Genomic DNA, 144179 nt, shown 5'->3' with positions numbered 1-144179 from the left:
GTCGTTGGCCGAACGCCATCGAGGGACATGGCCGGATGCTTAGCGAACATGATCACCGTCTCGCCCACCTAACTGAGCAGGTAGCTCGGTTAAATCAAGCTGCGCAGCCTCCTACGGTGCCGACCCCACGCTTACCTCCCACTCCAGCGCCGGAGAAGTATGATGGAGATCCCGCACGCTGCCTAGGTTTTTTACTCCAGTGCTCCCTGTTTTTCTCCACGTACCCAGACATGACGGAGAGTCAGAAGATCATCCACTTCATGGAACTTTTAACCGGGAAAGCTCTCCTCTGGGCTACCGCGGAATGGGAACAGGAAGGGAACCGTATCAGCACGTTTGAGCAGCTGACATCACGCTTCCGCACGGTATTTGATCACTCTCCAGACAGCCGGGAGACTGGGGAGGACTTATTGTCCATGGCGCAGGGATTACGGAGTGTGGCGGATTACGCCCTCGAATTTCGCACGGTCGCCGCCCGGAGAGGATGGAATGAACCCGCTCTAAAAGCCATGTTTCGCCGGGGATTAAATGCTGACATCTTAACGGAGCTGGCATGCCGCGATGATCTTTTGACCCTCGACTCACTCATCAACGTAGCTATCCGCCTGGATCGTCTACTACGTAGCCGCCGTCCCAGACGCGATGAGGCGGAAGCACTGACACCTGAGCACTCTAGTCAACTCATGCAGCTGGGACAGACTCGTGTGAGCATGCAGGAAAGAGAACGACGGCGCCGTGAACACTGTTGTTTCTATTGCGGTGAGAAGGGCCACTTCGTGCAACAATGCCCTCTCAAACAGGGCTCTAGTTGAGGGGAAGCCAAAACTGCCAGACCATCTCAGGCAGGGGTGAGTTTCGAACCCATTACCCAGCACTCTGTTCAGTCTGCCTTCGTATTGCCCGTTATAGTGGGTTACTGAAGTGTTTCCTGTGTTTTAGAAGCGCTGATCGACTCGGGAGCGGCGGGGAATTTCATTAACCAAGAGACCGTACGCCAATATAACATCCCCGTTCGTCCTCTGATGGGGCCCCCATAGGAGATGGCTTAATCACCCACTGCACCGAACCTGTTAACCTCCGAACCAGTGCCCTTCATCAGGAGAAGATCACGTTCCATGTCATAGTGACGGCTCGGCACCCAGTGGTTCTCGGTCTCCCTTGGCTCGAACATCACAATCCCCAAATTTCATGGAACCAAAGGGAAATCACGCGCTGGTCAGCTCACTGTATTAATCACTGTCTTCAAGTCCCTGTGATCTCCGTAGCATCCACCTCCATTGAAAGCCCAGATAAGGCAGATAACGTTCAGATCCCCAGTGTTTACCATGACCTCATAGAGGTATTCAGTAGGAAGAAGGCGAGCGGACTACCTCCCCACCGTGATTACGACTGCGCTATTGATTTGCTCCCAGGCACTACACCACTATGAGGGAGGGTCTACCCGTTAACGATCACTGAGCAAAAAGCTATGGAAGAGTACATTCAGGAGGCATTGCACCAAGGGTATATATACGACCATCCACTTCTCCAGCATCCGCGGGATTTTTCTTCGTGGAGAAGAAGGGAGGAGGTTTACGACCGTGCATCGACTACCGAGGACTAAACCAATGTTGCGTCAAGTACCGCTACCCACTCCCTCTAGTACCAGCCGCTCTGGAACAATTACGCATGGCCACCATCTTCACGAAACTGGACTTACGCAGTGCATACAACCTGGTCCGGATCCGAGAGGGAGATGAATGGAAGACTGGGTTCTGCACAACTTCAGGCCACTACGAGTATCAGGTCTTTCTAACGCCCCCTCGGTCTTCCAATGTTTAATTAACGATGTGTTACGTGACATGCTGGGACGCCATGTGATTGCCTACATCGACGACATACTGATATACTCTGACTCCCGTTAAGAACATGTTCACCACGTTCGCCGAGTGCTACAGCGACTGCTCCGTCACCAGTTATATGTTAAAGCCGAGAAGTGTGAATTCCATAGAACCACCATCACGTTTCTGGGATACGTCATCAGCCCCGAGGGGATCTCCATGGACCAAGAAAAGGTCCAGGCGGTAGTAAGCTGGCCCACACCCACGATGATCAAGGAACTACAGAGGTTTCTGGGGTTTGCGAACTTCTACAGGAAATTTATCAGGAATTTCAGTGCCATCGCCAACCCCCTCACATCCCTGCTAAAGGGGAAACCCAAACGTCTGGCATGGAATTCAACTGCCCAATCCGCCTTCGACAAGCTCAAGAAAGCCTTCACTACTGCACCCCTCATCAAACATCCAGACCATCCAGACCGTTTATAGTGGAGGTGGATGCGTCAGAGACCGGGGTAGGAGCCATTCTGTCCCAACGATTTGGAGAGAATCCAAAACTTCACCTGGTGGCCTTCTTCTCGCGAATGCTTTCCCCAGCCGAGAGAAACTACGATGTGGGAAATCGGGAACTCTTGGCAGTTAAGTTAGCGCTGGAAGAGTGGAGACACTGGTTAGAGGGGGCTACACATCCATTTGTCATCTTTACGGACCATAAGAACCTGGAGTACCTTCGCACTGCAAAGCGACTCACACCCCGCCAGGCCCGATGGGTCCTATTCTTCACTAGATTTCAATTCACGTTATCCTACAGACCCGGGTCCAAGAACACAAAAGCGGATGATCTGTCTCGTCTCGATCAGACAGAACGGGTCAACGAGCAGGGGGAGTACATCATTCGTCCTTTATGTGTTATCAGTGCGCTAGAGTGGGAGCTGGACGCGGAACTAGAACAGATTCCCCAGTGCCAAGTACCTGTAATGTGTCCTCCTAACAAACTCTTCGTACCCGAAGAGTACCGCCAAGAACTCATCATCTGGGCACACACGGTACTCGGTACGGGACATCCAGGTACACAACGCACACACCATCTCCTGGAAGAGAAATACTGGTGGCCCAATATGATAGGAGACATACACAAGGTGGTGAAGTCCTCTTAATCGTGCGCACAGAGTAAAGTACCTCGGACCCTCCCCGCTGGGAGGCTCAACCCTTACCTATCCCCGAACACCCATGGTCACACATATCTGTAGATTTCGTAACAGACCTGCCTAGATCCCAAGGAGATACCACAATTCTAGTCGCAGTGGACCGGTTCTCCAAGTCCGTACGTTTCATTCCACGTATCACGTCTCAAACCTGTTGTCAACGGTCCTCTAGCCACCGAAGTACCAGCTGAAACTCCCCCGACCCCTCTGGAAATTGATGGACAACCAGCTTACCGCATCAGGAAAATCCTCAACTCGAGACACATGAGGGGCAAGCTGGAGTATTTGGTCGGAGGTGGGAGGGACAGTGCTGGGTTCCCAGGCAGGATATACTTGATCCACAGCTTACCAAGGACTTTCACACAACTCATCCTCATCTCCCAGGTCCACGACCCCAGGGGAGGCCAAGAAAGAACTCTGCTCCCGGAGTGAGCCCTTTGGGGGGGGGGGGGGGGGGGGGGGGGGGGTTGGTTCTGTCACAGCTCGGTCTGATCAGAACTCAAATTCCCAGGATGCAATACTCACTTCTCAGGCACGCATGCGCTCCCCATCCCCGGAGTTCTGATCAAACACACCTGGCACCAATCACACACTAGTACTTAGAGAAGACATCCACCTAGAATCGGCGCGAAGTATACGCTCAGTAGCCTAGTTTGCTGCGTTACCAAGCCGATCTAGTTCGTTGTTTCTTGTGATCCTTGACCCTTGCTTTCTGTCTCGACTCCGCTTTCTGGATATCCCCATTTGTATTGTTCGCCCGATCGCTTGACCCTTGCCTACTCTACGACTACGCTTCTTGAACTTCCCGATCCTATGCTGTTCACCTGCCTCCCGCTCCTGCTTCCGTAACGTCTCAAGGTTGGTGACAGTATGAGCCAATCACCTGTTTAAATTCTCTATAAGAATCCAATATCAGGACTCTGATACCCAACACTGAACCTATACTGGCTTATTTTTATTTTAATAACTGCTAAATCTTTAATAATCTTTAATATTGGCTTTAATAATTTTATTTCAGGTAATGATGCTCTTACAGTTGGAAATAATAATCACAATTAAGATACTTCACCTTGCACAAGAACAAAAAATAGTTATCATCATTTTGGCATGTACCTTATCTTATAAATAAAGGTAAGACATTTCTTAAGGGACATCTTCATAGGGCTACATGACACCTACATAAACCCTTCATAACAACTGACATGAACCTAAATAAATATTTATGTATTTAAAAGACTTCCTAAAGCGTCAGCTGATGTACAGACTGTGTTTATCAATGTTAATGTTAAGTTGATATAACGTGTAGTCTAGTGAAACATTTCTGTAGACCAGTGCTTCCCGAACTGGGGACTAGACTAAATCAATCAAATTAAATCAAAATATTTCTGATAATATCAGTTTGAAATATCAAAATTAACATTATTTTCATTATAGTGAGGTGAGAAACGTTGCTTGTTTGTAATTGTATTAAGTTACTTATAACGATTTCAGTCACTCAGACAATTACCCGCCTATTCCAAAATGCATGGATGGCTGCTCTATAAAAGAGGAGTGGAGTACGACAGTGCATCTTCAACCTCATCAAGTCGACCTGATTGCATTATGATTAAAGAAAGACTCGTAAGTACAGCGAGGAGTACTTGTCCTTCAGATTTACAAGTGTTGGACCTGCTGACAGACCCACGCCTGTCTGTGTGCTATGCTCAGAGACTCTCGTTAATGAGGCACTGAAACCATGCAAGTTACACCGTCACCTCCAAACAAAACATGGATCATTTGCCAACAAGCCAATCACACCAAAGAAAGACCAGCGTGAGCTATTTTAATAAATCATGATTTTGAGTTCAGAACACTTGAAATGTTAAGTTTATTTATTTTGTAGGTAAATAACTTAAATTAACTTAGATTTTTGATTTATGGGTCCAAATCACAACAATTTAAGCAATGTTTTGTCGTGATTACTTGATTGCTTAAATAAAGACAACATTATGGTCTACAGTGCACTACCAGATACATCACTGAATTTATTTTTACATAAACATATGTTCCATTACAATTGTATAGAAGCTACTACAGTAGATGTAACAGGAATTATTCAGAAACACTGGAATATACTCCAGTAAATCAAAAATACACAAATTTCAGAGAGAATATTCAAAATCACATCATGAAACAATGGTCATTCCAAGAATGTGACAAAAAGTATATATATTCACTACACATACTGTATATAGACACACATATGCATGTAAGATATCGATCAAGCAGACTGAAAAAAGTGTGCACAAAAAGATTAACATTAGCATTTAAATTTACGGCATTCGGCAGATGCTCTTATCCAGAGTGTGTTACAGAAGTGCTCCGAAGTCTCTCTCAGAAAACACATCCTCATGCTAGTTCACTAGGACTGGGACTAAGAGTACCATCAGTCTAAACACAGTGTTGAGAGCTTAGTTCAGGATGAAGTACTGACTAATTTAAGTCCTTGGTGAACTGGTAGGTCTTTACACACTCAATCACACTTTTTTTTTTTATACATGAAGACAGGAGACTTCAAATTTCACCACAAAAGTCCCAAACAAGATCATGTATAGCAGTCTTCTTACACAAAAGAGGATGATGTGTCTGCCATGTCAACACAGAATTTGGCATCTGACTCCATTTCCCAGCATGCACCTCCGACTACAAATATGGCTACCATCGACTACAAATATGGCTACCATGGACTCCAACTCCCAGTTCCCACGCTCAAGCTCACCCCATTACTGACTGCACACACCTGGACTCAATCACCACTCCACACTATATAAACACGCTCACTACACATAGACTTTGTGGAGGATTTGTTCAGCTCTCTTTCCTCATCTGATGTATCAAGCCTTTGAATCATGCGTGCCATTTCTATTTTCGACCCATGTTTATTTTCTTGTTTCATCATTATAGTCTCATACTCTGAATATTTTTTGTATAAGTTTGTACATTGCTTGACCCTTTGCCTGCTCAGTGTCAAGGGTTCCTACTCCAATGTTCTCTGTATTTCTCTGAACAACGTAAGGTGGATCAGTTTATTAACCTTCTCAAAGGGCAAGGAGTTAACCTGGACGACCGCAGTCTGGAACCAAGGAGGGGAACACACCTCAACTCACGATCGATTTACTGAACTGTTCCTCCACGTTTTTGACCACGCTCCAGAAGGTAAAGAAATTGTAGAGCATTCAACTGCAGGAAACACAACCAACCACACACACATAATTATAACTAGGGGCAATTTATCTTGGTCAGTCCAGCTACTGGTGTATTTTAGAAGGTGGGAGGAAACCAGAGAACCCAGAGGAAACCCACATGGACATGGGGAGAACAAGCACAGAAACCACACAGACAGAAGCCTGAGCTCAGGACTGAAGCGAGGACCCTGGAGCTGTGAGGAGACAACGCTACCCACTGCATCACCACACTGCTCATAGATCCACAGAGTTCCCCTTTTGTATAGATGGTAATGAATCAAAAACACAACAGCTGTGTAACACTAAACTGGAAATTAGCTGTTATTATTATTTGAAATCAATTTATTCATTATTATTTATTTACTGAATTTATTTTTTTGAATTTTGTCAAAGTAATGAAAGTGTCACAGTTCAGTCCACATCGACCGCGCTTGAGCTTTGGAAGGCATGCAACTTAAAAAAAACAAAAACTCTCTCTATGTATATATGTATGTATGTAATAATGCAAAGTGTAATAGAAAAGTCATTTACTTGTAACTGTCACGTCTTCATTCTGGTCTTAGCTGTAAATAGATGCGTGTGAATTTCACACCTTTTTCTGCTGTCTCTCATATAAAATGCAGGAAGTGAAGATGGTCACTGACAGAGGGACAGCAGAAAAAGGTGTGAAAGTCACACGCATCTATTTACAGCTAAGACCAGAATGAAGACGTGACGTACAGGTTACAGGAAAATAGGCTACTTATCAAAAAAATTTGAGCTTGATCTCTTGAACATCGTTTTATAATCAAAGTATTGGACGAGTTAAATTAATCTTTGTATCTAATCTTTATATCTTTGTATTTAATCTCTTAATATTTATGTGTAATAATTAGAATAATTGACTATTATTAATGTCTTAATAATGTGAGATTAATCTGAAAATAAACGGAAGACATACAATACAGTTTAGTGTAATTGTGCAGTTGTCAAGAATAGGGGCGTCGCTAAACCCTTTTTACTGGGACACGAGTCTTTTTGAAGTGATTTGTTCATTTAGGAGGCTGGTTAGTTAGTTCACTCATAAAAATGTTAATCAAACACACCTGCCTGTAATTTTCTGTGCATAAATCTTTGGTTAGATCTTTCAGGTGTGTGTGATTAGGGATAGAATTAAACTCTGCAGGACAGTGCAGTGGCGACTGATGGTTCTCGTTCTATGAAAGCAGGTCAGAGACTCGGCCCCACTGCTCACTCACATACATTGCTGCGTTCACAGAGAGGCATTAGCTGCTAAGAGAATGCCCACGGATTTAAAGACTGTTTTAGACGATGCTGACAGAATGGTGAATTACATCAAAAGTCGCCCATTACAAGCACAAATGCCCACGGATTCCTCCCCCAGTCCAAAGACATGCATAGTAGGCGGATTGGCGTGTCTGTAGTATATGAATATGTGTATGAATCACACCATCTTCAGTCGTCTTGACTCGGTCTTGCCACTGGATCATGGTGGTCAACGGGAAGTGAGAGTGAGGCCGATGCTGTGCAAGTCTTCCTCACTATAATCCAATTCATGAGTCTTCTTCTGTGTGAGGAGATGGGAAGTGAACACCACCATACTGAAGTCCGGTGGCTCTCAGGCAGCAGAGTGCTCACCCAGTTTTTCCAGTTAGCTTGGCCGGCTAAGGCATGATGGAGATCACAAAACAGGTTTCAAACGCTGTAACAACTGTTTACTTGTTTAAACCTTCAACAAGTTAACAATTTATTCGGGTATTGTTAAACAAGTCCTGTTTAACCCTTAAGGTTTAATACTTAAAAAGAGCCGACAATGTCTTCCGCCATTTTTTTCTGAGCTCGTCCACACCAGTCCTGTTGCATTATGGGATTTTTGATTCGCGTAGTGTCCATCGGTTGCACGCTGCAAAATTTCACTGGAACCAGTACACCATCCGGGCATTTCTCTCCGGGGTTTGCTCGCTGTAATCACATCGAAATTAGCCCTAGCTAGACCCCTGGTCTCAGCATGCGCACACACACAGGAAGGTATCTGTGTGATTCTTACACCTCTGCAAGTTATCTGGAGTCACAGTTGTGCACATAACTAGTGTTCTCATGTTAGAGCCAGTGTGAGACACTCAGCATGTCAGAGTAACCACATGATTGTGGCCAGGGCAGCATGGGGGCTGATGGGAGAATGGCTACTTCCTCTTTCTCACAGCATCAGTTAACCGACATTGTGCCATGTACAGAGAATACTGAGTAACACTCCACACTCAACACGCACACGGTCATACATCCCTTACAATCTTTTTTACACGTGGTTACATACCTTTCACAACACTGAGGTCCCTTTTTCAAAACCCTTCTCTTCATCAACATGAAGCTCAGTACAGCAGTTACCCTCACATCCAACATGCACTAAAACCACCAAACACTTCATACACGCCTCAAAATCAACTCATTCTACCAGAACACGCACTCTCTCTCTCTCTCTCTCTCTCTCTCTCCATCCACAGGAGCACCTTTTCATTCATAACACAATGACCTGAAAAACACTAATATCAGGTAACACACTGAAAACCCCAATAAGTCGACTGTACTCAAACTTGTTCCCTTAATTTAGGGCGTACTCACACTAGGCCCGGTTGTCTTGTAGTGTGCCCCCCCCCCCCCCCCCCCCCCCGCTGACCTGCACTTACAATGAACGTTCTGGGCCTGAACACGCTTACGTCATTACGATGCAGCTTTTTGTTTGGAAGAAAACAGGAAGAAAATTCCTCTCGTACATCACAATGGAGTCCATCATTGTAACGTTATTTATCTTTTTTAGGTTCGCTTTTACTTGACTTTTTATTTATTTTTTTCACTGTTGGTATGTATGCTTATTTTTATGATTGTGTCTACATGTGATTCTCTGTTTTTCTCTGAAAAACGTAAGGTGGATCAGTTTGTTAACCTCCTCAAAAGGCAAAAGGCACACACACACACGCTGTTATTGTTTTTTTTTCAAGTTAGTTTATTTAGTTTTACAACAATTTATTTATAAGTAATGAGAGTGACACAGTTCAGTCCACATAGACCGCTGTTGTAAGTTTTGAAAATGTGAAGACAGTATTGATAAAGGCATGCAACTAATTTAAAAAAAAAAAAAAAAAACATCTCTCTCTCGCTCATTATATATATACCCATACATACATACGGCATGATGCAGGAAGTGAAGACGGTCACTGACAGAGGGACAGCAGAAAAAGGTATGAAATTCACAGTTAAGACCAGAATGAAGAAGTGACAGTTACTAGTTACAACATACACTGTAAGTATTATAGGGATGTAAAATAATCTCACTGTAGATTCCTGCTTATTCATTCACCCACCTCTCTTCATCAGTACATTTTAGACTGAAGTTAATCAGGAAGAAAAAATCCACATGATCAAAGCTGAACAGGTCTAAATAAGGAGATTATAACACAAGGCATGACGTGTATGTTTACCTTGTGTATAAAGATTACTGCTGTCTTTGGACAATTTGGTTGTTCAGGAACAGGGCTGAACTACGGCCTACTGTAAACCCAGTCTGGACAGAAACCACATGAACTAAACACAAAGCAGCTGAACTAAGAACTGGCTAATATTCTCTCTCCTTTCTGTAACAGAAAATAGAAAATAACTTCACTCACCTGCAGCGACGTGAAACACAACAGACAAAAGATACAAGCACTTCATCATTACTGATTCTTCTGCACACACACCAGTCCCTCAAAGTGACCACGACACACACTGTCACACTGCCTGAGGGTCTCTCTGTTATATAGTGTGATTATCAGGAAACCACAGCAACCACAGTCTCATTTTTTCTTTTTGAATTGTGATTTCATCACTCTTTCCATGACTCACTTTAATTTTTATATGCATTAATATTTATTCTAAAAAAAATAAAAATAAAAATTTTTTTTTTAGATTTTTTATCTTATGTGGTGGTTTTATCTTACTTCATAGTATCAGCATTATCTTTCTTAGGCATAATTTTCTTAATGCTTGCTTGTAGCCTTTTCTTTAGATGAAATTTTACCTAAATAAACAAATGAATGCATTATAAATTAATCTAAGTGTTTTGAATGTGTAAAGTTTCTCCTCGCATTAATGTTTCTATACTTTATGATATCAAGTGTAGATTGTTAGATGACCCCTAGGAAACCTGATGGACCGAGTCCCACACACCAGTAGACGGAAGTGAGCTATGGCTAAGCGGCTAAATAGCGACATCTTGTGCTATAAAGCTGCTACTACAGCTGGTCTATAGATAATTAGGTTCATTGGGCTCATTAGGTTTGTTCACAAGATTAAAAATAATAATAATAATAATAAAATAATTACAAAAAACCAAACAAACACCAGAAAACTAGAAAGGGTACAAAACAAACAAATTCTACTAAGGAGGGAAAACACAGAACTTACATATGAGAACCAATCAGGGGAAAGACAAGACAGGTGTGTACAGAAAATCAGAGGAACCAAGGAAGAAATTCTTGGATTCTTGGAAACTTTATTTGTTTTTCACATTTCAGCTCAGAATCAAAAATCACACCAGGGTTCCTCACCTAACATTCCTAACATTGGTGGCTAAAGGGCCCAGATTTCAAGCTGTTTGGCTAACTTTTATGGACCAAAAAACACCACTTCATATTTTGACTCATTAAGCTGCAAAAAACTGGATGCCATCCACACCTTTATTTCATCCAAATAATCAAGCAGAGATGCAAGTTTGTGTCACGAATCAAGGATGGGTTCAGAAGCAATCGCAGATAAGAACGTTTATTAAACAAATACACAACAAAACAAAGACACTAAGACAACTAGACAAAACACTATGGCATGAAACAAAATGTAGTGACATGGAACACAGAAGTCTAAGACAACGAAAGACAGAGAAACGGTGCACACAGTGTATATATACACACAAGAATGCTCATTAACAGACACGTGAATCAGGTGCAGGTGGTCATGTGACATTTAGTGCAGTGCAGAGTCTGATGGGAACTCGAGTCCAGAGTTTCCGGATACATGACAGTTTGGAGTAATCATTACATTTCAGAGGCAGATACAACTGGGTATGGTCTACATAACAATGATATGCTACACTGTGTTTGAGAGTTTAATCCCAAAGGGAGCATATATAGAGAAAACAGCACAGGGCCAAGACAAGAACCTCGAGGAACCCCAGATGAGATCGGCTGAGAGCAGGAAATAGAGCTCACTAATTCCACAGCAAAGGTTCTCCTATATAAATAGGATGAGAACCACTTTAGGGAACGCCCATTAATCAGGGCCTTGACTCCGCTCAGCAGAGCTTTACTGCACAGGTTCTTATCGTTGCCATAAAATAATGGAAATGATGAAAGAAAAACTCAAAAACAAAAAAGAACAAAAAACAGTTTAGAGTTAAACCTCAGGGTAATCTCAGTGGATAATCTCACCTTTGTACATTTGTACCCAAGAACTGCTGCTGGACTCATACTTAGATCAGACTATCCCAGGACTCTTCTTCATAATATGCTTCAGGACTGTTTGACTTTTTAGAATATAATGAATTATTACAGCACTATCCGATATCAGGGCTGCTATTTAAACATAAACAGAGCTAAATAAAACATTTGTGACGTCCCTTATTATTACTAAAGTTACACCAGATATGTTGTGTTAATACCTCAATCAAGTCCATTTTATTTATTTATTTATTTATTTTTACTTACTCCATTAACAATTAAACATTAAACAGTTAATAACTCTCCCTCTCTCTTGCTCATTAAAAATGTAAATGCTCGTAACAGATTATTGTCTATTGTGACATTGTTTATTGTTAAAAGCACTATTCAAGTATCCAAAGGTGTCCAGCAGGCCACTGTGAGCAAATCAGCAAATCAGAAGCTGAAAACAAGGTCTTTTGTTCAATTACAATTAAAAACAATTCCAGATGTGACCCCCAAAGATGTCCTCCTAAAGATGCCTGAACAATTCTGAGTCTTGAATGTACGGCTTACGTGCACAGCATGATAGTGCCCCCTGGATACAACGTCTTGTACAGGAGACAGCACTGCAGCACCAGATCGTCATTATCCTCCACGTTCAGACTGCCTGAAACAATGTTAACAACCAGCGCCATCACCTGGTGGGCTGCTGCATGCATTTATATAAAGAACAAATGAAAAACCCACAAGGCAGCGTGAGACACTTGCTGCATGGACTGGCTCCAGAGACGCGGCTCCAGGTTCTTCAGGGAGGTGTAGATGTAGTCCACAGCTGGCCTTTGACAGTTTCCTGCTTTTTAACGAGTCCAGCTCCTGTAGAACCACCCAGGGAACCAGCAGCATCGGGAACCCCAGAGCTGCAGCACAGAAAGAGTTACTTAACCAGTTAAACCCGATCTCCTTGCTCAGTATTTGCTCAAAATCAAATACTGTTTAAATCTGAATGATCAAGTTAACATATTTTTTTCTCTTTATATCAACAGTAGTAGTGTTGTAGTACTACAGCAATGGAAAAACTGCCCAAAATGTAAAATAAAAATACACTAAACACTAAAACAGTTTTCTGCATTGAAAGGCTCACCAAATAAAAAAACCCCACCCTGAACAGAGTATTCTAATTAATAAATATATAACTCGATTTTTTTTGTATTTGTCAAATATTACATTTGCAGATATGAGAAGTAACTCCAAGTATATCATCTTTCACTCTTCTTTATAGAGGATGTTGACACCACCCACCCACCCACGCACGTACTAACGCAGACATACTCACTGACCACTTTATTAGGAACATTTATGCTCATTCATGCAGTGATGCAATCAGCCAATCACGTGGCATCAGCAGAGTGCATCAAATCACACAGATACAGACCAAGAGCTTCATTTCATTCCAGTTCAAATTCCATCTACTGAAAGAGTTCTGATACACATGCTTAAAAGCAAACTGAATTTTCCGCATAATGGTGAGTTTTATTGGTTACTCGTCCAACAAGTGTGCGGACTAGGATGCCTGAGAAAAACAAGATCTGTCGTACAATCTGTAATCCCAATTTCAGATCTTTTTAGAATAATGTTTAGAATTAATAAATGGCGCCATCTTGTGGCCGTTTTGAGATTGCGAGCAGGACCGTGATTGCAGCACTAAATCTGAGGGGAGACGATTCAACAACGACATGCACAGGTAAAGTATACTTGCTTTAATTAACTGATGAACTTTATTTAACATAACAGCCATTAATGCACAAACGAGATGTGTTACATAAACGCTTGCTATGTAGTTTAGGAAATAGAGATGAACTCACAGAATCATGTAATCTGTTTAACTCATCAAAGCTTTTTTTTAATTATTTTTTTTTTTTTAAAGACACTTTAGTAACAGTGCACTTTATTTTTTGCACACTTATAGACCATTTTATTTATTCGTGTATAAATAAGAGTTGTTTTATTTTGTATGCAAGGAGGAAGTGAAATTGACAAAATTGTTATAAATAAAACGGTTTGTTCAGTTCAGTGGTGGTGTTATCTTTGTGTCAAAAACAGAAGTAAAACAGTAAATAAATATCGGTTCTGGATATAGGTTATTGGGCATGTAAACATGCAAATAATCGGGATCGATTATAAAAAAAAATAATCAATCTCTAAAATGATCTCTCATACTTGAGCATGTGACCACTGTCCTCCTACCTCCAAGTCCATGGGATCTAATCCTCTTCACAAAGTCCAGGTGGCTGAGGAGAACATTGGTGTCGAGCACAATGAGGAGGTCCTGCTGCTGCTTCTGACCTTGAGATGTCACACACAAAAACATACACAAAACAGCAAAGCGCTAGCCTACATGGACACATCTTGATTTGATCTAATAGTTTGTGCATGCAAGTACAATAGAGTCCAGTAGAGTTTGGTATGCTCAAACATAGTAATACACACACATTTTTACTCATATTTTCCTTATTATATCAGGTGCAAGCATTCACTGATTCTCAAGAAGGCAACACGATACATTAAGAGCCAGGGGGGTGTAAACTTTTGAACAGGATGATCTGTGTAAATTATTATTATTATTATATATTATCCTGCAGGTTATTAGTAGGTGGAAGGAAAACCGGAGAACCTGCAGACATGGAAAGAACCTGCGTCACTCCACACAGACAGTAACCTGAGCTCAGAATCAAACCAGTGACCCTGGAGGCAGTGCTACCCCATACACACCATACATACCCCACAGCAACACAAACTACTCTCTCTAACTGTACACGCAGGTGTACAAACAAGGTAGGTATCATAAATAATAAAGTGGTAAGTAAGTGTACAGAGTGTGACGGCTGTGCTGTGAGCGGTCCGTCATCTCTGATCACCGGTGGTTCCTTTCTACTGATGGACAAGAAGAAGGTGGCTGACAAACTGTGTACAGCAAAACAGTATAAAGATTCAGGATTGTATACGTACAAAAGTGATCATATGTACCTAAAAAATAAAATGTGTAGCTTCAATAGGAAGCTTTTGATAGCAATAAGATATTAGGTAAATAACAGAGGTTATAACGTAATATTATAAATTTGCTAGGCTTTGTTTTCTGTATTGGCATAACGTCCTCTGGATGAATGAATAAACCTGAATGGACTATATGTTTATCAGCTTTCTATCATTATAAGGTTTGATCTGGGTTAAGAATGAATGAAAGTTAGATTAGACTAATACTAAGGTCACTAGTTTGCTTCCTTACTAACCTCTTACTCCTTACTAACTCATTTTAACTGTTGCTAACTCGGTGCCTTCATTTTTTTTCTTTTTGCCATTATGTCTAACTAACATTAATTCTTCAAACAGAGCTCATAATTTCACCAAACCTTTAAACTTTAAGCTCTTGTGTCACTGGGATATTAAACTGAGAGAAAATGTCACTTGCCGGAGTTTGACAGACTGGACGAGTATCTCGCTGCTTCAAATTCGTTTTTATTTTTTATTCCACTCGTATTCAGGATTAGGATGTAACCCGAACAGCCAATCGAAGTACAAAAATGGGTCGGTGTTAACCAATCACAGCGCTGGAGGCGGGATTCATCGGAATATGGGTAGAGATGTAAATAACCGCTCTCGTGTCACATGCGAAGCATGGAGGATTTAGATTGGCTAGTTTTGCTCTGATGGTGAAACACACAGAATGGTGATTGGATGCATTATTTATTTATTTATTTATTTCGCGAGCAGGTTGTTATCGGTTGAGTTCACAGAGTGGCGCAGGAATGATGTTGTTTGTACCGGAATCCGGAAGTTAGCATCACACTGGTTCCCTCGACAAAAACCTAACAGGATTTTCCCATAGGCTTTTGGATTATTGCAAAAAATAAGCTCTGTGATCAACAACAGTGAACAATACTAACACGTTTTGTCCATCAAGATAATTTTCACAAATGAACACAACTTTTATGAAGTTTTGAAGCCTAAATACAATCCCCAGAAATGCAATGCTAACCGTATGCTATAAACGAACTACACCACGGTCGCGCAACCTCAACGACCCCATCACCAAGCTTCCGACAACTTTTCCAAACTTGATTTAAAAACACTTTCCATAATACAGATTTACTCTGTGGGTGAATCTTCATCCCCATATTTTTTTGGAATTGTGCACAACAAACCTGAACCAGTTTATCTGCAAAGTTTTTTCCTGTTCGGCGTGATGACGTTTAATGTCCCCGACAACGTCTGTAGTCCCATTTAGCAACCGCCTTTTCCAAATACACGCTAAAGCTTTAAAAAATCACGAGTAGGGTATTACTGGTGTATTTTATGTGGTACAATAAAACGTGAAAATATTTTGAGCTTGTGTTCACCATTTCAGGCTTTTGACTTCGCGACGATGGAACCGGAAGTACTAAAATGCTAACCCGTTTCCGGGTTTTGGCTTTACAAAATGACGTCATCCCTCCGCTACTCTACACAAACAGGAATTCACAATTTAAATTTATTTTATTATATTTATTTATTTATTTTAATTAATGAAGATGAAACATTTTCAAACAACACTGCAAAACATCCTAACAACAAAGAGTGTAAAGTCCACGAACCAGGCACCATAGCACCAAGAAAGAAGAGGAAGAAGACCCTTTTCCTTCCCTTAACCATAGGGGTCTTCTAAATAATAATAATAATAATAATAATAATAATAATAATAATAATAATAATAATAATAATTCATGAAACAAGGATTTAACTTTTTCGGTTGCAGTGTTTTCTTTTTCATTATTTTGAGTGATTCTAAGTAAATAAATAATTCTTTTTTGAAAGATGTAATACAGGACTTCATATATTTCAACTTGTGTACCAAAACTTTCCCAAAAGCAATAAATGCTTAACAAGTAGTTCAGCTTTTTTGTCTTCCATTAACATACCAAACACAATATGACGTTGTCTTATTTATTTGATATGTTTTGTGTCTAGGCGTTTAGATACGGTATGTCCTCCCGAAAAGTTTTAACGAAACTACACTCAGAGAATAGATGGTCAGGTGTTTCTATATGCTCATCACAAAAGATGCAGCTGTTATGGTCAAAATTAAACATCTTTCTTAACTAATCATTTGTAAGATACACATTATTTAAGACTTTAAAATGATTTTTTAAAAACATTTGCAGGAACAGGAAAGCCAGTGTAGTCTGTCTGACACTTCCTACATTCAATTTCAGGAAATAAATCCAAAATTAAGTTTCTTTTACTTGATACAGGATGCAAAACTTTAACAAACATACTTCTTTAATGACCTGTTTGAGACGATGTTTCCAGAATGTCACATCCATGTAAGGCAAGTGTAATGTTAAGGCAGTTGTAGAATTGAACATTTTTCACCATTATTAAAAGTACTTGTGGAATGGCTTTAACTATACTGGGCAGCATTGTTTAATACCTCCACTGATTTCAAAAGATGTGAGGATCCTTGTAATAAAGAAATGCAATCATTTGTATTATAATATAGTTTCAATAATCTAGCATACGTGCTGTAACCATAAACTGATGCTCTGTTGTATCAGGAGCTTCATGAAAGTCAAGAAACAGAACAAACCCATCGTCTACAAACTCACCACTATCATCAGGAAGATCTTGTACTAAACGGATATTATTATGTATTGATGTTTGTCTCATAAAGCCAGATTGTGTCTCACTGATTACCTGTGTCAGACCTTTTTCTTTAGAGGAGAATCATAGATATGAGTCTACATTTTATAGTCTGTGTTTAACAGAGTTATAGGGTGATTATTTTTCCTGGCTTAAAAAGTGTGAACAATAAAGTTCTCATAAGGAGCTCCAGAAATATCTGTAAAAGCTGGCAGATTGATATTTCAAGCCCAAGAGATTTATCAATTTATCAGAGGCAGTTAACTGCTTGGTTCAATTCTTTAATGGTAAAATCTACTCCACATTTATCTCTAAATTGTTTATTTATCTGAGGGATAAAAAGTTTGATTGAATCAAAACATAGTTTTCTCTCCCAGCTTTTCTCATATTAATGTTATCCAGCCTAGATTGTTATAAGAGCAATTTTGATCCTTTATTTACAGCAAGCAGAAAATGTCTTTCATAAAGTCCTCCTCTTCTAACAAATTAATTTTTTAATAATTGCATATTAGTTACAAATCTTTAAAGAAGTTACATTTCAATCAAACTTTTTCCATGTATAAATAAGATTTCACAAAATGGTGAACTAATAAAAAAAAATTCTTGATACTTCTTCCTGATTGAGCTGAAGTTTTGGAGCATTGAAAACCTAGACCGCAGCGACATCTGGTGGTGTGCTGTAATTATTGGAGCCCGAAATCCGAGGCTGTTAGTTTCATAATTTTAATCCGTTATGATTCTGATAAAATTCTGTGCTTCAAATGTATTTATTTATGTGAAAATATTAGGGATGTGATTGTGCTACAATAAAACTTTCAAATATCATGCTCCACTATAATTTTTTATTTATTTTTATCACTGCAAATAGTAGGAAAATATATAAGCTACAAACAAGCTACACGAATTTTACAAATGTTTCAAGTAAAAGCTTTAATATATTTTCAAATGATGAATATTATATTATTTAAGAAGTGTGTGCACAAGCAAACCCAAGAAGAGTGAGAAACTTAATGTAAAGAAAACAAAAAAACATTTATACCTTAAATGTTTAGACCTGGTGAGATGCCTGGAAGACTTAAAAAATAAAAGAGTGTAGACATGATTGTGCAGTCAACAAGATCCTTATAGATCCTTAAATGAAACCATGTTAATGTCTGTGCAGAGGTTTGCATGTCCTCCTTGTGTTTGTGTGTGCGGTTTCCTCCCACTGTCTAAAAACATGCAGGTTTACTATGTTAGATTGCCCCTGGGTGTGAATGTGTGTGAATGGTGCTCTGAGATGGACTGGCGTCCCATCTGAATTCTCCCACCTTGTGCCCAGTGTTGCTGGGATAGAGTCTGAATCCATGACGACGCTGACCAGGATAAAACAGTTACTGAACATGAATTAATAAATAAATTAACCCTATAGCTGCACCATGCTGTATATAAGCCATAGTACATATGTTTTCTTTTCTTCTTCTCTTTATGGAAAAGAGGATGCTATGTTCCAGCAAAGTGAGATTTTCACATACTAAAACACTGAATGCTAAGGGTGTCAGATGTAATCTATGCCATGCAACCACAGGATTGGTTCATGTCAGCGGTTCATGCACGATGCCTATTTCCAGCACTTGGTCTCACAGTGGAACAAGCTGCACAATTCATCAGCATGAGGCTGGTTCACTGCCACTCTGACAAGGGACAGACATTATTAAGGACCGACAGCAGGTGTAACAGCAATTCCCCTCCTCACATGTGCTAGAGTCCTTTAAGGCCCCTCTTTAAGATATTATGCAGGATGCTAAATTACAATCATGTCACTTTATGACTTTGTTGAAAGGTCATACACACGCCTCTGACAAGTATTAGCAGTTTATAAAACCACAGTTGTGTTCATAACTAGCGTTCTCATGATACTTCAGAGCCACTGTGAGACACTCAGCGTGTCAGAGGTACCACGAGACTGTGGTCAGGGCAGTGGAGACTGATGGGAAAATGGCTACTTCCTCTTTCTCAAAGTTAATGAAAGTTGTGCCATGCACAGAGAATACTGTGTGATACTCCACACTCAACAAGCACACTATCATGCACCCTTTAACATGCAATAATGTTTTCACAACAATTTCACCACAACTAGTTTAGAAACACACATTCAGTCCAGAGAGACTTTCCCACGACAGTCACAAACAAGAACTTCTACAGCAGTCGTATTACACAAAACAGGGTGATGACAAAAGATTTCTAGAACATATAAGAGGTGTCTCAGTGGTTAAAGTCTCTGGGTTGCTGATCAGAAGGTCAGGAGTTCAAGCCGCAGCACTGCCAAGCTACCATTGTTGGACTCTTTGGCGAGGCCCTTAACCCCCAATTGATCAGCTGTTTAAATGAGATAAATGTAAGTCGCTCTGGATAAGGGCGTCTGCCAAATGCCATAAATGTAAATAAAAAAACAAATGATACAAAATAATAAATGATAATAAATGACAAACACTCAAAATATAATTTGCAGGATTATCCATCAGCACACAAATATGATTAAATCTGCTATTTATGGTCAAATAAAAAAAGTCACAGTAACATGCTCATCATGCTTAACATGGTGTGTATTTAATATACTGCATGTATTCAGTATTATTCTAGATATTTACTGTGGATTAGATTGTTAGAATGCTGGCATATTCAGTTTTGTCTCCAGCGTTGATCTGGACCCGTGCTGCTCCGGCTGTGTTCATGTGGGTTACAGTAGAGTAAGTAACACCAGGTTCAGTCTGTGGAAAGACAGAACATGAAAATTATACATATAACACACACACACACACACACACACACACACACACACACACACACACACACACACACACAGACACCAGTTTCTAGTGCTTTTATATATCTGAGCAGTTGAGGGTTAAGGGCCTTGCTCATGGGTCCAGCAGCAGAACTGGTATTTAAACTCACAACTTTCCAAGGAGAGGTCCAATGACGCAACCATTCAGCTAAACACTGCCCATGTGTTGTTCTGATAGAAGCAGCAGAAGATATTTTCCTATAACTCACTGTTCAGTGAAAGCATGTGTGTTTCATGTGTGTTACCTGCAGTGTATCACAAATACAACTAAATCTCTAAAGGTAGAAACAAATCTGCTAACTGTTACTGTAGAAGCCATGCAGAATGAAATGGAGATTAAATTTAGAATACAGTAGGACTCTGATGGACGAGGAGAATTTGATGAAATTTTATAGTTCCTTTTCAGTCATTTATCTTCTGATTCAAAGACTTAAAGATAATAATAAAAATGCAGCTGAGCTCAGGCCTGCATGTACACTAACCTGATCCTTCCGCTTTCTCTTACAGTCCGGACGTCCTTCAGTAATCACCTTCTCTCCACATCTTCCTCCTAAAGAGAAAAGACCTCAGAAATCACACCTCTAGTGGAAACTACACAATTTCATTTTCCTTATCCAGAGACACTTACAGAAGTGCTGCTGCTTCTACAGGATTCAGTTCATCAATCTCAGAATCTGTTGTGTGTGTGTGTGTGTGTGTGTGTGTGTGTGTGTGTGTGTGTGTGTGTGTGCGTGTGCGTTGTACCTTTGCGTCTCCAACAAATAAATGCCACTACACCGGGTATCACCAGCAGTAAAACCGCCAGAATGCCGAAAACTGTGCAATAAAACACACCAAAATGTTAATAAATGTAATAATACAGATGTGTATTTTCATTGCTGATGAAAAGTTTTGGCACCTAGAAGGAGGCTGCGGTGTGTTTGCTGTTTATCTTGTTCCAGTGTTGTTGAGGATGATGCAGGTGGAGAGTTTGTTGTTTTACTCTGAGGCGGTTCTGATGGACGTGTTGTGTCTGTTTTCCTCGAGTGTGTTGAAGTTTCTCTTCTTCCTACTGAAAAGACAAAAATGATTAAAAATAACTGTTTGGATTAATGACTTTAGGATTTCAGTTAAACTTAAAATCTGTTTTTATCGTCTAAACTGGGAAACAAAAATAGTGGGTTAAATTCAGGTAACATGTGGTGCAATTCACATGGTGTGTGTGTGTGTGTGTGTGTGTGTGTGTGTGTGTGCCTGCCTCTGTGTAGCCAACAAACAGAATGTAAAACAGTATGTACTAATAAATAAATGTAATAATACAGATGTGTATCTTCATTGCTGATGAAAAGTTTTGGCACCTGGAGGGAGGCTGCTGTGTGTTTGCTGTTTATCTTGTTCCAGTGTTGTTGAGGATGATGCAGGTGGAGAGTTTGTTGTTTTACTCTGAGGCGGTTCTGATGGAAGTGTTGTGTTTGTTCTCGAGCGGGTTGAAGTTTCTCTTCTTCCTACAGAAAAGACAAAACTTATTGAAACTAATGACTGTTTTTATCACTGTTAGTAATATGGCACATGACACTGGAGTGAAGCATGCTCACAGTCATTAATGAAAACATGTACTGTATTAATAAGAATGAATGATTATTAATGAATATGGAAATTAAATTATTCAATTAAATTACTACTAGCACTATAATTGAAAGAACTCTCTCAAATAGAGTGATTAATTGTATTTAACAACCACATCTCTTCCCAAAAAGTAAGATATAATTCTGGAGGGATTCGATCCCATCCCAATGACTTCCCCTTCTTCATGGCTATAAGAGCTTCCTTTAATTCTTCTAATGAAATTGGAACGTTCAGAAGTGCACATTCTATCTATCATCATCAGATAGATATGGAAGCGTGAGAGCCTGAAGAAAGTCATCACATGCCATCTCACAAAAAGCCAAATCAGATTGACATAATTTCTAATAAGAAGATTTAAATTCTGTATTCATTCCTTTGGGTTCACTTATCAAGCCATTGGGAGTTTGAATTGCCATAATATTTGAATATTTTTCACTGTTCTTCAGCCTAAGAGCTAGGAGATGACTTGGCTTAGCCCCATTGAAGTAATAGATTCTCCTCATTTTTTGCATCAGAAACTCAGCTCTATGGTGTAACAAAGAATTGAGTTCAAGGGCAGATTTAGTGATTTAGGGGACCTAGGCAAAATGTAGAAATGGGGCCCTCATTTCAGTGTTTTAACATCGACATTTACATTTTCAGCACATGTTGTTATTCAGCATTAATAGCAATAATCAGGGGTGAACTGGGACCAAAAAGTGGCCCTAGAGTTTCTGGCCCTTAGCGGACCACCACACCCGGCCCACAACATGCACCATCATAACACCCCGGTTCATTGATGGTTAGACCAATTTTTAACACCAGTTACTAGCATAAAAATATAACAATACAGAAACATAAATGCTATTTAAGCATATTTATATGAAGTAGCACTGAACAGATATCAAGTCATATTTGTAAAATAGGCAAACAGAAACAGAAGAACAGCGTGACAAAGAATATAAAACAATCAAGACAGCATGTTAGCTAGTCAGGGGGCATCATCTGGGTGCAGTGTAGGAGAGCTGCCCCACTCAGCTGTACAACTCCTCAATCAGGACTGAACCTTTTTATTTTAGCACTAACATGAATCCACATCTCATCATTTAACCCCCCAAAATAGACCACTACTACTATCACTACTATAATATAACATAATAATAATAATAATAATAATAATAATAATAATAATAATAAAAAATTTTATTTTCTAATATTAACATTATGAAATTAATCTTGATATTAGGCCTATATTAATAAATAAGTCTATTTCACTATGACCACTAACCAAGAGCAAACAGTAAGTTGCTGTATGCTACAGTAGGACAGCAGCTTATTCAAATATTCTTATTTTTTCTAAATTGTGGTAATATTTAAACATATTTATTTGAAGTAGCACTGAACATGTATCCACGTCTGAATGGCACACTATCATCATGTGACATTAAACTCACATATGATCATGTCTGCAGAGTTCAGATTCATATGGGGAGGGAGAGAGAGAGAGAGAGAGAGGGAGAGAGAGAGACAGAGAGTGAGAGAGAGAGAGAGAGAGAGAGAGAGAGAGAGAAGGACAGAGAGAAGGACAGAGAGAGAGACACACACAGACAGAGAGATGGAGAGAGATTGAGAGAGAGTGTGAGAGAGAGAGAGAGAGTGAGAGAGAGAGAGAGAGAGAGAGAGAGAGAGAGAGAATGAACCCTGCTGCCTGTCCCAGCCTTGCTGTTCTTTGGCTGTAATGCTAGAGCCTTGTCTTCACGCAAAAGGCAAAATCTGTTAATTTAAAACACTTTACAGGCTTTGATAAAAACTTTTTGCTTTCCTCCCACTCTCTCCTTTTTCAGCACCGCTGCTTCACTTCATTTTTACTCTGTCTGTACACTACACGTGACGTCGCCGGTGTATGCACGAGCGTTGATACACTCATAAATTAAGCATTCTGATGGCATTTTAGCGTATGGATTTTTAGAAAAACATAATTCATTAGAGAAAAGTAAAAATAAAACTTTCTTAACTACAAGTTCATGCAGTGTTTTGGGGGCCCTTGGTAGCAATTGCCAACGTTTGCCTAATGGTAAGTCGGCCTCTGACTGAGTTCTACATGTGTCACTATTATTTCTTTACTGGACATTCTCAGAATATGAACTCTGTTGAAGACACTCTAGCCTCTTTAATTTTGTCTCAAGAGTACATATTGCGTTTAATCTAGTTTTATTTAGGTGAGATGCAAATGAGGTAGAAGAATCCCGTCTGCAACGCTTTACAGCATCCCAGAGAAAACGAGGATTATCCCCTGAACCGGTATTCACCTCTATAAACCACAGTGTATTGTTAAAATGCAGCCTTGATTGGTACAGACACAAAAGAGATTTTAGCTGAGACTACACTGTGGTCAGATATAGAGGACATAATTACAACACTGTGTATTTCTGAATATGAAGCAGAAGATATGAGAATATAATCCAGTCTAGAGTAACTTTCATGTGTGTAAGAATAGAAGGTGTACTGCCTCATAGTGGGATGAAGAGTGCGATATACATCAATTACTCTAAAATCGGACATAAACCTACAGAGCAGTAGTCAATAAAGTCTGTGTTAAATGATTATGCAATCAGGAGCGGTCATGGCATGCATCAGCTACTGTGTTCATATGAGCACCGATGATTAGGAAACAATCCCGGATTCGCAGTAAAGTTAAGTAGTTAAAACAGGAAAACAATTTCACTCAGAGTGTAAATCGAAATAAAAGTGAAATTCTGACCCGCTATATATGCTTTTATGAATGATACACTACCATCCTCACAGCTGTATCTTTCCAAGATGTTAAAAGAAAGCCTTCAACGCGACAAACGAACCCCGAAATTTACTGTCTGATTAAGTCGATGCAGCAACATAATAAAATTTATTAGAGAACCTCTGGACGTCTGATTTCCTCAAACGCGACTCTTGATTAAGTGCCAGGTCAACGTGCTGTCTATGAAAATAATTAAGACAGGCAGCTCACTTAATGAGACCATTCAATCTGTTCACATTCCAGATAATTATATGAGGAGTTTCTGTTGCCATATGTTATGACTGCAAAAGTAATATAGCAGCACAGGGAGAACATCCAAACTCCGCACATGCAGGGCGGGAATCGAACCCCCAACGTTGGAGGTGTGAGGCGAATGTCCTAGCCACTAAACCACCCACTGTTAACATATTAATAACAAACACAAAGAATAGTTTGTCAAATAGGCCATCGGTATATGGCTAATAACATTTTCCTTCACACTAACAACTGACCCGATGTCTCCATAAAAACATCCAAATTAGTATTATAACCCCAAATCCAAAAAAGTTGTGACGCTGTGTAAAATGTAAATAAAAATAGAATGCAATGATTTGCAAATCTCATAAACCCATATGTTATTCACAACAGAACATAGAAAACATATCAAATGTTTAAACTGAGGAAATGTACCGTTTTAAGGAAAAAATAAGGTAATTTTGAATTTGATGACCGCAACACGTCTCAAAAAAGTTGGTACGGGGGAAACTAAAGGCTGGAAATGTAAGTGTTACTAAAAAGAAACAGCTGGAGGAACATTTTGCAACTAATTAGGTTAATTGACAACAGGTCAGTAACATGATTGGGAATAAAAAGAGTATCCTAGAGAGGCAGAGTCTCTCAGAAGTAAAGATGGGATGGAATCTGGATGGAAGCCTATGTTGCTCTAAATCCTGTATATACCTTTCAGCATTGATGGTGCCTTTCCAGATGTGCAAGGTGCCCATTCCATAGGCACTAATGCACCCCCAAACCATCAGAGATGCAGGCTTTTGAACTGAGTGCTTATAAAAAGCTGGATGGTCCCTCTCCTATTTAGTCCTCTTTAGTTTAGAGGACACGGTGTCCATGGTTTCCAAAAAGAATTTCAAATCTCGATTCACCTGAGGGACGAAGATCACGGGCATGCAATATCAACTTTCACCCTTGTCCCTTGCGCACAGAGATTTCTCCAGATTCTCAGAATCTTTTGATGATATTATGTACTGTAGACGATGAGATATTCATAGTCTTCACAATTTTACATTGAGGAACATTATTGTGAAATTGTTCCACAAATTGTAGACGCAGTTTTTCGCACACAGAGGTGAACCTCTGCGCATCTTTACTTCTGAAAGACTCGGAAAGACTCTGCCTCTCTAATATACTCTTAATATACCCAATCATGCCCCTGTCCCTACTTTTTTGAGATGAGTTGTGGCCATCAAATGAAAAATTACCTTATTTTTTTTCTTAAAATGGTAACAGCTGGACAGCTCCTTCTGAATGTTATCTAATCTGTCTTGCAGGGTTTTAAACTGTGCTTCAGTAAACAACTGTAACTTCTCCATAGCTGAAGCAATCATGGCGGTGAGAGACTCCCCCATCTTGTCCGCTTCATGTGTTTGTTCGAGTAGTGTCTGCCTGCCGGCGATCTTTCCCTGACCTGAACTCATAATCTAATAGCCAAATACTAAATAGTTAAAGAACAACCAAAAATAGTCAAGCTTGTTCACAGCCATTGATGAAAAAATTTACCTTCAACAGATACATTTTCTCTTCTTTAAAAATAAAGGTAAAACACTATTAAGATATTATTAAAATGTATTCCGATAAGTGTCAGCTGATATAAAGACTGCATTTCTCAATGTAAATGTCAAGCTGAGAGAAGACCTTGTGTAGTGATATAGATTTCTGTTGAGGTAAGGTTGTGTAATGACTTACTTTAGATCATTAGAACAACTCAGTTTGTAGCTCAGTCTCCTTCTGGTCTGTCTGTGTCACATAACGGTAATGAGGTGGCTAATAGTTTTATGCATGAGGGTAAAATTGTGCAGAAATGGACAAAGGTGACATTTCTGTAACGTGTCTCAAACGTGGAAATTGGTCTAAACGGTGACATGAAAACTTGCTTTATGTTACACAGTGAAGGATTTGATGGTGACCATCACTGCACTGTAAAACAGAGTTATGTATTATTTCTCTGATTTTAAATTAGAATGAGATTGATTTTAATGTCATGTCACATTATCATATAAATTTTATGTATCAGATACAAACTTTTTGATAAAACAACAAACAACTTTTGAAGCTTCTATAAATGTTTATGAAAGCTTATGCCAGTTGTAATGAAGGAATTATACTGGTGTCATGTAGCTCTATAAACACTACAGTGTTACCAAAATAAATCACAGATTAGACTGGGAAATATGTCAAATCCAATCAGATACCAATCCAATGTTTCAGGCCAGTCTGATATCCATAATCAGTATTTACTATTATTTATAACATGATTTATATTTTGTCACAATATGACTCGTTAGAGTAAAATGACATTTTGTTACAAATTTAACTATAATTCATTTGAACACTGATCAAGTCTGTTTTCACTGAATATCAACTTTTATTGTGTATTTAAATATTTTACCTTTAACATTAAGCCAGATGTCTCTGTATTCCTTCTCAGTTCTGCAGCTGTACAATCCCTGATCCTCTTCTCTCAGGTCAGATATGAGCAGAGACAGATTAGCAGGAGAAATGTGATTAAACAGCTGAAGTCTGCCACGGTAGTGTTCATCATTTAGCATTTCTTTCAGACGTCCTGTTCTGTCGCTCCTCCAGGTGAATCTCTGAGGTTTGGTGTGCAGGTCAGAGCAGGAGCAGGGGAACAGCACTGAACCACCTGTGTGTCCTGTGATTTTTGTCGGATTATCAGCAGAGAGAGAACAGCCTACAGAAACAAACATACAAAAACTCAATCTACTGAATACAATATGAAGTACAACATTTCACAATGAAATGTTAAGAAAAATACTTCAGTACATTTCATTCCAAAATCTTGAACCTACTACACGGCAAAACGCAGATCAGGAAAGTGAACTGAATTAGTAATGTAAAGTGGGCGGGGTTAACAGACTGAGGTAAATTCGTTGCCGTTAGCTTGGCCGGCTAAGGCATGATGGACATCACAAAAAAGGTTTCAAACGCTGTGACAACTGTTTTCTTGTTTAAACCTTCAACAAGTTAACAATTTATTCGGGTATTGTTAAACAAGTCCTGTTTAACCAAGGTTTAATACTTAAAAAGAGCCGACGCGCTGTCTTCCGCCATTTTTTTCTGAGCTCGTCCGCACCAGTCCTGTTGCATTATGGGATTTTTGACTCGCGTAGTGTCCATCGGTTGCACGCTGCAAAATCTCACCGGAAGCAGTACACCATCCGGGTATTTCTCTCCTACTGAGAATTCGGACATAACTACTACCCCTCTGGTGTACTGCTGTTCGCCTACTGTGTAGTAGGTAGTACACCATTTCAGACGCAGCCAGCGTGTTACAACTACACAATGTGCAGATTTCTTTAAACTGATCAGTTTCCAGTTTTAACAATTATTTACACACATTTCTTAATACTATGTTCACTTCTTTAAAAAAATTTTTTTAATGTGAACACAGTGCTGACAAATGCATTTAACTAGTATTTAAAAATAACAGTAAATAAGGTGTAATGCAAGAAGTGAAGATGGTCACTGACAGAGAGACAGCAGAAAAAAAGCAGGTGACTGTGACATCTATTCAAGCCTTTATTAATGTTTATGTCAGTTGTAATGAAGGGATTATACAGGTGTCATGTAGCTCTATAAACACTAGTGTTACCAAAATAAATCATAGATTAGACTGAGAAATATGTAAAATCCAATACCAGTCCAAAGTACATTTATATTTGTTCGTTTAGCAGATGCTTTTATCCAAAGCGAATTACACATGAGGAAATAAAAAGTAAAGCGATATATCAAGCAGAGAACAATACAAGTAGTGCTACAACATTAATAACTGAGTTTTAGAGAAGCAAAGTTTGCAGAGTAGAAGTGTAAGAGCCAGACTAAGGTGTTTAAAAATAAATAAATAAATAAAGTACTATAACGATCGAAACACTTCCTACAAGCATACACACCTCAAAACCTCAAAACTCATTCTACCAGATCACTAGTAAAGTCTCTCTCTCTCTCTCTCTCTCTCTCTCTCTCTCTCTCTCTCTCTCTCTCTCTCTCGAATTACACCCTGTATTTTCAACTACAGGATCCAAATTTGAAATCGGCTGTTATTATTATATTATAATTATTATTTACTTTTACAAAAAAAATTTTTTTTGAAAATTTATTGAATTTATTTTACCAAATTGTGTCAAAGCAGTGAAAACTGATACATGATCCAGTCTACATAGACCACTATTGTGATTTTTGAAAATGTGAACACAGTATGAATAAATAAATAAATAAATGCATGTAACTAATTGTAAAAAATAAAAACTGTGAATAAGGCGTAATGCAGGAAGTGAAGATGGTCACTGACAGAGAGACAGCAGAAAAATATGTGAAATTCACACACATCTATTTACAGCTAAGACCAGAATGAAGAAGTGACAGTTACAAGTTACAGGAAAATAACTTTTCTATTACACTTTATATGAGTTATTATAGATACATTCACTAAGACAGAGATTGTGAGAGATGTAATTCAGTAAATGTGTAAAAACATACACTGTAAGTATTATAGGGATGTAAAATAATCTCACTGTAGATCTGTTGGTCCTATTAATATTATAACAAGTAAGTAAAGTTGTTCTTAATTAAAACTCTAAATGATAAATATTTGATCATTTTACTAATATTCTCTCTCCTTTCTGTAATAGAAATACTGATTCTTCTACACACACACCAGTGAAACACGCGCTCACACACATTCTCACACTCACACACATTCACACACACACACACGCTCACTCACACACACACACACACACACACACACACACACACACACACACACACTGTCACACTACCGGAGTGTCTCTCTTTTATATACTTTGGTTTTCAGGAAATAGCTGCTGTGTCATTTCTCATTTTTGAAAATCTCTTTGATCACTCTTTCCATGACTCAATTTCATTGTATATGCAGTATTAATATTTATTCATATATTTTTTCATGTGGTGGTTTTATCATATTCATAGTATCATTGTTATCTGTCTTAGGTGCCACTTTCTCAGTTGCTCAAGTGAAGTTTGTTAGATGACCCCTAGGAAGCCTGAGGGACCGAGTCAACACAACAGAAGACTTCAGGAGCCAAACTTGTTCTGAGGTATTACAACGTGACAAAACTTCCTTTTCAATTCAATACAAATGACGCATGACACTTTTTATAAACTGGAAAATACTACTACAACCACTTAGAGTAATAATAATAATAATAATAATAATAATAAATCATCATCATCTAAACTAGATCATGTGACCTTAGTGAGTATATTAAAAATGGGAAAAGTACGTGAACCTCTAGGATTAGCAGTGTAATCTGAAGGTGAAATTAGAGTCAGGTGTTTTCAATCAATGGGATGACAATCAGGTGTGAGTGAGCATTCAGTTTTATTTAAAGAACAGGGATCTATCACAGTCTGATCTTCACAACACATGTTTGTGGAAGTGTATCATGGCATGAACAAAGGAGATTGCTGCGCCTTTGCAGTTTGCTAAAGATCACGTGGACAAGCCAGAAGGCTATTGGAACAATAGAATTTTTGGTTTAGATGAGAAGCGTTATGTTTGGAGAAAGGAAAACACTGCATTCCAGCATAAGAACCTTATCCCATCTGTGAAACATGGAGGTGGTGGTATCATGGTTTGGGGCTGTTTTGCTGCATCTGGTCCAGGACGACTTGCAATCATTGATGGAACAATGATTTCTGAATTATTCCATCGAATTTTAAAGGAAAATGTCAGGACATCTCCATGAACTGAATCTCAAGAGAAAGTGGGTCATGCAGCAAGACAATGACCCTGAACACACGAGTCATTCTACCAAAGAACGGTTAAAGTTAATGGTAAATGGTAAATGGCACACTTATATAGCGCTTTTATCCAAAGCGCTTTACACTGTCTCATTCACCCATTCACACACACACACACACACCAATGGTAGCAGATCTGCCATTAAAAATAACAGTTAATGTTTTGGAATGGCCAAGTCAAAGTCCTGACCTTAATCCAATAGAAATGTTGTGGAAGAACCTGAAGCGAGCAGTTCATGTGAGGAAACCCACCAACATCCCAGAGCTGAAGCTGTTCTGTACTGAGGAACGGGCTAAAATTCCTCCAAGCCGATGTGCAGGACTGATCAACAGTTACTGCAAATGTTTATCTGCAGTTATTGCTGCACAAGGGGGTCACACCAGACACTGAAAGCAAAGGTTCACATCCTTTTGCCACTCACAGATATGTAATATTGCATCATTTTCATCAATAAATAAACGACCAAGTATAATATTTTTCTATAATTTATTTAAACAGGTTCTCTTTATCTACTTTTAGGACTTGTGTGAAAATCTGATGTTGTTTTAGGTCATATTTATGTAGAAATATAGAAAATTCTAAAGGGTTCACAAACTTTAAAGCACCTCTGTATGTGTGTGTGTGTGTGTGTGTGTGTGTGTGTGTGTGTGTGTGTGTGTGTGTGTGTGTGTTCTTGCTTGCTGTAATCACTAGACTAAAATTAGCCCTAGCTACGCCCCTGGTCTCAGCATGTCAGAGTAACCACATGATTGTGGCCAGGGCAGCATGGGGGCTGATGGGAGAATGGCTACTTCCTCTTTCTCACAGCATCAGTTAACCAACATTGTGCTATGCACAGAGAATACTGAGTAATACTCCACACTCAACGAGCACACGGTCATACATCCCTTACAATCTTTTTTATACTTGGTTACATACCTTTCACAACACTGACGTCCCTCTCTCTCTCTCTCTCTCTCTCTCTCTCTCTCTCTCTCTCTCCACAGGAGCACCTTATCATTCCTATCACAGTGAACTGAAAAACACTAATATCAGTTAACACACTGAAAACCCCAACAAGGTGACTGTACTCAACTGATTGAATAAACTTGTTCCCTCATTTTAGGGCGTACTCACACTAGGCCCGGTTGTCTTGTACTGTGCCCAAGCATGACACACGCGCACACACACACACACACACACACACACACACACACACACACACACACACACACACATGCACGGACACACACACATGCATGCACACACACATGCATGCACACACACACATGCGCACACACCTGCCTGCACTCACACACACGTACACATGCATGCATGCATACAATTATAACTAGCGGCAATTTATCTTGGTCAGTCCACCTACTGGTGTATTTTAGGAGGTGGGAGGAAACCAGAGAACCCAGAGGAAACCCACATGGACATGGGGAGAACAAGCACAGAAACTCCACACAGACAGAAGCCCGAGCTCAGGACTGAAGCGGGGACCCTGGAGCTTTGAGGAGACAACGCTACCCACTGCATCACCACACTGCTCATAGATCCACAGAGTTCCCCTTTTGTATAGATGGTAATGAATAAAAAACACAACAGCTGTGTAACGCTAAACTGGAAATTAGCTGTTATTGTTTTTTATTTAAATTAGTTTATTTAGTTTTACAACAATTTATTTATAAGTAATGAGAGTGACACAGTTCAGTCCACATACACCGCTGTTGTAAGTTTTGAAAATGTGAAGACAGTATTGATAAAGGCATGTAACTAATTTAAAAAAAAAAAAAAACATCTCTCTCATTATATATACATACATACATACATACAGCATGATGCAGGAAGTGAAAATGGTCACTGACAGAGGGACAGCAGAAAAAGGTGTGAAATTCACACACATCTATTTACAGCTAAGACCAGAATGAAGAAGTGACGTACAAGTTACAGGAAAAGAACTTTTCTATTACACTTTATATGAGTTATTATAGATACATTCACTAAGACAGAGATTGTGAGAGATGTAATTCAGTAAATGTATAAAAACATACACTGTAAGTATTATAGGGATGTAAAATAATCTCACTGTAGATTCCTCCTTATTCATTCACCCACCTCTCTTCATCAGTACATTTTAGACTGAAGTTAATCAGGAAGAAAAAATCCACATGATCAAAGCTGAACAGGTCTAAATAAGGAGATTATAACACAAGGCATGACGTGTATGTTTACCTTGTGTATAAAGATTACTACCGTCCTTGGACAATTTGGTTGTTCAGGAACAGGGCTGAACTATGGCCTACTGTAAACCCAGTCTGGACAGAAACCACATGAACTAAACACAAAGCAGCTGAACTAAGAACTAGCTAATATTCTCTCTCCTTTCTGTAATAGAAAATAGAAAATAACTTCACTCACCTGCAGCGACGTGAAACACAACAGACAAAAGATACAAGCACTTCATCATTACTGATTCTTCTGCACACACACCAGTCCCTCAAAGTGACACACACACTCACTCACTGTCACACTTCCTGAGTGTCTCTCTGTTATATAGTGTGATTATCAGGAAACCACAACCGCTGTCTCATTTTTTATTTTTGAAGAGTGATTTCATCACTCTTTCCATGACTCAATTTACTTTTTATATGCAGTATTAATATTTATTCTAAAAAAAAAAAATAACATTGCGATATTTTATCTCATGTGGTGGTTTTATCTTACTTCATTGTATCAGCATTGTTATCTTTCTTAGGCATCGTTTTCTTAATGCTTGCTTGCAGCCTTTTCTTTAGATGAAATTTTACCTAAATAAACAAATGAATGCATTGTAAATTAATCTAAGTGTTTTGAATGTGTAAAGTTTCTCCTCGCATTAATGTTTCTATACTTTATGAGCTCAAGTGAAGATTGTTAGATGACCCCTAGGAAACCTGATGGACCGAGTCCCACACACCAGTAGACGGAAGAGAGCTATGGCTAAGCGGCTAAATAGCGACATCTTGTGCTATAAAGCTGCTACTACAGCTGGTCTACAGATAATTAGGTTAATTGGGCTCATTAGGTTTGTTCACAAGATTTAAAAAAATAATAATAATAAAAAAAAACAATTAAAAAACCAAACAAACACCAGAAAATTAGAAACTGTACAAAACAAACAAATTCTACTAAGGAGGGAAAACACAGAACTTACATATGAGAACCAATCAGGGGAAAGACAAGACAGGTGTGTCCAGAAAATCAGAGGAACCAAGGAAGAAATTCTTGGAAACTTTATTTGTTTTTCACATTTCAGCTCAGAATCAAAAATCACACCAGGGTTCCTCACCTAACATTCCTAACATTGGTGGCTAAATGGCCCAGATGTGGAGAAAGCTGTCTGGCTAACTTTGATGGACCAAAAAACACCATTTCAGATTTTGACTCATTAAGATGCAAAAAACGGGATGCCATCCACACCATTATTTCATCCAAATAATCAAGCAGAGATGCAAGTTTGTGTCACGAATCAAGGATGGGTTCGGAAGCAATCGCAGATAAGAACGTTTATTAAACAAATACACAACAAAACAAAGACAATAAGACAACTAGACAAAACACTATGGCATGAAACAAAATGCAGTGACATGGAACACGGAAGTCTAAGACAACGAAAGACAGCGAAACGGTGCACACAGTGTATATATACACACAAGAATGCTCATTAACAGACACGTGAATCAGGTGCAGGTGGTCATGTGACATTTAGTGCAGTGCAGTGTCTGATGGGAACTCGAGTCCAGAGTTTCCGGATACATGACAGTTTGGAGTTATCATTACATTTCAGAGGCAGATACAACTGGGTATGGTCTACATAACAATGATATGCTACACTGTGTTTGAGAGTTTAATCCCAAAGGGAGCATATATAGAGAAAACCTTTGTACATTTGTACCCAAGAACTGCTGCTGGACTCATACTTAGATCAGACTATCCCAGGACTCTTCTTCATAATATGCATCAGGACTGTTTGACTTTTTAGAATATTATGAATTATAACAGCACTATCCGATATCAGGGCTGCTATTTAAACATAAACAGAGCTAAATAAAACATTTGTGAGGTCCCTTATTATTACTAAAGTTACACCAGATATGTTGTGTTAATACCTCAATCAAGTTCATTTTATTTATTTATTTATTTATTTTTACTTATTCCATTAACAATTAAACATTAAACAGTTAATAACTCTCCCTCTCTCTCGCTCATTAAAAATTTACATTTACAGCTCGTAACAGATTATTGTCTATTGTGACATTGTTTATTGTTAAAAGCACTATTCAAATAGGTGTCCAGCAGGCCACTTTGAGCAAATCAGCAAATCAGAAGATAAAAACAAGGTATTTTGTTCAACGCGTGATTAGCAAACAATTCCAGATGTGACCCCCAAAGATGTCCTCCTAAAGATGCCTGAACAATTCTGAGTCTTGAACGTACGGCTTACGTGCACAGCATGATAGTGCCCTCTGGATACAACGTCTTGTACTGGAGACAGCACTGCAGCACCAGATCGTCATTATCCTCCACGTTCAGCCTGCCTGAAACAATGTTAACAAACAACGCCATCACCTGGTGAGCTGCTGCATGCATTCATACAAAGAACAAATGAAAAAACCCACAAAACACACAAAATCAGCAGCTCACAGTCAGTGTGAGACACTTGCTGCATGAACTGGCTCCAGAGACGCGGCTCCTGGTTCTTCAGGGAGGTGTAGATGTAGTCCATAGCTGGCCTTTGACAGTTTCCTGCTTTTTAACGAGTCCAGCTCCTGTAGAACCACCCAGGGAACCAGCAGCGTCGAGAACCCCAGAGCTGCAGCACAGAAAGAGATACTTAACCAGTTAAACCCGATCTCCTTGCTGTCAAAAATCAAATACTGTTTAAATCTGAATGATCAAGTTTACATATTTTTTCTCTTTATATCAATAGTAGTAGTGTTGTAGTACTAGAGCGATGGAAAAACTGTCCAAAATGCAAAATAAAAATACACTAAAACAGTTTTCTGAAGAAAAAAGAAACCCACCCTGAACCAAGTTTTCTAATTAATAAATATATAACTAGATTTTTTTGGGTTTCCATTCCGAGATACGCGCTTCATTTGACTTCCTGTGCCCCGTCTTCAATAATTCCTTTCTCTCTCGGCTGCCAACGTCGGCCTGTTCAAATCTTCTCTCGGTCACTGAGTAATCCAAGATGGCAGCGTGGCAGTAGCAGGATGCTGGACGTTTAGACTCTTTACTCTGGCTCTTCCTCCACTCAGGCCGCTCTTTGGTTGGGGCTTCAGGAATTTGGTTGCTGGAGCTCGTAGTTGAGGTAGATGTATAACATGGTGAGGAAGAGTGCTTCACTGAGCTGTGCAACGCCCTGTACTCGCGGCCACGAGAGTGTTTGTTTACTTCCGATTTTTCCTTCATGTATCCGTAATCAGCTGCACTCCTCTAGGCAACTTCATGGGTACCGATAGATGTACGCCAGATGCAGAGAGAAGGGACTGTGTGTGAGACAAGAGCATGTGCGCTTGGTGCTGAAGGAACTGGACCCTACAGGAGTTACAGTGAGGAGAGCCAGACGTCTCAGACGGCACAACTACTTTTCTAAGGGGCCCAACATGATTTGGCATTTGGACTCATACGATAAGTTAAAACCATATGGCATTTGTATTAATGGTTGCATTGACGGCTTTTCGAGGAAGATTATCTGGCTTAATGCATACACAACTAGTAGCGATCCAAAGTATGCAAGTACGGCCAACCGAAGGATGGAGTACTGGTGGGGGTTTCCGCGCAAGGAATATATATTCTATTATATATTTGGGCTCTTGAAGAATTGCTTTATGAGCCATCATTTGGATGGCAACTTCCATGGTGTTTTTTGGAGGGATGCAATGAGAGCCCTTTCTTCTCAAGAGGTAAAACAAATCCTCTTCATCACATTCCTCCAGTGGGCGATGATGAGCCTTTGCAATGGCAGATCGTTCAGTCAGAGAGAGGTAGTTGTGGAAAGATGACATCAGGACATCATCACTGACTGAGTTAATTCCATGCATGCATGTTAAAATGAAAGCACTGGAAAGCCTCAGTGGCAGTACACCAAGGTCAAGTAATCCTTTTACCCAGATTCTTCCTACTGCCTCCCATTCAGCTTCACAGAAGTCTGGTCTCAGTCTAGGAACACGCTCATCTTCCCCTTCACATTGTTCAAGGAACTGATCCCAGAATGCAGTGTAAACTTCTCTGTACACTCCTGCATCATCTACAGCATTCTCATTTACAAATTCCATCTTTAGAGTAGACTGAGTTATGCTGCTATCCATGAACACAGCCAAAAGATCTTCTACACCCTTTACCCTGTGTATTAAAGCATGAACATCTTTTGGATTTGCTGAGGTTCCAGATGAAATTGTAGGAGGAAGGTGGTTTCTTGAATGTAATGGCAAATCTTCTGGTGCTGGAGGCATTTTGCTACCCATCTATAAAAAGGTAAAACAAAAACATTTAGAACTATTATTCCAAGATTTCTTTACAATGTGTGTTCAAATAAAAACAATTTCAAACAATTAGTTCAGTCAAAAATAATTTTCCCACCCTCATATTGTTGTCTAATCTGAACAAGATTTTCTTTTGTCACTGCACAGTGGCACATTTATGTATAATTCAGTCAAATTACAAAGTAATCAGCTTTTTAAAATATACTGTGTATAAAATGATAATTACACTTGTTCTCAATCACGTTGGCACAAAACAGTCTTAACATCCTCTAAACTGTATGTTCAATAGTCACAACTGTTTGCTGGAACATCAGAACTCTATTGCATGTCTGCAGAATGCAGAAACTTACCCAAAACATTTCATTCAAAATAAAAAGTGTTTTTGTCGTTATGTGAGCCACACGGCTCCACCAAAAAGTCGCTAGATTTGTCGTTAGGCGCTTTTTTTTTTTTTTTTTTGCAATAAAGTCACTAAAGGGGTCTGAAAAGTCGCTAAGTTAGCAACACTGGTCTGCACTGACAGCTAAAAGATAAAAGGCAGGCTAAGCTCCGCCTCTCCCCAGAAAAAAGAAAATACAGAGGGAAAGGGAAAGCAGGGTTTTTCATTTCTGTACTTTCTATTAGAAAAGCAATAAAATACACAGAGAACCCAAATGATGCCCTGTCTGTTTTTATTCTTGAAAACAAGTTGTGACCCCCCCCCCGCTGGATTGAGCCATTTACAAGTTATTGGAGAGCGAGAGACAGAGAGAGAGAGAGAGAGAGAGAGAGAGAGAGAGAGAGAGAGAGATGATTATATAAAAATCGAACAAACAAATAAATATCGATAAGCCTACCTGTCCACAGAGTTTGTTCGTTTTTTTTATTATTAATGCAGAAAATATAACGAATAAATAAATATTGATACTTGGTAACCGGCTTTTCTGTCTCACTGCAATCACACATTCTCTCTCTCTCTCTCTCTCTCTCTCTCTCTCCAATAACTGCATGTCAATGACTCAATCCTCCTCTTCACCTTGTGGTCGTATTACCACCTCTGGTGCACATTATTTTTATAATAATTCAATGGTTCGTCATCAATTATTACTTATTTGTGGAGAATCGATATTTTCTGTCATTTTGTTTGTTGTTAAATGTGTGTGCTGTGGTGGACAGTAGGCTAACTTTTCCGTTACTTCAGTGAACTTGGCGAAGTGATATGGAACTGTAATGCGGTCAAGATCTGACTGGAACTACTTTAGCTGTGCATTTACTGAAAAATAATTGCACGCCTCAGAACGTCTGTCAGCCAATCAGAATCGAGAATTCTACAGCGCTGTGGTATAAGTATGTATTTTCACTACACATATAGACTCACATATACAAGTACAACATCAATCAAGCACTGAAAAAAGTGATCCACTTTTCAAATGATTTCTTCATTCCTGCATGAACAAAATATATATTACACCAACACAATTTCACTATTATTCAATTTCACTATTATTTTATTCTGTGAATATGCTGTACACATTTGAATCATGTAAATGAAGCACATCACTTTTCAGTAAATGCATTATTAATAAAAGCATGTAACTAATTGTGAAAAAAAGTGAACAAATTGTAAGGAGTGTTTGGGGGAAAGAATAGAAATACACGTTCAGTTCAGGCAGATTCAACAATCCTCCTTTTTTATTCTTACTCAAAGTTTTAAAAAAGTCACAAACAAGAACTTCTATAGCAGTCTATTTATGCAAAAGCCTCCTAGAGCATTTATTTCTTAATCTCATATACGTAAGAATGGTACACATAAGATATAAAATAACACGTACATTCAAAATATAATTTGCAAGATTATCCATCAGCAGTTTTTAATGATTAATAGACAAAGTGAATGCAGAACAATACCCTTAGCTAATATAAATGAAGGTGAAGAGAACACAATTATCTGGAACCACCACACACACACACACACACTCACACACATTTATATGTCTGAATCTGATTTTTTTAAATAGCAAAATTTCACATACATACAATAAATCCAACGGAGTGAGTCTTGCGCTAGGCCATGGTGTGTATTTAATATATGTTTTCAGCATTATTCTATAATATCTGAGAACGTGTCTATATTTATTTTGGATTAGATTGTTATGATGCTGCTATATTCAGTTTTCTCTCCAGCGTTGATCTGAACTCGTGCTGCTCCGGCTGTGTTCGTGTGTTATTTAGTACAGAAAGTGACAACGTCAGGTTCAGGCTGTGGAAAGACAGAACATGAAAATTACACATATAACACACAAACAGTGACAATACTGTGGCTGTTGGTGCTGACTCTAAGAAGCAAGTAAAATCCTGTAAAGACGACAAAAATCTCCAAATCTGACTTCTTTCTTTACACCATGTGTTGTTCTGATAGAAGCAGCAGAAGATATTTTCCTATAACTCACTGTTCAATGAGAGCATGTGTGTTACATGTGTGTAATCTGTAATAACTGTTATTTTACGTGTACTAACCCGATCCTCCGGCTTTCCCTCACAGTCCTGATGTCCTTCAGTCATCACGTCCTCTCCACATCTTCCTCCTAAAGAGAAAAGACCTCAGAAATCACACCTCTAGTGGTTTGTAAGTGGTTTCTCTAGTAAGGTGAGGAGACATGCTGTGCTGTTTGAACTCACACACAATAATACTGAGTAAAACAAAACATTTAGTTTTCTTTCAGCATGAACTGAATGATGTGGTTAAGTTCATGTAAACCCATGTTCATGTAAATGTGTGAGTCTGATCACAAATTCTTCATTTAATCTCCAAATCTGATTTCATATTCTGAATCGCGAAGCCAAAATAGTGAGTTAAATAACCAAGGATTTAATCTAGACGTGAAATTCCATCAAGTAACCTTTAAAAAACTATGCTGTGTGTGTGTGTGTATTTTACTCTGAGGTTGTTCTGATGGACGTGTTGTGTCTGTTTTCCTCAAGTGTGTTGAAGTTTAATAAGTTAAGAAAACTTATTAAAACTAATGAATGTTTTTATCACTGTTAGTAATATGGCACATGACACTGGAGTAAAGCATGCTCACAGTCATTAATGAAAACATGTACCTTTAACAGATAATCTGAAATCTCTTCCATCAGCCTGTACAGAACATCTGTAGTCTCCCTGGTCCTCTTCAGTCAGGTCTGATATGAGTAGAGAGAGGTTTCCTGGAGCGTTGTTACTGACCAGTTTGACTCTGTTTCTGTGATGTCCAGTCTGTTCAGGGTAAATTTCCTGAAAGTGACTTATTCCAGTTGCTGGTATTGAAAACTCCCATTTTACAGAATTTGGTTTGTCCTGTAGGTCAGTGCAGACGCAGGGCAGAACTACAGACTCTCCTGTGAACACAGTCACGTCCTCTACCCCTGTCTTCTTCATCAGCTCACAGCCTGTAAACATAATATTTACAGTTAATAATAGAAGTACTGCAATTATTTATATTCCCTGCTTGTAAATCACAACATTTTCTGCTGCAAACAGAAGAGATTTTTAAAGGATGAGCCAATCACCTGTTTAAATTCTCTACATGAATCCAATATCAGGACACTGACACCCAACACTGAACCTATACTGGCTTATTTTTATTTTAATTACTGATAAATCGTTAATAATCTTTAATATTGGCTTTAATAATTTTATTTCAGCTAATGATGCACTTTCAACTGGAAATAATAATAACAATTAATTTACTTCACCTTGCATAAAAAGAAAAAATAGTTATTATCATTCTAGCATGTACCTTATCTTATAAATAAAGGTAAGAGATTACTTAAGGGACATCTTCATAGGGCTACATGACACCTACATAAACCATTCATAACAACTGACATGAACCTAAATAAATATTTATAAAGACATGTATTTAAAAGACTTCCTAAAGCGTCAGCTGATGTACAGACTGTGTTTATCAATGTTTATGTTAAGTTGATATAACGTGTAGTCTAGTGAAACATTTCTGTACACCAGTGCTTCCCAAACTGGGGCCGAGGCTAAATCAATCAAATTAAATCAAAATAATTCAAATATTTCTGATAATATCAGTTTAAAATATCAAAACTAATATTATTTTCATTAAAGCAAGGTGAGATACGTTGCTTGTTTCTAATTGTATTAAGTTACTTATTACGATTTCAGTCACTCAGACAATTACCCGCCTATTCCAAAATGCATGGATGGCTGCTCTATAAAAGAGGAGTGGAGTACGACAGTGCATCTTCAACCTCATCAAGTCGACCTGATTGCATTACGATTAAAGAAAGACTCGTAAGTACAGCGAGGAGTACTTGTCCTTCAGATGTACAAGTGTTGGACCTGCTGACAGACCCACGCCTGTCTGTGTGCTATGCTCAGAGACCCTCGTTAATGAGGCACTGAAACCATGCAAGTTACACCGTCACCTCCAAACAAAACATGGATAATTTGCCAACAAGCCTCGAGAATTGACAATAAACTGAAACAATAGCAGCAACATAAACAAGTAATTGAGTCAGCCTGTGTGACCAGTGCAGAAATGAAAAGATAGTGACAGCATTGTAGAAACGGCCCTAGAAACGAAAAATCTAGAAACGGCCCTGGTCAACAACATCATCTTATTTATTTAATTTAACAGCTCAGAGTAAAACGTCTGGGTTGTCCTCTAGTAATTCCAACATGGCGTTTATCATTTCCCCGCCCCATATATCACGTAACAAACTGTGGTTCGTCGCTTTACATGTCCATCAGACGGTCTCTTCCTGTCCATGTGAGCTACAATGAGGCTCTTAATTCATGTGAAGTAAGCAGGTACTGCAGATATGCAGTGAAGGCCATCATAATAACTGGACAAAATACATAGTGATTGGTCGCACTACATCATTACTCATTTGAACTTGTTACTGGAAAAGCTACACTATTTGTAAAGTACTGGAGCTACTGTCACACTACTGAAAAATGTAGTTAAGTTAGTAGTGTCACTACTTTTAGTTAGCTACTCTCCAACACCATAGGTGAAGACTTGAGTTTAGCAGCCGCTAAGCAGATGGTCAGCATTATGCTGGGGAAGAATGCAGTTAAGAAACAAAATTTGATTTCATTATTAAACAACATGATTAAGTGCTGAATCAATGATATGGCTGAGAATGTGTTCCAGCAGCTAATTAGCAGAGTTTAGGCTCGTCGTTTTTACAGAATTCAAATCGAGTCCACAGAAAATTTCAAATTCATTAGATATGAGTGTGATGGAGAAATTGAGGAAAACTTTCTTTTTTGCAGACCTCTACATTCAAATGTAACTGCTGAAGCTGTGTTTGACTTTTTGAACAATTTCATGATTTCCAATGACATCAGCAGGACAAAGTGTGTTGGACTCAGCACTGATGGTTCTCGTTCTATGATGGAGCAACACAGTGGACTGCTGAAGCAGGTCAGAGACTCGGCCCCACTGCTCACTCACATACATTGCTGCATTCACAGAGAGGCATCTGTGATTTTGATTGGCTTTGTATATTGGCCTACTTGGAATACGTTTTCAGCCACTTGAATGGACTCAGTTTGGCCCTACAGGGGAAAGAAGTCACAATGTCTCACGTGCAAAACACAATAGAGGGAACCACAAAGAAAACTGATCTGTAGGGGGAAAGAATGGCCTGAGCCAACTACGAGAAAACTGGAGAGGCCACTTCCTGTCAGTGTAGCAGTTTCTATGGCAGCGCACCTGCAGGCTTTGAAGTCACAGATACAGGACTACTTCCCTGGCATGAGAGAACAGCAGAGCTGGATACAGAATAACTTTGCCAACCACATGAAGGATGTAAATGCGGGTCTCACCTCCAAGGAACAGGACAGTCTTGTTGATCTATCCTGTGATAGCTTTTAGAAACTGATTTTTTTCCAGAAAGACTTTTGACTCAGTTCTGGTCCCATGTGTCTTCCAAATTACCCCGAGCTCTGTAACAAGGCAATCATGTTTCTGATACCGTTTACCAAAACATATCTCTGTGTAATCGGATTTTCGATACTTGTGGCCTTAAAGACAAAGTGCAGGAACACGTCAAGTGTTGATTCTGATCTCCGCCTTAAACTGACATCTATTCAGCCAGACATCAAATCCTAAACAGCTGCAAAGCAGCATCACCATCTCATTAGGTCCTGTCAGTAAACCTGCTGCATCAGACTACTGGACTGTTCTTTACTAAGTTCTTAATTGACTAAGTTTACATCATCCTTCAATTTAAATGTAGACGTCATAATGCCATTTAAACATTGTTTTTCAACACAGTTATGAATTTTTATGAAACAGATTTGTGAACTGTATGCCTCTGTAGCTTCTCTTACAGATTTTGATGTTGTATATAATTGTATGCAGTGTTTTGGATTTAGATACAATATATTTGTAAACAGAATGAAGATAATCATCTTACCTTCACCAGAATATGATTCGTACATTTTTATAGTAGTTCACATAATGCTAATGAAACCCTTCCAAGTGTTAATAAATGATGTGATTTTGTGCAAAGACACAATCTACTTTATTATTTATAGTTTTCTATATTTCATGAATCTATATTTATTATACACCCAGGAAGCTCTGCTGTGGACATTAAATGGTGTTATGATGCTTTCCAGGTTGACTTACTTACAGTGAGTTTGGTTTTAATGTTTCATGTCATATTAACATTAATTCTGAAAAACTGACAAAACAAAGTGACAGTGAAGCTTTTATTAATGTTTATATAGGCTTATGTCAGTTGTCATGAAGGAATTATACAGGCGTCAAGTAGATCTATAAACACTACAGTGTTATCAAAATAAATCATATTATAGTGAGAAATAGTCAAATCTAAGAAATGTCAAATCCAATCTGATAGCATTCCAAAGTTCAGGTCAGTCTGATACCCATATTCGGTATTTACTGCTATTTATAACTTGATTTTGACAACATGACTTCTAGAGTAAAATCCTAAACCCTGGTAAATGGAGTAAACTTTTTTGTTACATATTTAACTTCATTTGAACACTGATCAAGTCTGTTTTCACTGAATATCAACTTTTATTGTGTATTTAAATACTTTACCTTTAACATGAAGCCTGATGTCTCTGTGGTCCTTCTCAGTGCTGCACCTGTAGACTCCCTGATCCTCTTCTCTCAGGTCAGATATGAACAGAGACAGATTAGCAGGAGAAATGTGATTAAACAGCTGAAGTCTGTCACGGTAGTGTTCTTCATTTAACATTTCTGTCAGACGTCCTGTTCTGTCGCTCCACCAGGTGAATCTCTGAGGTTTGGTGTTCAGGTCAGAGCAGGAGCAGGGTAACAGCACTGTACCTCCTTTGTGTCGATAGATTTCTCTCAGATTATCAGCAGAGAGAGAACAGCCTACAGAAACAAACATACAAAAACTCACAATCTACTGAATACAATATGAAGTACAACATTTCACAATGAAATTTTAAGAAAAATACTTCAGTACATTTCATTCCGAAATCTTGAACCTACTACACGGAAAAACGCAGATCAGGAAAGTGAACTGAATTAGTAGTGTAAAGTGGGCGGGGTTAACAGACTGAGGTAAATTCGTTGCCGTTAGCTTGGCCGGCTAAGGCATGATGGAGATCACAAAAAAGGTTTCAAACGCTGTGACAACTGTTTTCTTGTTTAAACCTTCAACAAGTTAACAATTTATTCGGGTGTTGTTAAACAAGTCCTGTTTAACCAAGGTTTAATATTTAAAAAGAGCCGACGCGCTGTCTTCCGCCATTTTTTTTCTGAGCTCGTCCGCACCAGTCCTGTTGCATTATGGGGATTTTTGACTCGCATAGTGTCCATCGGTTTCACGCTGCAAAATCTCACCGGAAGCAGTACACCATCCGGGTATTTCTCTCCTACTGAGAATTCGGACATAACTACTACCCCTCTGGTGTACTGCTGTTCGCCTACTGTGTAGTAGGGTAGTACACCATTTCAGACGCAGCCAGCGTGTTACAACTACACAATGTGCAGATTTCTTTAAACTGATCAGTTTCCAGTTTTAACAATTATTTATACACATTTCTCAATACTATGTTCACTTCTTTAAAACTTTTTTTTGTTGAATATGTGAACACAGTACTGACAAATGCATTTAACTAGTGTTTAAAAATAACAGTAAATGAGGCGTAATGCAGGAAGTGAAGATGGTCACTGACAGAAACAGCAGAAAAAAGGTGTGAAATTCACACGCATCTATTTACAGCTAAGACCAGAATGAAGACGTGACAGTTACAAGTTACAGGAAAGTAACTTTTCTATTACACTTTATATAAGTTATTATAGATACATTCACTAAGACAGAGATTGTGAGAGATGTAAATCAGTAAATGTGTAAAAACATACACTGTAAGTATTATAGGGATGTAAAATAATCTCACTGTAGATCTGTTGGTCCTATTAATATTATAACACTGTAGTAAGTAAAGTTGTTCTTAATTAAAACTCTAAATGCTAAACATTTGACAGTGTTTGGTTTGGTTGTTCGGAACAGGGCTGAACTACGGCCTACTGTAAACCCAGTCTGGACAGAAACCACATGAACTAAACACAAAGCAGCTGAACTAAGAACTGGCTAATATTCTCTCTCCTTTCTGTAATAGAAAATAGAAAATAACTTCACTCACCTGCAGCGATGTGAAACACAACAGACAAAAGATACAAGCACTTCATCATTACTGATTCTTCTGCACACACACCAGTCCCTCAAAGTGACAACACACACACACTCACACTGCCTGAGTGTCTCTGTTATATAGTGTGATTATCAGGAAACCACAACAACCACTGTCTCATTTTTTCTTTTTGAAGATCTCTCATCACTCTTTCCATGACTCAATTTACTTGTTATATGCAGTATTAATATTTATTCATATATTAACCCCATTTCCATAAAAGTTGGGATTTTTTCTAAAATGCATTCAAAATCTGTGATTTGTCAAGTCTCTTGAAACTTTAATTAACTGACAAAAGTACAAAGAAAAGATAATCAGTGTTTTCACTGACCAACTTAATTGTATTTTGTAATTATAAACAAATTTAGAATTTGATGCCTTCAACACACTCAAAAAAAGTTGGGACAAAGGCAAAATAAGACTGAAACGTTTATAGAATATTCAAATAAAACAAATTTGGAGGTTCAGGTTTGGGTCAAAAAAGGAGCATCCACCAAAAGCTCAGTCTTTGCTATCAAGAATGGGTCGTGGCTCACCAATTTGTTCCAAGCTTCATGCGAGAATTGTCAGTCAGTTCAAAAAGAACATTGCTCAACACAAGATTGCAAAGTATTTAGATCTTTCACCATCTACAGTCCATAATATTGTGAAACGATTCAGAGAAAATGGGGAAATCTCGTTGCCTAAAGGGGAAGGCCGAAACCACTGTTGAATGTTCATGATCTTCGAGCCCTCAGGCGGCTTTGCCTGAATTTATTTGATGTGTTTTGTGTCTAGGCGTTTAGATACGGTATGTCCTCCTGAAATGTTTTAACAAAACTACACTCAGAGAATAGATGGTCAGATGTTTCTATATGCTCATCACAAAAGATGCAGCTGTTACGGTCAAAATTAAACATCTTTCTTAACTAATCATTTGTAAGATGCACATTATTTAAGACTTTAAAATGATTTTTAAATAAATAAATGCAAAATTAAGTTTCTTTTACCTGATACAGGATGTAAAACTTCATCAAACCTGTTTGAGACGTCTGTTTCCAGAATTTTTCCATCCGTTTGTGACAAGTGTAATGTTAAGGCAGAATCAGGTCCGCTACTGGCCAAATGGGTGCCCTAAGCAGAATTGTATTGTTGTGCTCCCCCTCCACTCCCTCTCTCAGTCCCCTTCCCTCTCCTCCCTCACTCCCTTTCCTCTCCTCCCTCCCTACCCTACCCTCCTACACTCCCTCCCTCATTCCCCTGTCCTCCCACCCTCCCTCCTGCCTCCCTAACTTAATCTATAATCTGTTTTGTTAGATAGATTTTTTTGTACTTTTTTAAATTACTTTTCATAACTTTAATGATTTTTTAAAAATAACTTATGACTTTTATAAAACTATAACAGACAGGTATGGAACATGAATGATATAAAATGTTTCTGAACTCTATCACTACTTTGAACAAGAGAACTAGGCTGTAATAACGTGGACTATTTTACATGCATTCCATTCATCGTGCATTCTAAAAACATTCACATATGAATTATGTAATTGGGATGAAGTGTGTGTCTCGTTATCCATGACATTGTTAAATCAATCAGTGGGACACCGGCGCTTGCTTCTTTTTACATTCACGTCTATGTCAGCTGCCGTGCGATCACCAGGATGTGTTGCACCGGCTCTCGACCCCCCACTGAACAGAGCAGACGCAGAGAGAGGTGAGAGTGCAGCAGGAAAGCAACACCTCGTGCTTGCAGGACAGTACTGGCCACATTTGGACAGTTGCTAAGGTTTGTCCAAAAAGTCCTTCCCAAAAAAGTCGCTAAATGGGTCTGAAAAGTCGCTACGTTAGCAACACTGGTCTGCACTGACAGCTAGATAAAAGGCAGGCTGAGCTCCGCCTCTCCATAGCAAAAAGAAAATACAGAGGGAGAGGGAACGTGGGGTTTTCATTTATGCACATTTTATTTGAAAAGCAATAAAATACAGAGTGTATACACAAAAGATGCCCTGTGTTTATTTCTTGAAAACAATTAGCACCCCCCTTCCGATCCCGCCAAGCCCCCCTGGTTGAGCACCACTGATCTAAAAGTAAAACTGATTTTCTGTAACCAAACCAGTTCCGGAATGTAGAGGTAGCTCCTCGTTTAGCGATAAACTACTCCTTAGCTTCACGTCCGCCTTCCGCCATACTTGTCTTCGCTCTGCACGTGAGCTGCGAATGGGTCGCCCACCGTCGCACACAGAATTACATCATCAACTAGGCTTTATCGTTATTATTGCGGGGAGACTTTTCTTACTGTGGGGAGAATTTCTACCGGTATATATAAGTATTAGCAGTTTATAAAAACCACAGTTGCATGCATAACTAGCGTTCTCATGGTACTTCAGAGCCACTGTGAGACACTCAGCATGTCAGAGGGACTGTAAGACTGTGGCCAGGGCAGTGGGGACTGATGGAAAAATGGCTACTTCCTCTTTCTCAAAGTTAATGAAAGTTGTGCCATGCACAGAGAATACTGTGTGATACTCCACACCCAACAAGCACACTATCACGCACCATTTAACATGCTATAAAGGACCGTTTTCACAACAATTTCACCACAACTAGTTTAGAAACACACATTCAGTCCAGACAGACTTTCCCACAACAGTCACAAACAAGAACTATAGCAGTCGTCTTACGCAAAATGACAAAAGCCTTCCAGAACATTATTTTTTCATTTGATAGGTACGGTACACAAAAGATAGAAAATAACACACAAAATACAACACTCAGAATATAATTTGCAGGATTATCAGCACACAAATATGATTAAATCTGCTATTTATGGTCAAATAAAAAAAAAAGTCACAGTAAAATAAACAAAGCCAATACTGTGAATCCTGTGCTTACCATGGTGTGTATTTAATATACTGTATGTATTCAGTATTATTCTAGATATTTACTGTGGATTAGATTGTTAGAATGCTGGCATATTCAGTGTTGTCTCCAGCGTTGATCTGGACCCGTGCTGCTCCGGCTGTGTTCACGTGGGTTACAGTAGAGTAAGTAACATCAGGTTCAGTCTGTGGAAAGACAGAACCAGAAAATTATACATATAAAACACACACCAATTTCTAGTACTTTTACTGTTGACTCCAGAAACACAACTTATATGTATACATCTGAGCAGTTGAGGCTTAAGGGCCTTGCTCATGGGTCCAGCAGCAGCAGAACTTGGATTTGAACTCACAACCTTCCAAGGAGAGGTCCAATGACACAACCATTGAGCTAAACACTGCCATGTGGTTCTGATAGAAGAAGCAGTGTGTTTCATGTGTGTTACCTGCAGTGTATCACAAATACAACTAAATCTCTAAAGGTAGAAACAAATCTGCTATAACTGTTACTGTAGAAGCCATGCAGAATGAAATGGAGATTAAATTTAGAATACAGTAGGACTCTGATGGACGAGGAGAATTTGATGAAATTTTGTAGTTCCTTTTCAGTCATTTATCTTCTGATTCAAAGACATTAAAGATTATTATTATTAAAGATAATAATAAAAATGCAGCTGAGCTCAGGCCTGCATGTACACTAACCTGATCCTTCCGCTTTCTCTTACAGTCCGGACGTCCTTCAGTAATCACCTCCTCTCCACATCTTCCTCCTAAAGAGAAAAGACCTCAGAAATCACACCTCTAGTGGAAACTACACAATTTCATTTTCCTTATCCAGAGACACATACAGAAGTGCTGCTGCTTCTACAGGTTTCAGTTCATCAATCTCAGAATTTGTTGTTTTGTGTGTGTGTGTGTGAGAGTTTGTGAGTGAGAGTGTGTGTGTGTGTGTGTGTGTGTGTGTGTTGTACCTTTGCGTCTCCAACAAATAAATGTCACTACACCGGGTATCACCAACAATAAAACCGCCAGAATGCCGAAAACTGTAATAAAACACACCAAAAATGTTAATAAATGTAAAAATACAGATGTGTTTTTTCATTGCTGATGAAAAGTTTTGGCACCTAGAGGGAGGCTGCTGTGTGTTTGTTGTTTATCTTGTTCCAGTGTTGTTGAGGATGATGCAGGTGGAGAGTTTGTTGTTTTACTCTGAGGCGGTTCTGATGGAGGTGTTGTGTCTGTTTTCCTCGAGTGTGTTGAAGTTTCTCTTCTTCCTACTGAAAAGACAAAACTTATTAAAACCAATGACTGTTTTTATCACTGTTAGTAATATGGCACATGACACTGGAGTAAAGCATACTCACAGTCATTAATGAAAACATGTACCTTTAACAGATAATCTGACATCTCTGCTATCGTCCTGTACAGAACATCTGTAATCTCCCAGGTCCTCTTCAGTCAGGTCTGATATGAGTAGAGAGAGGTTTCCTGGAGCGTTGTTACTGACCAGTTTGACTCTGTTTCTGTGACGTCCAGTCTGTTCAGGGTAAATTTCCTGAACATGATTGATTCCAATAAACTCCCATTTTACAGACTTTGGTTTGTCCTGTAGGTCAGTGCAGACGCAGGGCAGAACTACAGACTCTCCTGTGAACACAGTCACATGCTCTACCCCTGTCTTATTCACCAGCTCACAGTCTGTAAACATAACATTTACAGTTAATAATAGAAGTACTGCATTATTAATATTCCCTGCTTGTAAATCACAACATTTTCTGGTGCAAACAGAAGAGATTTTTAAAGGATGAGCCAATCACCTGTTCAAATTTTCTATATGAATCCAATATCAGGACTGTGATACCCAACACTGAACCTATACTGGTAAACTTAATATAATAAATAATAATCACAATTAATATACTTCACCTTGCATAAAAACAACCTTATCTTATAAATAAAGTTAAGACATTACTTAAGGGACATCTTCTTAGGGCTACATGACACCTACATAAACCCTTCATAACCACTGACATGAACCTAAATAAATATTTATAAAGACATGTATTTAAAGGACTTCCTAAAGCATCAGCTGATGTACAGACTGTGTTTATCAATGTTCATGTTAAGTTGATATAACGTGTAGTCTAGTATGTCAAGATTTTGAATCAGTTCATGAATAACGCTATCATTTTGCAAAAATTAAACACAATTTAAAAATAATTCAGAACAATTATGAATATGTAAGGTGCACATTAAGCTACATATCAATTTAAAATGATGATCGTGTTCACCTGTATATGTATCCTTAAATTTGAGCTTGATCTCTTGTACATCGTTTTATAATCGAAGTCTTGGACGAATTATTTTAAGCTTTGTATCTAATCTTTATATCTTTGTATTTAATCTCTTAATATTTATGTGTAATAATTTATATAACTGACTATTATTAATGTCTTAATAATGCAAGATTAATCTGAAAATAAACAAAAGACATACAATACAGTTTAGTGTAATTGTGCAGTTGTCAAGAACACGGGCGTCGCTAAACCCTTTTTACTGGGACACGAGTCTTTTTGAAGTGATTTGTTCATTTAGGAGGCTGGTTAGTTAGTTTACTCATAAAAATGTTAATCAAACACACCTGTCTGTAATTTTCTGCGTATAAATCTTTGGTTAGATGTTTCAGGTGTGTGTGATTAGGGATGGAGTTAAACTCTGCAGGACAGTGCAGTGGCCCTCAGGACCGGAATCGCCCATCCCTGGTTTAAGAGATAATTTCACAGTTTCAGTGGCTCCATTATATTGTCTGGTATTTGTGTAAATAAAACATAATGAATTTGTTTTTGGGGACTAGGTTTCTGATGGACTAGGATTGGAGAGGATGGATTTTAAATGTAATGATAATGTTTATATATTTGTTGTTTTATATACAGATTATTTCAAAAGTCACTACTGTATTATTGTGATGGGATTTCAGATACAAGCTTTTTTTTGTGTATATCTATGTGTATTTATTTCAGGAGTTTTAATAGAAATGAGGTATAGTAAATATCAAATAAAATGTAAACTTGCATTGATGAAGTTAATGTTGTTAGCAATTGTTTAAAAATGACCATGGTAAAACAGAGTTCCAAGGTATAAAAATATAGTTTGTCTGTCATTTAACCAAACAATAACCAGTTTTTATACCTAAAAAAGTTTAAAGTAAGTAAATAAATAAAACTTTGATTCCTTAAAGTTTTATATAAAAGTTTAGCAAAGGCCTTTACAGACATTTAAATTGTAAAATTGAACTAATGAAACGCTGACCCTGGACCCCCTTAAAACTTTTTAAAGTATGTTTGTAAAGTTCTTGTGGGGCCCGTGCCCCTGTACTGATCAAACTCTAGAAACGGTCCTGGTCAACATAATCATCTCACACGGATTCATTTAACTCCGAGTCCAAGGACGTGGTGTGAATCATTTCCCCGCCCCATACATCACGTAACAAACTGTGGTTGGTCGCATTACGTGTCCATCAGACGGTCTCTTCCTGGCCATGTGAACTACACTGAGGCTCTTAATTCATGTGAAGTAAGCAGGTACTACAGATATGCAGTGAAGGCCATCGTAATAACTGGACAAAATACGTAGTGATTGGTTGCACTACATCATTACTCATTTGAACTTGTTACTGGAAAAGCTACACTATTTGTAAAGTACTGGAGCTACTGTCACACTACTGAAAAATGGAGTTAAGTTAGTAGTGTCACTACTTTTAGTTAGCTACTCGACTTGAGTTTAGCAGCCGCTAAGCAGATGGTCAAGTTAAGAAACAAAACTTCATTTCATTATTAAACAACATGATTAAGTGCTGAATCAATGATCTGTCTGAGAATGTGTTCCAGCAGCTAATTAGCAGAGTTCAGGCTTGTCGTTTTTACAGAATTTCACACTCATTAGATATGAGTGTGATGGAGAAACCGAGGAAAGTTTCTTTTTTGCAGACCTCTACATTCAAATGTAACTGCTGAAGCTGTGTTTGACTTTTTGAACAATTTCATGGTTTCCAATGACATCAGCAGGACAAAGTGTGTTGGACTCAGCACTGATGGTTCTCGCTCTATGATGGAGCAACACAGTGGACTGGTGAAGCAGGTCAGAGACTCGGCCCCACTGCTCACTCACATACATTGCTGCATTCACACAGAGGCATCAGCTGCTAAGAGAATGTCCACGGATTTAAAGACTGTTTTGGATGATGCTGACAGAATGGTGAATTACATCAAAAGTCGTCCATTACACGTTTGTTTTCCCTTCTGTGTGAGGAGATGGGGGGCGCACGGTGGCTTAGTGGTTACCACGTTCGCCTCACACTTCTAGGGTTGGGGGTTCGAATCGACACCCTGTGTGTGCGGAGTTTGCATGTTCTCCCCGTGCTGCGGGGGTTTCCTCCGGGTACTCCGGTTTCCTCCCCTCCAAAGACGTGCATGGTAGGTGGATTGGCGTGTCTGTTGTGTATGAAAGTGTGTATGAATCACACCATCTTCAGTCGTCCGAGCCAACTGCGAGAAAACGTGTGTGTTTTTGAAGGAAAGGCCACTTCCTGTCAGTGTAGCAGTTGCTATGGCAGCGCACCTGCAGGCTTTGAAGTCACAGATACAGGACTATTTCCCTGGCATGAGAGAACAGTAGAGCTGGATACAGAATAACTTTGCCAAGCACGTTAAGGATGTAAATGCAGGTCTCACCTCCAAGGAACAGGACAGTCTTCTATCCTGTGATAGCTTTTAGAAACTGATTTTTTTTTCAGAAAGACTTTTGACTCAGTTCTGGTTGCATGTGTCTTCCAAATACCCCGAGCTCTGTAACAAGGCAATCATGTTTCTGATGCCGTTTGCCAAAGGTAAGTATAGTTTAGGTTTGTATCTGGTTCCCCACCAGAGATATTCAACCCAAAAGTGAACAGAATTTTAAAAAATGCCACTTTCTCGCCCCTTACTTTCTCAACTCAAAAATGAAATGTTCTGCATGCACACTATACTTATCTAGGTACCTCATAAAAATTAAAACTGAGACTCGAACCCTTCCCATTATTATAAATTGACCCTAAATGTGGAACTGTGAGCAATCTTCAGCACTACACTTGGACTATATTTCTAACTCTAAGGAACAAGAATGTGCAAAATGTTTATGTATTTGAACTTTTAATGTGCGCTAGAGGTCAGTTTTTGTTCCAGGAAGCTAGGACCATCCTGAACCGAGATATTGAGGTTTCCGTAAACAGCTGTATAACAAAAAACTGCTGGTTTTGCAACGCCAATACATAGAGTAATCACTCAGAAATAATTCTGAAAATTAAAAACAGTCGAGCAACCGACTTTGTAATTATTGGACCACTTGAGATGGAATGACCCATTAGGTCCTGTCAGTAAACCTGCTGCATCAGACTACTGGACTGTTCTTTACTAAGTTCTTAATTGACGAAGTTTACATCGTTCTTCAATTTAAATGTAGATGTTGTAATGTCATTTAAACATTGTTTTTCAACACAGTTATGAATTTTTTTTAAACAGATTTGTGAACTGTATGCCCCTGTAGCTTCTCTTACAGATTTTGATGTTGTATATAATTGTATGCAGTGTTTTGGATTTAGATACAACATGTTTGTAAACAGAATGAAGAAAAGCCTCTTACCTTCACCAGAATATGATTCTAACATTTTTATAGTAGTTCACATAATGCTAATGAAACCCTTCCAAGTGTTAATAAATGATGTCATTTTGTGCAAAGAGAAAATTTACTTTATTATATATATTTTTCTATATTTTATCAATCTATATTTATTATACACCCAGGAAGCTCTGCTGTGGACATTAAATGGTGTTATGATGCTTTCCAGGTTGACTTACTTAGAGTGAGTTTGGTTTTAACGTTTCAAGTCATATTAACATTATTTTATGGTAGTTCACTTAATTCATAATGCTAATGAAACAAAGAGACAATTTACTTATATATAAAATTAGTCTATATTTATAAACACTGCAGTGTTACCAAAATAAATCATAGATTAGACTCAAATCCAATCTGATAGCATTCCAAAGTTCAGGTCAGTCTGATACCCATAATCGGTATTTATTGCTATTTATAACATGATTTTGAAAAAAATGACTTCTAGAGTAAAATCCTAAACCCTGGTAAATGGAGTAAACTTTTTTGTTACATATTTAACTATAATTCATTTGAACACTGATCAAGTCTGTTTTCACTGAATATCAACTATTATTGTGTATTTAAATACTTTACCTTTAACATTAAGCCTGATGTCTCTGTATTCCTTCTCAGTCCTGCACCTGTAGTCTACCTGATCCGCTTCTCTCAGGTCAGATATGAGCAGAGACAGATTAGCAGGAGAAATGTGATTAAACAGCTGAAGTCTGTCACGGTAGTGTTCATCATTTAACACTTCTGTCAGAGGTCCTGTTCTGTAGCTCCACCAGGTGAATCTCTGAGGTTTGGTGTGCAGGTCAGAGCAGGAGCAGGGGAACAGCACTGAACCACCTGTGTGTCCTGTGATTACTGTCAGAATATCACCAGAGAGAGAACAGCCTACAGAAACAAACATACAAAAACTCACAATCTACTGAATACAATATGAAGTACAACATTTCAAAATGAATTTTTATGAAAATACTTATGTTTCAGTACGTTTAATCCCTAATCTCTTGTTTCTCAGCCCAGTTCCTAACTACTTGTCATGGTTTCCCCTTTATGCAGCGCGCTGTGAAGTATGTGAACAAGTCCTTGGTGAACAGGAAGGTCTTTACACACTCATTCACACTTTGTTTTTTACATGAAGACAGGAGACTTCAAATTTGGGACCACAAAAGTCCCAAACAAGATCATGTATAGCAGTCTTCTTACACAAAAGAGGATGATGTGTCTGCCATGTCAACACAGAATTTGGCATCTGACTCCATTTCCCAGCATGCACCTCCGACTACAAATATGGCTACCATCGACTACAAATATGGCTACCATGGACTCCAACTCCCAGTTCACACGCTCAAGCTCACCGCATTACTGACTGCACACACCTGGACTCAATCACCACTCCACACTATATAAACATACTCATACTCCGAATATTTTTTTGTATAAGTTTGTACATTGCTTGAACCTTTGCCTGCTCAGTGTCAAGGGTTCCTACTCCAATGTTCTCTGTGTTTCTCTGAACAACGTAAGGTGGATCAGTTTATTAACCTTCTCAAAGGGCAAGGGATTAACCTGGACGACCGCAGTCTGGAACCAAGGAGGGAAACACACCTCAACTCACGATCAATTCACTGAACTGTTCCTCCAGAAGGTAAAGAAATTGTAGCGCATTCAACTGCAGGAAACACAACCAACCACACACACACAATTATAACTAGGGGCAATTTATCTTGGTCAGTCCACCTACTGGTGTATTTTAGGAGGTGGGAGGAAACCAGAGAACCCAGAGGACAAGCACAGAAACTCCATGAGTTTCAATATGAAGTACAACATTTCAAAATGTTTTTAAGAAAAATACTTCAGTACATTTAATTCCAAAATCTTGAACCTACTACACGGCAAAACGCAGATCAGGAAAGTGAACTGAATTAGAGTGTAAAGTGGGCGGGGTTAACAGACTGAGGTAAATTCGTTGTCGTTAGCTTGGCCGGCTAAGGCATGATGGAGATCACAAAAAAGGTTTCAAACGCTGTTACAACTGTTTTCTTGTTTAAACCTTCAACAAGTTAACAATTTATTCGGGTATTGTTAAACAAGTCCTGTTTAACCAAGGTTTAATACTTAAAAAGAGCCGACGCGCTGTCTTCCACCATTTTTTTCTGAGCTCGTGCGCACCAGTCCTGTTGCATTATGGGATTTTTGACTCGCGTAGTGTCCATCGGTTGCACGCTGCAAAATCTCACCGGAAGCAGTACACCATCCGGGTATTTCTCTCCTACTGAGAATTCGGACATAACTACTACCCCTCTGGTGTACTGCTGTTCGTCTACTGTGTAGTAGGTAGTACACCATTTCAGACGCAGCCAGCGTGTTACAACTACACAATGTGCAGATTTCTTTAAACTGATCAGTTTCCAGTTTTAACAATTATTTATACACATTTCTCAATACTATGTTCACTTCTTTAAAACTTTTTTTTTTTTTTAAATGTGAACACAGTACTGACAAATGCATTTAACTAGTGTTTAAAAATAACAGTAAATAAGGTGTAATGCAGGAAGTGAAGATGGTCACTGACAGAGAGACAGCAGAAAAAGATGTGAAATTCACACGCATCTATTTACAGCTAAGACCAGAATGAAGACGTGACAGTTACAAGTTACAGGAAAAGAACTTTTCTATTACACTTTATATGAGTTATTATAGATACATTCACTAAGACAGAGATTGTGAGAGATGTAATTCAGTAAATGTGTAAAAACACACACTGTAAGTATTATAGGGGTGTAAAATAATCTCACTGTAGATCTGTTGGTTCTATTAATATTATAACAAGTAAGTAAAGTTGTTCTTAATTAAAACTCTAAATGATAAATATTTGATCATTTTACTAATATTCTCTCTCCTTTCTGTAATAGAAATTCTGATTCTTCTACACACACACCAGTGAAACATGCGCTCACGCACACACACACACACACACACACATTCACACACACACGTGCGCACACACACACACTGTCACTTCACTCTCCTGCAGCGACGTGAAACACAGCAGACAAAAGATACAAGCACTTCATCATTACTGATTCTTCTGCACACACACCAGTGAAACACACACACACACACACACACACACACACACACACACACACACACACACACACACTGTCACACTACCGGAGTGTCTCTCTTTTATATACTTTGGTTTTCAGGAAATAACTGCTGTGTCATTTCTCATTTTTGAAAATCTCTTTCATCACTCTTTCCATGACTCAATTTCATTGTATATGCAGTATTAATATTTATTCATATATTTTTTCATGTGGTGGTTTTATCATATTCATAGTATCATTGTTATCTGTCTTAGGTGCCACTTTCTCAGTTGCTCAAGTGAAGTTTGTTAGATGACCCCTAGGAAGCCTGAGGGACCGAGTCAACACAACAGAAGACTTCAGGTGTTTTCAATCAAAGGGATGACAATCAGGTGTGAGTGAGCATTCAGTTTTATTTAAAGAACAGGGATCTGTCACAGTCTGATCTTCACAACACATGTTTGTGGAAGTGTATCATGGCATGAACAAAGGAGATTGCTGCCCCTTTGCAGTTTGCTAAAGATCAAATGGACAAGCCAGAAGGCTATTGGAAAAATATTTTGTGGATAGATGAGACCAAAATAGAATTTTTGGTTTAAATGAGAAGCGTTATGTTTGGAGAAAGGAAAACACTGCATTCCAGCATAAGAACCTTATCCCATCTGTGAAACATGGTGGTGGTAGTATCATGGTTTGGACCAGTTTTGCTGCATCTGGTCCAGGACGACTTGACATCATTGATGGAACAATTGGTCAGTCCACCTACTCATGTATTTTAGGAGGTGGGAGGAAACCAGAGAACCCAGAGGAAACCCACATGGACATGGGGAGAACAGAAGCCCGAGCTCAGGACTGAAGCGGGGACCCTGGAGCTGTGAGGAGACAACGCTACCCACTGCATCACCACACTGCTCATAGATCCACAGAGTTCCCCTTTTGTATAGATGGTAATGAATCAAAAACACAACAGCTGTGTAACGCTAAACTGGAAATTAGCTGTTATTGTTTTTGTTTTTTTTAATTAGTTTTAGTTTTACAACAATTTATTTATAAGTAATGAGAGTGACACAGTTCAGTCCACATAGACCGCTGTTGTGAGTTTTGAAAATGTGAACACAGTATTGATAAAGGCATGCAACTAACTGTAAAAAAAAATGTTTTTTTAAATCTCTCCTTCACTCATTATATATATATATATATATGTATGTGTATATATATATATATATATATATATATATATATATATATATATATATGTGTATATATATATATATATATATATATATATATATATATATATATATATATGTGTATATATATATATATATATATATATATATATATATATATATATATATATATATATATATATATATGTATGTGTATATATATGTATGTGTATATATATATATGTATGTGTATATATATATATGTATGTGTATATATATATGTATGTGTATATATATATGTATATATAACACTGCAGGTGTGAAAAGGTGTGAAATTCACACGCATCTATTTACAGCTAAGACCAGAATGAAGACGTGACAGTTACAAGTTACAGGAAAAGAACTTTTCTATTACACTTTATATGAGTTATTATAGATACATTCAATAAGACAGAGATTGTGAGAGATGTAATTCAGTAAATGTGTAAAAACATACACTGTAAGTATTATAGGGATGTAAAATAATCTCACTGTAGATTCCTCCTTATTCATTCACCCACCTCTCTTCATCAGTACATTTTAGACTGAAGTTAATCAGGAAGAAAAAATCCACATGATCAAAGCTGAACAGGTCTAAATAAGGAGATTATAACACAAGGCATGACGTGTATGTTTACCTTGTGTATAAAGATTACTGCTGTCTTTGGACAATTTGGTTGTTCAGGAACAGGGCTGAACTACGGCCTACTGTAAACCCAGTCTGGACAGAAACCACATGAACTAAACACAAAGCAGCTGAACTAAGAACTGGATAATATTCTCTCTCCTTTCTGTAATAGAAAATAGAAAATAACTTCACTCACCTGCAGCGACGTGAAACACAGCAGACAAAAGATACAAGCACTTCATCATTACTGATTCTTCTGCACACACACCAGTCCCTCAAAGTGACAACACACACACACTCACACTGCCTGAGTGTCTCTCTGTTATATAGTGTGATTATCAGGAAACCACAACAACCACTGTCTCATTTTTTATTTTTGAAGATCTCTCATCACTCTTTCCATGACTCAATTTACTTGTTATATGCAGTATTAATATTTATTCATATATTATCCCCATTTCCATAAAAGTTGGGATTTTTTCTAAAACGCATTAAAAATCCGTGATTTGTCAAGTCTCTTGAAACTTTAATTAACTGACAAACGTACAAAGAAAAGATAATGAATGTTTTCACTGAACAACTTAATTGTATTTTGTAAATTTAAACAAATTTAGAATTTGATGCCTTCAACACACTCAAAAAAAGTTGGGACAAAGGCAAAATAAGACTGAAAAGTTTATAGAATATTCAAATAAAACCATTTTGGAGGATCAGGTTTGGGTCAAAAAAGGAGCATCCACCAAAAGCTTGGTCTTTGCTATCAAGGATGGGTCTTGGCTCACCAATTTGTTCCAAGCTTCGTGCGAGAATTGTCAGTCAGTTCAAAAAGAACATTGCTCAACACAAGATTGCAAAGTATTTAGATCTTTCACCATCTACAGTCCATAATATTGTGAAACGATTCAGAGAAAATGGGGAAATCTCATTGCTTAAAGGGGAAGGCCGAAACCACTGTTGAATGTGTATGATCTTCGAGCCCTCAGGCGGCTTTGCCTGAAAGATCATCATGCTACTGTGATAAATATAACCACATGGGTTCGGGAGTACTTCGGAAAACCGTTGTCACTTAACGCAGTCAGCTGCTGCATCCAGAAATGCAACCTGAAACTCTTTTACACAAGGAGGAAGCCATACATCAACTCTATGCAGAAACGCCGCCGAGTTCTCTGGGCCTGAGCTCATCTCAGATGGACTGAAAGGCAGTGGAAAGGTGTGCTGTGGTCAGATGAGTCCATGTTTCAGCTTGTTTTCGGGAAAAACGGATGTCGAGTTCTCTGACAAAGATGAAAAAGACCAACCAGACTGTTATAAGTGAAAGGTGCAATGTATGAGGGTGCATCAGTGCCGATGGCATGGGTGACTTGCATATGTGTGAAGGTACCATTGACACTGAGGCGTATATATGAGGGGTTGTAGAGAGACACATGCTGCCATCAAGACAACGTCTTTTCCCAGGAAGTCCATGGTTACTTTATCAAGACAATGCCAGGCCTCATTCTGCATGTGCTACAATAGCATGGCTTCGTAGACACGGAGTGCGTGTGCTTGAGCGGCCTGCCAGCAGTCCAGATCTGTCTCCTATGGTGCATCATGAAGAGGAGAATCAGACAATGGCGACTAAGAACTGTTGAGCAGCTGAAGTCTTGTATCAAGCAAGAATCGGCTAAAATTCCACTTGCAAAACTGCAACAGTTATTATCCTCATTTCCCAAACGATTAAAAAGTGTAATTAAAAGGAAGGGTGATGTAACACAGTGGTAAACATGCCTTTGTCCAACTTTTTTTGAGTGTGTTTTTTGAGTGAGTTGTTATTATTATTATTTTGCGAGCAGGTTGTTATCAGTTGAGTTCATATACAGTCAGGAATTCACAATTTTATTTTATTATATATATTTATTTATTTAAATTAATGAAGATGAAACATTTTCAGACATCATGGCAAAAACATTATCCTTACAACAAAGAGTGTAAAGTCCACAAACCAGGCACCACAGCAATAGAGTGAGGCAGGGATGATGTCATTCTGTATGCAAAATCACTAAAGTACAAAGAAAGAAGAAGACGACCGTTTTTCTTCCTCGAATAATAATAATAATAATAATAATAATAATAATAATAATAATAATACTCATTCATGAAACAAGGATCTAACTTTTTTGCAGTTTTTATTATTATTATTATTTTCAGTGATTCTTAGTAAATAAATAATTATTTTTTGAAAGATGTAAACCAGGACTTCATATATTTCAACTTGTGTACAAAACTTTCCCAAAAGCAATAAATTCTTAACCAGTAGTTTGACTTTTTTGTCTTCTATTAACATACCAAATACAATATGATTTTGTCTTATTTATTTGATGTGTTTTGTGTCTAGGCGTTTAGATACGGTATGTCCTCCTGAAAAGTTTTAACAAAACTACACTCAGAGAATAGATGGTCAGATGTTTCTATATGCTCATCACAATAGATGCAGCTGTTACGGTCAAAATTAAACATCTTTCTTAACTAATCATTTGTAAGATATGTTACAGGCCTCAAGCATGAGTAACCCGTGAACAGATATTGTGTCCTGTTTTGTAGAGGAAAATCAGACACAGGAGATGTTACTTGTGATTGCTCAGCAAGCTGTTCTCTGTCTGAGGAGCGGAAGCATCGCGCAGCCCTACTAGCGCTCACATAAATGAACACTCAGGCCAATTATTCAGGCCAATACACAAAACAACTCAACAATTGTGACAATACATTTGTAGGCGTCACAGATGCACATTATTTAAGACTTTAAAATGATTTTTTTTTTAAAATAAATGCAAGACTAAGTTTCTTTTACCTGATACAGGATGTAAAACTTCATCAAACCTGTTTGAGACGTCTGTTTCCAGAATTTTTCCATCCGTTTGTGACAAGTGTAATGTTAAGGCAGAATCAGGTCCGCTACTGGCCAAATGGGTGCCCTAAGCAGAATCCTATTGTTGTGCTCCCCCTCCACCCCTCCCTCCCCTTCCCGTTCGTCTCCTCCCTCCTTCCCTCCCCTTTCGTCTCCTCCCTCCCACTCTCACTCACTCCCTCCCTCCCTCAGTCCCTCCCCTTTCATCTCCTCACAAACATTGATCTAAATCAGAGGTTCTCAACCTTTTGTAACGAAAGCGCCCCCTATCATGTAGCTTCTGGCAACTGCAACCACCACCACCACCACCAATTGAGGAAACCAGGTATAATGATTATCTATTCTATATAAAATCAGTCTAAATATAACTTAATCTATAATCTGTTTTGATAGATAGATTTATTTTTTTGCTTTTGTGTTTTTGTACTTTTTAAAATAACTTTTCATAACTATAATGTTTTTTAAAATAACTTTTATGACTTTTATAAAACTATATAACAGACAGGTATGGAACATGAAAGATCACAAATGTTTCTGAACACTATAACTACGTTGAACAAGAGAACTAGGCTGTAATAACTTGTACTATTTTACATGTAAAAACATGTTGTATTACATTCGTCTTGCATGTATTCAGAATGATTTAACTGAAGCAATAAGTGATGTGATTAGAAATGATATAAAAAAGGAGATTAATGCAGCCCTATTTGTTGCTGTAGAAGTAGACGAGACAACGGATGTGACAAACAAACCCCAGCTCTGTCATTTTGCGTTATGTGGCTAAAAGTGAATGGTGAATTTATGCTACTCTGTTGAATTCATATATTTGTAAATCTGACTTTGAAAGAGTCAGTGCCTCCCCAGCCACCAACCTCACCGCACGTCAAGAGACGTGAACACAGGTTTCTCGAGAGAACACAACAGGTAAGCTGTCTTTGCGAGACAACGCAAACGTTTCTCGGGGGAACGCAAAAGCTTTGAATTTTTTTTCCTCCCATCCCATTTTTCCCACCACCACCACCACCACCATGCCCCTTTAGCGGCTCCGTAATAGATAGATTCTTTTCCTTTTGTGTTTTTGTACTTTTTAAATGACTTTTCATAACTTTTACTATGTTACATGGGAAACATGTTGCATTACATTCATCGTGCATTCTAAAAACATTCACGTAAGAATGGTGTAAATCGGGATGAAGGGCGCGTCTCGTTATCCATGACATTGTTAAATCTCCGGCTCTCAGACTCTCACTGAACAGAGCAGACGCAGAGAGAGGTGAGAGTGCAGCGGGAAAGAAACACCTCGTGCTTGCAGGACAGAACTGGACACATTTGGAAAGTCGCTAAGGTTTGTCCAAAAAGTTGTTAGATTTGTGGTTAGGTGCTTATGTATGTATTTATTTATTTATTTGCAAAAAAGTCACAAATGGGGTCTGAAAAGTCGCCAAGTTATCAACACTGCTCTGCACCGACAGCTAAAAGATAAAAGGCAGGCTAAGCAAAAAGAAAATGCAGAGGGAGAGGGAAAGTGGGGTTTTCCATTTATGTACATTTTATTTGAAAAGCAATAAAATACACAGAGAACCCAAATGATGTCCTGACTGTGTTTATTTTCTTGAAAACAATTTGCGCCTCCTTCCGATCTCTCCACGCCCCGGGTTGAGAACCACTGTGTTACAGGAATGGAACAGAAATGCTCCAGTATACTCCACCATCATTACATGAAACTGTCTGTGATTATAAGAATGTGACATTTACCTCAGATAAATATGTAAGGAGTAATATTGAAATTTGTCAGGTTTTTGTCCTTAAAACGCTCGTGTGTGTGGAACTAATTTATTACGCATCCCATCTCAAGCCTACTTTGCTAATTCCAAAACATTATTTTAGAGCTAGTAACAGAGGATTGATGCACTGATATGAAGTTATTGGAAAGGGAGAGAGAGAGCGAGTGAGAGAGACATGATTATATAAAAAATATCACATATAAATAAATATCGATAAGCCTACTTGTTCACAGAGTTTGTTCCTTTTTTTTATTATTAATGCAGAAAATATAACGAATAAATAAATATTGATACTTGGTCACCGGCTTTTCTGTCTCACTGCAATCACACATTCTCTCTCTCTCTCTCTCTCTCCAATAACTGCATGTCAATGGCTCAATCCTCCTCTTCGCCTCGTGGTCGTATTACCACCTCCGGTGCACATTATTTTTACAATAATTCAATGGTTCGTCATCAATTATTACTTATTTGTGGAGAATCGATATTTTCTGTCATTTTGTTTGTTGTTAAATGTGTGTGCTGTGGTGGACAGTAGGCTAACTTTTCCGTTACTTCAGTGAACTTGGCGAAGTGATATGGAACTGTAATGCGGTCAAGATCCGACTGGAACTACTTTAGCTGTGCATTTACTGAAAAATAATTGCACGCCTCAGAACGTCTGTCAGCCAATCAGAATCGAGGATTCTACAGCACTGTGGTATAAGTATGTATTTTCACTACACATATAGACTCACATATGCAAGTACAACATCAATCAAGCACTGAAAAAAGTGATCCATTTTTCAAATGATTTCTTCATTCCTGCATGAACAAAATATATATTACACCAACACAATTTCACTCTTTCAGTTTACATTCTTTTGCAAATAATTATGTTGATGTAATTATTTTATTCTGTGAATATGCTGTACACATTTGAATCAGGTAAATGAAGCACATCACTTTTCAGTAAATGCATTATTAATAAAAGCATGTAACTAACTATGAAAAAAAGTGAACAAATTGTAAGGAGTGTTAGGGGAAAAGAATAGAAATACACGTTCAGTTCAGGCAGATTCAACAATCCTCCTTTTTTATTCTTACTCAAAGTTTTAAAAAAGTCACAAACAAGAACTTCTATAGCAGTCTATTTATGCAAAAGTCTCCTAGAGCATTAATTTTTTAATCTCATATACGTAAGAATGGTACACATAAGATATAAAATAACACGTACATTCAAAATATAATTTGCAAGATTATCCATCAGCAGTTTTTAATGATTAATAGACAAAGTGAATGCAGAACAATACCCTTAGCTAATATAAATGAAGGTGAAGAGAACACAATTATCTGGAACCACCACACACAAACACACACACACACACACACACACACACACACACACACACACACACACACACACGTATATGTCTGAATCTGATTTTTTAAATAGCAAAATTTCAGATACATACAATAAATCCAACAGAGTGAGTCTTGCGCTAGGCCATGGTGTGTATTTAATATATGTTTTCAGCATTATTCTATAATATCTGAGAACGTGTCTATATTTATTTTGGATTAGATTGTTATAATGCTGCTATATTCAGTTTTCTCTCCAGCGTTGATCTGAACTCGTGCTGCTCCGGCTGTGTTCACGTGTTATTTAGTACAGAAAGTGACAAGGTCAGGTTCAGTCTGTGGAAAGACAGAACATGAAAATTACACATATAACACACAAACAGTGACAATACTGTGGCTGTTGGTGTTGACTCTAAGAAGCAAGTAAAATCCTGTAAAGACGACAAAAATCTCCAAATCTGACTTCTTTCTTTACACCATGTGTTGTTCTGATAGAAGCAGCAGAAGATATTTTCCTATAACTCACTGTTCAATGAGAGCATGTGTGTTACATGTGTGTAATCTGTAATAACTGTTATTTTACGTGTACTAACCCGATCCTCCGGCTTTCCCTCACAGTCCTGATGTCCTTCAGTCATCACGTCCTCTCCACATCTTCCTCCTAAAGAGAAAAGACCTCAGAAATCACACCTCTAGTGGTTTGTAAGTGGTTTCTCTAATAAGGTGAGGAGACATGCTGTGCTGTTTGAACTCACACACAATAATACTGAGTAAAACAAAACATTTAGTTCTTTCAGCATGAACTGAATGATGTGGTTAAGTTCATGTAAACCCATGTTCATGTAAATGTGTGAGTCTGATCACAAATTCTTCATTTAATCTCCAAATCTGATTTGGAGCCAAAATACTGAGTTAAATAACCAAGTATTTAATCTAGACATGAAATTCCATCAGGTAACCTTTAAAAAACTATGCTGTGTGTGTGTGTGTTTGTTTGTTTGTTTGTTTGTTTTACTCTGAGGTTGTTCTGATGGACGTGTTGTGTCTGTTTTCCTCGAGTGTGTTGAAGTTTATCTTCTTCCTACTGAAAAGACAAAACTTATTAAAACTAATGACTGTTTTTATCACTGTTAGTAATATGGCACATGACACTGGAGTAAAGCATGCTCACAGTCATTAATGAAAACATGTACCTTTAACAGATAATCTGACATCTCTGCTATCAGCCTGTACATCACATCTGTAGAGTCCCTGGTCCTCTTCAGTCAGGTCTGATATGAGTAGAGAGAGGTTTCCTGGAGCGTTGTTACTGACCAGTTTGACTCTGTTTCTGTGACGTCCAGTCTGTTCAGGGTAAATTTCCTGAAAGTGACTGATTCTAGTTGCTGGTATTGAAAACTCCCATTTTACAGACTTTGGTTTGTCCTGTAGGTCAGTGCAGACGCAGGGCAGAACTACAGACTCTCCTGTGAACACAGTCACATGCTCTACCCCTGTCTTCTTCACCAGCTCACAGCCTGTAAACATAACATTTACAGTTAATACTAGAAGTACTGCATTATTAATATTCCCTGCTTGTAAATAACAACATTTTCTGCTGCAAACAGAAGAGATTTTTAAAGGATGAGCCAATCACCTGTTTAAATTCTCTATATGAATCCAATATCAGGACTCTGATATGCAACACTGAACCTATACTGGCTTATTTTAATTTTAATAACTGCTAAATCTTTAATAATCTTTAATATTGGTTTTAATAATTTTATTTCAGCTAATGATGCACTTTCAACTGGAAATAATAATAACAATTAATTTACTTCAGCTTGCATAAAAACAAAAAATAGTTATTATCATTCTAGCATGTACCTTATCTTATAAATAAAGTTAAGACATTATTTAAGGGACATCTTCATAGGGCTACATGACACCTACATAACGTGATATAACGTGTAGTGTAGTGAAACATTTCTGTACACCAGTGCTTCCCAAACTGGGGCCGAGGCTAAATCAATCAAATTAAATCAAAATAATTCAAATATTTCTAATAATTTCAAATATTCAAAATATTCAAATATCAGTTTAAAATATCAAAACTAATATTATTTTCATTATAGTGAGGTGAGAAACGTTGCTTGTTTGTAATTGTATTAAGTTACTTATTACGATTTCAGTCACTCAGACAATTACCCGCCTATTCCAAAATGCATGGATGGCTGCTCGATAAAAGAGGAGTGGAGTACGACAGTGCATCTTCAACCTCATCAAGTCGACCTGATTGCATTATGATTAAAGAAAGACTCGTAAGTACAGCGAGGAGTACTTGTCCTTCAGATGTACAAGTGTTGGACCTGCTGACAGACCCACGCCTGTCTGTGTGCTATGCTCAGAGACTCTCGTTAATGAGGCACTGAAACCATGCAAGTTACACCGTCACCTCCAAACAAAACATGGATCATTTGCCAACAAGCCTCGAGAATTGACAATAAACTGAAACAATAGCAGCAACATAAACAAGTAATTGAGTCATCCTGTGTGACCGGTGCAGAAATGAAAAGATAGTGACAGCATTGTATGAGGTTTCATACCTCTGATAGCTTCATCTTAAAATCTTCACACCATAGTTCAGTGATGGGGAAGCTACTAGTGATCACACTCTAGAAACGGCCCTGGTCAACAACATCATCTTATTTATTTAATTTAACAGCTCAGAGTAAAACGTCTGGGTTGTCCTCTAGTAATTCCAACATGGCGTTTATCATTTCCCCGCCCCATACATCACGTAACAAACTGTGGTTGGTCGCATTACGTGTCCATCAGACGGTCTCTTCCTGTCCATGTGAACTACACTGAGGCTCTTAATTCATGTGAAGTAAGCAGGTACTGCAGATATGCAGTGAAGGCCATCGTAATAACTGGACAAAATACGTAGTGATTGGTCGCACTACATCATTACTCATTTTAACTTGTTACTGGAAAAGCTACACTATTTGTAAAGTACTGGAGCTACTGTCACACTACTGAAAAATGGAGTTAAGTTAGTAGTGTCACTACTCTTAGTTAGCTACTCCCCAACACTGCCATAGGTGAAGACTTGAGTTTAGCAGCCGCTAAGCAGATGGTCAGCATTATGCTGGGGAAGAATGCAGTTAAGAAACAAAACTTGATTTCATTATTAAACAACATGATTAAGTGCTGAATCAATGATATGGCTGAGAATGTGTTCCAGCAGCTAATTAGCAGAGTTTAGGCTCGTCGTTTTTACAGAATTCAAATCGAGTCCACATAAAATTTCAAATTCATTAGGTATGAGTGTGATGGAGAAACTGAGGAAACTTTCTTTTTTGCAGACCTCTACATTCAAATGTAACTGCTGAAGCTGCGTTTGACATTTTGAACAATTTCATGGTTTCCAATGACATCAGCAGGACAAAGTGTGTTGGACTCAGCACTGATGGTTCTCGCTCTATGATGGAGCAACACAGTGGACTGGTGAAGCAGGTCAGAGACTCGGCCCCACTGCTCACTCACATACATTGCTGCATTCACAGAGAGGCATCTGTGATTTTGATTGGCTTTGTATATTAGTCTACTAGGAATACGTTTTCAGCCACTTGAATGGACTCAGTTTGCCCCTACAGGGGAAAGAAGTCACGTGCAAAACACAATAGAGGGAACCACAAAGAAAACTGATCTTTAGGGGAAAAGAATGGCCCGAGCCAACTACGAGAAAACTGGAGAGGCCACTTCCTGTTAGTGCAGCAGTTGCTATGGCAGCGCACCTGCAGGCTTTGAAGTCACAGATACAGGACTACTTCCCTGGCATGAGACAACAGCAGAGCTGGATACAGAATAACTTTGCCAACCACGTTAAGGATGTAAATGCAGGCCTCACCTCCAAGGAACAGGACAGTCTTGTTGATCTATCCTGTGATAGCTTTTAGAAACTGATTTTTTTCCAGAAAGACTTTTGACTCAGTTCTGGTTGCATGTGTCTTCCAAATACCCTGAGCTCTGTAACAAGGCAATCATGTTTCTGATGCCGTTTGCCAAAGGTAAGTATAGTTCAGGTTTGTATCTGGTCCCCCACCAGAGATATTCAACCCAAAAGTGAACAGAATTTTAATGGCACTTTCTCACCCCTTACTTTCTCAACTCAAAAATGAAAAGTTCTGCATGCACACTATACTTATCTAGGTACGACATAAAAATTAAAACTGAGACTCGAGCCCTTCCCATTATTATAAATTGACCCTAAATGTGGAACTGTGAGCAATCTTCAGCACTACACTTGGACTTCATTTCTAACTCTAAGGAACAAGAATGTGCAAAATGTTTATGTATTTGAGTTTTTAATGTGCGCTAGAGGTCAGTTTTTGTTCCAAGAAGCTAGGACCATCCTGAACCGAGATATTGAGGTTTCCATAAACAGCTGTATAACAAAAAACTGCTGGTTTTGCAACGCCAATACATAGAGTAATCACTCAAAAATAATTATGAAAATTAAAAACAGTTGAGCAACCGACTTTGTAATTATTGGACCACTTGAGATGGAATGACCCATTAGGTCCTGTCAGTAAACCTGCTGCATCAGACTACTGGACTGTTCTTTACTAAGTTATTAATTGATGAAGTTTACATCGTCCTCCAATTTAAATGTAGATGTTGTAATGTCATTTAAACATTGTTTTTCAACACAGTTATGAATTTTAATGAAACAGATTTGTGAACTGTATGCCCCTGTAGCTTCTCTTACAGATTTTGATGTTGTATATAATTGTATGCAGTGTTTTGGATTTAGACACAATATATTTATATTAATAAATGATGTCATTTTGTGCAAAGAGACAATTTAATTTATTATTTATATGTTTCTATATTTTATGAATCTATATTTATTATACACCCAGGAAGCTCTGCTGTGGACATTAAATGGTGTTATGATGCTTTCCAGGTTGACTTACTTAGAGCGAGTTTGGTTTTAATGTTTCATGTCATATTAACATTATTTTATGGTAGTTCACTTAATTCATAATGTTAATGAAACAAAGAGATAATCTACTTATACATAAAATTAGTCTATATTTATAAACACTGCAGTGTTTCCAAAATAAATCATAGATTAGACCCAAATTCAATCTGATAGCATTCCAAAGTTCAGGTCAGTCTGATACCCATATTCGGTATTTATTGCTATTTATAACTTGATTTTGACAAAATGACTTCTAGAGTAAAATCCTAAACCCTGGTAAATGGAGTAAACTTTTTTTTGTTACATATTTAACTATAATTCATTTGAACACTGATCAAGTCTGTTTTCACTGAATATCAACTTTTATTGTGTATTTAAATATTTTACCTTTAACATTAAGCCTGATGTCTCTGTATTCCTTCTCAGTGCTGCACCTGTAGACTCCCTGATCCTCTTCTCTCAGGTCAGATATGAGCAGAGACAGATTAGCAGGAGAAATGTGATTAAACAGATGAAGTCTGTCACGGTAGTGTTCATCATTTAACACTTCTGTCAGACGTCCTGTTCTGAAGGTCTCCCAGGTGAATCTCTGAGGTTTGGTGTTCAGGTCAGAGCAGGAGCAGGGGAACAGCACTGAACCACCTGTGTGTCGTGTGATTTCTCTCAGATTATTATCACCAGAGAGAGAACAGCCTACAGAAACAAACATACAGAAACTCACAATCTACTGAATACAATATGAAGTACAACATTTCACAATTAACTTTTAAGAAAAATACTTCAGTACATTTAATTCCAAAATCTCGAAATGAGTCCGTTTTACTACTGACTACTTAGTTTTAATATGAATGAATGATTATTACTGAATCCCTAATCTCTTGTTTCTCAGCCCAGTTCTTAACTACTGAGTGTGTTACACTATCTTGTGATTATTGTCACGATTCCCCCTTGAAGCAGCGTGCTCTAAGCGCGAATGCGCGAGCACCTGCTTTTCCGTTGTTGACCGTAATGACATCTGGACACGTGTGTTTTGTTTATGTTTCTGTCATGTCTCCTCCCTGTTCTGTCATTGGCTGGAATTTCACGTGGGTCTGAATTGCTCTCAGCTGCTAGCGGTTTAGACGCTGATCATGTCCGCATATATACCGCGCGCCTCCCAGCACACAACGCGGAAGAGTAATACTTTAGAGTTAGTTTAGTTCGTAGTGTATTCATAGTCACGGTCTAGAGTTAGAGTTAGAGTTAGAGTTAGAGTTAGAGTTAGAGTTAGCGTTAGCGTTAGCGTTAGCGTTAGCGTTAGAGTTAGCGTTAGCGTTAGAGTTAGCGTTAGCGTTAGAGTTAGCGTTAGAGTTAGAGTGAGAGTTAGAGTGTATCATAGTCCCGGTCCATGTTTAATTAGTTCGCGCTGGATTATCCGCTTCCAGTCCCTCGTCTTAGTTCGTTTCTTGTTTTGTTTATCGACGTAGATTCCTGCCTTGCCCCGTGTATGCCTGTTTGTCAATCGCCTGACCTCTTGCATGTTTGTGGATTACGTTTTGGATCACGTTTTGGATTTGTCTGCCTGTCTCTCTTTCTAATAAACAACTGTTCATCCTGCACTTGCATCCGTCCTATCTCTGCTCCGTCATGATTCGTGACAATTATGTGTGTGTTTTTACTTTTAAATCCCAGAGAGCTACTTGTAGTTAAACAGCTGTGGTTAGACACCATGTTACAACTACATCTGAAAATAAAGACCACTTGCAGAGAGTAATACTACACAATGTAGAGATTCCTTTAAACTGATCAGTTTCTATTTTTCACAATTATATTGTTACACATTTTAAAAATACTATTCTTTTAATACTATGTTCACTTCTTTAACACTTTTTTTTGAAAATGTGAACACAGTATTGACAAATGCATTTAACTAATTATTTAAAAATAATTGTAAATAAGGTGTAATGTAGGAAGTGAAGATGATCACTGACGGAGAGACAGCAGAAAAAAAGGGATGTAAAATAATCTCACTGTAGATGTGTTGGTCCTATTAACATTATAACACTGTAGTAAGTAAAGTTGTTGTTAATTAAAACTCTAAATGATAAACATTTCACAGTATTTGGTTTGGTTGTTCAGGAACAGGGCTGAACTACGGCCTACTGTAAACCCAGTCTGGACAGAAACCACATGAACTAAACACAAAGCAGCTGAACTAAGAACTGGCTAATATTCTCTCTCCTTTCTGTAATAGAAAATAGAAAATAACTTCACGCACCTGCAGCGACGTGAAACACAGCAGACAAAAGATACAAGCACTTCATCATTACTGATTCTTCTGCACACACACCAGTCCCTCAAAGTGACCACGACACACACACTCACACTGCCTGAGTGTCTCTCTGTTATATAGTGTGATTATCAGGAAACCACAACAACCGCTGTCTCATCTTTTATTTTTGAAGATCTTTCATCACTCTTTCCATGACTCAATTTACTTGTTATATGCAGTATTAATATTTATTCATATATTAACCCCATTTCCATAAAAGTTGGGATTTTTTCTGAAAGGCATTAAAAATCCGTGATTTGTCAAGTCTCTTGAAACTTTAATTAACTGACAAAAGTACAAAGAAAAGATAATCACTGTTTTCACTGAACGACTTAATTTTATTTTGTAAATATAAACAAATTTAGAATTTGATGCCTTCAACACACTCAAAAAAAGTTGGGACAAAGGCAAAATAAGACTGAAAAGTTTATAGAATATTCAAATAAAACCATTCTGGAGGATCAGGTTTGGGTCAAAAAAGGAGCATCCACCAAAAGCTCAGTCTTTGCTATCAAGGATGGGTCGTGGCTCACCATTATGTTCCAAGCTTCGTGCGAGAATTGTCAGTCAGTTCAAAAAGAACCGTGCTCAACACAAGATTGCAAAGTATTTAGATCTTTCACCATCTACAGTCCATAATATTGTGAAACGATTCAGAGAAAATGGGGAAATCTCATTGCTTAAAGGGGAAGGCCGAAACCACTGTTGAATGTGTATGATCTTCGAGCCCTCAGGCGGCTTTGCCTGAAAGATCATCATGCTACTGTGATAAATATAACCACATGGGTTCGGGAGTACTTCGGAAAACCGTTGTCACTTAACGCAGTCAGCTGCTGCATCCAGAAATGCAACCTGAAACTCTTTTACACAAGGAGGAAGCCATACATCAACACTATGCAGAAACGCCGCCGAGTTCTCTGGGCCTGAGCTCATCTCAGATGGACTGAAAGGCAGTGGAAAGGCGTGCTGTGGTCAGATGAGTCCATGTTTCAGCTTGTTTTCGGGAAAAACGGATGTCGAGTTCTCTGTGAGAAAGATGAAAAAGACCAACCAGACTGTAATAAGTGAAAGGTGCAATGTATGGGGTGCATCAGTGCCCATGGCATGGGTGACTTGCATATGTGTGAAGGTGCCATTGACGCTGAGGCATATATTGGGGTTTTAGAGAGACACATGCTGCCATCAAGGCAACGTCTTTTCCCAGGAAGTCCATGGTTGCTTTATCAGGACAATGCCAGGCCTCATTCTGCATGTGCTACAACAGCATGGCTTCGTAGACACGGAGTGCTTGACCGGCCTGCCAGCAGTCCAGATCTGTCTCCTATGGTGCATCATGAAGAGGAGAATCAGACAATGGCGACTAAGAACTGTTGAGTAGCTGAAGTCTTGTATCAAGCAAGAATCGGCTAAAATTCCACTTGCAAAACTGCAACAGTTAATATCCTCAGTTCCCAAACGATTAAAAAGTGTAATTAAAAGGAAGGGTGATGTAACACAGTGGTAAACATGCCTTTGTCCCAACTTTTTTTTTGAGTGTGTTGAAGGCATCAAATGCTAAATTTGTTTATATTTACAAAACACAATTAAGTTGGTCAGTGAAAACATTGATTATTTTTTCTTTGTACTTTTGTTAGATAATTAAAATTTCAAGAGAGTTGACAAATCACAGATTTTAGTTTTTATTGCATTTTAGAAAAAAATCCCAACTGTTCTGGAAATGGGGTTAGTATTTGCTCATGTGGTGGCTTTATCTTACTTCATAGTATCATCATTGTTATCTGTGTTAGGTGTCATTTTCTTATTGCCTGCATGTAGCCTTTTTTATCTATGAAATTTGACCTAAATAAACATAAGAATGCTGTTAGGAATTGTGAACTGATATCCCGGAACGAGCCCCCAGAAAACTGTTAGGATTTGTGAAGAGAGGGTTGCGATTTTAGGAAAAGAGAAAGAGAAAATCCACAAAAAGACCGCACCCTCGCCCCGCTACACACATCCCACAAAAAGCGCTTGGGAGAGTTTGCCAAATGATACACTGATACAGGAAATTCAAATGGCAAGAGCTCTCATTTATTCAAAGAAAGACAGCGTATATATATCATGCTCACACACAACAGAGACAATGGGGTAACTATTGATTGGCTAGGTGGAAGGGCATATTTGCATAAAACAGGAAGCATATCAATGTAAGACAGGAAGAACACCATATATGGTTTTCAGGAAGTCATAGGAATACAAGCAAATGTTATTCAGGGAGACAAAGGAATGCGTAAATGTTGAGGGGCTTTATCTGTCTGTACCTGGTTGGGAAGAGTTAACAGAGGAACAAAGAGGAAAAGGTGTTCACAGTAAAATTATTAAATGCATTACGAAGTGTTTTGATTTTGTACAGTTTTCTCCTCGCATTAATCTTGATCCTAATGGCTGTTTCTATACTTTATCAGCTCAAGTTAAATTTGTTAGATGACCCCTAGGAAGCCCGAGGGACCGAGTCAGAGGGCAGTCAAATGTGGTGTAAGATATGCAGTTCACATCCCCATCTAGCAGACAAAACTAGTTCCTTCTATGCAGGGACAGAGAATTTCAGTCATCCAGCGTTTAACAAGCATGAAAAGAATAAGGAGCATACAAGTGTAGTACAAGCTATTAATAATATTCAGACTAGTCAAGATGAAATATCCAGCCGCCCACTTGCTAGATGACAAAACAAGGTGAATGAAGAGCAATGGATGGCACTGTGCAACGTTTTTCTCCTGGCCTTCTATAAAGCTAAACACTCACGTCCTGTTTGTTTGTATGCTGAGGATATGGTATTATTGAATGGGCTAGGAGTGGCTAGGAGTGGTATATCATTCACATGAAGGGGGAACACGAATAATTCATAGCACTGACTCTCAGTACGGATTTGAGGGAAAAGTTGAAATCAGCTGAATTTTGGGATCTGCTTTTTGAGGATTGGAACAATTATTATTATTATTATTATTATTATTATTATTATTAATTTTATTATTATTTTGCGAGCAGGTTGTTATCAGTTGAGTTCATATACAGTCAGGAATTCACAATTTTATTTTATTAAATATTTATTTATTTAAATTAATGAAGATGAAACATTTTCAGACATCATGGCAAAAACATCATCCTTACAACAAAGAGTGTAAAGTCCACAAACCAGGCACCACAGCAATAGAATGGGGCAGGGATGATGTCATTCTGTATGCAAAATCATTAAAGTACAAAGAAAGAAGAAGACGACCGTTTTTCTTCCTCGAATAATAATAATAATAATAATAATAATAATAATAATAATAATAATAATAATAATAATACAATATGAAGTACAACATTTCAAAATGATAATATATTTATTCTAAAAAAAAAAACCCAAAATTTTAGATCTTTTCTCATGTGGTGGTTTTATCTTACCTCTTAGTATCAGCATTGTATTCTGTCTCAGGCATCATTTTCTTAATGCTTGCATGTAGCCTTTTCTTTAGATTAAATTTGACCTGAATAAACAAATGAATGCATTATAAATTACTCCAAGTGTTTTGAATGTGTACAGTTTCTCCTCGTATTAATGTTTCTATACTTTATCAGCTAAAGTTAAATTTATTAGATGACCACTAGGAAGCCTGAGGGACCGAGTCACCACACCAGTAGACGGTAGTGAACTATGGCTAAGCGGCTAAATAGCGACATCTTGTGCCATAAAGCTGCTATTACAGCTGGTCTACAGATAATTGCTCATTAGAGATCTAAATCTACATCCAGATTTCTGCAGAAAAAAGAAAGAAAAAAGGCCTTTATTGTCTCATTAAGGCATAATGTAAGGTGGAGTAAATGTAAATATCGCAATATAAGTAAGCGCCTTTTGAGCTTACTCCTGTGTGTCTTATTCCTGGCTTATTCAGACACAGTAATACTTAGGACTACACCTTACATGTGTATATATGCACATCACAAATAAACCAGGAAAAGGTCAGGGTGGTCCAAGGCCAAAATAACAACAAACAAAAACAACAACAACAAAAAAAAAACCCTGCTGTGTAAGGGAAACTAACTTACTTAAAAAGAAAACATAAACAAAAGACAATTCGCTTCCCTAAAATACCATTACAAAAATATTTAAAATAAATAAATAAATAAATAAAAAACAGTGACAAAACCCCACACCCAACGGAAATGGCAGTTGGACCCCTACTACCAGTGAATATAGACAGTACTTGACAGGGTGTTTCTAGAGTTTGATCACTACTGGGGCACAGGCCCCCAAAGAGTTTTACAGAAGTACTTCAAAATTTTCTAGGGGGTCCAGGGGCATGTCCTGTAAAGGGCTAAAATTGCCTATGTAAACTTTTTTAGGAATCAAAACTGAACACAACAGTTCAAATATAATGGTGGCATTAAAAAAGTAAAACTCTCACCGGGCTCCAGTTGGAATATTTTAAACTTAAGTGTTAAAGAGTTAATGCTTTGACAGTTTTACCATATCTGGGTAATTTGTTGATCGTGTGATTGTAGATTAAGGTCCAGGTTATAAAAGATTTATTTGAGGGGTAGTGAAATGAAATTCTGCAGTGAAATGTAGATCGTTCAAATGTAACCTTTGTCCCTGCTGTCTGCTTCCCCTCACCTGACTGATGATCCTCTGATGATCCGTATATCCATCTGGATAAATAAACATAAGCTAAGCAGTACTAAGTAGATCACTCATTGCAAACAGAACAGCTAAAACATTTTTAATCTATATTAACCCTTACAGCCAGCATTTTCATGAGTAAACTTACTGACTAGTCCTCTAAATGAACAAATCACTTCAAAAAGCTTTCACTGATGATGACTAAATCACATCGTTTGTGGCATTATTGATAAATTAGAAGAGATTTCTTTTAGCAGCTAACAAGCTAATGATATCGATCAAATCTGTGCAAAGTAAATTAGATCTGGAAAACAGGATGTCCTCATTCACTAAACATAAATTCACATACTACTCATTAACACAGCGATAAGCGTTAGCCTGGAAGATACCTCTCCTCAGCTACAATGTCGGATTATGAATTATTGTCTGAGTGCAAGTTGAGGTTTCCATGGGGAAAAGTGAAGGGAGGAGGAGCACAGTGAGGGGGCGGGGCTTATGATTGAAGAAGATGTGCAGGATATTTTCACTTCAACTGGAGTTACAATCAGCTGTCACTTTTCCCAGGGATTTCAGGACAGCGTAAGCGGTATTACATCATCTGGTAGGCGTGGCCTATTTTGAGAATCTGCATGGCTCGACGATCATGCACAGTTTGAAGAAAAGACATTTGCTGCAGATATCTTCAGATACCTGTCCTGATCACAGGGGTTTACATTCATACTGCTACATCTTCAGATACCTGTCCTGATCACAGGGGTTTCATGTTTTTGAAAAATACTATTGTTATGAAATGCTTGTTTCACTTAAATAAGCTCAAAGTCTTACTGATTTTGCATCAACTCTATCATGTGTCCTAACATGCAAGACTAAAAATCTGCAGTGAAACTTATTTTTAACCTCAGTATTGTTTCCACTGCTGTTGCCACAAACAAACTCATAATTATCCACGTTTTCATACTCAACTTTATTTGCACAGAAAGAGCAAAGTTGACAGTTTGAAGAACCAATTAATTGAGCATTTACAGGATTAAAAACAAATGGAAAAAAACGGGGTTTTTTTTTTGTAAAGGGGCGTCTTCGCCACGCCCCCAGAAACGCCCATTTTATGTCACTGTACTGAAACCCCTGGAATTTAGTGAATTTCATTATGACCAGCCTTCATGTTTTAAATAATTCAAATGATGTAAATGAAAACATTCAGTGACTAGGAAAGCCTACTATCTACTGTAATCTCCCTCATCAGATAATGATTTATCAGGGAAATGTATCAGGACACTTTCTGTGGGAAGTGTTTAGGGGTGGAGCACACCAGGGCAGCCCTCGAGGGGTCTGACTCTGCGTGTTGTGAACGCCTTACAATTAGGCAGCTCCGCTCGTGACTCGCTCTCTCCTCGGCTGAAGGGAGTTGGGTTTCAGAGCCTCGAGGGTCTGGGTCGGCCGCTGCCGAGACAGCCAGTCTGCTCAGGTCCTGGGGATCTCGTATGGATGTGGAAGAAGAGCCGGAGACGAGCGCTGCTCTCTCTCTTGCTCTGTCTTCCGGGTCCAGCTCTGTTGGGGTGCCATTGCACCAAAGACAGAGAGCAGCTCTCAAGCATGTAAAGAGTTGCTTGAGGTGATTAGTAGGGCAGGTGAAAAACTAAATCTAGACTGGCCTGGGGAAGAGGAAGTGGCTTGTAGTAGGCTGGATGAGTGTTTCCTCCCCAGTGAAAATAAATATCCCTCACACTGCAGAAAACTCCCTTTTGTCCCAGAAGTACATGAAATATCACGCTTCTGGTGAAAACCATATGCTAACCGTGTTTATAACCCTGTAAACATGGGGATTGAACAGCACGGTTATTTAGCTATGCCGAAGGTGGGTCACGGTGGATCTGGAGCCTGTCCTGGGAACACTGGGGTCAAGGAGGGAATACACCCTGGAATACACGCTCATTCACACTTAGGTGCAATTTAGTGTAGTCAATCCACTGGTAAGTTTTTGGGAGTTGGAAGGAAACCGGAGAACCCAGAGAAAACCCACATGGACATGGGGAGAACATGTGAAACTCCACACAGACAGTAACCTGAGCTCAGGATTGAACTGGGGACCCTGGAGCTGTGAGGGAGTAATGCTACCTGCTGTACCACTGTGCTGCCCATCGAGCCAAACATGTCCCCTTATGTATAGAAAAAACAAAGTCAGTAGGTCTACAGCTAAATTAGGAAATAAACTGTGATTGACTGATTGATAATTTATTCATTTATTAAGTTTTTTACTATTTGATTTTGAATACATTTTAAAAATATACTGTTTTGTTTATTTTATAAACTGTACACAACAGTTTGGAAACATGTGCAGTAGATACACAGAGATTTGCTGGAAGTTGAATTTGTGTGAAAAAAGAATTCATGAATATTGAATGATGAACTTATTCAATGTCTTTTGTCTCCAAGCAATAAAAACTGAGCCATAGTTCAGTCCACTCAGACCGCTGCTGTGCTAACTGTGTGAACTTTGAAAAAAATTACCTCAATATTGTTTAAAAAAACAAAATAAACAAAAAAAACCTGTAACAATCTATAAGGACTATTATGAAAATTTTACAAAAGCTAGATTAGAAACACATTCAGTCCGATTCAACAATCCTCCTTCTTTTATTTTTACCCAGTCATTAAAAGTCACAAATAAGAACATCTATAGCAGTCTTCTTACACAAAACAGCATGATGTCAACAGCCTTCTAGAGCTTTCATTTCTTAACCTGATATAAGTATGGTACACATAAGATATAAAATGACACGTACACTCAAAATATAATTAGCGAGATTATCCATCAGCAATTAATGATAAACAATGAATGCGGAACAATACACTTAGCTAACATAAGTAAATGGAACACACATGTTTATGCCTGAATCTGATATTTAATTGTAATATGTATAAAAATCTGAAAAAGTCAATATTGTGAATCCCGTGCTGGCCATAGAGCGTATTTAATATATGTTTTCAGCATTATTCTATAATATCTGAGCATGTGTCTATATTTACTCTGGATTAGTTTGTTATAATGCTGCCATATTCAGTTTTCTGTCCAGTGATGATCTGCTGCTCCGGCTGTGTTCATGTGGGTCAGTAGAGTAGTAAGTGTAAATAACAGTAGTAAATACAGTGACATCAGACCCAATCTGAGAAAAGTCAGAACATGAAAATTATACATATATCACACATATCAATTCTATGGCTTTTACTGCTGAAAAAAACTTTTTGACGACACAAATCTCCAAATCTGACTTCTTTCTTTACACCATGTGTTGTTCTGATAGAAGCAGCAGAAGATATTTTCCTATAACTCACTGTTCAGTGAAAGCATGTGTGTTTCATGTGTGTTACCTGCAGTGTATCACAAATACATCTAAATCTCTAAAGGTAGAAACAAATCTGCTATAACTGTTACTGTAGAAGCCATGCAGAATTAAATGGAGATTAAATTAAGAATACAGTAGGACTCTGATGGACGATGAGAATTTGATGAAATTTTATAGTTCCTTTTCAGTCATTTATCTTCTGACTCAAAGACTTAAAGATAATAATAAAAATGCAGCTGAGCTCAGGCCTGCATGTACACTAACCTGATCCTTCTGCTTTCTCTTACAGTCCGGACGTCCTTCAGTAATCACGTTCTCTCCACATCTTCCTCCTAAAGAGAAAAGACCTCAGAAATCACACCTCTAGTGGAAACTACACAATTTCATTTTCCTTATCCAGAGACACTTACAGAAGTGCTGCTGCTTCTACAGCTTTCAGTTCATCAATCTCAGAATCTGTTTTGTGTGTGTGTGTGTGTGTGTGTGTGTGTGTGTGTGTGTGTAAGTGTGTATATTTGTGCGTGTGTGTGTGTTGTACCTTTGCGTCTCCAACAAATATATGCCACTACACCGGATATCACCAGCAGTAAAACTCCCAGAATGCCAAAAACTGTGTAATAAAACACAACAAAAATGTTAATAAATGTAATAATACTGATGTGTTTTTTCATTGCTGATGAAAAGTTTTGGCACCCAGAGGGAGGCTGCTGGTTGTTTGCTGTTTATCTTGTTCCAGTGTTGTTGAGGATGATGCAGGTGAAGAGTTTGTTGTTGTGCTCTGAGGCGGTTCTGATGGAGGTGTTGTATCTGTTTTCCTCGAGTGTGTTGAAGTTTCTCTTCTTCCTACTGAAAAGACAAAACTTATTAAAACTAATGACTGTTTTTATCACTGTTAGTAATATGGCACATGACACTGGAGTAAAGCATGCTCACAGTCATTAATGAAAACATGTACCTTTAACAGATAATCTGACATCTCTGCTATCGTCCTGTACAGAACATCTGTAGCGTCCCTGGTCCTCTTCAGTCAGGTCTGATATGAGTAGAGAGAGGTTTCCTGGAGCGTTGTTACTGACCAGTTTGACTCTGTTTCTGTGACGTCCAGTCTGTTCAGGGTAAATTTCCTGAAAGTGTCTGATTCCAGTTGCTGGTATTGAAAACTGCCATTTTACAGACTTTGGTTTGTCCTGTAGGTCAGTGCAGACGCAGGGCAGAACTACAGACTCTCCTGTGAACCCAGTTACACCCTCTACCACCGTCTTATTCACCAGCTCACAGCCTGTAAACATAATATTTACAGTTAATAATAGAAGTACTACAATTATTAATATTCCCTGCTTGTAAATCACAACATTTTCTGCTGCAAACAGAAGAGATTTTTAAAGGATGAGCCAATCACCTGTTTAAATTCTCTACATGAATCCAATATCAGGACTCTGATACTGGGGCTTAGGCTTAATCAATCAAATTAAATCAAAATAATTCAAATATTTCTGAGAATATCAGGCCATTGCCATTTCAATGGAAACAGCAGCCATGGATGCATCGGGGCTACAAAAGAAGACTGTAGAAAATGAAATGCACAAAATGTCCCTAAATGGTGCAAAAAGGCAGAAATTCTATAGATGTGGTAAATCCTCTCATGATGCAAATGATTGTTGGTTCAAGGAAAAAGTCTGTAGAAGGCGTCACAGACAAGGCCACGTAGAAAGAGTGTGTGAAACAGACAAAAAGCACAGCCAACAAGGAAAACCTTTCAAATACAAAGGTTTCAAATACAAAACTAAACAAGTGCACAAAGTGTCTGAATGTGAAAACAAATCAGAGAACACAGGCTCTGACGAAGATGATCTGTCATGCCTAGAACTGCATAGCATGACTGAAATAGACAGGAAAATAATATGGATAACAACAAATGTGTCTGGTGTAAAACTGAAAATGGAGCTGGATACAGGCTCAGCTTTGTGTGTGATTTCTGAAGCTGTCTACAACAGACTGTTTTTAAAGCTACCGTTAGAAAAGACCTCAGTCATGTTAAAGACGTACACAGGCGAAAAGGTGTCTCCTAAAGGCAAACTGAAGGTAGATTCAGATTTATGTGTTGAAAAGTGGAGGGCCCACTCTTTTTGGACGGGAGTGGTTGAGAAAAATCCACCTTGACTGGCATACCATCAAAAATCTGAACACATCATCAACAGGCCTTAACAGCACAAACTGTAGCTCTGACCAAAGATTGTCACAGCTCCTGAATGCTAATGCAAAAGTGTTTGGAAAGGGCATTGGTAAACCTAAAGGCATGAAAGCGAAAATTTAATCAAATGAAACAGCGACGGCGAGATTTCATAAAGCACGTCCAGTGCCCTATGCACTACGTCCTAAAGTAGATGCTGAACTTCAAAGCTTGGAGGCATCTGCCATTCTCTCCAAGGTTGACTGGAGTGATTGGGCTACACCCATCGTGCCGATAATCAAGAAAGGTGGAGGTGTTCGCATATGCGGGGACTTCAAAGTGAGTATTAACCCTGTACTGCACACTGTGCAGTACCCCCTACCACGAACTGAAGATATTTTCTCATCTCTGGCAGGAGGGGAGAAGTTTTCAAAGGTTGACTTATCACAGGCATATCTCCAAATGGACGTTGAGGAGTCAAGCAGGAAGTTTCTAACCATCAACACTCAGAAGGGACTGTACCAGTACAATCGTCTTGTGTTTGGTGTGGCATCGGCTCCAGCCATTTGGCAAAGAGCAATGGATCAGGTTCTTCAAGATATACCGGGAACACAGTGGTATCTTGATGACATAATTGTGACAGGCAAGAATGATGAAGAACATCTCCAAAACCACAGCAAAGTACTTACCAGGCTAAACGTGTATGGTCTACGGGCAAAGAGAGAGAAGTGTGAGTTTTTCAAGAGTGAAATCTCATATTGTGGACATGTCATTGACAAACATGGCTTACACAAATCACAGGAGAAAGTTGAAACTGTGCTGCAGGCACCTAGACCGGAAAACGTGTCACAATTTAGATCATATTTGGGCCTTGTAAACTATTATCACAAATTTCTCCCAAATCTTGCTACAGTAATGCAACCACTTAATGCACTGTTACAGACAGACTGGCATGTGAGGCGTCTCCACATGGCATTGGTGCCGTTTGTCACACACTATGATCTGAGCGTCTGATTGCGTTCGCTTCAAGATCTCTGACGAGTGCAGAACGCAATTATGCACAGATCGATCGAGAGGCCCTTAGTCTAGTATGGGGCATAAAGAAGTTCCATCACAACCTTTATGGCCAAAAGTTCATGTTAGTGACAGACCACCAGCCCCTTGTGTCCATCTTCAACCCCAGGAAGGAAATTCTGGTGTTGTCAGCCACATGGTTGGCCAGCTCATGGAAATGTTATGATCCCAGAGTTTTCAGTGAGATGTGAACAACTGTCTGTACGCCAAGGAACTCTGATGTGTGGTTCTCGTGTTACAGTTCCCGCTAAGCTTCGTACTAGAACGTTAGAGAACCTACATGAGGGTCACCTGGGTACAGTCAAGATGAAAAGCCTCGCTTGTAGCTACGTGTGGTGGCAGGGAATAGATAGACGGATCAAGGATCTCACAAAAAATTATATTAGACTAAAACAGAAAATATAGAAAATAAAAAGAAAACCCTCTTTTACAATAGTTGAAAAAACTTGGTGTCGAGAGGACCCGAGCGAAGTGAGCCTGCAGAGATAGATAAGAAAATCCGTGCATATGTAAAATATACATGCGCACACACACTCTCACACACACAGAAAAAGAGTTTTGAAAACTTCACGTAGTTTAATGTGCATGCAACAATAAACCAGACGACGCCGCTGCTGTTCATGAACAGACAACTGAGATCTCGCTTTGACCATCTAAATCCTAACTTATGGTGAGAAGTGCAGAATAAACAGTTCAGCAAGTTGACAAGTAAAGCAGCAAGGAGTTTTGATGTTGGACAGCAAGTTTTAGCGTGTGATTATCGAGAGAACAAGTGGACACCTGGGCGGATAGACACAAGAGCTGGACCACTGGTGTACGAAGTGGAAATTGGAGAGCATACGTGGAGACGATCAAATACTGGATGCTCAGCCAAAGAACAACCCTGAACAGTCTGCATTCAATGAAACAGACAGAGTGTGTCCAGCAGACTTATCACTTGATTCTGATCGTGACACTAACAAATGTACGACACCTAACAGTCATGTTACTCCCCAGACACCGAGGCGCTACCCTGAAAGGAACAGGGCACCACCCAAAAGACTGGATACAACAATCAGCAGGACAAAGTGTGTTGGGACTCAGCACTGATGGTCCTCGCACTATGATGGAACAACGCAGTGGACTGCTGAAGCAGGTCAGAGACTCGGCCCCACTGCTCACTCACATACATTGCTGCGTTCACAGAGAGGCATTAGCTGCTAAGAGAATGACCACGGATTTAAAGACGCTGATGACAGCAGTTGCTATGGCAACGCACCTACAGGCTTTGAAGTCAAGACAGGACTACTTCCCTGGCATGAGAGAACAGCAGAGCTGGATACAGAATAACTTTGCCAACCACATTAATGGATATAATGCTAATGAAACCCTTCCAAGTGTTAATAAATGATGTAATCATTAATCAATAATGATATAATCAGTCTATATTTATGAACACTACAGTGTTACCAAAATAAATCATAGATTAGACTCAAATCCAATCTGATAGCATTCCAAAATTCAGGTCAGTCTGATACCCATAATCTGTATTTATTGCTATTTATAACTTGATTTTGACAAAATGACTTCTAGAGTAAAATCCTACACCCTGGTAAATGGAGTAAACTTTTTTGTTACATATTTAACTATAATTCATTTGAACACTGATCAAGTCTGTTTTCACTGAATATCAACTTTTATTGTGTATTTAAATATTTTACCTTTAACCTTAAGCCTGATGTCTCTGTGTTCCTTCTCAGTGCTGCACCTGTAGATTCCCTCATCCTCTGCTCTCAGGTCAGATATGAACAGAGACAGATTAGCAGGAGAAATGTCATTAAACAGCTGAAGTCTGCCACGGTAGTGTTCATCATTTAACATTTCTGTCAGACCTCCTGTTTTGAAGCTCTCCCAGGTGAATTTCTGAGGTTTGGTGTGCAGGTCAGAGCAGGAGCAGGGGAACAGCACTGAACCACCTGTGTGTCCTGTGATTTCTGTCGGATTATCAGCAGAGAGAGAACAGCCTACAGAAACAAACATACAAAAACTCACAATCTACTGAATACAATGTGAAGTACAACATTTCAAAATTAAATTTTAAGAAAAATACTTCAGTACATTTCATTCCAAAATCTTGAACCTACTACACGGCAAAATGCAGATCAGGAAAGTGAACTGAATTAGTAGTGTAAAGTGGGCGGGGTTAACAGACTGAGGTAAATTCGTTGCCGTTAGCTTGGCCGGCTAAGGCATGATGGAGATCACAAAAAAGGTTTCAAACGCTGTGACAACTGTTTTCTTGTTTAAACCTTCAACAAGTTAATAATTTATTCAGGTATTGTTAAACAAGTCCTGTTTAACCAAGGTTTAATATTTAAAAATAGCCGACGCAAATATTTATACACATTTCTCAATACTATATTCACTTCTTTAAAACTTTTTTTCTGTTGAAAATGTGAACACAGTACTGACAAATGCATTTAGCTAGTGTTTAAAAATAACAGTAAATAAGGCGTAATGCAGGAAGTGAAGATGGTCACTGACAGAGAGACAGCAGAAAAAGGTGTGAAATTCACACGCATCTATTTACAGCTAAGACCAGAATGAAGACGTGACAGTTACAAGTTACAGGAAAAGAACTTTTCTATTACACTTTATATGAGTTATTATAGATACATTCACTAAGACAGAGATTGTGAGAGATGTAATTCAGTAAATGTGTAAAAACATACACTGTAAGTATTATAGGGGTGTAAAATAATCTCACTGTAGATCTGTTGGTTCTATTAATATTATAACAAGTAAGTAAAGTTGTTCTTAATTAAAACTCTAAATGATTAATATTTGATCATTTTACTAATATTCTCTCTCTTTTCTGTAATAGAAACACACTCACACACATTCACACACACACACACACACACACACACACACACACACACACACACACACACACACACACACACACTGTCACACTACCGGAGTGTCTCTCTTTTATATACTTTGGTTTTCAGGAAATAACTGCTGTGTCATTTCTCATTTTTGAAAATCTCTTTCATCACTCTTTCCTTTCATGTGGTGGTTTTATCATATTCATAGTATCATTGTTATCTGTCTTAGGTGCCTCTTTCTCAGTTGCTCAAGTGAAGTTTGTTAGATGACCCCTAGGAAGCCTGAGGGACCGAGTCAACACAACAGAAGACTTCAGGAGACAAACTTGTTCTGAGGTATTACAACGTGACGAAACTTCCTTTTCAATTCAATACAAATGACACATGACACTTTTTATAAACTGAAAAAAATACTATAACCACTTAGAGTAGTAATAATAATAATAATAATAATAATAATCATCATCATCATCATCATCATCTAAACTAGATCATGTGACCTTAGTGAGTATATTAAAAATGGGAAAAGTATGTGAACCTCTAGGATTAGCAGTGTAATCTGAAGGTGAAATTAGAGTCAGGTGTTTTCAATCAATGGGATGACAATCTGGTGTGAGTGAGCATTCAGTTTTATTTAAAGAACAGGGATCTGTCACAGTCTGATCTTCACAACACATGTTTGTGGAAGTGTATCATGGCATGAACAAAGGAGATTGCTGCGCCTTTGCAGTTTGCTAAAGATCACGTGGACAAGCTAGAAGGGTATTGGAAAAATGTTTTGTGGATAGATGAGACCAAAATCGAATTTTTGGTTTAGATGAGAAGCGTTATGTTTGGAGAAAGGAAAACACTGCATTCCAGCATAAGAACCTTATCCCATCTGTGAAACATGGTGGTGGTAGTATTATGGTTTCGGACTGTTTTGCTGCATCTGGTCCAGGACGACTTGACATCATTGCTGGAACAATGAATTCTGAATTATACCATCGAATTCTAAAGGAAAATGTCAGGACATCTCCATGAACTGAATCTCCTGAATCTCAAGAGAAGGTGGGTCATGCAGCAAGACAATGACCCTAAACGCAAGTCCTTCTACCAAAGAACGGTTAAAGAAGAATAAAGTTAATATTTTGGAATGGCCAAGTCAAAGTCCTGACCTTAATCCAATAGAAATGTTGTGGAAGAACCTGAAGCAAGCAGTTCATGTGAGGAAACCCACCAACATCCCAGAGTTGAAGCTGTTCTGTACTGAGGAACGGGCTAAAATTCCTCCAAGCCGATGTGCAGGACTGATCAACAGTTACTGCAAACGTTTATCTGCAGTTATTGCTGCACAAGGGGGTCACACCACATACTGAAAACAAAGGTTCACATACTTTTGCCTCTCACAGATATGTAATATTGGATCATTTTCATCAATAAATAAATGACCAAGTATAACATTTTTATCTCATTTGTTAAATTGGTTCTCTTTATCTATATTAGGACTTGTGTGAAAATGTGATGATGTTTTAAGTCATATTTATGTAGAAATATAGAAAATTCTAAAGGGTTCACAAACTTTAAAGCACCTCTGTGTGTGTGTGTGTGTGTGTGTGTGTGTGTGTGTGTGTGTGTTCTTGCTTGCTGTAATCATTAGACTAAAATTAGCCCTAGTTATGCCCCTGGTCTCAGCATGTCAGAGTAACCACATGATTGTGGCCAGGGCAGCATGGGGGCTGATGGGAGAATGGCTACTTCCTCTTCCTCACAGCATCAGTTAACCGACGCTGTGCCATGCACAGAGAATACTGAGTAATACTCCACACTCAACTCCACACTTTTGCATAGATGGTAATGAATCAAAAACAGAACAGCTGTGTAACGCTAAACTGGAAATTAGCTGTTATTGTTTTTTTTTAATTAGTTTATTTAGTTTTACAACAATTTATTTATAAGTAATGAGAGTGACACAGTTCAGTCCACATAGACTGCTGTTGTAAGTTTTGAAAATGTGAACACAGTATTGATAAAGGCATGCAACTAATTTGAAAAAAAAAAACATCTCTCTCTCGCTCGTTTTATATATATACATACATACATACATACATACGGCATGATGCAGGAAGTGAAGATGGTCACTGACAGAGGGACAGCAGAAAAAGGTGTGAAAGTCACACGCATCTATTTACAGCTAAGACCAGGATGAAGAAGTGACGTACAGGTTACAGGAAAATAACTTTTCTATTGCACTTTATATGAGTTATTATAGATATATTCACTAAGACAGAGATTGTGAGATGTAATTCAGTAAATGTGTAAAAACATACACTGTAAGTATTATAGGACTGTAAAATAATCTCACTGTAGATTCCTCCTTATTCATTCACCCACCTCTCTTCATCAGTACATTTTAGACAGAAGTTAATCAGGAAGAAAAAATCCACATGATCAAAGCTGAACAGGTCTAAATAAGGAGATTATAACACAAGACATGACGTGTATGTTTACCTTGTGTATAAAGATTATTGCTGTCTTTGGACAATTTGGTTGTTCAGGAACAGGGCTGAACTACGGCCTACTGTAAACCCAGTCTGGACAGAAACCACATGAACTAAACACAAAGCAGCTGAACTAAGAAATGGCTAATATTCTCTCTCCTTTCTGTAACAGAAAATAGAAAATAACTTCACTCACCTGCAGCGACGTGAAACACAACAGACAAAAGATACAAGCACTTCATCATTACTGATTCTTCTGCACACACACCAGTCCCTCAAAGTGACAACACACACTCACTGTCACACTGCCTGAGTGTCTCTCTGTTATATAGTGTGATTATCAGGAAACCACAACCGCTGTCTCATTTTTTATTTTTGAAGAGTGATTTCATCACTCTTTCCATGACTCAATTTACTTTTTATATGCAGTATTAATATTTATTCTAAAAAAATAAAATAAAATTGAGATATTTTACCTCATGTGGTGGTTTTATTTTACTTCATAGTATCAGCATTGTTATCTTTCTTAGGCATCATTTTCTTAATGCTTGCTTGTAGCCTTTTCTTTAGATGAAATTTTACCTAAATAAACAAATGAATGCATTGTAAATTAATCTAAGTGTTTTGAATGTGTAAAGTTTCTCCTCGCATTAATGTTTCTATACTTTATGAGCTCAAGTAAAGATTGTTAGATGACCCCTAGGAAACCTGATGGACCGAGTCCCACACACCAGTGGACGGAAGTGAGCTATGGCTAAGCGGCTAAATAGCGACATCTTGTGCTATAAAGATGCTACTACAGCGGGTCTACAGATAATTAGGTTCATTGGGGTCGTTAGGTTTGTTCACAAGATTTAAAAAAAAACACAAAAAAAACGAAAATTAGAAAGGGGACAAAACAAGAATCTAGCATGCAAAATACATCAGATAATAACTACTCAGAAACAAATTCTAATAAGGAGGGAAAACACAGAACTTACATATGAGAACCAATCAGGGGAAAGACAAGTGCGTACAGAAAATCAAAGGAACCAAGGAAGAAATTCATACTATGAGAAAGGATTCTTGGAAAATTTATTTGTTTTTCACATTTCAGCTCAGAATCAAAAATCACACCAGGGTTCCTCACCTAACATTCCTAACATTGGTGAATAAAGGGCCCAGATGTAGAGAAAGCTGTTTGGCTAACTTTGATGGACCAAAAAACACCATTTCAGATTTTGACTCATTAAGCGGCAACACACTGGATGCTATCCACACCTTTATTTCATCCAAATAATCAAGCAGAGATGCAAGTTTGTGTCACGAATCAAGGATGGGTTCGGAAGCAATCGCAGATAAGAATGTTTATTAAACAAATACACAACAAAACAAAGACACTAAGACAACTAGGCAAACCACTATGGCATGAAACAAAATGCAGCGACATGGAACACGGAAGTCTAAGACAACGAAAGACAGAGAAACAGTGCAGACAGTGGCTATATATACAAGAATGCTCATTAACAGAAACGTGAATCAGGTGCAGGTGGTCAAGTACATGTAGTGCAGTGGCTGATGGGAACTGGAGTCCAGAATTTCCTGATACATGACAGTTTGGAGTTATCATTACATTTCAGAGGCAGATACAACTGGGTATGGTCTACATAACAATGATATGCTACACTGAGAGTTTAATCCCAAAGGGAGCATATATAGAGAAAACATCACAGGGCCAAGACAAGAACCTCGAGGAACCCCAGATGAGATAGGCTGAGAGCAGGAAATAGAGCTCACTAATTCCACAGCAAAGGTTCTCCTATATAAATAGGATGAGAACCACTTTTCACCGTACTTTCCACCGTACTTTTCAGCAGGAATGGACAGAGGAATTCGCCTTTGTGGAGAGAGCAGGTTCTGCAGTGTGTCTAATATGCAATGATAAAATTGCATCGATGAAACGGTCAAATATAAAGCGGCACTTCGACACACGCCATACTACATAGCGGGCTTCACATCTAATCAAGCCAGACACTTCACCCAGAAAACACGGAGGCTACAGCCAAATAGCTGCAGTCCAGCTCCCGGTCACCATCGAACATATAGTGAATGACAACCTGATGGTGACACTCACTTACAGAGATAGGAGCTACACCCGGGTTTTGCTCAATTGCAACAAACAGTGAGAGTGTTTCATTACTATTATTTTGCTTTAAACGCACTAAGGCCATAAGCTAAGCTAATTGGCGCTTGTGCTTTTGCCGCAGTTAGACGGCTGAGCACACACTGCTTCTCCTTCATCTCGTAAGATATTATGCATATCTACACTGGTGAATTTTATATCCTCTCTCTCCAAAATGTTTTATTTTAGCAGCAAGAAAACTTGTTTGTTGTCAAAAGTGGAATGTTAGTTGTACCACCCATGTTACTATGGCAACCAGTAATAAGGACGCCTAACTGCGACTTCATAGTACAGTGACTGGTGAGTTGCAGTGATAAAATTGATGTATGTGTGAAGGCAGCATTATGCAGCGCAGTGGCCGGCACATATTAGAAGATCTTTACAGAGGAAGCTGACAGTCGCATCATTGACATCATGTTTCGAGTTTCGTGCTCGGCCACGGTTAGCGATCACACTAGATGTGTACCGTGTGTGAGTCCAACTCTTCAAGCGGGCCTGGGCATGGTATGGAGCGATCACCACCAAACTGGACTTTGGGGGTCAAACGTGCTCAGGCGTGGTACTGATCGTCTAGTGTGAGTACACCCTTAATCGAGTAATGGGGTCTCCCAAAACGTGTATATTTATGTTCAATTAACTTAGTGCTCATGTCAACTGTACTTCAATTGTAAGGTTCACTTAAATTTTTACTTAAATTACAGTGCATTACCAGATACATCACTGAATTTATTTTTATATAAACATATGTTACATTACGATTGTATAGAAGCTACTACAGTATATGTAACAGGAATTATTCAGAAACACTGGAATATACTCCAGTAAATCAAAAATACACAAATTTCAGAGAGAATATTCAAAATCGCATCATGAAACCATGGTCATTCCAAGAATGTGACAAAAAGTATATATATTCACTACACATACTGTATATAGACACACGTATGCATGTAAGATATCGATCAAGCAGACTGAAAAACGTGTGCACAAAAAGATTAACATTAACATTTACATTTACGGCATTTGGCAGATGCTCTTATCCAGAGTGTGTTACAGAAGTGCTCCGAAGTCTCTCTCAGAAAACACATCCTCATGCTAGTTCACTAGGACAGGGACTAAGAGTACCATCAGTCTAAACACAGTGTTGAGAGGTTAGTTCAGGATGAAGTACTGACTAATTTAAGTCCTTGGTGAACAGGAAGGTCTTTACACACCCATTCACACTTTGTTTTTTACATGAAGACAGGAGACTTCAAATTTCACCACAAAAGTCCCAAACAAGATCATGTATAGCAGTCTTCTTACACAAAAGAGGATGATGTGTCTGCCATGTCAACACAGAATTTGGCATCTGACTCCATTTCCCAGCATGCACCTCCGACAACAAATATGGCTACCATCGACTACAAATATGGCTACCATGGACTCCAACTCCCAGTTCACACGCTCAAGCTCACCCCAGCTTCCGACAACTTTTCCAAACTTGATTTAAAAACATTTTCCATAATACAGATTTACTCTATGGGTGAATCTTCATCCCCATATTTTTTTTTTTGAATTGTGCACAAAAAACCTGAACCAGTTTATCTGCAAAGTTTTTCCTGTTCGGCGTGATGACGTTTAATGTCCCCAACAACGTCTGTAGTCCCATTTAGCAACCGCCTTTTTCAAATACACATAAAAGCTTTAAAAAAAATCACGAGTAGGGTATTACTGGCGTATTTTATGTGGTAGAATATTCTGAGCTTGTGTTCACCACAGACCTTATTTCAGGCTTTTAACAAAAATCCCATTCAAAAAAACTGACTTCGGGACGATGGAACCGGAAGTACTAAAATGCTAACTCGTTTCCGGGTTTCGGCATTACAAAATGACGTCATCCCTGCATCACTCCATACAGTCAGGAATTACCAATTTCAATAAATTTTATTATGTTTATTTATTTATTATTTTAATTAATGAAGATGAAACATTTTCACACAACATTGCAAAACATCCTCACAACAAAGAGTGTAAAGTCCATGAACCAGGCACCATAGCACCAAGAAAGAAGAGAAAGAAGACCTTTTTCCTTCCCTTAACCATAGGGGTCTTCTAAATATTATTATTATTATTATTATTATTATTATTATTATTATTAATAATAATAATAATAATTATTATTATTATTATTATTATTATTATTATTATTATTATTATTATTATTATTATTATTGTTATTATTATTACTCATGAAACAAGGATCTAACATTTTTTTCTTTTTCATTATTTTGAGTGATTCTAAGTAAATAAATAATTCTTTTTTGAAAGATGTAAACCAGGACTTCATATATTTAAACTTGTGTACAAAAACTTTCCCCAAAGCAATAAATTGTTAAAAAGAAGTTCGACTTTTTTTGTCTTCCATTAAAATACCAAATACAGTATGATTTTGTCTTATTTATTTGATGTGTTTTGTGTCTAGGCGTTTAGATACGGTATGTCCTCCCGAAATGTTTTAACAAAACTACACCCAGAGAATAGATGGTCAGATGTTTCTATATGCTCGTCACAAAAGATGCAGCTGTTACTGTCGAAATTAAACATCTTTCTTAACTAAGATACACATTATTTAAGACTTTAAAATGATTTTTTAAAAACATTTGCAGGAACAGGAAAGCCAGTGTACTCTGTCTGACACTTCCTACATTCAATTTCAAGAAATAAATCCAAAATTAAGTTTCTTTTACCTGATACAGGATGCAAAACTTCACCAAACATACTTCTTTAATGACCTGTTTGAGACGATGTTTCCAGAATTTCACATCCATGTATGACAAGTGTAATGTTAAGGCAGTTGTAGAATTGAACATTTTTCACCATTATTAAAAGTACTAGTGGAATGGCTTTAACTATACTGGGCAGCATTGTTTAATACCTCCACTGATTTCAAAAGATGTGAGGATCCTTGTAATCAAGAAAATGCAACCATTTGTATTATAATATAAAGTTTCAATAATCTAGCGTAAACGCTGTAACCATAAACCGATGCTCTGTTGTATCAGGAGCTTCATGAAAGTCAAGAAACAGAACAAACCCATCGTCTACAAACTCACCACTATCATCAGGAAGATCTTGTACTAAACGGATATTATTATGTATTGATGTTTGTCTCATAAAGCCAGATTGTGTCTCACTGATTACCTGTGTCAGACCTTTTTCTTTAAATGAGAAGCACAGATATGAGTCTACATTTTATAGTCTGTGTTTAACAGAGTTATAGGGTGATTTTTTTCCAATAAGTTTCATTTTTTTCCTGGCTTAAAAAGTGTTCTCATATTAAAGTTCTCATAAGGAGCTCCAGAAATATCTGTAAAAGTTGGCAGATTGTCTTTCAAGGCCAAGAGATTTATCAGTTGATCAAAGGCAGTTAACTGCTGGTTCAATTCTTTAATGGTAAAATCTGCTTCACATTTATCTCTAAATTGTAAATGTGTCTGAGGGATAAAAAGTTTGATTGAATCAAAAAAAATAGTTTTCTCTCCCAGCTTTTCTCATATTAATGTTATCCAGCCTAGTTTGTTATAAGAGCAATTTTGATCCTTTATTTACAGCAAGCAGAAAATGTCTTTCATAAAGTCCTCCTCTTCTAACAAATGAGTTTTAAATAATTGCTTATTATTTTCAAATCTTTAAAGAAATTACATTTCAATCTAAATTTTCCCATGTTTTAATAACAATGCTAAAAAAAGCTTGTTGAGGCTTCTTTCCGATTGAGCTGAAGCTTTGGAGCGTTGAAAACTCAGACCGCAGCGACATCTGGTGGTGTACAGTAATTATTGCAGCCAGAAATTCGACGCTGTTTGTTTCATAATTTTAATCCGTTGTGATTCTGATAAAATTCTGTGCTTCAAATGTGTTTATTTATGTGAAAATATTAGGGATGTGATTGTGCTGCAATAAAACTTTCAAATATCATGCTCCACTGTCATTTTTTAAAATTTATTTTCATCACTGCAAATAGTATGAAAATATATAAGCTACAAACAAGCTACAGGAATTTAACAAATATTTCAAGTAAAATTTCTAATATATTTTCAAATTATGAGAATATTATATTATTTAAGAAGTGTGTGCACAAGCAAAACCAAGAAGAGCGAGAAACTTAATGTAAAGAAAACATAAAAAAATGTTTAGACCTGGTGAGATGCCTGGAAGACTTAGAATATGACAAACAGAAAATAAAAAAAGAGTGTAGACATGATTGTGAAATCAACAAGATCTTTACAGATCATTAAAAGGTGAAAATGAAATCATGTTAATGTCTGTGCAGAGGTTTGCATGTCCTCCTTGTGGTTGTGTTTGCGGTTTCCTCCCACTGTCTCAAAACATGCAGGTTTACTATGTTAGATTGCCCCCAGGTGTGAATGGTGCCCTGAGATAGACTGGCATCTCATCTGAATTCTCCCACCATGTGCCCAGTGTTGCTGGGATATAGCCCGGATCCATGACAACACTGACTAGGATAAAACAGTTACTGAAGATGAATTAATAAATTAATTATTGCACCATGCTGTATATAAGCCATAGTCTCTTCTTCTCTTTATGGAAAAGAGGAGCTTATGTTCCAGGCAAAGTGAGATCTGCACATACTAAAACACTGAATGCTAAGGGTGTCAGATGTAATCTATGCCGTACAACCACAGGATTGGTTCATGTCAGCGGTTTATGCGCAATGTCCATTTCCAGCACTTGGTCTCACAGTGGAACAAGCTGCACAATTCATCAGCATGAGGCTGGTTCACTGCCATTCTGACAAGTGGCAGACATTATTACAGCAGGGGTAACAGCAGGGGTAACAGCAGTACTGACAGTAGGGGTAACAGCAGTTACCCTCCTCACATGTGCTACGGTCCCTCTTTACAAGATTCTGCAGGATGCTATATTACAATCATGTCACTTTATGACTTTGTTGCAAGGTCATACACACGCCTCTGACAAGTATTAGCAGTTTATAAAACCACAGTTGGGTTCATAACTACCATTCTCATAGTACTTCAGAGCCACTGTGAGACACTCAGCATGTCAGAGGTACCGCAAGACTGTGACCAGGGCAGTAGGCACTGATGGGAAAATGGCTACTTCCTCTTTCTCAAAGTTAATGAAAGTTGTGCAATGCACAGAGAATACTGTGTGATACTCCACACTCAACAAGCACACTATCATGCACCATTTAACATGCTATAAGGACCGTTTTCACAACAATTTCACCACAACTAGTTTAGAAACACACATTCAGTCCAGACAGACTTTCCCACGACAGTCACAAGCAAGAACAGCAGTCATCTTACGCAAAACAGGGTGATGACAAAAGATTTCTAGAACATATAAGTGGTGTCTCAGTGGTTAAAGTCTCTGGGTTGCTGATCAGAAGGTCAGGAGTTCAAGGCATAGCACTGCCAAGCTACCATTGGTGGACTCTTGGGCGAGGCCCTTAACCCTCAAACTGCTCAGTTGTATAAATGAGATAAATGTAAGTCGCTCTGGATAAGGGCGTCTGCTAAATGCCATAAATGTAAATAAAAAAAACAAATGACACAAAATAAATGATAATAAATGACACAAACATTAAAAATAGAATTTGCAGGATTATCCATCAGCACACAAATATGATTAAATCTGCTATTTATGGTCAAATAAAAACAAAGTCACAGTGAAATAAACAAAGCCAATATTGTGAATCCTGTGCTTACCATTGGTGTGTATTTAATATACTGCATGTATTCAGTATTATTCTAGATATTTACTGTGGATTAGATTGTTAAAATGCTGGCATATTCAGTTTTGTCTCCAGTGTTGATCTGGACCCGTGCTGCTCCGGTTGTGTTCATGTGGGTTACAGTAGAGTAAGTAACATCAGGTTCAGTCTGTGGAAAGACAGATATATAAATTATGTGGTTTTTACAGTGGACTCCAGGAGGCAAGTAAAATTCGGTAAAGACGACACAAAAGTCTAATAGAAGATATTTTCCTATAATTCACTGTTCAGTGAAAGCATGTGTGGTTCATGTGTGTTACCTGCAGAGTATCACAAATACAACTAAATCTGCTATAACTGTTATTGTAGAAGTCATGCAGAACTGACTGGAGATTAAATTAGGAATACAGTAGGACTCAAAGACTTTAAAGATGACTGTAACTACATGTACACTAACCTGATCCTTCTGCTTTCTCTTACAGTCCGGACGTCCTTCAGTAATCACCGTCTCTCCACATCTTCCTCCTAAAGAGAAAAGACCTCAGAAATCACACCTCTAGTGGAAACTACACAATTTCATTTTCCTTATCCAGAGACACTTACAGAAGTGCTGCTGCTTCTACAGGTTTCAGTTCATCAATCTCAGAATTTGGTGTGTGTGTGTGTGTGTGTGTGTGTGTGTGTGTGTGCGCGTGTGTGTGTGCATGTGTGTGTGTGCGTGTGTGTGTGCGTGCGTGTGTGTGCGTGTGTGTGTGCGTGTGTGCGTGCGTTGTACCTTTGCGTCTCCAAGAAATAAATGCCACTACTCCGGGTATCACCAGCAGTAAAACTCCCAGAATGCCAAAAACTGTGTAATAAAACACAACAAAAATGTTAATAAATGTAATAATATAGATATGTTTTTTCATTGCTGATGAAAAGTTTTGGCACCTAGAGGGAGGCTGCTGTGTGTTTGCTGTTTATCTTGTTCCAGTGTTGTTGAGGATGATGCAGGTGAAGAGTTTGTTATTTTACTCTGAGGTTGTTCTGATGGAAGTGTTGTGTCTGTTTTCCTCGAGCGTGTTGAAGTTTCTGTTCCCACAGAAAAGAAAAACTTATTAAAAATAACTGTTTGGATTAATGACTTTAGGATTTCAGTTAAACTTAAAATCTGTTTTCATCGTCTAAACTGGAAGAAAAAATAGTAGGTTAAATTCAGGTAACACGTGATACAATTCACATGGCATGTGTGTCTGTGTGTGTGTGTGTGTGTGTGTGTGTGTGTGTGCGTGTGTGTGTGTGTGTGTGTGTGTGCCTGCCTCTGTGTATCCAACAAAGAGAATGTAAAACAGTATGCACTAATAAATAAATGTAATAATACAGATGTGTATTTTCATTGCTGATGAAAAGTTTTGGCACCTAGAGGGAGGCTGCTGTGTGTTTGCTGTTTATCTTGTTCCAGTGTTGTTGAGGATGATGCAGGTGAAGAGTTTGTTGTTTTACTCTGGGGCGGTTCTGATGGAAGTGTTGTGTCTGTTTTCCTCGAGCGTGTTGAAGTTTCTGTTCCCACAGAAAAGAAAAACTTATTAAAAATATCTGTTTGGATTAATGACTTTAGGATTTCAGTTAAACTTAAAATCTGTTTTCATCGTCTAAACTGGAAGAAAAAATAGTAGGTTAAATTCAGGTAACACGTGATACAATTCACATGGCATGTGTGTCTGTGTGTGTGTGTGTGTGTGTGTGTGTGTGTGTGTGTGTGTGTGTGTGTGTGTGTGTGTGTGTGTGTGTGTGTGTGCCTGCCTCTGTGTATCCAACAAAGAGAATGTAAAACAGTATGCACTAATAAATAAATGTAATAATACAGATGTGTATTTTCATTGCTGATGAAAAGTTTTGGCACCTAGAGGGAGGCTGCTGTGTGTTTGCTGTTTATCTTGTTCCAGTGTTGTTGAGGATGATGCAGGTGGAGAGTTTGTTGTTTTACTCTGAGGCGGTTCTGATGGAGGTGTTGTGTCTGTTTTCCTCGAGTGTGTTGAAGTTTCTCTTCTTCCTACTGAAAAGACAAAACTTATTAAAACTAATCACTGTTTTTATCACTGTTAGTAATATGGCACATGACACTGGAGTAAAGCATGCTCACTGTCATTAATGAAAACATGTACCTTTAACAGATAATCTGACATCTCTGCTATCAGCCTGTACAGAACATCTGTAGATTCCCTGGTCCTCTTCAGTCAGGTCTGATATGAGTAGAGAGCGGTTTCCTGGAGCGTTGTTACTGACCAGTTTGACTCTGTTTCTGTGACGTCCAGTCTGTTCAGGGTAAATTTCCTGAAAGTGACTGATTCCAGTTGCTGGTAAAGAAAACTCCCATTTTACAGACTTTGGTTTGTCCTGTAGGTCAGTGCAGACGCAGGGCAGAACTACAGACTCTCCTGTGAACACAGTCATAGCCTCTACCCCTGTCTTCTTCACCAGCTCACAGCCTGTAAACATAACATTTACAGTTAATAATAGAAGTACTGCAATTATTAATATTCCCTGCTTGTAAATCACAACATTTTCTGCTGCAGACCAGAAGAGATTTTTAAAGGATGAGACAATCACCTGTTTAAATTCTCTATATGAATCCAATATCAGGACTCTGATACTGGGGCTTAGGCTTAATCAATCAAATTAAATCAAAATAATTAAAATATTTCTGAGAATATCAGGCCATTGCCATTTCAATGGAAACAGCAGCCACGGATGCATCGGGGCTACAAAAGAAGACTGTAGAAAATGAAATGCACAAAATGTCCCTAAATGGTGCAAAAAGGCAGAAATGTTATAGATGTGGTAAATCCTCTCATGATGCAAATGATTGTTGGTTCAAGGAAAAAGTCTGTAGAAGGCGTCACAGACAAGGCCACGTAGAAAGAGTGTGCGAAACAGACAAAAAGCACAGCCAACAAGGAAAACCTTTCAAATACAAAGGTTTCAAATACAAAACTAAACAAGTGCACAAAGTGTCTGAATGTGAAAACAAATCAGGGAACACAGGCTCTGACGAAGATGATCTGTCATGCCTAGAACTGCATAGCATGACTGAAATAGACAGGAAAATAATATGGATAACAACAAATGTGTCTGGTGTAAAACTGAAAATGGAGCTGGATACAGGCTCAGCTTTGTCTGTGATTTCTGAAGCTGTCTACAACAGACTGTTTTTAAAGCTACCGTTAGAAAAGACCTCAGTCATGTTAAAGACGTACACAGGCGAAAAGGTGTCTCCTAAAGGCAAACTGAAGGTAGATTCAGATTTATGTGTTGAAAAGTGGAGGGCCCACTCTTTTTGGACGGGAGTGGTTGAGAAAAATCCAGCTTGACTGGCATACCATCAAAGCCCTGAACACATCATCAACAGGCCTTAACAGCACAAACTGTAGCTCTGACCAAAGATTGTCACAGCTCCTGAATGCTAATGCAAAAGTGTTTGGAAAGGGCATTGGTAAACTTAAAGGCATGAAGGCGAAAATTGAATTAAATGAAACAGCGACGGCGAGATTTCATAAATCACGTCCAGTGCCCTATGCACTACGTCCTAAAGTAGATGCAGAACTTCAAAGCTTGGAGGCATCTGCCATTCTCTCCAAGGTTGACCGGAGTGATTGGGCTACACCCATCGTGCCGATAATCAAGAAAGGTGGAGGTGTTCGCATATGCGGGGACTTCAAAGTGAGTATTATCCCTGTACTGTACACTGTGCAGTACCCCCTACCACGAACTGAAGATATTTTCTCATCTCTGGCAGGAGGGGAGAAGTTTTCAAAGGTTGACTTATCACAGGCATATCTCCAAATGGACGTTGAGGAGTCAAGCAGGAAGTTTCTAACCATCAACAGTCAGAAGGGATTGTACCAGTACAATCGTCTTGTGTTTGGTGTGGCATCGGCTCCAGACATTTGGCAAAGAGCAATGGATCAGGTTCTTCAAGATATACCGGGAACACAGTGTGATCTTGACGACATAATTGTGACAGGCAAGAATGATGAAGAACATCTCCAAAACCTCAGCAAAGTACTTACCAGGCTAAACGTGTATGGTCTACGGGCAAAGAGAGAGGAGTGTGAGTTTTTCAAGAGTGAAATCTCATATTGTGGACATGTCATTGACAAACATGGCTTACACAAATCACAGGAGAAAGTTGAAGCTGTGCTGCAGGCACCTAGACCGGAAAACGTGTCACAATTTAGATCATATTTGGGCCTTGTAAACTATTATCACAAATTTCTCCCAAATCTTGCTACAGTACTGCAACCACTTAATGCACTGTTACAGACAGACTGGCATGTGAGGCGTCTCCATATGGCATTGGTGCCGTTTTGTCACACACTATGATCTGAGCGTCTGATTGCGTTCGCTTCAAGATCTCTGACGAGTGCAGAACGCAATTATGCACAGATCGATCGAGAGGCCCTTAGTCTAGTATGGGGCATAAAGAAGTTCCATCACAACCTTTATGGCCAAAAGTTCATGTTAGTGACAGACCACCAGCCCCTTGTGTCCATCTTCAACCCCAGGAAGGAAATTCCGGTGATGTCAGCCACATGGTTGGCCAGCTCATGGAAATGTTATGATCCCAGAGTTATCAGTGAGATGTGAGCAACTGTCTGTACGCCAAGGAACTCTGATGTGTGGTTCTCGTGTTACAGTTCCCGCTAAGCTTCGTACTAGAACGTTAGAGAACCTACATGAGGGTCACCTGGGTACAGTCAAGATGAAAAGCCTCGCTTGTAGCTACGTGTGGTGGCAGGGAATAGATAGACGGATAGAGGATCTCACAAAAAATTATATTAGACTAAAACAGAAAATATAGAAAATAAAAAGAAAACCCTCTTTTACAATAGTTGAAAAAACTTGGTGTCGAGAGAACCCGAGCGAAGTGAGCCTGCAGAGATAGATAAGAAAATCCGTGCGTATGTAAAATATACACGCGCACACACACTCACACACACACAGAAAAAGAGTTTTGAAAACTTCACGTAGTTTAATGTGCATGCAACAATAAACCAGACGACGCCGCTGCTGTTCATGAACAGACAACTGAGATCTCGCTTTGACCTTCTAAATCCTAACTTATGGTGAGAAGTGCAGAATAAACAGTTCAGCAAGTTGACAAGTAAAGCAGCAAGGAGTTTTGATGTTGGACAGCAAGTTTTAGCGTGTGATTATCGAGAGAACAAGTGGACACCTGGGCGGATAGACACAAGAGCTGGACCACTGGTGTACGAAGTGGAAATTTGGGAGCATACGTGGAGACGATCAAATACTGGATGCTCAGCCAAAGAACAACCCTGAACAGTCTGCATTCAATGAAACAGACAGAGTGTGTCCAGCAGACTTATCACTTGATTCTGATCGTGACACTAACAAATGTACGACACCTAACAGTCATGTTACTCCCCAGACACCGAGGCGCTACCCTGAAAGGAACAGGGCACCACCCAAAAGACTGGATACAACAATCAGCAGGACAAAGTGTGTTGGGACTCAGCAGTTCAGGCTTGTCGTTTTTACAGAATTTCACACTCATTAGATATGAGTGTGATGGAGAAACCGAGGAAAGTTTCTTTTTTGCAGACCTCTACATTCAAATGTAACTGCTGAAGCAGTGTTTGATATTTTGAACAATTTCATGGTTTCCAATGACATCAGCAGGACAAAGTGTGTTGGACTCAGCACTGATGGTCCTCGCACTATGATGGAACAACGCAGTGGACTGCTGAAGCAGGTCAGAGACTCGGCCCCACTGCTCACTCACATACATTGCTGCATTCACAGAGAGGCATTAGCTGCTAAGAGAATGACCACGGATTTAAAGACGCTGATGACAGCAGTTGCTATGGCAACGCACCTACAGGCTTTGAAGTCAAGACAGGACTACTTCCCTGGCATGAGAGAACAGCAGAGCTGGATACAGAATAACTTTGCCAACCACATTAGTGGATATAATGCTAATGAAACCCTTCCAAGTGTTAATAAATGATGTAATCATTAATCAATAATGATATAATCAGTCTATATTTATGAACACTACAGTGTTACCAAAATAAATCATAGATTAGACTCAAATCCAATCTGATAGCATTCCAAAATTCAGGTCAGTCTGATACCCATAATCTGTATTTATTGCTATTTATAACTTGATTTTGACAAAATGACTTCTAGAGTAAAATCCTAAACCCTGGTAAATGGAGTAAACTTTTTTGTTACATATTTAACTATAATTAATTTGAACACTGATCAAGTCTGTTTTCACTGAATATCAACTTTTATTGTGTATTTAAATACTTTACCTTTAACATTAAGCCTGATGTCTCTGTGTTCCTTCTCAGTCCTGCACCTGTAGATTCCCTCATCCCCTTCTCTCAGGTCAGATATGAACAGAGACAGATTAGCAGGAGAACTGTGATTAAACAGCTGAAGTCTGTCACGGTAGTGTTCATCATTTAACACTTCTGTCAGACGTCCTGTTCTGATGGTCCTCCAGGTGAATCTCTGAGGTTTGGTGTTCAGGTCAGAGCAGGAGCAGGGGAACAGCACTGAACCACCTGTGTGTCCTGTGATTTCTGTCGGATTATCAGCAGAGAGAGAACAGCCTACAGAAACAAACATACAAAAACTCACAATCTACTGAATACAATATGAAGTACAACATTTCACAATTACATTTTTAAGAAAAATACTTCAGTACATTTAATTCCGAAATCTTGAACCTACTACACGGCAAAACGCAGATCAGGAAAGTGAACTGAATTAGTAATATAAAGTGGGCGGGGTTAACAGACTGAGGTAAATTCGTTGCCGTTAGCTTGGCCGGCTAAGGCATGATAGAGATCACAAAAAAGGTTTCAAACGCTGTGACAACTGTTTTCTTGTTTAAACCTTCAACAAGTTAATCATTTATTTGGGTATTGTTAAAGAAGTCCTGTTTAACCAAGGTTTAATATTTAAAAATAGCCGACGCAAATATTTATACACATTTCTCAATACTATATTCACTTCTTTAAAACTTTTTTTCTGTTGAAAATGTGAACACAGTACTGACAAATGCATTTAGCTAGTGTTTAAAAATAACAGTAAATAAGGTGTAATGCAGGAAGTGAAGATGGTCACTGACAGAGAGACAGCAGAAAAAGGTGTGAAATTCACACGCATCTATTTACAGCTAAGACCAGAATGAAGAAGTGACAGTTACAAGTTACAGGAAAAGAACTTTTCTATTACACTTTATATGAGTTATTATAGATACATTCACTAAGACAGAGATTGTGAGAGATGTAATTCAGTAAATGCGTAAAAACATACACTGTAAGTATTATAGGGATGTAAAATAATCTCACTGTAGATTCCTCCTTATTCATTCCCTCACCTCTCATCAGTACATTTTAGACTGAAGTTAATCTGTAAGTATTATAGGGATGTAAAATAATCTCACTGTAGATCTGTTGGTCCTATTAATATTATAACAAGTAAGTAAAGTTGTTCTTAATTAAAACTCTAAATGATTAATATTTGATCATTTTACTAATATTCTCTCTCCTTTCTGTAATAGAAATACTGATTCTTCTACACACACACCAGTGAAACACGCGCTCACACACATTCACACACTCACACACATTCACACACACACACGCGCTCACTCACACACATTCACACACTCACACACATTCACACACACACACACACACATACACACACACACACATTCACACACTCACACACATTCACACACACACACACACACACACACACACACACACACACACACTCACACACACACACACACACACACACACACACACACTGTCACACTACCGGAGTGTGTCTCTTTTATATACTTTGGTTTTCAGGAAATAACTGCTGTGTCATTTCTCATTTTTGAAAATCTCTTTCATCACTCTTTCCATGACTCAATTTCATTGTATATGCAGTATTAATATTTATTCATATATTTTTTCATGTGGTGGTTTTATCATATTCATAGTATCATTGTTATCTGTCTTAGGTGCCACTTTCTCAGTTGCTCAAGTGAAGTTTGTTAGATGACCCCTAGGAAGCCTGAGGGACCGAGTCAACACAACATAAGACTTCAGGAGACAAACTTGTTCTGAGGTATTACAACGTGACAAAACTTCCTTTTCAATTCAATACAAATGACACATGACACTTTTTATAAACTGGAAAATACTACTACAACCACTTAAAGTAATAATAATAACAATAATAATCATCATCATCATCTAAACTAGATCATGTGACTTTAGTGAGTATATTAAAAATGGGAAAAGTATGTGAACCTCTAGGATTAGCAGTGTAATCTGAAGGTGAAATTAGAGTCAGGTGTTTTCAATCAATGGGATGACAATCAGGTGTGAGTGAGCATTCAGTTTTATTTAAAGAACAGGGATCTATCACAGTCTGATCTTCACATCACATGTTTGTGGAAGTGTATCATGGCATGAACAAAGGAGATTTCTGCCCCTTTGCAGTTTGCTAAAGATCACGTGGACAAGCCAGAAGGCTATTGGAAAAATATTTTGGGAACAGATGAGACCGAAATAGAATTTTTGGGTTAAATGAGAAGTGTTATGTTTGGAGAAAGGAAAACACTGCATTCCAGCATAAGAACCTTATCCCATCTGTGAAACATGATGGTGGTAGTATCGTGGTTTGGACCCGTTTTGCTGCATCTGGTCCAGGACGACTTGCAATCATTGATGGAACAATGAATTCTGAATTATACCATCGAATTTTAAACGTCATTGTCAGGATATCTGTACATGAACTGAATCTCCTGAATCTCAAGAGAAGGTGGGTCATGCAGCATGAAAATGACCCTAAACAAGAAGTCCTTCTACCAAAGAATGGTTAAAGAAGAATAAAGTTAATGTTTTGGAATGGCCAAGTCAAAGTCGTGAACTTAATCCAATAGAAATGTTGTGGAAGGGCCTGAAGCAAGCAGTTCATGTGAGGAAACCCACCAACATCCCAGAGCTGAAGCTGTTCTGTACTGAGGAACGGCCTAAAATTCCTCCAAGCCGATGTGCAGCACTGATCAACAGTTACTGCAAACGTTTATCTGCAGTTATTGCTGCACAAGGGGGTCACACCACATACTGAAAACAAAGGTTCACATACTTTTGCCACTCACAGATTTGTAATATTGGATCATTTTCCTTAATAAATAAATGACCAAGTATAATATTTTTGTCTCATTTATTTAAATGGGTTCTCTTTATCTACTTTTAGGACTTGTGTGAAAATGTGATGATGTTTTAAGTCATATTTATGCAGAAACATAGAAAAATCTAACGGGTTCACAAACTTTCAAGCACCTCTGTGTATGTGTGTGTGTGTGTGTGTGTGTGTGTGTGTGTGTTCTTGCTCGCTGTAATCACATCAAAATTAGCCCTAGCTATGCCCCTGGTCTCAGCATGTCAGAGTAACCACATGATTGTGGCCAGGGCAGCATGGGGGCTGATGGGAGAATGGCTACTTCCTCTTTCTCACAGCATCAGTTAACCGACATTGTGCCATGCACAGAGAATACTGAGTAATACTCCACACTCAACACGCACACGGTCATACATCCCTTACAATCTTTTTTACACGTGGTTACATACCTTTCACAACACTGAGGTCTCTTTTTCAAAACCCTTCTCTTCATCAACATGAAGTTCAGTACAGCAGTTACCCTCACATCCAACATGCACTAAAACCACCAAACACTTCATACACACCTCAAAATCAACTCATTCTACTAGAACACACACTCTCTCTCTCTCTCTCTCTCTCTCTCTCTCTCTCTCTCTCTCTCTCTCTCTCCATCCACAGGAGCACCTTTTCATTCATAACACAATGACCTGAAAAACACTCATATCAGGTAACACACTGAAAACCCGAATAAGTCGACTGTACTCAAACTTGTTCCCTCAATTTAGGGCGTACTCACACTAGGCCCGGTTGTCTTGTACTGTGCCCAAGCACGACTGCCCCCCACCCCCCGCTGACCTGCACTCACATTGTGCTTAACGTTCTGGGCCTGAACACGCTTACGTCATTACGATGCAGCTTTTTGTTTGGAAGAAAACAGGAAGAAAATCTCTCTCGCACATCACAATGGAGTCCATCATTGTAACGTTACTTATCTTTTTTAGGTTCGCTTTTACTTGACTTTTTAATTATTTTTTTGACTGTTGGTATGTATGCTTATTTTTATGATTGTGTCTACATGTGATTCTCTGTTTTTCTCTGAACAACGTAAGGTGGATCAGTTTGTTAACCTCCTCAAAAGGCAAAAGACACACGCATGCCCACTTGCATACACATGCACGCACACACACGTACACACACGCACGCACACACGCATGCACACTATTATAACTAGTGGCAATTTATTATAACTAGGGGCATCTTGGTCAGTCCACCTACTGGTGTATTTTAGGAGGTGGGAGGAAACCAGAGAACCCAGAGGAAACCCACATGGACATGGGGAGAACAAGCACAGAAACTCCACACAGACAGAAGCCCGAGCTCAGTACTGAAGCGGGGACCCTGGAGCTGTGAGGAGACAACGCTACCCACTGCATCACCACACTGCTCATAGATCCACAGAGTTCCCCTTTTGTATAGATGGTAATGAATCAAAAACACAACAGCTGTGTAACGCTAAACTGGAAATTAGCTGTTATTGTTTTTTTTTTTAATTCGTTTATTTAGTTTTACAACAATTTATTTATAAGTAATGAGAGTGACACAGTTCAGTCCACATAGACCGCTGTTGTAAGTTTTGAAAATGTGAACACAGTATTGATAAAGGCATGTAACTAATTGTTAAAAGAAAAAAAAAGAAAGAAAAATCTCTCTCTCGCTCATTATACATATACTCATACATACATATGGCATGATGCAAGAAGTGAAGCTTGTCACTGACAGAGAGACAGCAGAAAAAGGTGTGAAATTCACACGCATCTATTTATAGCTAAGACCAGAATGAAGACGTGACAGTTACAAGTTACAGGAAAATAACTTTTCTATTACACTTTATATGAGTTATTATAGATACATTCACTAAGACAGAGATTGTGAGAGATGTAATTCAGTAAATGTATAAAAACATACACTGTAAGTATTATAGGGATGTAAAATAATCTCACTGTAGATTCCTCCTTATTCATTCGCCCACCTCTCTTCATCAGTACATTTTAGACTGAAGTTAATCAGGAAGAAAAAATCCACATGATCAAAGCTGAACAGGTCTAAATAAGGAGATTATAACACAAGGCATGACGTGTATGTTTACCTTGTGTATAAAGATTACTGCTGTCTTTGGACAATTTGGTTGTTCAGGAACAGAGCTGAACTACGGCCTACTGTAAACCCAGTCTGGACAGAAACCACATGAACTAAACACAAAGCAGCTGAATTAAGAACTGGCTAATATTCTCTCTCCTTTCTGTAATAGAAAATAGAAAATAACTTCACTCACCTGCAGCGACATGAAACACAACAGACAAAAGATACAAGCAATTCATCATTACTGATTCTTCTTCACACACACCAGCCCCTCAAAGTGACAACACACACACTCACTGTCACACTGCCTGAGTGTCTCTCTGTTATATAGTGTGATTATCAGGAAACCACAACAACCACTGTCTCATTTTTTATTTTTGAAGATCTCTCATCACTCTTTCCATGACTCAATTTACTTGTTATATGCAGTATTAATATTTATTCATACATTAATCCCATTTCCATAAAAGTTGGGATTTTTTCTAAAACACATTAAAAATCTGTGATTTGTCAAGTCTCTTGAAACTTTAATTAACTGACAAAAGTACAAAGAAAAGATCATCAATGTTTTCACTGAACAACTTAATTGTATTTTGTAAATATAAACAAATTTAGAATTTGATGCCTTCAACACACTCAAAAAAAGTTGGGACGCTCTGAAAAGTTTATAGAATATTCAAATAAAACCATTTTGGAGGATCAGGTTTGGGTCAAAAAAGGAGCATCCACCAAAAGCTAAGTCTTTGCTAGCAAGGATGGGTCGTGGCTCACCATTATGTGCCAAGCTTCGTGCGAGAATTGTCAGTCAGTTCAAAAAGAACCGTGCTCAACACAAGATTGCAAAGTATTTAGATCTTTCACCATCTACAGTCCATAATATTGTGAAACGATTCAGAGAAAATGGGGAAATCTCATTGCTTAAAGGGGAAGGCCGAAACCACTGTTGAATGTGTATGATCTTCGAGCCCTCAGGCGGCTTTGCCTGAAAGATCATCATGCTACTGTGATAAATATAACCACATGGGTTCGGGAGTACTTCGGAAAACCGTTGTCACTTAACGCAGTCAGCTGCTGCATCCAGAAATGCAACCTGAAACTCTTTTACACAAGGAGGAAGCCATACATCAACTCTATGCAGAAACGCCGCCGAGTTCTCTGGGCCTGAGCTCATTTCAGATGGACTGAAAGGCAGTGGAAAGGCGTGCTGTGGTCAGATGAGTCCATGTTTCAGCTTGTTTTCGGGAAAAACGGATGTCGAGTTCTCTGACAAAGATGAAAAAGACCAACCAGACTGTAATAAGTGAAAGGTGCAATGTATGGGGTGCATCAGTGCCCATGGCATGGGTGACTTGCATATGTGTGAAGGTACCATTGACGCTGAGGCGTATATATGAGGGGTTTAAGAGAGACACATGCTGCCATCAAGGCAACGTCTTTTCCCGGGAAGTCCATGGTTACTTTATCAGGACAATGCCAGGCCTCATTCTGCATGTGCTACAACAGCATGGCTTCGTAGATACGGAGTGCGTGTGCTTGACCGGCCTGCCAGCAGTCCAGATCTGTCTCCTATGGTGCATCATGAAGAGGAGAATCAGACAATGGCGACTGATACTGAGACGAATAATTCATAGCACTGACTCTCAGTACGGATTTGAAGGAAAAGTTGAAATCAGCTGAATTTTGGAGTCTGCTTTTTGAGGATCGGAGCAATTATTATTATTATTATTATTATTATTATTATTATTGTTATTATTTTGCAAGCAGGTTGTTATCAGTTGAGTTCATATACAGTCAGGAATTCACAATTTTATTTTAATTTATATATATTGTAGGGTATTAGCTCGGGGAGAGGGCAGAGCACAGATCCACAAGAGACAGATTTCAGTGATCAGAGGGGTTTTATTTCTAGCTTAGTGCGAAGTGTCCGACGTGAGGGGGCGTGTCTGTGTTAGTGCGTGGGGGTTCGTGGGGGTGTGGCTGTCGCGTGACCTTCTTGAGGGCGTGTCGGGGTTCCCGAGGCGACGACGTGAGTCTCCCGTGCCGTCATCCACCGGAGCGTGGTCTCGTCCGCGCTCGCACCTTCGGGGGGAGAGAGAGAGAGAGAGAGAGAGAGAGAGACAGTGAGAGAGAGAGAGAGAGAGACAGTGAGAGAGACTAGTGGTCGGCGTGAGTCAAGGTTACCGTTGTACTCCGTGTGGGCGCGTCTGTAGGCCGCTGAAGCGCACGCACGAATTCCGTTTGTTCACCGTCGGTCTTCCTCTCACCGTATAGCCGGAAGCGCGCCCTTTTATCCTCCTCCTCTGTCGCCTTTTCCCGCCTGACTCCCCAATCGCCGGCCGGCGTTGCGTCAGCGGTCCCGCCCCGCCGTGAGGGTCCTTCCGGCTGCTGGTGTGTTTGGCACGAGGCTGTCCGCTTCGTGCCGGTGCGGCAGTTGGGGAAGGAGCTTCTTTCCTGTCGGTCCGTCGCGACAATATATATTTATTTATTTAAATTAATGAAGATGAAACATTTTCAGACATCATGGCAAAAACATCATCCTTACAACAAAGAGTGTAAAGTCCACAAACCAGGCACCACAGCAATAGAGTGAGGCAGGGATGATGTCATTCTGTATGCAATATCATTAAAGTACAAAGAAAGAAGAAGACGAATAATATTCGAGGAATATTATTATTCCTCGAATAATAATAATAACAATAATAATAATACTCATTCATGAAACAAGGATCTAACTTTTTTGCAGTTTTTATTATTATTATTTTCAGTGATTCTTAGTAAATAAATAATTATTCTTTGAAAGATGTAAACCAGGACTTCATATATTTCAACTTGTGTACAAAACTTTCCAAAAAGCAATAAATTCTTAACAAGTAGTTCGACTTTTTTTTGTCTTCCATTAACATACCAAATACAATATGATTTTGTCTTATTTATTTGATGTGTTTTGTGTCTAGGCGTTTAGATACGGTATGTCCTCCTGAAATGTTTTCACAAAACTACACTCAGAGAATAGATGGTCAGATGTTTCTATATGCTCATCACAAAAGATGCAGCTGTTACGGTCAAAATTAAACATCTTTCTTAACTAATCATTTGTAAGATATGTTACAGGCCTCAAGCATGAGTAACCCGTGAACAGATATTGTGTCCTGTTTTGTAGAGGAAAATCAGACACAGGAGATGTTACTTGTGATTGCTCAGCAAGCTGTTCTCTGTCTGAGGAGCGGAAGCATCGCGCAGCCCTACTAGCGCTCACATAAATGAACACTACCCCTTGTGGCATAATCAAGCAATTGCACCTTCAAAAATACTACTCAAATCCATTGCAAAAATACATTCAAATTGTTCCTTTTATACAGGCCAATACACAAAACAACTCAACAATTGTGACAATACATTTGTAGGCGTCACAGATGCACATTATTTAAGACTTTAAAATGATTTTTAAATAAATAAATGCAAAATTAAGTTTCTTTTACCTGATACAGGATGTAAAACTTCATCAAACCTGTTTGAGACGTCTGTTTCCAGAATTTTTCCATCCGTTTGTGACAAGTGTAATGTTAAGGCAGAATCAGGTCCGCTACTGGCCAAATGGGTGCCCTAAACAGAATTGTATTATTGTGCTCCCCCTCCACCCCCTCCCTCCCCTTCCCTCTGCTCCCTCACTCCCTCCCCTTTCATCTCCTTCCTCACTCCCTCCCTCCCCTTTTGTCTCCTCCCTCCCTCCCTCCCCTTCCCTCTCTTCCCTCACTGGCTCCCTGACCTTTCATCTTCTCCTTCACTCCCTCCCTCCCCTTCCCTCTCCTCCCTCCCCTTTCATCTCCTCACAAACATTGATCTAAATCATCTGGATGGTCTTTCTGTTTCATCATGTACAGCAGTTAAAGACCTTGGAGTGATTATTGACTCCAGCCTATCATTTGATGCTCATGTAGATAATATTACTAGGATAGCTTTCTTTTATCTCAGAAATATTTCTAAAATAAGAAACATATTGTCACTACATGATGCGGAAATACTAGTTCATGCATTCGTCACCTCTAGATTAGATTACTGTAATGCCATACTGTCTGGATGTTCCAGTAGGTATATAAATAAGCTCCAGTTAGTCCAGAATGCAGCCGCTAGAGTCCTAACTAGAACTAGAAGATACGACCATATCACACCTATATTATCAATACTGCATTGGCTCCCAGTAAAATCTCGCATTAACTATAAAATACTTTTATTAACCTATAAAGCACTAAATGGTCTTGCGCCACAATATCTAAGCGATCTTTTGGTTTTATATGATCCGCCACGCCTACTTAGATCAAAAGATGCAGGCTATTTGACGGTACCTCGAATAGTGAAGGCTACAGCAGGGGGAAGAGCTTTCTCTTATAGAGCCCCACAGTTATGGAACAGTCTTCCAATTAGTGTTCGGGACTCAGACACAGTTTCAGTGTTTAAGTCTAGGCTTAAAACGTATTTGTTTACTCAAGCCTACCCTGACTAGATTCTGTTCTACTACTTCGCAGTCATAATTATCTTTTTTCTCCCTCTCTCCTTTCGCCGAGCCCCACACGAATTTATGGAGATACTAGAGATCCAGATCCTTTCTGCCTCTGGATGGAGCTCAAATCTTCTCTAATTCCAGACTGCTGGGACTACGGCTGCTCCTAAGGCCATACAGACTTCATATAAATCCATAATGAACTTTTTCACACTAACTGTTGTTACCCAGATGAGGATGGGTTCCCTTCTGAGTCGGGTTCCTCTCAAGGTTTCTTCCTCTTAAACATCTTAGGGAGTTTTTCCTTGCCACCGTCGCCACTCAGTGGCTTGCTCAGTTGGGATAAATTCACACCTTTAATATCTGTATACCATGTTGATATTTCTGTAAAGCTGCTTTGAGACAATGTCTATTGTAAAAAGCGCTATACAAATAAAATTGAATTGAATTGAAATGTGTGATTCCATATAAATAATTAAAATGTTGAGAAAACTTGTTTAAATATGTCAATACAACTAAATCGTCTATTAATTGGATCAACTGAATAAAATAAGTTGAACTTACTAAAGTCAAGAAATTTTTTTTACAGTGTAGGTAGACAAGGGGCTGAAGTACAGTAAGACTTTGCAAACATACATTGAAATAAAAGGATAAAAATAGAATATGTAATCATAGGCTAAGATGAAACAGGTGACCACAGTAGGAAAACAAACTAATCACAAGATGGGGTAGGGACAAGGGCACATGGCGCTCATTGCTTATTGGGGAACTTGGCGGCAATGCCTCACAGAGATGGGTTGAAAAAGTAATACATACAAGCAAAGGCAAATATACAGGACTTGGAATCTAGAAGTCCTGAAGAGGGGGAAATAATCTTTTTATTCCAAGTTACCTGCACAACAGTTACTATTTAATTTTGTTTCATTAGTATCCTAACTGAATGACTTCGAATGACAAGATTCAACATGTAGTTATTACTCATATTTATTGCCGATATAGATAATAAGCATTACAATTTAACTACCGGTGCCACTGTTGTAATATAAAGTCAAAATTAAATACAAGTTTAAAAGTGGAGAGCGCAGCCAGAATCCAGCGTATTGAGGCTGAGTGAACGTGGTGAGGACTCTGTGGAGGACCTTCATCGTGTCAGATGCTGTAGAAGGACAGAAATCCTGCACTGTGATCCACATACACTCCTATTCTGGAGGATGATGGAACTCCGAGATCAGTCTCCAAATTAATGTGCCAGAAAGATAGAGTGGAAGATGAACACACCAGAGTCCAGGACTGATTGTTGCATCCAAACAGGCACTCATTACCCCACCCCTTCCTGTTAATATCTCTATAAGAGACTAATATGTACACAGAGTCCTCACTTTTCCACTCCACCTACCAGTAACAGCGTCCACACACTCTCCTTACTCAACACCTGCACATAATCGTCAAATATCTCAGGATGATAAGAGATTCTCTGGCCTTTCTCGTTACGCATAAATACTCTTTTCTTCTCAGACAGAATAAGGGAACTGTGTCCTGTATTGGGATCCAACGTCAGTGTACAGAAATCTAAGAAAGAAAAACGTGAACGTTAGACATGGAGCCAATTTGGGAACTCCATAATGCAATGATTATAATCATCATCAGTTCTTTTTATTTTCCATCATTCATCTATGGAATCATTCATCATTCATTTGCATATTCGTTCACATGAAATTAGCAGTATGGTACCTTGGATAAATACATTTTCAAATAAAATAATAAAAATCTTAAAACACACAGTGATGGTCCCTGAAAAAAGACAAGGGATTATGCAATTGCCCAAAATACAAAAAAAGTGTGTGTGTGTGTGTGTGTGTGTGTGTGTGTGTGTGTGTGTGTGTGTGTGTGTGTGTGTGTGTGCGTGTGTGTTTTACACCTACATTGCAGCAAATCTTCTCTGCTCTGTGAGGGTAAGATCATCTGAACTACTGCAGCTGTGGAAACACAGAAACAGATAAATTGTTGCTTATGTTTTTTGCTCAAGCCTTTATCACATAAAAGTGTGTATTTTTTTATAGCCCAATTTTCAAAAGGTTTGTATTTGTTACGTTACCAGGTGGGAGGCAAGGGCGGGCCGAGCAGTGACAGAAAGGCGAGGGAAGCGTGAAGCGCAAAGCACACAGCCCGAAGTAATAGAAAGAATCCAAGACAAGATCTGGGAATCGTAACTCGTAAACAAGGCTTAAACCATGAAAGTCCGAAGCATAGTAGGAAGCTTGGTAACTTACTAGTGTTTGGGGAAAACTGAGAGTTACTTCGCGCCACGCTGTCGTTAACAAGGTCTTAAATAACCTTGGGTGGCGCACAGGTGTTGAATGAATGAATGAATGAATGAATGCCTTTTATTGTCACTATACACATGTACAATGAAATTAAGAGCCACTCCTTTTTGTTCCGTGCAAACATATACATTCAATACACAAGAAGAATAAACAGATAATACACAGATAAATAAATAAGATAAATAAACAAAATAAATAAACAAGATATACAATATATGCAAGATATATGCACGATAGATAGATATTAGGGTGGATGGCGGAGGTACTATGAAATGCACAGTTTGTGACAATATATACATATGCTGTGGACTCAGTACATGTGTTTGTTTATCATGGTAATAGCTTTTGGGAAGAAACTATTCTTAAATCTGCTAGTCCTTGTTTTGATGCACCTGTAACGTCTCCCTGAGGGCAACAGATTGAACAGATCAAAGCCAGGGTGAGAACTGTCCTTAATGATAGTTTTTCCTCTGCTGAGGCAATGGGAAGTATAAATATCCATCAGGGAGGGGAGAGGGCAGCCAATGATCTTCTGTGCTGCTCTTACTACCCTCTGAAGCCTCTCCCTGTCTGCTGCGGTGCAGCTACCATACCACACCGTAATACAGTATGTCAGCAAGCTCTCGACGGACGAGCGGTAGAAGATCAGCAGCAGATTGGAGTCCAGATTGTACTTCCTGAGAACCCTCAGGAAGTGTAGCCGCGTTTGAGCCTTCTTGATGACCGCTGTGATGTTGTCCGTCCAGGAGATGTTAGCAGAGATAAGGACGCCAAGAAACCGGACGGTGTGGACCTTCTCTACACACTCCCCATTGATGAAGAGGGGGGCCAGCTCCGTGTTGTGTTTTCTGAAGTCTACAATAAGTTCCTTGGTTTTCTTGGTGTTTAGAGTCAGGTTGTTCTTTGAACACCAGGCTGCCAAGTTTAGGACTTCCTCTCTGTAGGCTGCCTCCTCTCCTTTTGAGATAAGTCCGACCACTGTGGTGTCGTCAGCAAACTTGATAATAATATTATTGTTGTAGACTGGTCTACAGTCATATGTGTAGAGACAGTACAGGAGGGGGCTCAACACACAGCCCTGTGGAGAACCTGTGCTCAACGTGCGAGTGGAGGAGAGGTGGGGCCCGAGTCTCACTGTCTGGAACCGGTTGGTCAGAAAGTCCTTTATCCAGGCACACGTGAGGCGGGGGAGACCAAGGGTGACCAATTTGGTGACGAGAATGTCCGGAATTATTGTATTAAAAGCCGAACTGTAATCCACAAAAAGCATCCGTACGTAGCTCTGTTGCTGCTCAAGATGTCTCAACACGTAGTGGACAGCTACGGCGATAGCATCCTCTGTGGATCTGTTTGCACGATAAGCAAATTGAAAAGGATCGAAATCTGGGGGGAGGTAGTCCTTGATGTGCTGAAGAACCAATCTCTCAAAGCACTTCATGATAACTGGAGTGAGGGCTACAGGACGATAATCATTCAGGCTAGTGGTGGGCGATTTCTTTGGCACTGGAATGATTGTGGCTGATTTTAGGCAGGACGGGATGACTGCTTGGGCCAGGGAGAGATTGAAAATTCTGGTAAAGATGTGGGCAAGCTGGTGGGCACATGATCTGAGCACGTTACCAGGTACACCGTCTGGGCCAGCAGCCTTCCTGGGGTTCACTGCCAGAAACATCCGTCTAACATCGTGTTCCCTCACAGTAAGTAGAGTGGTGCAGGAACCAGATGGGGATGGAGGCAGGGCTGGACTGGTACGGGGGCCAGATGAGGGTGGAGGTGGGGCTGGAGCAGATGAGTGCTGTTGTTGTGATGTTTCAAAGCGAGCGAAGAAGCAATTTAGCTCTTCTGCCAGAATCGCACTCAGGACTCCTGTTGTCGCCTCACGGCCTCTGTAGTTTGTGATGTTCTGTATACCCTGCCACACCTCCCGTTTATTTTTGCTGGACAGGTGGGACTCTATGCTCCTCTTATAGGCCGCCTTAGCTTCCTTAATACCGCCTTTCAGGTTGGCACGGGCAGCTCTGTACAGAGCTCTATTACCAGACCTGAAGGCAGCGTCGCGGGCTTTGAGTAGTGTGCAGACCTGTTTGGTCATCCATGGTTTCTGGTTTTGGAAAACCCGGATGTTTTTTTCCACAGTCACATTTCCGATACAGAACTTGATGTAGTCCAGTACCGTTCCTGTTAATGTTTCTAGCTCTTGATGTTCAAACAAATCCCAGTCTGTCTGTTCGAAGCAGTCCTGTAGTTTGCAGAATGCATCATCAGGCCAGGTGGTAACAGTCTTTATAGTGGTCGTGACACTGCGTCTGAGGGGGGTGTAGGCAGGGGAGAGCAGGAGGGAGAGATGGTCTGATTGGCCGAGGTGGGGGAGAGGTATGGCTCTATACGCGTGCTTGATGTTGGAGTAAACATGATCCAAAGTGTTCGCCCCTCTAGTAAAACACTTAACATGTTGATAGAATTTCGGGAGTACAGTCTTCAAGTTCGCCTTATTAAAGTCTCCTGCAATTATGTGAACACCGTCTGGGTAAGCCCTCTGCTGCTCGTTTATGGTGTTCAACAGGAGAGAGAGCGCCGTGTTCCCATTGGCATCAGGTGGAATATACACAGCCGTGATAATCACCACTGTAAGCTCTCTCGGTAGAAAAAAGGGCCGACATCTTACGGACATGTACTCGAGGTCAGGGGAACAATGTTTGTCTATCATTGTTCCGTTGTTACACCAATTCTCATGCACATACATACAGAGCCCCCCCCCTCTGCTCTTACCAGAGTCCTCAGTCCTGTCCCAGCGAAGCATAGTACGACCTGCTAGCTGCATGCTAGCATCGGGTATCCTCGGATGAAGCCAGGTTTCAGTAATAATCAAAACACAGCAGTCGCGAACATAGCGATTTCCAGCTAGTTGTAATTCCAAGTTGTCGATTTTATTCACTAGGGATCTGGCATTGGAGAGAAACAGGCTCGGTAAAGGTGGCTTGTGTGGTTGTTTTCTTAGCCTTAGCATAATACCGGACCTGCATCCCCGCTTTTGCTTCCTCTCCCTCCGCCGTCTGCGCCGCCTTCTGGACCCGACAACAATCCACGGAGAGCCCGGCAATCTCGCTATGTCGTCTGGGATGTTGTGCGTGTGATGAAACATTCTCGTAATAGGTATGCGGTGTTGATCCCCAATATCCATAAGGTTCTGACTTGTATAGCGGATGTTCGTGGAATCGATAATGCTCAAACAAATAATAAAGAAATAATACAAAAACAATGAAAAAGAGCACTGGAAAGGAGAGCCGTGAGCCGCAGCAACGGTGTGCGCCGCCATCTTGGTTGCCACTTGGTTGCCGCGTTGGCACTCAGTACTCCGAACTTGAGCGTGGGCGTGGCTGGGATACATAGTCCACGCTGGCTCGGTGGCCGTGAGTTCACCGTGGTGTAACAGAACCCCCCCGAAAGGGCTCACTCCGGGAGCCGAACTCCTCCGAGGCCTTCCTCTCCTCCGGGGTGCCAGTCTTTCTGGATGAGCCGCGTGGAAGTTGTCGTGCAAGCTTGCAGAATATCCCAGGATGGGATCCAACACTGATCCTCTGGGCCGTAACCCTCCCAACCTATCAGATACTCAAGTCCCTCTCTCCTGCGTCTGGAGTCCACGATCTCCCGGACGCGGTAAGTTGGCTGGCCCTCAATCTCTAACGGGTCCGGCGGGGCATTCTCCGGAACCGCCGTGGCTAAGGGGCCCGATGTCACTGGCTTGAGGGAGACATGGAATGAGGGGGCAATGCGGCTGTGTTTGGGGAGGTCTAGGTGGTAAGTGACCTTGTTTACCCGTTTCAGGATCCGGAAAGACCCGGCATACTTAGGTCCTAGTTTGCTGCCCGAGAGAGGGGCCTTGAGGTTCCTCGTTGAAAGCCACACCCTGTCTGTCTGGCTGATAATCAGGGTGAGTCCTGTGGTGCCTGTCCACCTTTCGTTTGGCGATGCGGGAGGCCTGTACCAGCTGTTGATGGCCGCGTTCCCAGACCTGCTCGCTGCGGTGAAACCACTCGTCCACTGCCGGGGAGTCAGTGGTGGTGGCGTTCCAGGGAAATAGCGGCAGCTGATAACCCAAGATGCATTGGAACGGGGTTAGCTGGGTGGCGGAATGTCACAGCGAGTTCTGGGCGTACTTTGCCCATGGGAGGAAGTGACTCCAGTCCTCCGGGCTGGTGGCGCAGAAGGTTCGGAGGAACCGGAGGATCTCCTGATTGGAGATCCCACTCTGCCTGTCCGTTGGCTTGTGGGTGGTAGCCAGAGGTGAGGTTAAAGGAGACCCCCAGCTTCTCCATGAAGCTGGTCCAGACTCGAGACGTGAACTGGGGGCCCGTCACTCACGATTTCTTCTGGGATGCCGAAGTAGCAGAACACATGCTGTAACAACAGGTCAGCCATGGCGAAGGCAGAGGGAAGGGCTGGAAGCGGAATCAGGCGCAGGGACTTAGAAAATCGGTCCACGACCACTAGTATAGCCGTGCTGCCTTGTGATTCCGGCAGTTCCGTTAGTAAGTCCAGGGCCAGATGGGACCACGGACGTGCGGGTATGGGAAGTGGTACCAATTTCCTGACGGGTAAGGTACAGGGCGTCTTTGAGCAGGCACAGGTGGAGCAGGAGCACAAGATACGCTGTACCTCCCTGGGCATGTGGGGCCACCGATATTTTTCGGCTAGCAGTTTGTAAGTGCGTTGAGCCCCCAGGTGTCCCGTCGCTCGTGTCATGTGAGCCCAGGTGACAAGCTCCACGCGGTAACGTTCTGGCACGAATTGCTTCCCTGGGGGACAGGCTGCTGGGATTCGTGACCTGGGGAGGTGAGCTAGGGCTTGGTACAGAGCCCACTCAATGGCGCCCACAATGCAGGAGGGGGGTATGGTGTACTTTTCCTGATCTGCCAGGCCCTCAGGAGAGTGGATGCAGGACAGAGCATCAGCCTTCATGTTCTTAGTCAATGGCCTGTATGACAAGGTGAATTGGAACTGGGAGAAGAACAAAGACCAGCGTGCTTGGTGGGGTGTGAGCCGCTTAGCCATCCTCAGGTACTCGAGGTTCTTGTGATCAGTGTAGATCATGAATGGGTGGTCGGCGCCCTCCAACCAGTGTCTCCACTCCTTGAGGGCCAATTTGACGGCCACGAGCTCCCGGTTCCCCACATCATAATTACACTCCGCCAGAGACAGTTTTCATGAGAAGAAGGCCACGGGGTGCAGCTTGGGTCTGTCCCCGAACCTCTGAGACAGGATGGCCCCCATTCCTATCTCAGACGTGTCGACCTCCATGACGAACAGTCTGGAGGGGTCTGGGTGTCAGAGGATGGGGCAGTGGTAAACACCCGCTTAAGCCTCTCCAGGGCCCCCTGGGTGTGAGAGGTCCAGGCGAGGTGCCAAGGTTTCCCCTTTTGGAGGGACGTCAAGGGTTGTGCGATCTTGATAAAATCTCGGATGAACCGCCGATAAAAGTTCGCAAATCCCAGGAAGCGTTGCAGCTCCTTGACGGTTCGGGGCGTGGGCCACTCCACCACCGCCCTCACCTTGCTTTGGTCCATGGCGACCCCCTCCGGACTGATGACATACCCCAAAAACGTGATGGTGCGTTGGTGAAATTCGCACTTCTCGGCCTTCACGTACAGCTGGTGTTCCATCAAGCGGAACAGCACCTCACAGACCTGCTTGATGTGTTCCTTCAGGGACGTTGAGTAGATCAGTATGTCGTCAATGTACGCGACGACGCAGTGCCCCAATAGATCCCTCAGGACGTCGTTGATCAGATTTTGGAACACTGAGGGAGCGTTAGCGAGTCCATACGGCATGACCAAATATTCATAGTGCCCAGAGGTGGTGCTAAAGGCCGTTTTCCACTCATCGCCTTCCCTGATGCGGATCAGATTGTACGCGCTGCGCAAGTCCAGCTTCGTGAAGAAGGACGCGGACCTCAGCTGTACAAGGGCTGCGGGCACTAGTGGCAGGGGATAACGGTACTTAACGATCACCTGGTTGAGACCCCTATAGTCGATGCACGGTTGCAGACCCCCTCCCCTCTTTTCCACGAAGAAGAACCCAGCAGACGCGGGTGACGTGGACGGCCGAATGTACCCCTGTTGGAGTGCCTCTTGAATGTATGCATTCATGGCCTGCTGTTCTGCTTGGGAGAGCGGGTACACTCGACCCCGTGGTGGGCTGGCTCCGGGGAGGAGGTCTATGGCGCAATCATAGGCCCTGTGTGGAGGTAGGCCACTTGCTCATTCCTTACTGAATACCTCACAGACATCATGATACTCTGATGGCACGGTGACAGGGACAGGGGGCTCTCCACTGTGGTGGCGGCTACTGGAGCCGTGGGGCCCATCAGACAGTGACGTAGGCAGTAAGGGGACCACCTGGTTACCTGTTTGGCCACCCATGATATCTGTGGGTCATGGCACGGTAAGCCGACAATGATGGGGTGACAAGTAGATACCGTGACATACAGGACGATGGTTTCATAATGGAGGGCACTGGCTTGCATGGTGATTGGGGCCGTACAATGTGAGATGACCCCGCCTCCTATTGCAGACCCGTCGATGGAGTGCACTTCTCATGGCTGGAGCAAGGCTTGGATGGCGAGGCCGAGGGTTCGCGCTGTCTGCTCATCTATGAAGTTCTCAGCTGCCCCCGAGTCGATGAGCGCTGAAAGCACAAAGGATTTCTCTGAACATTCGAGCAGCACGGGTAATACAAAAGAACCTGCTTTGAGTAATTGGAACGCACTCACCCAGGCACGACGGGGTTCATTGGTCATGCCCTCCTCGGTCGATAGTGGCCTTCTCTGTGGGTGTCACGGTTTGCCCCTCGGCGACTCGGAGACGCTCCAGTTGTTCGGTGAGGTGTGCTCTCTGCTTGCACTGCGCGCTCATCACATGACTTTGTTCCTGACCAGCACATGCCCAATCTGGGTCGCCCGCTGCCTCCATGATAGGCGAAGCAAACTGTTACGTTACCAGGTGGGAGGCAAGCGTGGGCCGAGCAGTGACAGAAAGGCGAGGGAAGCGTGAAGCGCAAAGCACACAGTCCGAAGCAATAGAAAGAATCCAAGACGACATCCGGGAATCGTAAGTCGTAAACGAGGCTAAAGTCCTTAAATCATGAAAGTCCGAAGCATAGTAGGAAGCTTGGTAATTTACTAGCGTTTGGGGAAAACTGAGCGTTACTTCGTGCCATGCTGTCATTAACAAGGTCTTAAATAACCTTGGGTGGCGCACAGGTGTTGGCACTCAGTACTCCGGCGAACTTGAGTGCGGGCGTGGCTGGGATATGTAGTCCACGCCGGCTCGGTGGCCGCGAGTTCGCCGTGGTGTAACAGTATTCTGTGCTTTTTAAACAGTCAAACCTGAGAAGAAGAAGAAAAAAAAACAACTTGTACCAGCAAAGTGAAAAGAGCAACAGTGAATTTTTATCTGGGCTAGAAAGTCTTTATATGTAAAGCAATATCATCTAGTGGATTGCTGAAACACACATCCTGAATCATGGCAAGGGAAAATGAGTAAGGAAAGAACACACTGAAGAACATTTGTGATTGCAGGTTGCAGCAAGGCATGTTACCATTTCCATTGCACTCAAATACTCACCGTATTTCCAGTCCATTAAAAGATGGAGTCACTCCTTCTCCCACATTATTTATCATTCCAACAGTTTTCTGACTAATAAAAATAATGGTTTACGCCATGTATAAGTTTGAAAAACTGCCGTAAGTAGCACTTAATTCGACTGTGTGAAAAAAAAAAATCACTCTAAAAGTGCGCATGTAAAAACTTTACTATAAACCATCAGAGATTGGAGATAGAGGAATTATCACCGAATGCACAATCTCTGCAACAATAAATCTCCTGGTCAATTCAGTTGAGAAACTGAGATGGATAGCCATACTTTCAGGGTCCGATCAGGGCTTTTATGGATGTCCTGACAATAACAGCAAGGTAGAAATCATCGAAGAGGGTAGACTGGAATTGAAACCATTGAAATCCAGAGGTCCAGGATTGATCAGGCAAGAAGGTTCCAGGGAACAATGGCTGTATGGCAGCAGTATTTTTATTGATCAAAATAGTACATCATAATTTCACTTTGTTGAAGCTCTTGGCAAGCATGCACACACGCACAACAAATACATGTATCTAAAATGCTTCCTCTGACACACATAAAGCCAGTCACTACAGTTTTTCAATATGCTCCTCATGCAGCATTACAGGGCAGCTAAACATGCTCGAAGGAGAACATTAAACTCACAGATACACCGTTAAAAAAAGCTCATTGAATTCACTTGATTCAAACGCATACATTGGTTCGACGTGAATGAATTGAGTTACGTTAATTCATTCGCACAGATCCAGCGTGATTTGATCATGTGTTTTCAAAACCCAGAATAAAATTGAACTCTGCCCTCTCACCAAAACTGAGCATTAAACTCAGATCTGTGGTGTTCTACAACTGTCATATTACGGCTGTGCTTTTCTACCACATGTGATGTATTAATGTCATTTATTTACATTAATACTGAATTAATTGGTCATGCGTGATCAATTACTTATCTAAAATAAGTTCAATGAAATCACATTGAATTATCAATGATCCGTTACTTAACTAAAATAAGCTACTGAATGACATTTTGATGAGAAATGTAATATTTGTATGTAAACTATACATAATATATTCTCTTAAATTTGACTGACCACATATTCCCTTTTTTCAGTGTACCAATGACTTGACATGTCTTCACCATGCTCTGATCGACCAGTTATTAGCCAATTATGCCCTTTTAACCTCCTTGCAATGGACGGTTGTGACATCATTATGTTTTAAACAAGGGGTGTCCAATCTTATCCGCAAAGGGTCGGGAGTGGGTGCAGGTTTTCATTCCAATCAAGCAGGAGCCACACCTGATTCCACCTGTTTAATGGCTTTCAATAGACTCAGGTTTGGCTTCTGATTGGTTGGAATGAAAACCTGAACCCAAACCGGCCCTTTCCCGATAAGATTGGACACCCCTGTATTAAACTCTCCCAATTATGATTAGACTCAACAATAGCAGGAAGTTCATGATTCATATGATCCCCTCACATGGGGCCCAAACTTCAATGAAGGCCACACACACACGATTTAAAGCTCATCTATCATTCCGTCTCTTACTGGGCCTCTAAACGACTCGTTGTCCATGTTGTGTGTGTTTCTAGGATCAGCTCTGTCTCTGCTCACTGCTCACCTTTATAGTGTTCACAGCCTGTTTCAGCTCCTGCACTTTATTCTGCTTCTCCTGGATTCTCTGCTGGGATTTCATCTGCTCCTCCTTTAACTCACTCTGAGGAAAAATACAGTACATTTCATGCATTATGTATGAATTATGAGATTATGAGTTCAGTCGGTGAATATTAACTGCAGATAAAGGGTTAAGGTTCACTCGGGGTCTACAGAGCACCTTATTATAGTGTAAAAGACTGGATGTCGGGTGTTTTAAAGTTCATAGAAGGTCATAAAGTGGTCTTATTATTATTATTATGACTTGCTATATCACTGGGTGATTTTACTATTGCTAAATACAAATTTACTCGTTTACGTGTAATGTTACAGGCCTCAAGCATGAGTAACCTGTGAACAGATATTGTGTCCTGTTTTGTAGAGGAAAATCAGACACAGGAGATGTTACTTGTGATTGCTCAGCAAGCTGTTCTCTGTCTGAGGAGCGGAAGCATCGCGCAGCCCTACTAGCACTCACATAATTCAACACTCCCCCTTGTGGCACAATCAAGAAATTGCACCCTCAAAAATACTACTCAAATCCATTGCAAAAATACATTCAAATTGTTCCTTTTATACAGGCCAATACACAATTAACAATTGTGACAATACATTTGTAGCATCACAGTCACAGCAATTAAAACATAGAAATGTTGGAGTAGAGTACGCTACTTCTTAGAAGAAATGCAGAACTCAGTAGATCGTACAATATATAAGAAGCTACCAACACTGCTAAAACATAAATAAATAAATAAATAAATAAATAACTTACTCTGGCTCTTACACCTCTACTCTGCACACTTTGCTTCTTCTGGAACTCAGTTATAAATGTTGTACGTTAGCACTACTTGCATTGTCCTCCGCTTGATATATCGCTTTGCTTGTATTTTCTCATTTGTAAGTCGCTTTGGATAAAAGCGTCTGCTAAATGAATAAATTTAAATGTAATGTGTGTTATAGATATGACAGAAAAAGCAGGCGGAGCTTTAAAGCTTTAAAGCAGAAGTGTGTAACTGTAACAAACAGAAAGATGGGTGTGTGTATGTAAAAGAAATTTCTGACAGAAATTTTCTAAAAAGATCTGTGACATTCACAACGCCTTTGTACCAAAAGAGGAGCTGGGCTTCAAAAATACCTTTGCTGTTTAATGCGGGATAATTTCCCTCCATACCCCCCACCCCAAGTCAACTTGTAGACTAAAACAAAACATACACATACTAAATACGTGTTGAAATGGATTCAGTTGGATTCAAAAAGCAGGACTTTTTATTGGATGTGCTGCTCACATAAACTATACAGCAAAGACACAAGCTTAAATGATCCTTTATTGCTTTCAGAAGTTTACATGTGCTCAGTGTTAAAGTGTTAGAAACGTACGTCTGAACGTCACTAGTGCGCGGCTGGCTTAATGAAAAGCTTCTGTTTATCTTACTTTCAACTCTGTTACTCATTTATGAACAAAATCAAATCAAAACAAATTTCATTGGTCACTCACACACAACCACACACAGTACAAGGTGCAGTGAAACGCCCTTCACGACTGTCCTGCTCGCGATAGATTGTAAATCCATGAATTAAGTATGAATAATAATAAGCATACACAAGCAAGTTAATACATATGCAGTATTCACAAACAAAATAATTCTCTGATATGGATTAATTTATTTTGGATCGCATAATCTCACAGTTGATCTCAAATCGAGCCAGAACCCAGCATATAGAGGCTGAGTGAACGTAGTGTGGACTCTGTGGAGGAGCTTCATCGTGTCAGAGACGCTGTAGAAGGACAGAGTTCCTGCACTGTGATCCACATACACTCCTATTCTGGAGGATGATGGAGCTCTGAGCGCAGTCTGAATGTTGTTGTGCCAGACAGAGTGAGAAGAAATAGAACACTGCAGACTCCAGGACTGATTGTTGCATCCAAACACACTCTCACAATGTCCTTTCCTGCTGATGTCTTTATATGAGACTGATATGAAAACATATCCCTTACTGCTCCACTCCACCTCCCAGTAACAGCGTCCACACACACTCTCCTTACTCAACACCTGCCTGTAGTAGTCAAATCTCTCTGGATGGTCAGAGTACGGTTGCTCACTCTCACTGTACGTCACCGCTCTGTTCTTCTCAGACAGAATGAGGTCATAATGTACTGTGTTGGGATCCAGAGTCAGATCACAGAAATCTAAAACACATGAAAAATGTGAACGTTAGATATTAATATCACAGGATATATTTATGTGTGTGTGTGTGTGTGTGTGTGTGTGTGTGTGTGTGTGTGTGTGTGTGTGTGTGTGTGTTACACATACAGTGCAGAAACTCTTCTCTGCTCTTTGGTTCTGAGGGTGAATTCATCTGAACTGCTGCAGCTGTGGAGACACAGAAACAAAATGGAGATGGAAAATCTGTGAAAAATACTATGACAGTGATGCATACTTCTTTGAGTTTGCTGTGAGTCCAACCCATCTCAAGGAATATTTAGCAAGGTCCTCAGTATATATATATATATATATATATATATATATATATATATATATATATATATATATATATATATATATGGCTACAGATCTACTTTAGGGCGGGACTGGGTAAACACTGGATGAGACAGCTTAGTTGGTGTTACTTAGTTAGTAGATCCTGAAGCAGAGGTTGATTCCTGCTCAGGATCACATCTGGTTGTATGTACAACCACTCCAATGTTCAGCAGATTCGACTGTTCATCAATCTCCACAGTAACCTCTGAAACAGGATATACCTTGTACGTCCCATGTCCATATTTAATATGAGTGGCCTTCTTGTAGTCAGTGCAGTTGTCTGGGATTTACATTTTTAAAAAGAAACATTGCACTACCTGTATCCACAAGTGCTTGTACTGATTGGCCAATCGTTAAAACTCCATAGCAAGCAGTGTAACTTTTTTGATCCTAAAGTCAGACTTGTTCTCCTTCCTGGGCACATAACAAAAGCCATTTAATTTTGGGTTTCCTAATGGGCACACAGGATTTGCGATCAGATTATGACCTGTAAAAAGAAACAGATCTCTTTTTGGTGGTATTTCACAGCCAGGTTTCTTGAACAGCTGTTGGTAGGTTCCTGGCAAGATGTTAGTTTTCACCTGTATCACCTACTACAGTTCACTGTAGTTTTCAGCCTTGTCTTTGTCCACCACGGGTTTGATAATTAACAAAGGCACTAGATGACATGCCCATTCCTTATATGGCCACCTATAGTTACTAGGCAACTGCTCAAAGCACAGAAGGTCATTCTCAAATTTCTCCCTTTGTTGATAGGCCACCATCTTGGGTGCTTTAATGTAGAGCTGCTTTTCTGGTACCAGACTTTGGCTGGTAGGTGGTGATGTGGTAGTAGTTGAGAGTGGACTGGAAGGCTGCATCACGTTAATTCCATGACTAGGTGTTGGCTGAGATCTTGAATATTTGGTCACACCAGTGTGGTGTTTGGGTGCTGGTGTAAGAAGGCCTCATCCTGTGCTTTCTGAAGCAAATGTGCAATTAAAACGCTGTAATTTTCTGGATGCACTTACAAAGAACTCAGTTGCTTTAGTTCCTGACACAAGAAAAGGAGAAGTCTTAAGACATCTACAAATTGTCCTCCTTCTCTATTTCCTCAGTGGTGTCCCATGTGAGATCTGCTGGATTATCCAGCTCTTGCCTGGTCTATGATCAAAGGCATCAAAGGCCCATCCTTTCTCATGCAGCTGACATGCCTTTATTATGTTTGTGACTGTCACTGGCCATCCATCTTTTGACACCAAATGTAGAAAGGCCTTTTTGCTTGGTTGATATAATCGAAGAGGGGGGATGGTTCTGATACACCAGAACATAGGTGGAGATGTCATTTTTTATTTTCACTGAGTGCAAATCCACCACAAGTGCAAAATCTTATCAGTGTTAAAAAAAATATTTTTTTTTTTAAATAGAGGGATATTTACAAATTGATACTGGCAGAGTACTAGAAAACAAATTAGCTTGGTGGTCAGAAAACTGCCACCGCTGAAATCAATTCTGTGTGGGGGTTTTTTGGGAAATTTGATGTCTCTCTTTACCGTACCGCATAGAAAGTAATGATTTCCCAGCAGGACAGTTTCTCTCACCATGTTCAGGGATTTTGATGAGTTCCTCCGGGCAGAATTCCTCGAGTGTCTTTTTCAGATCAGAGAGAGATTTCCTCAGTCCATCAAATGAGAGATGTTGATTGACAGTGAAGCTGGGTGAGTCCTCACATCCAGAAGAGACACAGAGCGACTGGAAACTCTACAGAGAAAAAGAAAAACATCATGAAGGAAAAAGGTGCAGAAATATACATGGGGTTATACAGACAGATGTGTGTATGTGTGCATGTATGTAGCAGACAGTCAGAGTTACCTGGAGGAAGTGGATGTGATCATGTGTGTGTGAAAGCTGCTCCAGCTCAGTGACTCTCCTCTGAAGATCAGTGATCTCCTGCTGCAGTTGCTCCAGAAGTCGTTCAGCTCGACTCAGTTCAGCCTTCCCCTGAGCTCTGATCAGCTCCGTCACCTCCGAGCGCCTTTTCTCCATGGAGCTGATCATCTCATTAAAGATCCTCTCACTGTTCTCTACTTCTGTCTGTGCACTGCGCTGTTAGGACACACACACACACACACACACACACACACACACACACAAACACACACAAGCACACACAAGCTCATCTATCATTCCGTCTCTTACTGGGCCTCTAAACGACTCGTTGTCCATGTTGTGTGTGTTTCTAGGAGCAGCTCTGTCTCTGCTCACTGCTCACCTTTATAGTGTTCACAGCCTGTTTCAGCTCCTGCACTTTATGCTGCTTCTCCTGGATTCTCTGCTGGGATTTCATCTGCTCCTCCTTTAACTCGCTCTGAGCACAAATACAATACATTTCATGCATTATGTATGAATTATGAGATTATGAACTCAGTGGGTGAATATTAACTGCAGATTAAAGGTTAAAGTTCAATCTGATTTTATTCGACAGTCTCTTGTGCTGTTCTCTAATTAATGTGAACAGTGTGTGTTTATTATGTGTGGCTTATGTGCACCTGCTTAAGCTGACGGAGCCACACCCTGGATGCCTGCCAGAGAGTATCCTATTTTCAAAATGAAACTCAGCTCCCATCAATGTACTTGGCAATTATAAAACAAGAAAATCTCGACCAGTGGCATCAATGGGGATGCCTCAAGCAATCTGAAAACATACTTTAAACAGCAAGGAATCGATTGAAGACGAACTATTTCAGACATTCTGCTGGTTACAATGATAATTCCATATAGACCCTACAACCCTTTAAACACTCTTGAGATATTGCTCTAATGAGAATCTCAGGTGGACGCACAGACAGATGGATGGATGGATGGACGGACGATCCAAACATATAATGATTCCACCCCCCCCCCCCCCCCCCCCGCCCTCTCTCTCTCTCTCTCTCTCTCTCTCTCTCTCTCTCTCTCTCTCTGACATTTCACAAATATGTTCACTGACTGGTCTGGTCAGTATTGTGACAAACCCTGACCGAGAATGAATTTAACACTAATTGAATTAAATAACATTCTACTTCAATGATCCAGTTCCATTTCCCTCGTAATACAAAAACTGAAATGACAGTTTAAATCCTTTAAATAAGATTTGCTCAACAGCCCAACAAAGGGTTGGAATTTCGAAGATTCTGCAACTACCTTGCTCAATGACACTGGATTAAACTCATCAGTTAATTATATAATATAGCACAAATATAAAAGGTACGTAAGAGCAGTGAAATCACCAAACCAGACTGGAATTGTAATTGACTATTATAATTGACTAAGCAGCTGATTCAAGATAACAAACAGAATTAATTATTTAAAAACTAAAAGTTTTCAGTTCTCACCTGTTTTTCAGCTCTTCTTGATGCAACAGGGACTGTTTCATGACTTTTGTGTTTATCCATTGTACACCAAAGACAGATGAAGCTTTGATCAGTAGAACAGTAGATCTCAAGCAGTTTATCATGCTCAGAGCAGATCTTCTGTTGGAGATTTCCAGAAGCTTCGACTAATTTGTGCTTTTTCCACGACGAAATTTCATAGTGAGGTTTGAGATGAGTTTCACAAAAGGAGGCCAGACACATCAGACAGGACTTGACGGCTTTGTGTTTTCTCCCGGTGCAGAAATCACACTCCACATCACCAGGTCCGGTGTAACAGTGAGCATAAGAAGCAGTCTTCCTCTTCAGTTTCTCCACCACTTCAGCCAGCATGTTGTTTCTGCATAGAACAGGCTTTGGAGTGAAAGTGTCTCTGCACTGAGGACAGTGATACACTCCGCTCTTGTCATCCTGATCCCAGCAGTCATTAATACACACCTTACAGAAACTGTGACCACAGTGTATCGTCACTGGATCCTTCAGTAGATCCAGACACACTGGACAGATGAACTCGTCCTGAGCTACTGAAATACTGGCCTCGGCCATTTTCCTGCACTCACACGACGGGAGAGATACAGAGAGAGGATGGCAATTAGAGTTTTGTGTCGTCTGAAACTTTAAGGTTCTGCACGTTTTAGCGACAATAAAACCAGGTGGAGCTTTAAAAACAGGGTGTGAGTGCAGGAGAAGTATGGTGGCGTGGACACAGCCAAGCATCGCTTTTGATTGGAGATCAGAGTCTTGCACTGTATTGTAGGACAGCCCACTGTTACATTCTGTTGACTTCTTGCTCCTTTTTGTTTTAAATACAGATGCATCAGAAAAAAGGCAGAGGAGCCATGTTTTCCCAGGTGGAAGAGGGGGAGGAGCACCAAATTTTATATATCTGTCACAAGCTCGCAGTTTTGAAGAGCAGGCATAGTACAATTGAGAAAGAGAGCCTGGCCATCAAGTGGGTAGTCCACACCCTCCTCTGCTATCTGTTGGAATGAACCTTCACTTTCTGTTTATACCACGGTGATACAGTACTGTATAGCCAGTAGACGATACAGACAGAACAACAAAACTCATAACTTCTACTTATTTTTATGTCTGAGATGACATCATATATTTGTAGGAGAGATAGGATCAGTAATCTAATAATAATAATAATAATAATAATAATAATAATAATAATAATAGATATTTTGAAAATTAACTCAATTACATTAGATTGAATATTCTTCTTTTTTATTTACAGTTGTGTAGTGTACAGTATCCACTTGTGTTTCTAGCAAATGTGTGTTATATTAGAAGTGCTGTCTCTGTTCATGTCTTTGTTATCTTTCTGAATGTGTAATCTCTATAAGCACATGAGTGAATCTGATTGATTCTCATTCTGATTCAGATTCATTCTCATTCTGAATGAGTGTAATTCTGATTTTGATTCATTCTAATTTAGATTCATTCTCATTCTGAATGAGTGTAATTTCTGAATCTGATTCATTCTGATTCTGTTTATGATCGATTCTATTTGGCAATGAACACGTATGTAACTATACTGACCCCTACTGGTCAGGGTACAGTTTTGCACTGATGTTTAACCAGAAGTCCTGTACTCATCCATTTGTTAAAGAATAAGCATTACATATACAAGAGGAGAAAAAAAACAAAGTAAAAGGACTCAGCAGTTCTTAATCACTGTTCCACTTTTGTTCTGCTATAGTTTAGAAGTTTATAATGAGTGATACTCTTGATTAATTTGCTTTAATGTCCTTTCTCTCGACAAAAAAAAGTTTATACAACGTTTATACAATGTTTCACAATCTACCTCTAAGACACACATTTAGACCATATCTCTTGCATTTATGTCACACCTCCTACCTTTAGGCCACACCTCCTGTATTTAGACCACACCTCCTATATTTAGACTATATCTCTTGCATTTATATAACAACTACTACCATTAGGCCACACCTGCAACATGTAGGCCACACCTCTGGCATGTAGGCCACACCTCCTACCTAAGGCTGATGTTGGATGGTGTGCTGAGGAGAAAACAAATGAGAAAGCTTACAGATGCAAAAGAAAGACAAACAGGCAAAGAGACAGATACACAGAGAGTAAAAGAGACAGACAGACAGAGAAAGAGTGACAGATACAAAGACAGAGGGAGACAGATAGACAGAGAGAGATAAAAGTAATTGACATTCACATAGAGAGAATGAGAGAGTAAGAAAAAATATATATATATCACACAGAGAGACAGATACACAGAGAGATAGACAGATATACAATGAGAGAGATAGAAAGAGGCAAAAAGAAAGATACACAGAAACAGAGAGAGAGAATGAGAGAGGCAGATATACAGAGACAGAGAGAAACATATACACACAGAGAGCGAGCGAGAAAGAGAGAGATAGAAAGAGAGAGAGACAAAGAGAGAGAGAGAAATAAACAGCAAGAGAGAGACAGAAAGAGATACACACATGGGCAGATAGAGAGAGGTACAGAGACACACAGAGACAGATATACAGTCATAGACAGACAGGCAGAAAGAGAGAGACAGAAAAAGTCAGACAGACAGAGAGAGGGAGTGGATGGAGGGATCGTAAGGGTAAAACCGAGACACTCATCACAGCTTAATCAAAGGCAACACCGCAGATCGATAGTCATAATAAAATCCAATTAATCTCACACCTGATTTTAAACATAATGCACTTTTTAACTCAAGGACACGCATTCACACACTCACGAACATATGAGGAACCACACACACACACACTATGAACAGCTGTCAAAGGCTATTACTTTAACATACACTTAGAACACACACATACACAGACAGCGATACACTCTCAGATTCTCTCTCTCTCTCTCACACACACACACACACACACACACACACACACACACACACACACACACGCACACACACACACACGCACACTCACACACACTTTCAATTCCATATTGTGTTACACTGCAATAGTTTGTGTAATGCCCATGATGCTTTTCCCACAGTGTGTTAGCATTCTTAATTAATGTGTGTGTGTGTGTGTGTGTGTGTGTGTGTGTGTGTGTGTGTGTGTGTGTGTGTGTGTGTGTGTGTGTGTGCGTATGTGTGTGTGTTCAGGTGTGCATCTAGACAGAGTTCGAGGAGGCTGTCAGAAATACAAACGCACCATAAACTCAGACAACTCTTACCTCAACAGTTAACACAAACACACAAGAGAACACGCACAGGTACTACACACACAAACACAACTTAAAAAATACACAGCACTCAACTACACAATTACACTTTCACTACCTTACACAACTATACACTAAACTGTGTGTGCATCTTAGAGTCCTACAACATAGAGAACAAGGTGGTGTTTCACCTATTGGAGGCGGAGCCAGAGAAGGTGTAGGCCATGCCTGACCCCGCCCTCCCTGATGGCGATATCAAAGCTTTGACAACACTGTGATCTAGCAGATCATGAACTGGTGTTTAACATTGGCTAGGCCAAACGCCTTCCAGGTACACACACACACACACACACACACACACACACACACACACACAAACTAACCCATACTAACCATCTTTTTGCTATTTATTTTTTGCTTACAGAATGGACGTGGACGTTTGTTCTCTAAAGCTATCTGCCTTATCAGCGATAAGTAACATGACACACACTCACAACAGAAATAACCACAGACTCACACACACACACACACACACACACACACACATTCTAAATGGGCTGGCACCTGTTTTTATTTTGACACTCACCTATAAATTAATGCTTACAAAACAAAGTCCCTCCAAACCAGGTGTGTGAGGGAGCGAGCATGCATTTATTTGTGTGTGTGTGTGTGTTGTACAGATCACCAGATTCCTCAAGCTTTGCTTGTTCTTAAAGTTAGACTAGGAACAGCAGCACAGTCACAATCCGACACACTTCATCTCCACTTAACGAATTTGTTTGCATACTAGCTTACTTAAATGCTTGTGTATTAGCATACGAGTTTAGCCTACTAGTTTAGTTGTGTAGTCTGTAAACCAAACATAATCCACATACTACAACCTGTATGTTTATTAATACTTGCCACAACTTCAACATGACATTCCTAAATGGCAAATAAACATCTCCTTAGAGAAAGCTTCACCATAGCAAAGTTTGCACGTCCACCACTCAAGTCTCTCTCCCTCTCTTCTTTGTTTCTTCATCCAGGTTTCTCCAGTCTCTCTCTTAAACCCTCTCTTAAGGCCCTTAAACCCTCAGCTGCTCAGTCTGATAAATGAGATAAAGTGTACGTTGCACTGGATAACATGTATACAGTAACAAATGTATCTATACTGCCCTCTACTGGTCAGGGAACATTGGTGCACTATATCTAAATTAACAAATCCAAATAAAATGTTTATCCATCATACACAGATAACAGATGAAGCTTTGGTCAGTACGGCAGTAGAACTCTAGCGCTTTAGCATGCTCAGAGCAGATCTTTCCAGGGGCTTTTTCTATATTAGGACACATGAAATAGGCCAGACACAATATAGAGGTCGGCCCCATTATATAGAACAGATACTTCAGGTAGGACTCTCCAGGTCCAGCGTTAGAGTGAGCAGGAGAAGCAGCTTGGACTTCAGTCTTCTTCTTCAGTTTCTCCACCACTTCAGCCAGCATGTTTCTGCATAGAACAGGCCTTGGAGTGAAAGTGTCTCTGCACTGAGGACAGCGATACACTCCACTCTTATCTTCCTGATCCCAGCAGTCATTAATACACACTTTACAGAAACTGTGACCACAGTGTATTGTCACCGGATCCTTCAGTAGATCCAGACAAACTGGATAGATGAACTGGTCCTGAGCTACTGAAATACTGGCCTCGGCCATTTTCCTGAACTCAAACGCTGTGAGACATTCACTCAAAGTTAGCTCTGAAATAAGCTCATGTTGTGTATTGTGGTGTGACAAAGACCATGGGTACGGCTCTACATGGGTGGAGAATGTAAATGAGCTGGTCTATGTCATCCTTACAACCCAGAATGCAGGACAATTATGCTCAGACTCTCAGCCACATCTGGCTATAGTATGAACAGGATTAAACCTGTGACCTACCTTCAACAATTCCGCTCTACAAGTGTTCTTGCCTTAAATAAAGCACTAAACTCTCATTTAGAGCCACATTAGGATCTGACAGGGAGCAGTAAATGAGTTCCATATAGATTAATCTTTCTGTATTTAATTGCCATTCAGTATTGTTTTATTTGTTCTGTGGCATTAATAGTGATTAATGTCCAGTTCACATTTTTAACTGGAAGTGTAGGTAAACAAGGCATAGCCCAAAACAAACTATTTGCATAATAGTCACATGTAAACAAAGGCAACACTGTCAATAACGATGATAATAACAATGACGATAATGATGATGATTATGATGACTAAACTAGATCACATGTGGATAAACTATAGGGTTATATTTTCCATGTGTCATTTTGGCTAAGTTTAAAAAAAAAAAAAAAAAAAAAAAAAAAGATTAATCAAATTGTTATGAATACCCAAGCCTATTTTAATTAATAAACAGAAACATATTTGAATTAACTAGTAGTGATGTGACTAAATATAGATTCCTCAGTGTAGCTTGGTCTATGACAAATGACAGAATACAGTCTTATTTTACAGACGTTTGGGGTTATATTTTATAAACATAAAGTATTATACAGATGGATTGGCACCCTGTCCAGGGTGTACCCTGCCTTGTGCACAATGCTGCCTGGGATAGGCTCCAGGTTTCCCCGTGACACTGAAGGAAGAATAAGCGGTATACAAGATGGATGGATGGAAGTATTATACAGTTTTACATTAACTTCATACATACTTATTACAGTCCACATTACTCATTTAAATTTACCACCATGGTATAGTAAAAGAAGACATTCAATCTTTAAGTCAGGGTTTAGACTTTATCAGTACTGAAACAGCATTGATTAAAGTAGTAAATTACCGACCACTGGCCTCTAATCAAAGTTCAGTCTTTTTGCATGCCTTGCTTGATTTAAGTGCAACTTAAACTACCATAAATCACAATCTTCTAGTCTTGCCCCACAGAACATTAGCTGAATTTTGGCCTATTAGGATCCATTATGTCTGATTTGATTTTAAATAAATAAAGAAAGAAAGAAAGAAAGAAAGAAAGAAAGAAAGAAAGAAAGAAAGAAAGAAAGAAAGAAAGAAAAGTGCAGGTTCATTACTAGTACCTGAAATAATGAAATGTATAACAAGGAGGAGATCTGGATGTGGATAGCTTAATGACTATGTGGATAGCTTAAAGAATCTTAATACTCATCATCCTGCTTGAATACATCACCTCAATACTGTAACTTTGCCTCCTAAAACTGCTTCTGTAATTATAAATATTAAAGTCTTGTGTACAGAACGTTCCCAGTGAACATGCTAAATACTAAAAACTAAATACTGTAATGATTTCTAACCCGTCCATCCAGGATCAACCAAAAAAAAGCTCCAGCAAGCATGTTGAAAAAGTTTACTAGGTCTACTGGACCAAAATTGAACGTTTTGACCAACATTTGTCTGTAACCTAACACTGCACATCACCCTGAGAACAACATCCCTACAGTGTTGGTAGCATCATGCTGGAAGTTATGCTTCATCAATGCACCATTTACAGACTGTTTACAAGTAATCATGTAAGTAATTTTGATACTGGATATAATATTTATAAAGAATTATGCAATTTTAATTACAGTCATCAAAGAAAATGTAAATGTTTATTAGAATTTGATGTCTTTAAAAATTCATACAGTTTAAAAATCTTTCGAATTTTGGACAGTTAATCGTTAGCGATTATGGAGTAATTTAGTTTTCAGATTTTTTTTGGATCACATAACCTTACAGTTGATCCATAAGAGCGCAGCCAGAATCCGGCGTATAGAGGCTGAGTGAACGTGGTGAGGACTCTGTGGAGGAGCTTCATCGTGTCAGAGACGCTGTAGAAGGACAGAGTTCCTGCACTGTGATCCACATACACTCCTATTCTGGAGGATGATGGAACTCCAAGCTCAGTCTCAATGTTGTTGTGCCGGAAAGACAGACGAGAAGAAGAACACCTTAGACCCCATGACTGATTGTTGCCTCCAAACCAACGCTCATTACCCAGTCCTTTCCTGCTGATGCTTTTATATGAGACTGATATGTACACACACACATCACTGCTCCACTCCACCTCCCAGTAACAGCGTCCAGACATGCTCTCCTTACTCAAGACCTGACAGTAGGAGTCAAATCTCTCAGGATGGTTAGCGTACAGCTGGTGTGTCCTACTGTCTGTCACCACTCTGTTCTTCTCAGACAGAATGAGGTAAGGATGTGCTGTGTTTGGATCCAAAGTCAGGCAACAGAAGTCTAAAGAAAATTGTAAAAATGGAAACACTTTAGATAGTAATTACCGAATATACTGTATGTCCAAGTAATGACATCTATCTAATATCAGCAATAGAAAATGTTGCTCATTGTTATTAACTAAACTAAATATGCTTTATGAATATTTTGTGTCTTAGATTGTGTGTATGTGTGTGTGTGAGAGAGAGTGTGTGCGTGTGTGTATGAGATTGTTGTGGCGACAGGCCGGCGGCTGGCCGGCTCCTCCCACGACTGCTGTTGTGGTGCTGAAGTGACAGCTCCGCTTCAGCACCACCAATGTTTTGGACAGCAGGAGAACGCGTGGCTGCGGGGTGGGGATGTTGGTGGTGCTGAAGTGGCAGCTCCGCTTCAGCACCACCAATATTTTGGACAGCAGGAGAACGCGTGGCTGCAGGGTGGGGATGCCGACACACACATGGCTGGTGGCTGATGATCAGCTCAGCCGTTCTCCACCATCCAGCAGCCAATGGGAGAGTATAAAAGGGCGATTCTCCTCTCGCAAAGGGAGAGAGGGCTCCCAAGGCATGTATTCTAATCTGTTGTGTGTTTTTTGCAGAGGAGTCTGACACAACCGAAGATTCCACCCTCCGGCTGCATCCGCGGTGTTGCCTGACTGCAGAATGGATCCCCACCACTCGGGAAACACCTAGCACGGCCCTGGCAGCCTCGTGGATGACCCCGGGACTTGAGCACTTCACCTCACGGCATCACCTTTGCACACACACACACACACACACACACTCATGGACTTTAAATAAATTTTGATGTGTGACACCTAAACAGCCCCCTGTGTGTCTGTGCTCTGCCCACCGTTGGCTAGATTCCCTACAGTGTGTGTGTGTGTGTGTGTGTGTGTGTTTTACATGTACAGTACAGAAAATCTTCTCTGCCCTTTGGTTCTGAGGGTAAAATCATCTGAGCTGCTGCATCTGTGGAGCTGAAGAAGAAGGCTCCGAATCCCTGGCTGGCAGGGTGTGCCCTCCACACGCTGGACCTGCCAAAAGCACCCCAGCAAGTTAAGAAAGCACGAGTGCGGGAGGCTTACATGGCCTGAGATGAGGAGGACGCCATGGCAGAAGGTGAGCCGCACACACTCTAACCCAGTCTCGTCTGTGTTTCAACAGGTGAACCGGCAGGGGAACTTTGGCCGGGTGCAGAAAGAGGATGACCACCTGAAGCATTGCTGGGCCCAGGTGTGTCAATTCGAGGGGGTCGACCAGAGTCCGCACCAGAGACTCCCTTCCTCCTACTTTATAGTCAGGGAAGCCTGTTGTACCAGCAGACCAGCCGCAGAGGGGAATCATGGACCTCTTGGTAGTCCCCAAGACAAGAACGCAAACACTGACACACCTGGCCCATGCCCATCCACTCGGGGGCCACCTGGGAGCATGAAACACCCTGGAGAAACTGAAGCACCACTTTTTCTGGCCGGGGACATAGAGGTCCGGGGCTTCTGCCAACAGTGCCCCAGTACCAACGCACCGCCCCAAGCAAGCCCCCTCAAGCGCCCCTTATCCCTCTTCCCATCATAGGCATCCCCTTCGAGAGGATTGGCATGGACCTCGTGGGGCAGCTCCCCAAATCCACCCGGGGGCATGAGTAGATACTGGTCATCGATGACTACGCCACCCGGTACCCCGAGTCAGTGCCACTATGCAAAGCCACCTCCCGCAACCTCACTAGAGAACTGGTGCTCCTGTTCAGCCGTGTGGGGATCCCGAAGGATATTCTGACAGGCCAAGGTACACCTTTTGTGTACAAACGATTGTTTGATCTGTGTCAGCTGTTGCAGGTAAAACACCTGAAGACTTCCGTCTACCACCCGCAAACCGATAGGCTTGTCGAAAGGTTCAACCAAACCATGAAGCGGATGCTGCACAGGGTGGTAGACGAAGAAGGGAGGAGCTGGGACCTCCTCCTGCCTTACGTCTTCTTTGCTGTCCAGGAGAAGCATTCACGGGCTTCACTCCCTTTGAGCTCCTCTTCGGACGGCGACCTCGAGGACTGCTGGACGTGGCACGGGAAGGTTGGGAAGAACAGCCCTCCCCATTCTGCTTGGTCATCGACTATGTGCAGGAGATACAGGGGAGGATCAACCAAGTGGCCCCAATCATCCAGGAACATGTGAGAGCCGCCCAGGTGGAACAGAAAAAAGTCTACAACTGCCCAGCACAACCCCGGGAGTCCCAGCCTGGCGATCAGGTACTCCGGCTAGTGCCGAATAGCTCCTGTAAGTATCTAGCCCGGTGGCAGGGCCCATATACAGTCCTCCCAGAGGAAGGGCACCATAAACTATCACCTGCTGCAGCTCGGTAAACAAGCAGAGAAAAAAACAAACCACATGAACCTGCTGAAGAATTGGATAGAGCTGGCACCAGTATTGTCTGCATTCATGGTCCTGGACACAGATCACAACAAGGGCACCTTGGTCCAGCTGGGTGAAGATCTCACCCCCACACAAAGACAGGAGCTAACAGAGTTGGTGGGTCAATTCACTGATGTTTTTTCTACCTCCCCAGGGATGACGCAGCTGGTCCACCACAAGATCAAGACCAGCCTGGGAGTGGTGGTGCGACAGTGGCCCAATCGTGTCCCAGTGGCCCGCCGTAAGGCTATCGTGGAGGAGGTTTGCCGGATGATGTGGGACAAGATCATAGAGGAGTCCAACAGCCCCTGGTCCAACCCCATCGTAGTCATGCCGAAGCCCGACGGAAGTATGTGCCTCTGCAATGACTTCAGGAAACTTAAACAGGTCTCCAAGTTTGACAGCTATCCCCTCCCCCAAGTGGATGACCTAGTGGAGAGATTGGGCGGGTCCGATTCATATCCACACTGGACCTGACGAAAGGCTACTGGCAAGTGGCGCTGGCCCCAGAGGCGAGACCGTAGACGGCCTTCAGCACGGCAAATGGCCACTGGCAGTACCGGGTTCTCCCCTTTGGGCTACATGGAGCGCCCGCAACATTTCAGCGGCTGATGGACACTGTCCTGTGACCCCATCTTACATTTGCAGCCGCCTATCTGGATGATGTGGTCATCCACTCCTCCACTTGGTCGGATCACCTATTCCACCTGGGGGAGGTCCTGAATCAGCTCCGAAAGGCAGGCTGACAGCCAACTCCAAAAAGTGCCACCTGGGGCTGACCGAGGCACAGTACCTAGGTTACCGTATTGGCCGGGGCTTACTGAAGCCACAGACGAACAAAATTAAGGCAGTGAAAGACTATCCCTGGCCTACGTCAAAGAAACAGGTACTGAACTTGGAGTTGGTGGGGTATTACCGCAGGTTCATGCCTAACTTCTCCAGTGTAGCCTCCCCCATCACAGATCTCATGAAGATGGGCCAGCCGGACCAGGTGAAATGGTCTGCAGAGGAGGAGCGGGCACACCGAGCCCTGAAAGAGGCTCTCACCAGCGCCCCAGTGCTGCATAACCTAGACTTCGCCCTTCCATTTACCACACACACCGATTCATCCAAGACCGGGCTGGGCACCGTCTTCTCGCAGACCTTCGATGGAGAAGAGAACCCGGTCATCTATATCAGCAGGAAGCTGTCCCCAGCTGAGAGGAGATATGCTGCCATGAAAAGAGAGGCCCTGGCAATAAAGTGGGCCATCGAAGAGCTGCACTACTACATGGCCAGTCGGCACTTTATTCTGGTGATGGACTACGCTCCACTGCAGTGGATGGCCAAGCCCAAAAACACTAATGCCAGTATAACTCGATGGTTCCTTTGGTTGCAGGATTTCTCTTTCCAGGTCCAGCACTGGGCGGAAACCCAACACGGGAATGCAGATAACCTCTCACGGCGTGATGCACTGTGAGCCCGACACACAGCGGCAGTAGGCTCAAAGCTGAGGGGGGGTACTGTGGCAAAAGGTCGCCGGCTGGCACACAAAAAGTAAAGAGTGCTCCTCCCACGACTGCCGCTGTGGTGCAGAAGAGACAGCTCCGCTTCAGCACCACCAATGTTTTGGACAGCCGGAGAGCGAGTGGTTGCCAGGCGGTGCTGCCGACACACACACGGCTGGTGGATGATGATCAGCACGGCCATTCTCCACCATCCAGCAGCCGACGGGAGAGTATAAAAGGGCGATACTCCACTTGCAAAGGGAGAGAGGGCTCCCAAGGTATGCATTCTAATCTGTTGTGTGTTTTTTCCGGACTCCGACGTGACCTTAGACTCCACCCTCCGGCTGCACATGACTGTAGAACGGGTTCCCCGCCACTTGGGAATCCCCCAGCACAGCCCTGGCTGCCCCGCGGACAACCCCGACGCCTGAGCACTCACATACACCCTCACGGATTTTAAATAAATTCTCCACGTGTGACACCTAAACAGCCTCCTGTGTGTCTGTATTCTGCCCACCGTTTGCTAGATTCCCTACAGCATGTGTGTGTGTGTGTGTGAGTGTGAGTGTGTGTGTGTGTGTGTGTGTGTTTTACACATACAGTACAGAAAATCTTCTCTGTCCTTTGGTTCTGGGGGTAAAATCATCTGAGCTGCTACAGCTGTGGAGACGCAGAAACAAAATATGTTTATTCATGTTCTTTCTATCGCTCTTTTCTATTCACATTTTTTTTGCATGTGTGTGTGTGTGTTATAGTGACAGAGAAAGCAGGAAGCAGAGCTTTAAAGATAGGGTATGAGTGAAGGATTTAAAGGAGAATTACATTTTATAACAGTAGGCAATTAGGGGAAGAAAAGAAAACACACAAATTAGTTAATTGCCTAACAGTAAATTCACATATATATATATTATCATAAATCATAGGCTTGTTTCATCACAGTCTCTTACCATGTTCAGGTATTTTGATGAATTCCTCCTGGCAGATTTCCTCGAGTCTTTTATTCAGAGCAGAGAGAGATTTCCTCACTCCATCAAATGAGAGATGTTTACTGACAGTGATGCTGCGTGAGTCCTCACGGAGATCAGACTGAAAATCTGGTCTATTAAATTCGGGAGAACGACAGCCAGAGACTAAAACCTGCATACAGCAATTAGGCATAAAATTAGGAGAAGAAATTACAGCTAAAATTACTTTAAAGTTTCTAAGTAAAATCTTACAGCAGGTTGTTTCCATATTAGAAAAGGTTCAAAGTGAAACAATTTTAGACGTCTAAGATCCATTATTTATCCAATGAACCCATAACCTGTATATTTCACCTGGAAATGTGGATATAGTGTACCTTTATTTCATGGAGGAAGTGGAGGTGATCGTGTGTGTGTGAAAGCTGCTCCAGCTCAGTGACTCTCCTCTGAAGATCAGTGATCTCCTGCTCCAGTTGCTCCAGGAGTCGTTCAGGTCGACTCAGTTCAGCCTTCTCCTGAGCTCTGATCAGCTCCGTCACCTCCGAGCGCCTTTTCTCCATGGAGCTGATGATCTCAGTAAAGATCCTCTCACTGTCCTCCACTGCTGTCTGTGCACTGAGCTGTTAGGAGACACACACACGATTTAAAGCTCATCTATCATTCCGTCTCTTACTGGGCCTCTAAACGACTCGTTGTCCATGTTGTGTGTGTTTCTAGGAGCAGCTCTGTCTCTGCTCACTGTTCACCTTTATAGTGTTCACAGCCTGTTTCAGTTCCTGCACTTTCTTCTGCTTCTCCTGGATTCTCTGCTGGGATTTCATCTGCTCCCCCTTTAGCTCACTCTGAGGACAAATACAATACATTACACTGTGTATGCATTATGAGATTATGAGTTCAGTGGGTGAATATTAACTGCAGATAAAGGGTTAAAGTTCACTCGGGTTCTACGGAGCACCTTATTAAAGTGTAAAAGACTGGATGTCGGGTGTTTTAAAGTCCATCGAAGTTCATAATGTGGTGTGAGAATGTGATTATTATTATGACTTGCTGTATCACTGGGTGATTTTACTATTGCTAAATACAAATTTTGTTCAATTCAGCAGCAATTAAAACATAGAAATGTTGGAGTAGAGTACGCTACTTCTTAGAAGAAATGCAGAACTCAGTAGATCGTACATAAATTCTTTAGCTACTTGAGATTAGAAATGTAAATTGTATGAAATAACTATATATATATATATATATATATATATATATATATATATATATATATATATATGAATAGATTAGACTTGCTTTTCTCACCTGTTTTTCAGTTCTGTATGCTTTAACTGAGACGGTGTCATGGCTTTTGTGTTCATCTGTCATACACAGGTAACAGATGAAGCTTTGGTCAGTACGACAGTAGATCTTCAGTACTTCCTCATGCTCAGAGCAGATCTTCTCTTGTAGATTTCCAGAAGCTTTGACTAACTTGTGCTT

At 40.0% G+C, this 144179-nt stretch overlaps 7 protein-coding genes, 2 long non-coding RNA genes and 1 other non-coding gene across 18 annotated transcripts in view; 1 reads left to right on the top strand and 9 right to left on the bottom strand.

Annotated features, from left to right (window-relative positions):
* Positions 1-16358, bottom strand: part of LOC108261157 (transcriptional protein SWT1) — a 106300-nt gene extending 89942 nt beyond the window's left edge. For 2 of the 8 annotated variants that reach the window (XR_008398087.1, XM_053686802.1), the window contains exon 1: positions 16091-16348. Coding sequence is in view for 3 of the 8 variants with exons in the window: in XM_053686802.1 (XP_053542777.1) it covers positions 16091-16180 (90 nt within the window). In the remaining 5 variants the exon portion in view is untranslated. The other 6 variants (XR_008398088.1, XR_006981929.2, XR_008398089.1 and 3 more) reach the window with 6 other exon arrangements.
* Positions 16359-18095: 1737 nt separating this feature from the next.
* On the bottom strand, positions 18096-28185 carry LOC128634940 (uncharacterized). The gene is made up of 7 exons (XM_053685901.1): positions 27632-28185; positions 27237-27539; positions 21534-21680; positions 21095-21244; positions 20941-21012; positions 20679-20746; positions 18096-20119 (listed from the first exon to the last, which is right to left on the bottom strand). Exons 1-7 carry the CDS (start codon positions 27636-27638, stop codon positions 20006-20008), a joined length of 861 nt encoding a protein of 286 aa, XP_053541876.1. The 5' UTR covers positions 27639-28185; the 3' UTR covers positions 18096-20005.
* Positions 28186-50090: 21905 nt separating this feature from the next.
* Positions 50091-55807, bottom strand: LOC128628707 (junctional adhesion molecule-like). The gene is made up of 2 exons (XM_053685900.1): positions 55007-55807; positions 50091-50419 (listed from the first exon to the last, which is right to left on the bottom strand). The coding sequence occupies exons 1-2, from the start codon at positions 55323-55325 to the stop codon at positions 50091-50093; spliced, it is 648 nt and encodes a 215-aa protein (XP_053541875.1). The 5' UTR covers positions 55326-55807.
* A 3486-nt stretch (positions 55808-59293) lies between these two features.
* Positions 59294-62301, bottom strand: LOC108261158 (uncharacterized). 2 transcript variants are annotated; one of them, XR_008398115.1, is made up of 3 exons: positions 62174-62301; positions 60728-61384; positions 59294-60620 (listed from the first exon to the last, which is right to left on the bottom strand). It is a non-coding gene; the product is annotated as an uncharacterized LOC108261158 (transcript). The 2 variants fall into 2 exon arrangements; XR_008398114.1 differs by having other exon boundaries at positions 59294-60924; positions 61304-61384.
* Positions 62302-79578: 17277 nt separating this feature from the next.
* Positions 79579-81407, bottom strand: LOC128635203 (uncharacterized). Its single transcript, XR_008398120.1, has 4 exons — positions 81312-81407; positions 81157-81228; positions 80883-80950; positions 79579-80438 (listed from the first exon to the last, which is right to left on the bottom strand). It is a non-coding gene; the product is annotated as an uncharacterized LOC128635203 (long non-coding RNA).
* A 9338-nt stretch (positions 81408-90745) lies between these two features.
* Positions 90746-92777, top strand: LOC128635213 (uncharacterized). Its single transcript, XR_008398136.1, has 2 exons — positions 90746-92524; positions 92616-92777. It is a non-coding gene; the product is annotated as an uncharacterized LOC128635213 (long non-coding RNA).
* Positions 92778-95335: 2558 nt separating this feature from the next.
* Positions 95336-112068, bottom strand: LOC128634939 (junctional adhesion molecule-like). Its single transcript, XM_053685894.1, has 9 exons — positions 111915-112068; positions 110617-110886; positions 108629-110001; positions 103431-103733; positions 99255-99578; positions 98041-98181; positions 97886-97957; positions 97568-97635; positions 95336-97279 (listed from the first exon to the last, which is right to left on the bottom strand). Exons 3-9 carry the CDS (start codon positions 108675-108677, stop codon positions 97166-97168), a joined length of 1071 nt encoding a protein of 356 aa, XP_053541869.1. The 5' UTR covers positions 108678-110001; positions 110617-110886; positions 111915-112068; the 3' UTR covers positions 95336-97165.
* Positions 112069-125846: 13778 nt separating this feature from the next.
* Positions 125847-131461, bottom strand: LOC108256816 (tripartite motif-containing protein 16-like protein). Its single transcript, XM_053686673.1, has 6 exons — positions 130433-131461; positions 129331-129426; positions 128931-129164; positions 128660-128819; positions 126852-126911; positions 125847-126727 (listed from the first exon to the last, which is right to left on the bottom strand). The coding sequence occupies exons 1-6, from the start codon at positions 131183-131185 to the stop codon at positions 126201-126203; spliced, it is 1830 nt and encodes a 609-aa protein (XP_053542648.1). The 5' UTR covers positions 131186-131461; the 3' UTR covers positions 125847-126200.
* Positions 131462-137212: 5751 nt separating this feature from the next.
* Positions 137213-142329, bottom strand: LOC128635183 (tripartite motif-containing protein 16-like protein). The gene is made up of 2 exons (XM_053686685.1): positions 138753-142329; positions 137213-137865 (listed from the first exon to the last, which is right to left on the bottom strand). The coding sequence occupies exons 1-2, from the start codon at positions 138796-138798 to the stop codon at positions 137327-137329; spliced, it is 585 nt and encodes a 194-aa protein (XP_053542660.1). The 5' UTR covers positions 138799-142329; the 3' UTR covers positions 137213-137326.
* LOC108275265 (E3 ubiquitin/ISG15 ligase TRIM25) overlaps positions 137864-144179 on the bottom strand; it is a 6809-nt gene continuing 493 nt past the window's right edge. The window contains exons 1-6 of the mRNA XM_047160688.2: positions 144003-144179; positions 143444-143539; positions 143075-143317; positions 142683-142872; positions 142336-142395; positions 137864-138594 (exon numbers count right to left, since the gene is read on the bottom strand). The exon at positions 144003-144179 is cut by the window's right edge and continues 493 nt beyond it. Coding sequence (XP_047016644.2) covers positions 138578-138594; positions 142336-142395; positions 142683-142872; positions 143075-143317; positions 143444-143539; positions 144003-144179 — 783 coding nt within the window. The 3' untranslated portion in view covers positions 137864-138577. The remainder of the gene's footprint in view (positions 138595-142335; positions 142396-142682; positions 142873-143074; positions 143318-143443; positions 143540-144002) is intronic.

Source organism: Ictalurus punctatus, chromosome 2 (assembly GCF_001660625.3).
Source record: "Ictalurus punctatus breed USDA103 chromosome 2, Coco_2.0, whole genome shotgun sequence".
Classification (NCBI taxonomy): domain Eukaryota; kingdom Metazoa; phylum Chordata; class Actinopteri; order Siluriformes; family Ictaluridae; genus Ictalurus; species Ictalurus punctatus.
Note: the sequence above shows the minus strand (reverse complement) of the source record. Positions and strands in the feature narration are given on the sequence as shown.

Bases quoted from the DNA above. Each gene is read 5' to 3' on its own strand.
- LOC128634940 (XM_053685901.1), bottom strand. The intron at 21,245-21,533 runs GTGCCAAAACTT...TCTTTTCAGTAG, and splicing joins ACACAGCAGCCTCCCTCCAG to GAAGAAGAGAAACTTCAACA. The intron at 21,013-21,094 runs GTGCCAAAACTT...TTTATTGCACAG, and splicing joins ACACCGCAGCCTCCTTCTAG to TTTTCGGCATTCTGGCGGTT.
- LOC128628707 (XM_053685900.1), bottom strand. From the start codon at position 55,325: ATGTTTGTTTCTGTAGGCTGTTCTCTCTCTGGTGATATTCTGACAGTA. The intron at 50,420-55,006 runs GTAAAGTATTTA...TTATGTTTACAG, and splicing joins CATCAGGCTTAATGTTAAAG to ACTGTGAGCTGGTGAATAAG.
- LOC128634939 (XM_053685894.1), bottom strand. From the start codon at position 108,677: ATGATGAATTGCTTGTATCTTTTGTCTGTTGTGTTTCATGTCGCTGCA. The intron at 98,182-99,254 runs GTACATGTTTTC...CTGTGGGAACAG, and splicing joins TGTCAGATTATCTGTTAAAG to AAACTTCAACACGCTCGAGG. The intron at 97,636-97,885 runs GTACAACGCACG...TTTTCTCTTTAG, and splicing joins TATTTCTTGGAGACGCAAAG to GAGGAAGATGTGGAGAGACG.
- LOC108256816 (XM_053686673.1), bottom strand. From the start codon at position 131,185: ATGCTTGGCTGTGTCCACGCCACCATACTTCTCCTGCACTCACACCCT. The intron at 129,427-130,432 runs GTGAGAACTGAA...ATTTGTGCTCAG, and splicing joins CAAGAAGAGCTGAAAAACAG to AGCGAGTTAAAGGAGGAGCA. The intron at 126,912-128,659 runs GTGAGAGAAACT...GTGTCTCCACAG, and splicing joins CATCAAAATCCCTGAACATG to CTGCAGCAGTTCAGATGAAT.
- LOC128635183 (XM_053686685.1), bottom strand. From the start codon at position 138,798: ATGATTTTACCCTCAGAACCAAAGGGCAGAGAAGATTTTCTGTACT. The intron at 137,866-138,752 runs GTACATGTAAAA...AATTTTCTTTAG, and splicing joins CAGAGAAGATTTTCTGTACT to ACTTCTGTTGCCTGACTTTG.